We start from the raw sequence: 144179 nt of genomic DNA on the forward strand, positions 1-144179 counted from the left end.
GCAGTCTGCTTCTTATAACACACTTCAGCAGTGACTATAGCCCAGAGCAGATTAAAAAGAGATGAGCATAATTCAGATTGTCAACCATTATCACTTTGAAGATAAGAGTTTCCACAGTGGTAAGAGCACTAAGCAAAATGATTACCCAAAAAACAGTTGTAGATACTATCTGTGTTCATTGAAGCCAATAGTTCCCAAACAACCTTTTTTAAGCCAGGAAGAAACGTAGCCAAAATGCACGTAAACCCAAAGGCCTGACCTTTGTCCAGCACCTCCCATACCTTGGTGAGTGACTTTAGCCAAGAATGAAGCAGAGAAACATTGGCATTTCCTCTGTCAAAATATTATTCTACCCCCATGGATGTAGGCAGTCTTTTCAAAATATATTCGATTTTTATCTGCAAAACAACAGGAAAATTTCCTCACAAGAGGAAACTTTAAAATCAGCTACTCAGAAAAAACAGCTCATTTGAACCAGACTATTTACAAATCCAAACAAATCTGCTTGGCCAGAATACCAAGATGGAGGCAAATAAATATTTCTAGTGCAACTGAAATGTTATAGATTTATTATCCTTATGCCTCATTTGGTGAGTTTTGGAATTTCTTTTGCTGCTACTGTTGTCTTCCTTTCCAATGCATTTGCGTGCTAAGGGCTGACCAGAAAGCCGGATGATCTGTGTAATGAAAGGGCAGGAGGAAGATGCTAGATGTAACCATAGCTGTATCAGAAGGTTACAGATAATTAAAGCCTAGTACAGTATTTCCCTGAAGTACAAGCACAGCTTCTTGGGAAACTCAAGATGTAAGTCTGTTAGGATGGCAGGGAATCGACCACTGGTGCAAGGATGCCATCCGAAGTTGCCCGCAGCTGTCTTTTGTTAAAAGCATTTATCTTCCTTTCAGAGACAAAGGACAAGGTCTGATGCCACCTGACAATACAGACCAAGCAAAACTTCAAGCCATTGCAGCTGTACCAATTTTAACTGGGAAAGGAATTAGCCATGAATATTTGACGTGGCAGACCGAGACTGAGTGAAAGAGGCTATTTGCTGGAGAGCCAGTATCTTCCTCCTCCTACTCTCACTGAAATAATTTTACTTATTCCATTTTCAGCTGAAAATTTTGCTTTGGAGCAAAGTAATGCTGTGGTTACTTTCCCTACCAGCCCTCTTGCACCCACCCTAGAGGGGCCTATCTCCCTGGTATAAAGGCTTTTCCTAACATCTAATCTGTCTTCTCTCACACATGAAGCTGATTACTTCTTGCTATCCTTTGATGGAAACAGGATATGTGATGACTTTAAAATCTTTTAAGTCAACATTGGCTGATGTTTATCATTCTGTCTTCATTCTTCTGTTTTTTCCTGATAGGTCACATTTTATAAATTTTCCCTTGTTCTTTGTTCTCCTCAGGACTCTTTCCAGTTTACCACATCTTTCTTAAAATTGAGAGACAAAAATAGATGAAGTAGAGGCTTTACCAGTCATTAGTAGAGTGGATAATTTCCTTCAATGTTTTATGTAGAGCTTTCTTTTTAATAAACACAGAATTATATTATTCTGTTTTGAAACGTTCATCTGCAGTTGACTCATATGCAGTCTGTGATCCAACTTACCCAGTTCTTTCTTTTCCAGACTTCCCTTTTCGATACCCTATACTGGAGTTTTTCCTTTAATGCAGAACTTTGCACTTTATAAAATTTCATCTAAATGATTTCATTCCCCTCTCTCTACTAATTTATCACACTTAAATTGGATGTTTTCTTTCAAATTTCTTGCAGTCTCTTCCACTTCTGTTTTTGCCCAAGTTTTAGAATTATTTCGTGTTCCACCAAGTTGTTAATGACTTCAACTGTGCTGAGACCTTTTCAAGCATAGTATTCTAGTTTGAAAATGAGCCACTGGCAGTCACTTTTTTCCCACACAGTTGTACACTTATCCTACAGCAATAAAATCTAGATAACGTTCCATTAGTTTTCATAGTGAAGAAATTGTTTGGTAATTATAATATTTATTTACCTAAATGTATACTTTTTTTTTTTTCTTGAGTATATTTGCTCTAAAATATTTAAAACCTGTTCTTCTCATTTTACTAATTTAGTTTCTAAGCATCTTCAGCTTCCTGGATCAAATTTTTCGCTTGGTGGTTAATTGAGTTCAGCTATAACACAGCTCCTTATTCCTGGTGAATAAGACTCCTGGTTGGTGTTTGTTGTTTACACACTGGCAAGCCAAGGGAACACTTTGTACAAAATGAAGTGTGTTGCTCCTAATGGTACATGCCTGTCTGTCACAATATCTTTTCTGTGCTCCTTCAGGTAGGGCTATACAATTTTGTCCAGTTCCCAGTATTTTTTTTTAATTTTGTTTCTGACTGTCTTTTCCTTCAAGTCTAGCAATTTCAACTGCTTGTTTTTAAAATGGTCACTCTAATTTGAAATGTTTAGATTTTCATATTTATCAGAATAGCCTCAGGATTTTCCTTGAATATGAATGGGCTTGAAATATTTCAGCTTTTAAAAAAAAAATGTTTTATTTGGTTATCTACTTATTTATTTAGTTTAGTCACCTCTGATAAGATGGAGCTGATACTGTATTTCTCCTCTACCATCAACAAAATTTCAGATTTTATTAAAGTTCTCCAAGAAAATTGTGATATCAAAATGTGTTTAATACAGAGGAATATAGCTATTGTTAATTTTCATAAATATTACTTTCCCTTATTCCATTTAAGTTTCTGGATAAAAAACACATTGACTTCAATAGTGCTGGAGTATTTTCCAGTTTTGTAGACAGACATGTCTAGTAATTTTTGTGGTGATTTTGTAAAGTAAGACATTACTGTGTAAGGGTTTGAATAACAGGATATGACTTTTAATATAAATATAATGATGCAGAAATATGACAACATATTGTATAAAAAAAAATTGGTCAGATAGTTGAAAGTAACTTGTGTAATAGACATCAAAAATTATGAATGAGGTTAGTCTCAGTAGCAATATCTGGGTGTTTCTCCCAACAATATATTATTTTTTAATTTTAATTTCATTGTGGTTTCTAGTTCTTTAAAACATTCTCTTCATTTTGTGAAGCCTGTTTCTCACTTATGAAAACCAGAGATTTAGTTATGTCATTTTAAATGAAATTTTCTATTCTTTAGTAACTAAATGACTCTTAAAAGCTGGAGACTGTAGAAAAAAATGAAATCTTTGCAAAGCCTTTCATGGTCATAATAGTTTCTTCAATTATTGTCTTATTGTCAAGTTCCTGGTAGGAAAGACTTGTATTTTCTGAAATTAGTACCTGTTTGGTCTTTGTGTTTTGCTTTTGTGTCTGCAACTCCATTTTTATTTGATTTCAAACAGTCCTTATATCCCTTGAATATAAAAGAGTCTAAGCAAAATGAAACAAACCACATTTATGAGTTATAACATGCACAAATAATAAGGGCTCACTCCAGTTTAAAATATCATAAATCTTTAATACTGTCCCATAGTTTGAAAAATTAATCTTATTTATTGAATTGGTTGAAATTGATGTTTTTCCAGCCAAATAGTATTGTATAAGCTCGGTTGCAGGTCATCTGTACTGATAAACCTGATTCAACTAGATGTACTTGAATAGTATAAAAGAATTTAAAGAGTTAATATTAAAAGTTTTTTCATGTCATAGTTTCTAAAGTCAACGAGTCTCAGACTTCAACCCTAATTGGAGATTCCTACTCTCTTGCAACATTTCATATCATTTTTCAAAAATGTTGTGCCTACAATATTTGACTCTCTAATAACTATTTTCTTCAAAAATTTATAATACCCTTTTCTGTCCAGAACAGCCTACTACTTCAATGGTAGTTGAATCACTTATGTAATTTTTTAACCTAACTTATTTGTTTTTATTTTAAAATGTGTTGTTAGGTTAAGTGGTTTCTTCAGACTACAGTTATTTTCTTTGATATACGACATTATCCTTATGATAGCCTCCATGGTGAGGTCCCATGCTTGACTAAGTGATTTTGCTGAAACTGGAAGCTAAAATGAGCCAAGATTTCTTCTCAAACCATAATTCTAGCAAGTGAATCTGTTTGTGTGATATGTATTGGCAGAACAGAATGACTAATCTTGCAATGAATAATTTATTTGATAAATGTAGATTCTCACTTCACTACATTATAAGGGCAAGGCAGTTATTTTAAATTATTCATTATTCAGATTAAACCAATTTTTGTAATAAAAAAAATTTGATTGATAATGATAATTCCCCTGGGAATATTGACTCAGATAAATTTGAAACTGGAGTTTAACTCTAATTGGTTAATTTCTGGTACACAGTACAGACAGTTTCTGCTACAAAATTCGTTAAACTTTTGGGTGCCTGGCACCATTGTTCATCATGAAGTTTTAAAATATGGTTTCTATGAATACTTGGGCATCAATTCAGCAGCTCGCTTATATATAGTATTTGTACCATATGATAGCTTGAGAGCCTGTGGAAAGCACATACAAACAGCATTTGAGCATATTCAAGGTGAATTTGTTTATAAGTACATGCAAAGGAAAGAGACTATTAATTTTATATTATTTTGGTTGAGCTTATAAATTATGTAATCTATAGCTTCATCCTGTTCCAATTCAGATCTGCCCACTTCAGTGGAGGAAGGCTTTGTACCAAGTGCAGAACTGGGTGACAATGTGGAAAGGTCTGCTACAGCTTTCTGAAGCTTTCTACAGCTTTTCTACCGGCTGAACTTTTTGGCTCTGGTTCTTCTCCCCAGTCTCAGCATTTTGTGCTGCATCAGTTATTCTGTGTGAGGCACCCCTGTAACAGGTCTGTGCTTCTCCTTGCACAGTCTACAGCTTAAGGACATTGATCAAAAATCTCACTCTCCCTGAAATTGAGCATCAGTTTACTGGAACTGCTAGGTTTTGTCTCCCACGATGACAAATAAAAATTAGATCTGTTCTTCCACCTTTTGCCTCTAGTTTACCAGAAGAAGGTGTGAAGATTTCAGGAAGACAATGTGGTGTGAATTTCTGGCATGGGGATTTTGTTTGCAGTGATCAGATTGCTGAGAGGGATTTTTGCTCCTGTGGTGTTTGCTTTCTGAAGTGAATGCTGTATGTAGCAGATAAAATCAAATTAACAAATGTTCTTAAAATAGGAATTGCTATCTGGAAAAGTTAAAAATTCCAGTCTTCAGCTATTCAAACACAGGTCAAATGAGATGCTATTCAGAACTTTGTGGATAGAAGAGAGTAAGTGTAGAGTCTCTAAAATGTTATGTTAGAATAATATTCCTGAAGAAAAGAAGATTTCCATCTAAACACACAATAGATGGTGCACATTTTCTTAGTATTAATGGGAACATCAGGACTGCTTCCAACAAAAAAATAAGGTAATTTTGATGGTCATTTTAGGTATTTTTAGTTTGAGACAGACATGCTGATGCCCACTGAAAACTTCAATGTTAATAAGGATAAATACTTACACATATATCTTGATAACTATTTTAAGAATTTCACCTGAGTTCTTCAGACCTCACCACCCCTCTCAGTATTTTTAGTATCCTGATGAAAATGTGTTTTCAACCTCTGGAATTCCAAGATTGTAGGTAAATAATTGTGTCCTTGAACCAGAGTGTAAATTAATTACTAGCTGGACATTGTTCCTCTTGAACAGAAAATATGAAAGTTTTTAACAACAGATAATATTTATTAATCTTGTGAGAAATTTTTTTGGAAGAGAAATATGTATTTCTGAGGGGAAAAACATTAGCAAGCTTTAACAAAGGGCCAAATTTTCTGTACACTTGTATACCACATGTCCCAAACAAGATGTTATAATACCAGTGTGTCCTTGTAACGTGTCAAGTGCAGTGTCTGGTTACTATGAAGCAGAATATTTTTTCTGAGAACTTAAAGAACTAAATGTGTATTATCAGACCAACCTAGACAGTCCCATTTTAATAAGACACTTGAAAAAATTGTTAACAGTCCAAAGAAAATTATTGAAAGAAAGGCAGAAAATATGCAATAGAGCAGACAGACAGATCTCTTAATGGGCTGTGTAATTAAAATCAGAGGCTTCTTTACCAGGAAGTTTAATCAATATAAGAGGTGGACAGATGTCCATATTTTTATGGGTAGAACCAGACATATATATATGAGTACCTTTATTATAGTTCCCTTTTTTTGCTCGGGGTGCTTTAATCATGTTACTTCAACATTAGGTGGAACAATGTCATTACAGCTATGGCTTACTTGCAACATGAGGAACGTTGCTCCAGAATGTTGTTGACTCTGAAAGTATGCTCTGGGTCCTCTTTAGCTTGCTTTGGTTTTTGAATTCATGTAAGTTATTATGGCCTCTGTGCATTATATGGGTGTTCCTTTGATCCAAAGGCTGTAGGTGTTAAGTTTGGTTCATAAACTGTAATTTTAGAGCATTGTTTTGGTCACAAGAATCCTTGGAGCAGTTTCTCATATCAGCAAAAATTGTGATTGCTCCACAAATACTAAGGAACTTTGGAGATGTAGACTAAAGACCTGAATTTTTCCACTGTTTTTTCTGGGGGGGAGTAAACTTAAATAAATTTTCTGTGTAATGATGAAACCCACTTTTCACTTGAATTTAAAGGGCAGAAAATCATTCTGACACAGAATGTTTAGGAACTTGTAAAAAGTCTTTCTTGAACAACTCTAAAGTTAGTACTTTAGACGAGAAGAATTCTAGAACATCATAGGTTGCAGAAATCTAAAACCCCCCAAAACCAGAAACAAAACCACCACCAACACCAACAACAACAACAACAACAACAACAACAACAAAACCAAAAGCCAAAACCAAAATCAACAAAAGTATTTTTGGTACTACGAAAGGCTCTACATCCTGAAAGCTAAAACTATGAGAAAGAAACAAATATCACATTAGGAAAGAAAAGGAAGCAAGGGCTATATAATAAGGTAAGACTTATTGAATGAGCTTTCTACTGATTTATGTCCACTAGAAGGACTGTGCTTGACCACCTTTCACAACTGAGTTTGTGATAGAACTATTGTTGTGCATGGCTGTGTACCCAGTGTAATAAGTCCTTGGTCATTACGACTAGAGCTAACAGCAGAGTTCATGGTCATGGGTGATAGGAGAACAGTGTGAGCGTAGGAGTGTTTGTGGACACTACCATCAAATGCTAGCAATAACCAAACCCACAAGCCCATATACTTAACAGTTACTGTCAGGTAATGTTTAGTTACTGGGAGCAAATGCTTGAAATGAATTTCTTGCTGCCATCTTGTGTCTAAAGGCTAAATGGCAAGGAAATTTCTAGAGTTCCAAAACTGATTTTACATTCAACATCAGGTTATTCCTCTTACTCCTCTTAGTATAAAAGCGTAGAGAGAGACTAGTCCTAATACGAAAGTTTTAAAGGTTGGCCCTTGAGAAGAATGGGAAAGTGTAATTTAGCTTGTTCAAGAGATCCTGTGAATTTTTGATGAGAAACGCTCAGTGGAGTGGCAGCTCAGGTGTTTGTTAAAAGTTGCTTTCCCTAAGCGTATTCCCAGCAGAACAGTATTATGAGGTGCCAGAAGAAAAGTTTAGTAATATTACTTCCATAATAGACAGGGTGGAGCATATGTTTGCAATAGTGGTCTCCCTATTGATTATCTTCATGAATCAAGGCATAGTACACTTTCGAGCAGTGGTGTGTTGTGCTGCAGAAAGACCCCTTATATTAAAAATCTAATAGAACAACATCGTAGTCTACAATGGGATACTTTCCAAAAAATTCAGATGAAGATGACATTACCTTTTAAGTATTTTTTTTTTATTAATTCCCTTCATGATCCTTTCTTCATTCCAGCTTTTCTTGCTCATGAGCCTTTGCTTTCCTGTGCTCTCGTTCTTATATCCTGCAAGTCCCATACAGTCTTTAACTCTTTTCCTTCTTAGTTGAACTGGAGCTTTTGGCTGATGGGAAGGGTTGTTACTCTGTTCTTGAAGCAGTGCCATTTCCATTTGTTTGCTAGATAGCCAGCTACGTGAGACAAGCAGAAGTTGACTGCCTCTGTGGCAGTTCTTGTGGTAGGAGTAGCTTGCAGCAACTGCTGACTGTGTTGACCATGAGCCCACCCCTTACACTTGTTTACTGCAACAGCTTTATTGCAAGCATTCAAAGAGACTGTGACATCCATATTTACAATGTAATGAATGAAGGCAGCGGGAGTAAGAAATTATTGAAGACAATGAAAAATCAGTTCACCTAAGTAAGTGAGTTGGTGAAAAGAGATTTCCAAAGCAGAGGAAAAGGATGAGCTTGCACTGAGAACAACCACTCACTGTGTTCCTTGATCCATGCTAAACATTCAGTTCTTTAACAAATGGTTGGCTTTCTTTCCAAGCCATACCTGACCTATCATTAGTTTGTTTGCCAGTGGGGAATGGCCATGTCTTTTTGGGTAGATTTTTGAAGATCCACATTTACCATGCTGTCTGCCCACCCAAACATCCTCGGTCCTTATCTAATAGAATCAGTACAACATGAGAAACTGGTGCACATCTTACTATTCCCTGTCAAACAAGTAAACATTTTGGGGGTTCTTGGCTTGAAAAAAATGTTTGGTGATATTAATAGCAAAGACAGTCAATGGAACTTAAAGTTTTTGGCTTAAATCAGTGATGATCGAGGTCTGTTGACTTTAATGAATTTCTGTCTGCATAGATGAGAGTTGGAATTATATAAGCACAGAAAATATCCCTTCATTCTGTAGGCTCTGGAAATATTGTTGGCGTAAACCACTGGAACAAACTACCCAGTAAAGAAGAGAGTTCTCTCTTTCTCTTGACATTTCTAAATAAGTCTAAATGCCTTTATGGAAGATATACTTTGTTCAAACAGAAATTATATGGCTCAGTGCAAAAGTACCTGGATGAAACCCTGTGGCCTCTGTTATACAATCAGATGTCTTTTGGACCTCAGAATCTAGTGACATATAGTGATTTCTTTGTCTTTCCTTTTGCAGTCTCATGTCGTTGGTTATATTTGCTGCTTTTTAACCAAGTCCATAGACTTTTGGGGAGTCAAAACCCTTTCTGGAAAATTGCCTACAGAGGAACTGTAGAGAAGCTTGAGGACATGTAAGGGCTTGAGGGCTACACTGACAGTAATGCTGAATAGTTATTGGCATAATGAGATGCTGAAAAGACAAGTCATTCTCAAAAGAATGTGGAAATCACTGTAACACCCTTAAGACACACATGTGAAATACGTATATATGAAATATGTATATATGGAATAATGTGAAATGGCAGACAATGTTCACTAAACATGGACTATTATTAGGGTTCAGTACTAACATGTTTTGAGGTGATTTTCAAGTTCTACTTCTCAAAAGTTTTCTTTTTCTTTTTTTTTGCAGCTTCAGTCACACATGGCAGGATCAGGTAATATTTGATTCTGAATTTATAGTTTATCCTTACAACACCAAACTCAGGACATTCATGTATTTTTGGAAACGAAAACTTAACTGCTGGAAAAGAAGAAAAAAATTTTCCTGAAAGAAATGTCTGGACTTAACATCCATCCTCAAGCTGGATCAGTTTAGCATTGGCAAGTGTCCATTGGTAATCAATCTTTTGACAAAAACAGTGATAAAGTGGCTGCTTTCCTGGTATTAAATAACTCAAACTCAGACTTGGGGTCAGTCTTTGGTGCATATGTATCAATCTGTAAATCGAGTTGGCTACATTTCTACAAGGAGTTGTTTTGACAAATATACATTTGTCTGCAGATCTAAATAGAGCCTAAAGGGAAGGGAAGGGGCAACTTTACATTTCAGCTGAACTGAAGGAAAGAATTTATGTCACATAGGATATAGATAACTTAAATGCTCCAGAAATGCCCTCACTATGGATACTCTTTCTGATAAAAGATTGTAATTGAGTGCAAATAGAGGCAGCTAGATGCCCTAGAGCATCTATTCTTCACTGATACAATTCCAGGATAGTGAGGTAAACACTGTGGTAATGTAATGCTTAGATGTGTCCTCTTTCATAAGAGAGTGCAAAATCCTAAACTTCTGTGCTGAACTGCAGGGGCTGTTATTAGATTTTAATGTATCTCAGAAAAAAACCTCAGTGACCTAGGAGGAACTGTAATATGCTACAAAACAGTGTTTTAAAAGCAGTACTTAATATAAGAGATTTCCATACAAACTCAAATCCGTGAGAACTGACAAGATTTTTGGTAACATTAAAACTGGCATATAATAGCAATAATAATAAATAGTTTCTGTATCCTAATGTATGCTGTATATGTTTTGATTTCCTGATACTATTTTTCAGAACAAAATCTGCAATGTATGTCTTCATTACAAGTATACCTCTTTGAACCATCTTCTTAAATTTCTGCAAGTTCATTTTTATTATTTACAGAAAATTTACTTAGAAAGAAGTATGGACTGAAAAGTTTGGGATTTGCTTGTACTAGAAAGGAATCTTTTTGTTGCAGATTCCAGCTTGAATCCAGGCCAGGCCAGTAGCAGAAGTGTTTTAGAGCTGGTAAAAAAATGTCAGAAGTGCTGATAAGAAGTTGGATACATTGGATCATGGAACCATAATCACCCTCCAGTATATTTTCTAATCTCCTGTTGCTGATCTGAGCCAGGGCCACTTGACAACATCCCAGTATCTGGTTACTACCCATGATGGATTGCTTCTGATATCTAGGTTGTACTCAGTAAGCTGGCAATCACTGCTGGCATCTGCCTGATATCACAATTTACAGCCTTCTTAGTAGTCTCATTTCTAGTCCATGTATAAGCAGGATCTCAATAATTTGCTCCTGTATTTCCATTCATCTGGGCTCCTTTGATTTCTTTCATTATTCCTCTTTTCCTTCTTGGATAAGACATAGTATTCTCTAATTTATAAAGGTGCTGCTTTCTTTGACATGTCCAAGTCAGGCAGGAGTGAGAAATCCCTTTCAGGTGGTCCATCTTTATGACTGGGAGCTGTTCTGGAATTTGGCTTCTGAGATCTTCTGGCCCAGCTAAACCTCTGGCAAGGATAAGTGTCCCCATCTACCCTGTCTAAAATTTCTTCTCTGTCTTTCCTTAAATGGACAGGTGGCTCTGTCTGTGGTATGCATGTGCATTAGTGCCATAAAAGTTAATTAATATGTAGTGTGAAGTTACTCAGTGGTGTATTTAAATAATGCATAAGGATCACTTGTATGTCTGTCCTTCCACAGCAGTGCAGAAAGTCCCATATTATTATTCATATAATGGACCTTGTGCTTACACAACTTGCAAAACAGTTCTTTAACAGAAGTGATTCTCAAGTCCTTGAGAGGAAGATGTCCTTGTCTCCTAATGGGGTAGATTTCTTCTGAGACTTCCCCTTAAGGAGAAATCCTTTGCTTTGTCAAGGTGATAGACCCATTTAATAATATGTGTCACTGGTAATAAACATTGTGTATTGTATTTCTACACATAGAACTGCACAGAGGGGAAAGGTCAGATATTGAATATAAAAGGCAACAGTTGACAAAGTAACGTACAGCATTTCTTTGCTGTCGCCAAGGATTTGCAGTGCTTTTGAAATGGTAATGTACATAGCAAATATTTGATGCATTTGATGCACCAAACCACAGAAGATGGTTGATGATGGTTATGGAGTGGTTACTTGCTCTGTAAGTAGTCCCTGTAGTGTATTTACTACACTGTACATTTTGCACATGCTTTTTATGATATTGCTTGTAATATGTTTGTAGTCTTTTTTTTCCCATAGTATATTATCATGACCAGAGACCCAGTGGGACAGTTTTACTTATTGTGAAATAGGAGTTGAGCTTTTTGCTGTCTCCTTCATCCATAAAATCATTTTCAGGAACGGACAACGCAGAGGCATTTTATTACCTTATAGAAAATTGTTCTGGAAGCAAAATTAGATGTAACAACATTAAGAAAAACCAAAACAGTCCAAATAGAAAATCAACAGTAACACCCCAAACACAAAGAGAATTGTACTCAACAGGGAAAGCTGACATTTTAAACATTTCTTATTCTACATTAATTCGCTTCCTTATTTCTCTATTCATTTCTTGCCCCCCCCCAACCCATCCCATCCCTGCATTTCCTTTGTATTGACTTTTCTTATCCTGACATGCCTACAGTTCAGTCTTCTGCTGTGATGAAGACATGTGCTAGCTGCAAACTCGCCAACTCACTTGCCACGAGCAATGAAACTGCACCAAGCCAGAACTCAGCTTATGCTGAACACTCTGCAGATGGGAATACAACTTCTGTGCTCCTGCTAATGCCTAAACCGGATGCTACATCTCTCTATAGTGTGAAAACATCTGAAGGCTTTCAGGAGGGCTGCCAGTCTGCTTTGTTGTCCAACTCTGTCAGATCTTTGGGACAAGAGGTGAATTGGTATTTGTTTCACCTGTGGCCAGGCACCCCAGAGCAGAGCTAAGTGCTTGCCATATAAATCTAATCCTCAATCTAAAAGCTGTCTATGAGAAGTCTTTACATTTGCATATTTTTTTCCCTGTAACTTAGACTGGCTGATCCCTCATGTTCTGTTCTGGTTTCATATCCACTGATAGACCCAAGCAAATTAATTGAATTCCATTATAGGGGAGCTTAATATGTTTTTAATATTAGTCTCTAAATCAATTAAAACAAAAAAATAAGTCTGTCTGGTGATGCCCGATTTGAATTATTACTGAGATATCTAAGGTCCAAATGTGGATTAGGTTTCAGTACAAAAAGAGCCTACAGGACTGAGAATTCTTCAAGTTCTTGGACAGCTACTTACCTTTAAGCTTGTGAGTGTCCCGTTTGAAGGTGGGACCCTCACTTGCTTAATGTTAAACATGTGTGTCAGAGCTTGTCAGACTGAAGTCTGCAACTCTCTTCTCATCTATGATTTACTGTGTGTGTTTGCTAGGCAACTTTAGACAATGCACCTTTATTCTGTTTACATCAGCTATGGATCCATTTCCCTGTGTTTGTGGAAATCCACATTTGGCATTTTCGGGGATGTCTGAGCCAAGTTCAAACCTCAGTGTTTGGATATGGGCTGATGGTAGACAAATGTCTTGTCAGTTCCACAGTTTTGTTATTTTTAAAATGTATTTGATTATGCACTGGGCTTATATAATGAAAACAAAGCTTTCATTAGTCTGGTTTGGGAGGGACTGTGGTTGAAGACTGGGAAGAGAAAAGGATCACAGGGAGGGAGGGAGAGAAAGCTGAAGGAAGACAAACATCCAATGGTGCTTCAGCAAGTGAGGGTAAAAAGTCTGTAAGTGTCATTTTAGAGATGATGGTTAAGAGCTGGGTCCCTCCCAACTCCGTTGGAGAAGTGAAGACGTGGACTCGTGATGCAGTCATTTTCCTGAGTTTGGGCTGCAGATACCTTTCTGCCTGTGCATGAGACACCCTGAGCAAAAGGCTTTTGGAGCCTGACAGTCCTGGAGTTTAACCTTGTAAAGGTTCCTTCTCCCTCATGGTTGCAGCTTCACAGATGGTTGGAAGAGGATACCTGGTCCTTGCTGTAGCTGGGCTCCTCTGGATTTCAGGGAGAGGGAATAAAGGAGTCAGAAGGATCAAACTGAATGAAAAATGATAGTACTTTTAAGACTACATTTTAAATTAAATTGACATTATTTCATTTTGATATTAAGTTTTTATAGATTTTATAGCGTCATGGAACCTGATCAATGGACAAGCCTATGTGTATTTCTCTTTGCTAATGATGTATTTCACAAATCAGAACTGAAACACTGAGTAATTACGATGCCTGGGTCTGAGCCAGACAGTCTTGGACAGAGTGGCTGACCAGATACATCTGCTCTGTGCCTTCTCCATGGGACCTCTTCTCAGGTTAGGAGCAGTAATGAACTTCACAAAATGGAGATTATTTATTGTGATATGCAGAGCATGAAAAGAAAGTAGGTTGAAGTTTTTCTGACCCTGAAAAGACAGAGAAACTAAATTCTAGGTAAAATATCTCTCTCTGAAGATGAAGGGCAAGATTCTCAATTGATGTACATCTCTGCAACTTGGCCTCAATGAAGCTATGTTGATTTACACCAGCTGAAAAATCTGGAAGGGAACAATGCACTTTTTGTTTAATTTTTATGTGATCCTCAGACCATCCATCACATTCAGTTGGAGAGGAATAACATTTGGTAGATGTTTAGTTTTGATTTTTTTTTCTGAATTTGGAAGTGAATTGAATGAAGACAGAATAAGGCATTTTTATTATTAGAGTTATCTAAACTGTCTGAAAAAAAATTAAAAAAGAATCTATCAAATAATGTATTTGACATCATAGCAAAATACAGTCAAATGCATTATTTCTTATAAGAATTGCTAATAGAAATTTAGAGAAGTCGGTTGTACTGGACATGACTAGATTTACAAAGACTTGGCTGTATGAAACTGTCTGGCTAAACCATCTCTTTCATGGTATATCATACACAGCCTCTGCCGGTTGTACCTTTATAATCCACTAGCATCACTCAATGCTGAACGCCATCAGAAGGTCCATAGTCCAAGTTGAGCACAAAAGATAATAGTGAATGGAGTAACATCAGTCTGGCTATGTGTCACTAGTGAAGTTCCACAGGGCTTCATCTTGGGCCCTGTGCTCCTCAACATCATAAATTACTTGGATGAAGGACTGGAAGGGATACTAAGCAAGTTTGCAGATAGCACAGAGCTGTTGATTCCCTTCAAGGCAGGGAGACCCTGCAGAGAGACCTCAACAAATCAGAGGACAGGGCAGTCACCAACCATATAAAGTCCAAAACCAGAAAGTGCTGGATTCTTCACCTGGGAAAGGGCAACTCCAAATGTTCCTATAGACTGGGGAAAGGGATGCTGAAAAGCAGTACTGCAGAAAGGGGCCTGGGGGTCCTGGTCAGTGTCAGGTTGAACATGAGTGAGCAGTGCCCTGGCAGTCAGGAAGGCCAACTGTGTCCTGGGGGCCATCAGGCAAAGCATCTCCAGCCGGTCAAGGGAGGTGATTGTCCCTCTCTGCTCTGCACTGGTGTGGCCTCACCTTGAATATTGTGTGCAGTTTTGGTCACCTCAATGTAAGAAAGATATTCAGCTACGAGAGAGTGTCCAAAGGAGGGCAATGAAGGTGATGAAGGGCCTTGGGGGAAGCCGTATGAGGAGCTGCTGAGGTCACTTGGTCTGTTCAGCCTGGAGGAGACTGAGGGGAGGCCTCATTACAGCCTACAGCTTCTTTCGTAGGGGAAGAAGAGGGGCAGGCACTGATCTCTTCTACATGGTGATCAGTGACAGGATCCAAGGGAATGTCCTGAAGTTGTGCCAGGGGAGGTTTAGGTTGGATATTAGAAAGAGGTTCATCACCCAGAGGGTGGTTGGATGCTGGAAGAGGCTCCCCAGGGAAGTGGTCACAGCACTAAGCCTGGCAAAGTTCAAGAAGTGTTTGGATAATACTCTCAGGCACATGGTATGACTCTTGGAGATGGTCCTGTGCAGGGCCAGGAGTTGGACTTGATGATCCTTGTGATTCCTTTTAAACTTGACACATTCTGTGTTTCTGTGATTATCGGTTCTGTTTTAGGAACTGAAATGGAATTTGGACTGCTGTCTGCCTGTACCTGCCGAGCCCATTTTGCTGCAGTGAATGAAATCATGTGGCCATTCTGCTGTGTACCCTTTACAGATTGCTTGTCCTGAAGAGAGGGTGGTAGACTGGTGCGTTACTCAGAGACAGAGGCACTGTGCCAGAGCAACAGAAATTATTTATGGACTAAGGTCCCTGCTCACCCAAAGGAACAAGTGATTATAAGCAGTTCCTTTCTGTTTCTGCCTAAGCCTATTGTCAAAGGTGGAGGGGAAGAATAGGCAATGCTAAACTGCTGGCTGTCTCACGTGCAGGCAATGTTAGACTGCAAATAGGACTGAAGATATGGCAGATTTTGTCTATCACTGGTCATGCATCAGTTTTGGCACAGACCGGAAAATGACCGGAGACAGCAAAAGTTTTGGAGCAGGTTATTTCCCCTGTGGACCAAGGGATTGAATCTGAACTCTGGGACTTCCTATTTATTACTTGTTCTACTGCTGGGGAATACATATATTAATTACCATTATTCCTGACAGTAGGTTACAGTCCAACATGAATTGCCTTTAAAAAGCAGTGTTTTTGAAGGTGCTCCAGTTTAATGACTAGGACAAATAGCTGGAGAGTCCAGGGAGCTGACCACCTTGCTGCTCAGCCAGGAAGGTGGGGCAGGGCTATGGCGAACCAGTCACCAACCAGCCTCCACAGGGGATGCTCAGTTTCAAATAAGTTTACCCTGTGTGAACATCAAGTTAACCCTGTGTGAACTGCAGCGGGAGAGGAAATGCCACTGAGCACAAATTCAAATCCCTTTTCTTCCAGTACAGGGAACCGATTGTAAAAGAACAAGATTTTCTGGCAAATTACTTTGGGAAAAAAATGTAAGAGAAATGTTTGTCTCCAGCTTCCGATTATAGGTGAGCAATATTTGAGTGTGCATTTTATTTGACCTGCAAACTGCACATGGAATGTGCATTTTCTTGTGTGAGTGTGGAAGGCAATTCAGTATTATGCCCTTAACCAAGAATTCAGCTGAACTGAGAGTGGAGTTTCTTCACATAATGTAGGAGCCCAACTGAGTGAATATTATGTGGGTTGTTCTGGTACACAGTAGTACACCAAATGTTGCTCACATGCTTTAGAGGTGGTCAGTCTGATTCAGTGGCTGCTCAACAGTGTTAGTGCTAGAGACATATATAACAATATCCTGTTCTTGGACACATAGTTTCTGAAAACATAAATCTCTGTGTGTGGTTACTGCACAACCAGCATCTGACTCATTGCTTCACAAAGCACTTTTAGTTGCTTGGGAAACATGATGATATGCACTACACAAACCCAGTAACCATGCTGCTGCAGCAACGGTCTATGATCTCGGAGCTGTCAAGAAAACTTTGTTCCCTGTTATCCACACCATACCCATTAGGAACTTCATGTGACAACCCAAACAGTATCCTGTATCTCCAACCACTCTGAATCCATCCCCTTGGTGTTCCAGCTGATGGGGAGCTCTCAAGAGGTGTTAGCAGCACAGTCCACAGCTATTGCACAGTTTTCTTTCCATACAGCAGGGGGTAGTAAAATACTCAGAGACTACATATGCAAGCAAAGAGCAGCAAATAGTAGAGTAACTGAATGGAAAACAAACAAAATGTCTATTTTTAAACTAAGCTAAATCCATATAATTTTCAATAGGGAACCTTTTTAGTCCTTGTAAAACAAGTTCCTTAAGTGTTTGAATGATGTTATTTAAATGTGTAATGACTTGGCCTGTTAAAAACCCCAACATATTGATTGCTGCACTTTCAGGATGAAAGTATTAAACATTTTAATCATGCTGTGCATGTTTAGGATGCAAACAAAAGTGCTCATTGTGAACCTGCCAATTAAAGTAGCTGCCAATAGGGAAGGAGACGTGCCTGTGGCTTTCTTTGGGTTAGCTGAGGTCATGGCTACAACTAATGCAAAGGTTCTTAAAGAAGTTTGGCATCTGAATGCCTGAAAATCTCAAGCAATACTCCACTCTTTCTATTAAAAGTTTTGGAGCTGTTTAGGACTGACAACAATGCTTACAGAACAACATCAAGGCTTTATTTTTCCTTATTATTTAAAAAACACATAACACTTTAGGAATGCAAAGGGCAGTCTGAGGTGTTAATGCTAAGAACTCAATTACAGACTGCTTTTGAGCTTCAGAGCTCAAAAGAGTTCAGAGTACATGACCATGATCTAGTCCAACAGGCAGCTCATAAACCATTGAGGACACCCAGGGGAAGCTGATGGGAATGGTCATGTGCTTCTAGTCAAGGAGTGGTTTAGAACTTCACTGTTTCAGAACTTTGAGTTTTGAAGGAACAATTTAATTCATATTAAATCATTGCCTGCATATTTCTATAGTACCATTTAGCAGCACACAGAGTATTTCAGTAACATCATGTTTCTCTTCCAAACAGTGAAAACAGAAAAAAGACCAGACTTCTCATTTTCTTAAGGATTTCATAAAAATACATAACCTGTGAAATTGGTTCCTAGTCATAGTCTTCCTCCAAATCTAAATCCCAGCTCACTTATTCCAGCATATGAGCAATCTGAATGACTAACACACAAGGTACACTGGCGTAGAGAGCTGTGAAGAGCTGAGAGTCTGGCTCAGTGTTCCCTATTGCAGGAGGAAACCTGTATTTAAATCCATGTATGACATGGAAGATATTTATTTTAAATTTCTGAAAAGGTTTTAAAATTTACATCTAAATGGTGTATTTCTGTCTCAGCTGATGGTGCTTCGTAGGAAGATTCTGAAGAAGACATAGAAGTCCTTTGGTGAGTGTATACTCAATTTGTGTTATATAATGATTTGAATTTTATCTGTAACTATTACTAAAGATTCTGAAGTAAATTAAAAAACCATGTAAGCCAAATCTACTTTATTTTCAAGAATCTCCAGCTATCACTCACAAATCCCTGCCAAATGTGTCACTTCTCTTAGCAACAGTTTAGACGGCTTTAACAAGTATTTTTAACCTGTAAAAGAAAGCCATAGAGCCACTTCTGAAATCTGAAATTCTGTCCAGATACCTAAGGGCTGGATTCAGTGATAAATTGCTTCCCCTCCTGACAAGACCATGGAAGCTTTTCTTGCAGGGCATGCTTAATAATTCAGTAAAAGTGGTTTGGATGGATTTTTGTCTTTCCAGTTGAATCTGGCTTTACTTTTTTTTTTGGTATTATAAATTATTGTATGTGTAATAGAATACACATACATATTGGGAAAAATATTAATTCTACAGAGAAAGAAGCTGATTCAAAGGTAACATTATATATTATATTATATTGTATATGTATTTCTCTGTAATTTATCCACATTTTACAGTTAAATTGTCACCTGAATTACCTTGGAGCAATTGTTAGATGGCATGTTGGTAGCTATGGTTTTACCAAGAAATGTCCAAAATTTCACTTGCAGTTTTGCCTGCAGATAATGTGTAGTGCAGTCTATAGTGCTCTTTTAAATCCCTTTAAAAACAGATATTTCTGGAATGACAGATGCCAGCAGTGGAGATAGTTAGTTAGCATTAGCCATTCAAAGACTGACCAGTCCTTTGCAGCAAGCTTTTCAGTGGTTTCTGTCATCACTGTGGGTTACATAAGGCAGAACGATGTGGCAACATCTGAATCTGGTTGTATGTGTGCCAGAACCACAAATACGTTGCTGAATATAATGTACATTTTTCCCATCTAATGAGCAAAAGCACAGATGATACACAGAGGTTCTCACATCCCACTCTATCTCTCATTCCCACCTTCGCATTGCCTACCAAGTGCTCCAAGTGTAAACTAACCTCGGAATTTGATATACCAGATACTGCTATCTCATTCAAACCGTGTCTTTGTAAGGCATGTTATTACTTAACAATATCAGTCAAATAATCTCTCTGCTGTTGACATTTATTTAGTCAGGGGGGTCAGGCAGATCTGCAATGAAATCACTCTGCTAGTGTCCTCTTCTAAGCCTTCTACAGCATCCTGTCTTCTTCCAGGCTCTCTTTTAGGTGGTGAGTTTCATGGGACAAGCATTATCTTTATTTAATGCTTGTTCAGTGCTAAACACTGTTTCACTCTTTTAAGGCTGGTCTTGAAACCAGCCTTAAACTTCAGACAATGTACTTATAATAAGAGCTTTACCTGACCCAGTGCCTTAAGATAGTTCTTTAACATCTCTTTAATCTTTTGAAAGAGTTGTTTTAATAGCCACTGTGGTTAAGTTCACCAGTTCTTGAACTTTATTCTGGATTACTGATTTTCAAACAGTAGTTTTGGATTAAAATTTGAAAATAAGTTTTGAAGAGGTCATTTTATAATTAAATACTTACCTGGCTACCAAAAAAGAAAGAGGGAATGGATAATGTTCAATTTTTCTGGAGGGCTCTTTTGTATAGGTAACCTTTAGGTTAGATTTAAAATTTGAAAAAACAAAAAAGGCTCAAGAACCTCTTTTTATGTCAGATCCACATGACTGGCAGGAATAAGAATGTTGATATCACTGGGGATGAATATCTTTAATTTTTCATTAGGAACTGATGAAATATAGGGTTAGGGTTAGGATCAGGAAAAGGAAAGCTATAGCAAGTCTGATTTTTGCTGGATTTATAAGAGTTCATAAGGCAGTTAGTGTAGTCATAAGCAAATATTTTGTTTTCAGTATTCCTGGACACGTCTTCCATTTAAGGAAGGCTTGGGATAAGGCTAGGGAACTGGGAAAAAAACATGTCAGAGAGAGTACTATGGCGTAGGCAGGAGCATATGCTTCATATTAGGTATTCAAGTACAGATTCTTCCCTCTCTACAGTACATGTTAATTTTAGGGCTAGGGCTAGAATCGGGTTTTCAGAAAAAGAAGGTAAAAAGCCTTTTTATTCTTGCATTCTGCAATACTGGCAGAGATAGTTTGAAAGTTTGCATAATTGGGAACAAATGCCTTATATCCATATTTACTATACAAACTAACCATTTTGAATTAAAAGAAAATTAGGCTTAGGTTTAGGGTGGCATTATGACCTAAAAGAGGGAATCTTCATCAGCCAAGCTCACTGTTGGATTGTTTAGGGTCAATAAAGATTAGAACGAATTTTCTAGTGAAACTCAATCATTTTTTCTTAATGAAACGGTCACTTGGTTTGATTTCAGTTTTTTGGCTTAAAAGCAAGAGTTAAGAAAAAAGTGCTCATTGGGCCTTGCTTGTCACTAGATCTAGAACGGCTTCAGTAATAGGAAGCAGGTTAGTGTCATGAAGGGCAAATGGTGTTATTCCAACTCCTTATGAAGTTTGTCCACCTGAGTGGGAAGAGAATATTTAGAGACACTAGTGTATTGTGATGATACAGCTACTTTCTTTAATGCATTTTAGCTGCAAGAATTAGTTCACTGCCCATATATTAAGTAGGATTATGGTTGGGATTTGTCTCATATTTGGGAAAGAAAACGTTTGACCTGGAAGTTTAGGATGATGAATGATATCAGCAGCTGATGTTTCATGTTTACATATTCCTGTAGAGATTAATTCTACAGTTACATTTCAAGTTAGGTTAGAAATAATTTAAGTTTTGAGTGTTGGAAATCAATCTTGAAGGAGTCAGTTCTGTTGGATTCCTGATTTTCATCAGGTTTAAGAATACCTTTTTCACCAAATCCCAATAATTTGTGTTACGTTTCAGTCTAGCTATTGGTTATCTGGCTATAATCATAACCTTGAGATTGTGTAACGACTTGCGAACACATTGTTTCCAAGAAGTTATTAGACTCCATAGTGCTGGTTCTGATAGAAGCACTTAGGGAAGAAGTTGTTAATAATGAACAGCAATATATGATATTCACCCAAGGATTCTAGAGAAACTTGGAAGCTGGGTTACTGCATGAAATTCTTTTGGAGAATGAGTGTACTCAGGAATTGATATTGTGTGTTGGCATAGAATCAATATGGATTTTTTAAGGTGGATCATGCCTCACAAAACTAGTATCATTCTTTAGTGAAGCCAATATACTTGTGGATAAAGAAATTATGGTTGATATAACCTATTTGGTTATTTTTAATTAATCTAAGTCAGAGGATAAAAAAAGACAGAATTCAGCAGTAAATGGTTAGTTCTCTCAGAGGAAGGAGGTTACCAGTGAAGTATCCATGGGATTTGTCCTGAGGTCTGCAATGTTCCCAGTATTAATAAATGGTCTAGAAATGAGAGGGAGAAATTTTTGAGATATCTTAGTGTGCTGGCAATACTAAGTTGTTCTGAATAGAATGATAGAATCATAGAATAGATTTGGTTGAAAGGGACCATTAAAGATGCTCTAGTCCAACCTCTCTGCAATGAGCAGGTACATCAATTAGATCAAGCCTACTGGCCACACTGCTTTTGATGCAGCCCAGCATACAATTGGTTTTCTGGGCTGCAAGCACACATTGCCAACTCCTGTCCAGCCTCTCATCCAGCAGCACCAACAAATCCTTCCTGTCAGGGCTGCTCTTGGTCTGTTCATCCCCCAGCCTGTATTGATACTGTGGGTTGGCCTGACCCAGGTGCATCACCTTGCACTCGGCTTTGTTGAACTTTGTGAGCTTGGCATAGGCCCACTTCTTGAGTTTGTCCAGGTCCCTCTGAAAGACATCCCATCCCTCACATGTCAATCACACCACACAGCTTGGTGGTGTTTGCAGATTTTCTTAGAGTTCACTCAATCACACTGTCTCTGTCTTTGCTGGAGATATTAAACAATACTTTTAGTATGGACTAGATATAAACTCGTACAGACCATATTGCATTGTTAAGCTGTCAAGGTTCTTGCCACAAGACGCTGTGGACAGGAAAAACTCCCAGACATTTAAAGTCCTTGGATGAAAAGAGAAACCATTGAGAACTATTAGAGTTGCTGCATCTGATTCAGGAATTGCTCAGCCATAAATCCTTGGAGGTTGAAAAATATTCTGGGGAATTAATGCTGTATAATAAATCATTCTCACACTCTTCCCTGGGACCCATTTAGGACACCATCAGGACTGGTTGCTGGGTGAACTGGAAGCTTGATCTGATCAGATATAGTATGGGAGGGTCTCTATAAATTTATCTTTTAAAAAGAGAACGAAATATTTGGCATATCTGAATATGCATGTGTGTTATTTGAATTTTCCAAATACTACTGTCATCAGTGTAAAACACTTGTTATACTTGTCATATAGTTATATGATTAAAAAGAGAAGACAATTGCTCTACTAAGATTAATTTGGTTTTCTACACTCTGAGAACCTTTCCATATCACTTTATTTGGAGTCAAATAAGTTGTGGGGTTTTTTTCCTTTTGCATAACTGTCCTCTTTCCCAAAGTCAAAACTGACAGAAAATAAGTTAATTAAAATCATAATACATTTTATACATCATGTGCTATTTTGCAACATAAATTGTACAGTTGCCAGTCAAGCCAGCCCACATCTATTAAGCACAGACTACTCAGGTTTAAGGAACTGTCCTCAGCTATCCTTTATTCCTTTTACTGTGAATATAGTGAATTGGTCACAATTTCATCACTCACACTTTAAGACATGATCCTCACCGGCTGAAATCAGCAGCAGTTCTGTTTAGGTATTTAAATTAGTATCAGGGAGCCAGGAGAGAAGATCTGATCCTTTTGATTGCATGCTGAACCTAATAAAAATTCCATATTGCTCAGAAATAAATGCATAAATTTTTCAAAATGTCAGGTGCAGAGAAACTTGTAGATGCTCAGGACATGAGATTGCCTTTGAAGCACTATGCTGTATACTGCTGGTGATAGGCTTTCATTAGCTTCATTAGCTTCAGCTTCTTAATTTTACTCCCAGCATTGAATTCTGTGTCTCCATTCTCTCACAGACACTTTCTATAGTCTGGATGCATGAAGCTTTGTTGCAGTATTTTGCAAACACAGTAGAAAGTGGCAATATTGTTAGACATGTCCTTGGATGCCCTGTGATTTGCAGCAGCAGCAGGAGTGATGATCTTGTATTTAGTATCAAACAATAGCTCACTATAGAATTCTCTAAACTAGAGTTGGCTTTTTACCATGTCCCAGAACCAACCTGGCATTTCACAATAGAGGAATCAAATGTCTTTTGGCAGCATCTGATGTCATAGTTGCTTAGAGTCTGATCTCAGAATTTGGCTGTCATGAGTCACTCTATGTATTCAGCTGTGTAAAACAGGGAAAAATATGGGCATCAGCAGTGCTGTGACCTTTATACAGTTTTCAACAGATTGAGAGAAGGCAATAATTGTTATTACTAATCTTAAACCACTAATGTATGTTGGGCTTTTTCCATCCATGAAGTTAATGGAGGACTTTCACCAGACTTCCATTACTATCATATCACTTCAAAGGAAATCTTATTTGAACTCTGTCATGGTTCAGGTTTTAGCAAGGAATTTTTTCTTTCCCTTCCCCCTGCTGTGTGTGCCCTGTGTATATGCCATCAGGTGACTATCAGGTAAACAAAAGAATCGGCCCCTCCACTAATGGCCGAGAGATCAGTCTCCTAGGAAACAGGCAGATGAAGGAGCTAAAGTTTACTTTTTTCTCTTCTCCGGGGCAATGGGGGGAGGAGGAATTTTGGTGGGCTGTGGGGGGTGGCTGGGGCTGGTGGGTGTGCCGGTGGGCTGGGGCTGGGGACGGCAGGACACGTCGTTGTCGGAGAAGCTCGCTGCTGTCTCTTTTTACCCTGAGCCAGCTGCAGTTTTTGCCTGAGGTGGATTCTAACCAGCCGAAGATAGTGAGTTTTCTTCCATTGGGAGAACTTTGTGTTATATTGGTGTTTTTCTTTTTATTTTATTTTCTTTACCTTCCCCCCCCACTTCCTCTTTCCTTTCCCAGTGTGGGCAGGGAAGGGGAAATCAAGGGTTTTTTTGGATTTTTTCTCCAACATACCCTGGAGGGTGTTGCTTTTCCCCCTTCCCCCATCCCATGTGGCATCAACCAGGGATCTCACAGCACCGCCTGGTGATGGGCACCGGACATTACAAGTTCTGCACCTCCAGTGATCCAACAGCGCCACCTGGTGACTACTATAGGACACTACAAGTTTTGCATCTCCAGTGACCCTACGGCACCCCCTGCTGACTGTGATTGGAATTGCACCAAAGGGCGCAAAAATTTGAACTGTTTACTTTTCCTTTTGCTGGTTTATCAGTTTGTTCTTGAAGGGGATTATTGGTGGGTATAGGAGTATTGCTTGGTTGTTTTAGTTGGTTTTTTCGTGTTTCTGTTAATACACACATAGCTTTTAATAAAGGGCTGTTATTTTCCCTTTTCCATAATTTGTTTTCCTTCAGTCGGAGCCTCTTAATTTTGGATTTATAATTGCTTAGAAAGAGAAGTTTGGGTCTTTTCTCCTAACTCATCCTCAGCAAAAGACCCTTGTCTCATTTAAACTGGGACAAACTCACAGGCAAAATGACAGTGGAATGTGCTTGGACAGAAATGTTGCACCTCTCTTTGAGCTGTCCTGACATGAGTGATGTGTTTGGTGGTTTGATGGAAGGACAAGTCCTACCTTCCTTTTGGCATATTAGTTAGATTTGCATTGAGAGGCAAAAAAATGATCACTCTTGTGTGCAAACATCACATTTACTGTTCAGGGGTATAGTTTGTGCTTAGGACCTGCTGAAATTCTTTAGAAGAAAATAGTCTGCATAATATGCAAGTATTACTAATTTGCCAGACCTTTGAGGTTACGGGGGTAAAACTGGAGTTTCTTTAAGAGTTTGTGATCTGGCCAAGCTCATCTGTTTGTATTGTGCAACGTTTATCACTTTGAGGCTTGACCGGTATCATAAATTAATTGAGTACTACTTAAGTAATATTTGAACAGCAGTTAAACTGTAAATGAATTATAGGATGATTTTACATGGTGGGCATCAGGCAGAGATATAGCTATGTAAGGAAAACAAACCAGAGCTTCATATCCTGGTCCTTTCCTATATTCTTTTGCCTTTAGTAAAGGTGTGTTGCTTCTGCTTTCTCTCTTATATGGGTAGTGACTGAAGACATGAAGGTACCTTCAAGAACAAAGTGATTGTTTAAGAAAGAGAGGGTTTTTTTTAATAGAAATAATACATTAATAAATAGGAGGTGGTTGCAACTTAAACCAGAAACAAGGCAGAACAATAGGATTTTAGACCTATCTTTATTGTGAGTAGTGTGAACACATGTTGGTGTCTGAAAGTCCCTTATTTTGGGGACATGCACAACATAAAGGACTGCCTTTACTTTAATGTTATCTTTCTGACTATGATAGTTGCATAATAAGATTTTAAAATGAGAAGTTTAAGGACTATAGCACAAAAAGATTTGACATACTAGCAGTTCGAACTTAGTCTGCTATTTGTGCTGAGCTTTCAGTTTCCAAATCGAACTCTTTGTCTGTGTCCTTCAGATGGTCTTTCTCCCAGAAACTGGAGTGGTGTAGTTGGACCATAGAGGTACATCTGTAAAGCTGGAGAGGTCTGTTCTGATTTGTTCCCATCTGAAGCTGGGATTGAGCAAATCTGCAGTCTCCCTCAGCTACAAAGATCACAGTACTTTCTGCACACCTCATGCTGCATCATATACATTCAGAACTGGAATTTATCTCTGGCAAGAACTGTGCTTCCTGAATTATGCTTGGCATGCCTGTTCGCAGTTATGAAGTATTTATCCATTTCCTGGTGTCAGCTACTGAATCCAATGGGATTATGGTCTTTTTAAATAAAATCCAATTTTGTCATCTATTACTGAATCCAAGAGTTATTAACTTGTTTCATGCATTTCTTATCAACAACCTATTGGTCTTGAAATAGTTTCATTACACCTCATCAGCACCTGGTTTTGCTAATCCATGATGTGGCTGAAGTTGAAGTGCAGGTGATTCTGCCATCTAGTTTGATTTGGATCGATTGCTGACTTAATAACAAAAGAGCAAAAATGGCAGCTGAGCGTTTGTCTGCCTTTTTCTGTAATAAATGTACATAAAGAATCTCTGCATCTGCTATCTGACACTGCAGATTGCTTTCCCTTCAGTGGAGGTCTTTCCAAATTGTCTCAGAAACAGCAAGAATAGGTGCTTGTGGTTGTTTTTCCTGGCATATCAGTAGTACATGGAGACACATTGGTTCTGCTTCCTCTGTTTCTGTCACTGCAGTTTATAGGTTGCCCATTAATTTTTCTGTCAAATTGCAGTCTGTAGCATATGTGTTAGATGGCATCTATAATACATGGCACCTGCATGCTCCATACTGTTTGCTTAGTTTGGAATTTGAGTGCTTATTCTGTATCAATACATTATTTTTATATTCCTTTCACTGATCACTGTAGTTGCTTTTTCAATGAGTGACATGTTTCTAAAGCTAGGTCTATTGCTTTAAAAATATAAAACCGATTTGCTTCCATTCTTTCTCAAATTATTCATGGGTGCCAAGAAAGTGAAATCTGTAGTATTTTTTTTTTTCTTACTATTCAACACAAATATTTATTCAGGTAAAGTCAAAATAAAACATTTTTGTGTCTACTGTTCTTTCTGGACTCATTGAATATTTTGATGATCTGTTTCAGCATTTGGGAGCATTATTCCAACAGGAGCATCCAATTATCTTCCCCCTGCCCCCTGCCTCACAATGTTATACCAATAATTTTTCTCACCTTCCATTATAAATTCTATATGGAATCTTAGCTTGCTTTCACAGTTTTAATGCCTATACATGGATTTTGTCCAGAAATTCACCATACCCGGTAGCTGGCATCACTCCATGTTGATGATTTCCTTTGTTTCTCACCCATATTTTGTCTCCTTGTAAATTGTGTTTTCTATATTATTGTGGAACTCACAAGATTGACCTCTGCTGTCATCTTCCATATGCCACATGCTGAGTAGTAGCATAAGAAAACAACACATTTCTTAAGGCTTTAAATTGAAAGAACTGTAACAGAACTGAAGCCTTGTGGCAAGCCCGTGTTCCCAGAAGGCAAAGACTACATTTAAGGCCTTTGGTGCTATTAATTTTTAAAGGCTGCAAAGAGTGAATAAAGTGTGAGTGAGTCCTGATGGCGGACAGGGATGGAGAGCCTGAGCTAACCGTGCTTCACCAGTACCCCTCTCAGCACCAATGTCCCTGACTTCTCTCTGGCTTCATTTTGGAGCAGTCTCAACATGAGCTCAGGAAAACATTTCCAATGGGAATAGACTTGCCAAAATATGCCTTTTGACTCTGGTGCTGTGCTGGCAGTACTGTGGTGCTCAGCAGGTGAAGGGGAGGTGCTGTTACTAAGGTGTTTGCACCGGGAGAGGTGGAAATCAGGTGTAAAGCTGCAGAGCTATTTTGATGGTGTTTCATTCTTTATAATCCATGGTGATTAGCTGATATCTGGGGGCAATGTTTTTACAAATTGATGATGAAATGTAATCATTCTTTGTTGCAATTCTGTCTATATTTATGAACTCCCATTTCCCTGAATGCCATAAGAAGTAAACATGAGAGGCTCATTGCTTTAATAGTCTCCTCAGACAATGGTCTACCCTTAGCCCCTCTTTCTTGCTTAATTTCTTATCAAAATCATCCTACATGCTCTCTAGTTGTCTCTGGGGCTTTCTCGCTGTCTGCTCTATCTGTGCCTGTATTTTTACCCTTTCTCATCCTTTGTGCATAACTCGACTGAGCAACGTTCCTTGCCCTGAATTTGAACTTAGTCCCTAAGGAAAATTGCAGTGGTTGGTTCTTTTACTAGGCCTCTGTTTTGGGTGCTGACCTCCAGTGTTTCTTTTCTTCCATGGAAGTGTTGTAATTAGTTTTTTACATTTAGCCTATTATGTTATAATCAATAAAATGTGGCTCCTAAATTCAGCTATATTATCAGATAGCTTTGCTTTTCGTATTTATAAATGGGAGTGGGGTTTGTTGTATGCTATCAAGCTGCAGTTGTCCTTTTCCCCACATAATGTTTTTTTTTTTGTTTGTTTTGCATAGACTCCATGTTTCAGAATAGAAAATAATTGAGTTTTAGAGGTCACTCAGAGAAGATATTTAGTTTTCACAGGTTTCTGGGTGCGGCATGTTAGGCAATCACATTTATTACTTTTAAGAAGACCTCTCAGATATTTGAACTTAACCTTATTTTCTGCCAGTAACACCTGGCAAGAGAGCTAGATAAGTTACATTGCAGATATGTTCAAGATTTATTTTAGGTAAAGCCTGTTTGTAAGATGTTTGTGTGCCAAGTTATGTCTGGAGTAATTTTTACAGCAAACACTAAATCAGAGGCAAGCAGTACAGAAATAAGTGTAAAGGGGAGTAAAATAGAAAAGTTGACAGACCCATAACTGTAATAAAAATGGTTGTGGAGAACTCTACGGTATTAACTTAGATAATTGCCAGAGTCGTAAAATCCAGATTTTTCTGTCTTCAAGGCTCCTGGGAGCTGCTGGAGATGAAGAAAATTAAATGTAATGGTTCATATATAATTCAGAATTTTGTTGCTTTTTATCATTCTCAAAAGAGTAAAAGTGACCTACTTTCTATATGTTGTAGTTTAGTGGGAAATTCCCCTGACTCCCAGTGTTAGCATGCTTGTTCTCTTCTTAAGCAGGTGCTAACTCCCATCTCTGCTTTATTACTGCTGGCATAGTATGTGCTAAATGTGTTGTGACATTCTTTTCTCTCCGTGTACGGTAAAGATGGTTGTGCTCCTTCCCAAATTCTGGTTTTGTTAAGCTTCTGGGATTAATGTAGGATCTAAATTAATTTTCTGCATTTTAGTTGTCAACCACAGTAGAAGTAGTTAAATAACAAGTTCTCCTCTAAGATTTGTGTTTTTACAACTGATATTACATGTAATGACTTAAAAGAAAAAAAAGATAAAATCAAAGAAACGTATAAAAAACCAGCACTTCTTCTTGTTTAGTTTTTACAATGAATATTTGGAATAAAATGGGAAAGAATAATTAGAAATGTACTTGGAACTCAGAGGAGAGTCAGTATTAGCTCTGCTGTAAGGCTGGATTTGAACTGGAAATATTTCTATCCAGAAGACTTCTTCCAGTCCATCTTTACAAAATCCAAGAAGAGAAGTCTAAAAAATCAGAGGCGAAAAATAGGAAATTGGATTTAAGGTTACAAATCAAGGATTGTTTCCATTTACTGTTCAACGCTACAAAAGTATGCTAGAGAGAGTAGGAAGCAAATCTTAGTTTTGATCCTGCCCTCTGAGGAGAGCCAACGTTTAATTTGCTGGATCTAGTTCTATATGGAGGAAAAGAAAAAATAATAAGGAGTCTATATTTTCCTATCACACTGCTGAACTTATTAATGATTGAGGAAATTCTTCAAAATTTTCAGTTCTTTTCCTAGTATATTGTTTCTTTCATGGATGGAGACAGATAGGAACATGTTAATCCTCTTTTGCTCAGATAAAAATTTCATTGACTGATAAGGGATGTTGAGGTATATGATGGACAGTGCTCTACTTACTTTTCCTAGGAGAAGTAGCTACACAGTTTCAGATGTATATTCAGATGTATATACAAGAAGCAAAACAAAATCTTATTTTTCACTAAATGAAATGTATTCTTTACAACTGTTTATAGGGGAATATTTGAAAAATAAACATAGTTCTGTTTAGCCATGTTTTATTTAGTTATTTATGTGAAGTAAACTGTTTAGTCCAGCTATGGATATTAGACCAGTTAGCAAGAGGACTTGTTCATATATTTTTGTTTTACTTTTGTGATCCAAGTGTTAGGAGTTGGGAGTTTGGTTCCAAAGGGAATGAATTTACGTATGCAGGACATGTTGTTCAAGGAGCTAATACTTACAGTAAACAGAGGTTGCTTAACTGTTGAGTAATGCTACAATAGTTATTTCCAATATTTTGCAAGAAACAATGTTCATGCAATGTTTTACCACTAGCAATTTGTTAGTGGTTTTAATTTAATGCCAAAAAAATCTCTAAGGGCTGTAATTTCAAAAACATGGAGCATCACACATTGGGAATTATACCCTCTTTCTACTTTTGTAAGGTAAGATATATGAAAGAGACACAATTTATTTTCTCCCATTAATAGTACCTTAAAATCTAAATAGTGTAAGAACACTCTTGTGACATCACAAATAGTAAATTACATCCATAGAAAGGAGATGCATTTATGTGCAACTTATTACAGGTTAAAGAAAGAGACTTCGAACGATGCTTAAAGAAAGTCTTTCTGCAATTAATTTTTTCAGGAAGACAGATATAGTCTGAAGTGTCGTCACTCTCTAAAACTACCTGAAAGGAGATTGTAGCCTTTGGGGGTTGTTCTCTTCTCCCAGGCAGCTATCAATAAGACAAGAGGGCATGTTCTTAAGCTCTGCCAGGGGACCCTTAGGTTAGATATTAGGAAGAAATTCTTTACAGAGATGGTAATCAGGCATTGGAATGGGCTGCCCAGGAAAGTGATGGATTCTCCGTCCCTAGAGGTTTTTAAGATGAGACTGGATGTGACACTTAGTGCCATGGTCTGATAACCACGGCAGTGTTGCATCGAGGGTTGAAGTTGATGATCTCAGAGGTCTTTTCTAACACAGCTGATTCTATGATTTTATTTATCTTCTGATTTTAGAGCAGCGATATGTTTACATTACAGTCAGTTTAAACCTAGTGGTACTACAAATCTATACCTAAGTGTGAAGTACTTTTTATCTTAATTCTTTGTACAGTGTAATACATTTATGGTGATTAATATTTGAATGAAAATAGTTTTAAACTGACTGTAAATAAATTATTTGTAAAACATCCCTAGATCTCTCTCACCCCAGATCCTATAAACATTCGTAATATTCCTCTACTTAATGTATTTCATTGTAGCATAACATTATTTTTGAAGTTTTCCTTTACACTAGAAATAGGTAGAAATTTCCTAGTGGAGGTCAGCTTTAGTAAACTCTCCTATTAATGCAATGTTCATCAAGTTCTTCCATTTAAGATGCAATTTCTTATTTTCCAGATGGAGAACTAATGGATAAGGTGGATGGAATGCCTTTGAAACGTGTTACTCTTGTTAAGTGGCAGAGAGAAGCTAAAGGTTTTATCTCCTATGCTTTTGCTTTCTCTACTGCTGTGACATTTATGTGGGTATACATGACTACATATATAGGTATACACATAATTAGATATCTATATTGAATAGAGACATAGTCTTGAGCTAAATTAGATTTCTCTACTCACATGTTTGAGTCCAAAATACTGGAGACTAAGCTTGAATATTATAAAGGCAAACAAGGACTTTTCCAACTTTTTTGTCACCAGTTTAATAACAGTTTCTTTGCTGGTACAATCCTATCATTATCGCTTTCTCTAAAAAGAGCAACATGAAATCCTCTTGACCTGAAGTAGGTAAATTCATGTGTATTTATTTATATGGTTTAATCCTAAATACACAGGTAGTTATTTTCACAAACACATCTACATTAGCTGTTGTTGGTTTTCATACAGTTCCAAACGGATTGGTTGCTTCATTTTGTTAAGGCAGACCAAACTTTAGGTGACCCTTGAGAAGACTTGCTTCCAGTCTGGACTTACAATTTAAGATATGAGACATATCAGTCTGATTATTCTTTATGTGAAACTCACCCTCCAATTAACATCTTTGTGAAAATAACTGTAAAAGTAGTTCTCTTCATAATTTCCTTTCTCTGTTCTCTAGCCATTAAATTTATTGATAATTAGGAGTAGAACCTGTATCAGAGTCTGTGTAGCTATACCTGTACCTTTTCATGCAGAAAATCCAGGAAATATTTAAGTATTCATGCTAGTATCTCTCTCTAGAGCTTGCATTGCCGATAATATGTGCCTTTAAAAGATTCCATGTCTCATGTTCTTTGGTGAAGCATCCACAGGATAAGACTGGCTTTCCATTCAGATATTGAGATACATGTGGCCATACATGCAAAAATATCCATAGCGGTTTGCCAGATTCCTAATGAAACTTCTGACAGGATACTACCTTGTAAGCTTAAAGGCAAGTGCATGGTCATGTCTTGTCACATGGAGTAAGAGCATAGTACTAATACCTGAAGGAAAGAAGTCTGTGCTGGAAACCTGTGACTTTAGAAAAAGCATCAGGTAAATTGTGATGAAGTTGCTGGCAAAGGCTGTGCTTTGGAGTGGAAAACGGAGCTTAGAGTTATCTGGCAAATGACTGCGAGGAGGAGATGAAGACATGCTGAGCAGGACACGTTCTATCTACCCAAAAGAACATCATGGGTGTGAGAGCTTGGGAGGGCATCTGCAGCAATGCAAAACATGATGTAATTAAGTACATGCAGAATGGAATATCTGTTCTTTGTTGTGGAAAACAGTCCAACATCTTTTCTTTGGTTTTGTTAAGAAGCTTAAATAGAATGTGAAGGAAGATATAAAAGAAAAGAGCAGAAATAAGTGCAATAGGGAAAAGGGATGAAGCTAATGAGGTGGTTTGAGAGTTGTAAGTGGTGATAGAGAAATAAAAATAATACATCTGCAGAAATTATATATGAGGATGAAATGAGTGAAATGAGAAAGCTGAATTTATTTCCATTACTATGGAACTGAATAGCATGCAAGGTAAAATGAGGGAAATGCCAAGGAGGCAGCAGCTAAAAGAAAGGTTGAAGTAGGGTGGTATGCCACTGGGGAAATGATTTTCACACTGATTCATATATTTTCTCCGGTGCATTTCACTGCTCAGTGCCTTTCAGAACTGATAACTTTCTGATGAGTTGAATGTCAGAATATTTTGTTCCATGAAGGAAAAAATTGCTGATGGGATTTCATAGATTTGTTTTGTCTACCTTACTTGTCATTAACCATGTTTTCTTCCTACTGCCTTTTAGACCTGATGTATTGCTGGTTTATACAACTCCTCCTAAAGAAGCACTCACCATGAGCAAGTTATACAAGTATTCTACACAGTTTGCCAACACTTGAGGGTAGGAACACTCAGATATTTTTGAACACTGTGGTTCTAATTTAGGACTAACTGGAACATACCTCATCTCCACAGTGTCATTTTCTTTAGAAAAGAACATTGGTTTCATATATGAAACAAAAGGATGGTCATTAAAAGCCATCTGTGGGGCTCTTTAATAAACAGAAGCATGAGATAATCCATAGAGCTTTTGCACATGACATTGAAACTTCATGTCATGGAAGTTTGCAATCCTCAGAGACTGGAAGTAAGAAAATAGAAGCTGTTAGCTATCAGCCAACACTTATAAAGAACTTCTTCCTCTGGAGTAGAGGTACATTCAGCATAAATAGTGAAGTCTTTTCAATATCCGCTTGATATACCCATGTTTTTCCACCAGTGAACATTACTTGGACCAGAACAGTTGTGAAATATACAGAGAAAAGCTGGTCAAGAAATGGAAAAATTTACCAAGCAGAAAAATCGTGGGGCCTGAATTCTCAAAGATTTATATCTCCCATGTGAAGAGCTGCTAGAAAATGTTAATATTTTAGATTTAGCTACATAGGAGCTGGTTAAAATTCAGTTTGGTTATTGAGGATACACATAAATACTCCACCATATGATTAAAAAAATGTACCTGGCATATGGACCATTATTAGTAAAATCAGTTTAAAAAGAGATAGTATCCTAGTTTTTTCTGGGTTGTTTGTAAGGTTAAAAAAAAAGTCTAAAATTACATCATTTTGCTGTCGAAAATGGGTGACCTTCCCATTTATTTTTCTGAAGGTGAGTGTATACGAATTAGATAAGCTAGAATGTCAACGAGCAGTATGTCAGCTATGGCCTGGTGGTTGTCCATATGCAGGCTGTTGCCCAGCAGAAAATGCAAACTGAATGAAAAGTCACTTCTCCTTTATGAAAGCGGCCTTGCATTCACAGCAGGAATAGCTGATGTACCACAAAAGAATACTCTATTTTAACACCTTGCTCTCTGGAATATTGTAAGAGGGAAGAAAGTATGGAGAACCTTGAAATTCAGAGCCAATTATTCTTCCCAAGTTTTGCATGGTTCTCAGGATGGTGAGCAATGGGTTGCTATTCTGCACAGCAGCACAGCTGTACAGCTACTGGATTTGCTTCAACAAAACATCAACTTTTCAGAAAAAATTTGCTGCAAGAAGATAACAGATGTACAAAAGAAAATAGGGGAAGGATAACTCTTAACATCTTTTTATTTTGTTTACTAGAAAATTTTAAAGGGAGAAAAAACTTAACTGTTATGGCCAGTTGCTATTTCACCCTTATAAACTAATTTTATTGTACCCATTTTTTCGTGTTATTGCACCACAGATAAGAGTGCTGTTGTTGCTGCTTGGCAGGTTCATATTCAACCTTCCTCTTCTGAGTACTTGTGTCTTTGGTATTATTTAAATGGCAACAGAAGTTGGCAAGAATCTATGGCTACACTGCTTGTTCTTTAAAAGAATGAAAACCACTCTGGTTAACTCTTGTCTTTGTTTAGTCTATTGTTTCAGTTTCTTTGCAGTGGCAATGGCAGACTTTTTACAGGAGAGAATTATGGTTCAGTCTCTAAGAAGTTTATTCTGTTTGCTAACAAACTAGTCTTCTGGGGACTTGGTTATTTGTTGTATTATGGTAGCAGTCATGGACACTAATTCCCAAATATGGGCCTGTAACTCCAGTTTAGGGTTATAATCACAGAAATATAAAAGGCACAGGAACTTTCTATAACACAGAAGTGTTACAGAAAGAGAGGTCATGACGCCCTGTAAGTGAAGTTGTGACTGGAAATGTTCGGGACTTACTGTCCCAGTAAACCTATTGTCCTCATTATAAGACCTCTTTGTGGCCACCATACAAACACATAACAAAAAGCTGTCTCTTGTCCAGGAAAGCTTATTGTCTAATTTACAGCTTCTTTGGGCGGCTTCTGTCCACAATAAATCTCAAAAGGTTGCTTTCTGTCAACAATCCATTAGAGTTTTCACTGAAGCACATGTTGAACCCCAGCAGCACTGACCTACACACGCTCCTGAGTGTTTACAGTCGGAGCTTCTGTGTTAGTAGCGCTCTATCCTGTCACCGACAGTGTCAAAAAAGCCTGTGCCTACAGAGAGACATGTAAGGGCAGGGAAGCAGGCAGTTCTCCCAGTGCTTCACCAATTTGTAGGTCAGGGACCTCCTAAAATAGAAATAATGATGTGGGTTTGAGGTGTGGGTTTGCCTCAGTGGATTCCTCTTCCAAAAACTTGTCTAATTTTCTGTTGAATCTGTGTTAACCGCACCCGGGGCACAGTGTTCCACTCCATAATTGCATACTGAGAACAAGCCTTGTTTAGTTTGTTTAGAGGCTGGCACCTGCTAAGTTTCAAGTGTAACTCAATTTGTTAGGACAAGCAATACTGCTTGGAATGGCCCCAGATAAAAGATAAAACCAAACACACAACTGTGCTATGATAAAAAAGGGTTGAATGTTATGATAGTGTAGATACCAGTGCCTTTTTAAAATATGTATTTCAATAATTAAAAGCTTCATTCAGTGATAACTAACCGACATTATGATGTCAGGAAAAGCCACTTGTGATTGAAAAAAACCCCACAAAAAATCAGCAAGGAAACCCCCTCAAACTATTGTTCTGCCTAGAGGCTCCAGTGTACACAATAAGATAGTCTCCTTGCTCATGACATAAGGAGACAAGATCACATGGAAAATAGAAAAGCTTGTCTTTTTATCTATGCATTGTTGGATTTTTGACATATAGTGGTTCAGGAATTAGATCAGGTGAGGTTTTTAGTCTCCATCTTTTTTTTACAATTCATTTTTATATGTGGTATGTCTACATCATGATTACAAAAATTATTTACGTTAATCTACCAAGAACTCCATGCTGCTGCAGCAAACTGTGCAACTGAGCTCTTAGTTTATAGCCAGCAGCAGACTTTCCTCTCCATTGAGGTAAACTGCCAGGTAAACACATACCTTAACTTCTAAAAGTGACCACATTAGTCTTCATTTGCTATATCTTTTTCTAAATGTATTTTTGACTACCTGACAATTTGAATGAGCAGTTGATCAGAAACAGAACATATGTTTAGACATTCACTATCTTGCAAGTAAAGTTTTGCTTGTTGTACAAACAGAAATTCACTCAATAGTTTCACATGAATGCTTAAAATAATTATTAAATAAGTCTTTGTTTTCATGCTGGGCTGAGGTTTCCTTCTGCATCTGTAGTGAATTGTCCTAAGGAACATTGATTCAAATAACCAAGTTTTCTTTTAGGGACATTGTTAGGGTAGGCAGATGAGTCATGAAAAGATTACTGCTGTAGTTGATCCCAGGAAAAAGAAAAATGTCCTATGTTTATATTTCAGCAAATAAAATACAGAAAAATTAATTTCTTTAGCAAAATCATCTGGTTTCATTAAGTCTTCTACCACCCTTTTAGCAGGCTACCTTTTATGGCTGAGGGGATTCTATGAATGGATGAAATGCTAGGAAATGAAAAAAAAAAGGTAGAAATATATGTGCCAGTATAAACTGCCACTTGGACAATTTTCCAGCATGTGATTGATGGTTAAGGTTTCTATTTCATATATATTAACTCTAGGTGACTTTTCCAGTCTGGATTTAACTAGCATGTTATCTGACATAATTTAATGAGCAAATCACCCTTTATCTGAACAATAGCACCAGTTCTTGCAGGCATTCCTCTCCAAGCTGCATAAATAATTGTCCTTTCTGAGTTATTTCTTTACCTTTTTTTGAGAGAGTGTTACGAGCTTCATCTGTCTTCCTGGTAGTGTGAGGGAGACTTGTCTGACTTGACACTGTTAGAAATGAAGAAAATCTACTTTACAGAAAATGCTTGTTTTTCATGGCACTATCCTGCAAAGTATTTTTGTGTGACAGAAGAGTTACTTTTATTTCTATAACTCAAAGTAGAGAGTGTATAAAGTGAAAGTTTATAAAGTGGAGAAGCCCAATTTGAACAGCCAGATTATACACTAGGATATGAAGAAACTAGGGAACATTATCATTGAAGAGGAAAACTCGATATGAACCAGCCTTCTTGAAAAGGGATAAAAAAATATATTAATCTGTGATAATACTTATTTTAGGGAGAGGGAAATGAGCCAAAGTAGAAATTGTATTAGTCTTGTAGGTATTCCAAAGAAGAGTGATGGTTACAATAATACAGATGAATAATTGTGGGAGTTACATTCTGCTTTGGTTTTTGTGTTCCTCTCCATTAGTTCTGTACATGGCCACATGTAACTGTGGCAGATGAAGTCAACTCTTTGGAAATAACTCTAAAAGAAACTGTTCTGGTTCCGGCTGCATATGTCAAATCTCATACTAGTGCTGTTTCTGATTTCTGTCTTGCAGAGTAAATGGGCATTGGCCAAAAAACCAGAGAGGAATAGTATAAACTTGACTTTCAGTTTTGAGTTAGACACATAAGGAAGAAATTTCTGATCTATAATGTAATTTTGAAAACCCAAGCTATACTTATGCAAGAATTAAATATTCTATCTGTGTCTGATTTGCTTTATATTGACAACCTATAGCTGATGTGGCAACTATTTCTATAAAAAGTTGTTCACTTTTCTTCAAGCTTTTCTCCCTGTGCTCTTTTACCATCTGTTGATGAATGTAAGTAAATATTGTTATTGTAAAGATACTCTCTAGTCTGGCCTGTAATGTGTGATCCAAATTAAATCTTGGCTCTCTGGGGAGATGGTGATTTTTAGTGGTTCTGAGTATGTGTGACTGAGAGTGTGTATAAAAACCACAAACCACCAAGGTCATTTTTATTTATTTATTTGCTTTGGAGACCCTGCCCCTACATGGGGATGGGGTGCTAGAAATCTGGATGGATGAGGTAAATTCTGTTTACATATGGAGTGAATTAGGAAAGGCTGAGAGAGAAAAATACTGAATTTTCCAGTGTCCATCATTATGAAATTGGAATATGTGTTAAGCAGCTGCCAACTTCACATGCTGAGCAGAATACTGACAGTAAGCTTGTCATCCTTAAGTTGCTCATTTTACCAATATGTATCTCTTTGGTCTTGATGGGGGGAAAAACTTAGGTAATCTCAAATTGATTAAGTAGTGATGGACACCAAGTTAGAATTGTTTAAATGGAAAATTTAACCACATTTATAATGTATCATTTTTTTTTCTATTAAGGAAAAAAATAATGTCAAAGGTTTCAGGAAAAAATTTAAATATAACCAAGTTAAATAAAGACAGAATGGCTTCATGGTAGGCAAAGAATTAGCCCAAGACAGCTTGAGAGGAAACAAACATACGGCAGGTCTATTTTCTGTATCTGTACATAAATACAAAATGAGCCATTGAAAATTGATCTGAGACACTCTCCCTGATTTTGGAGGACATAATTCTTGGGCAGTGTCAGAATAACAACAGGGATATGCCAGGTGTAAGTGAAAAAAGAAATAAGTTCTGAAATAGTATTCAGAAAAATACTTAAAATAACACCAACAGTATGTGGAATGATGTTCTTTTGGGTTATAGTTGCCTACATGATATAATTCTCAGTAAGTAAAGGAAAGGGAAGATCTTATATTTCTGCTTTATTTTACAATGTGAAATTAGGCCATTTTTCCAGATGTCTTGGTTATGTATCCAGTTGGGTAAGCCAAAGGATATTCTGCTGTTTCATTGAATAAAGTTCTTTATAAATTAAGCACACTACATTTATAAAGCATTTGGCTAGGCAGCTACCTGAACTGATGCAGAGAAAGCAGATGAAATATACTCAAAATTAATATCATGTGTTTTCACTTGTGCTAAGAAATATTTTCCTTACTGATATGTGAAATGTTAGTGTCAACTGAAATAAAATCTTAAGAATAGGGCAACATCTAGGACTTAATTTCCTAAGATATAGAAAGCAAAATGATCAAAACCCATATAATTCCAATGTGAATAATGAAACAAATTTCAGTGATATCACTAGAGGCTGAATTAAGCAGTTCCCAAATGATTAAATGACATTGCACAATTTGAAGCAACACTGAATAAGTCATCAGATGGGAAACCTTGTGATCAGAGAAATATTCAGAAGTTCTGATCGAGTATATCATGAAGCAGTGTAGTTTGTACTCTTCTCTAAACTAATCCAGAATTCTGAGGTATGTACCATTCATGCTGTTAGTGTATCTTTTGGATAACTTTCATGATTCAAAGTTATGCATAATGAATACTCCTGGTTCCTATTAGGAACTCCATGACCCCTCTTCTGGACAGCAGAAACGATTTCAACTCTTATAGCGTGTATGCTGGCATAGAAGAAACACTTTCATTTACTCTCTCAGTTCCAAAGTTTAACTCAAAGTGTTAAAATAAGTGTTTCCACTAAATATAAACCAGGTTTTCCACCAGCTCTTTCATGTTTTTGATTTCTCAATATTTCTTAGTATTTCTCTTGATTTGGCAGGTCAGTCTGTTTATACAGGCACTGACCATGATTACCTTCCACTGGTTTTGCTTTTGTAGGAGGTAATCAGAACATTGTGGAAGCAGACACTTTTTTTTTTTTTTAATTCCCAGAGCTCTTTTAATTGAGAGATGAAGAGAGACTGAAGGAAAAAGAAAACTTGAAGTTTTCTGAACAAATAAATTATAAAAGTGTGTTTACATAATGGCAATATTCTTAATTGGGTTTGTTTTAAAAAACACCAAACTTGTCCTAATCTGCAAAAGCCCATCTGTAAAAAGCAACACTCTAAGAGTTAGTAGTCTAAACATTCTAATATAGAATAGTTCTATTTTAAAAATACAGAGATGATGAGGTTCAGCCTCAGGTTGCTTCCTGAGTCATTGCTGTGATCTACAAAAAAGCAAGCATTTGATGTTTCTGGTTTCAGCTTTATCTCAAGCATTTTGGCATAAAAATTATAGAGGAAATGTATAGTCTTCTGATAATACAAAACCAGACAGAACTGATTTTGCTCAAAAGTAAGCAAAATTTGCTGTGGATTGAAATTAAATTTGGAAAGTATTGGCATAAGCACAGCTTGTTTTAGTACTACAATTAGAACAAGTCTACAGCCTGCATATACTCAAACTGACATCAGTCTGGAATAACTTTTCCAGAAGGAGTAGTATGGTGAAGAACAGAGTAACGTGTAGGCATCCTCAGAAGTGGCATGCCAAACAATGAAACACGTGGTTTACTTGCTCAGTGTTTGAAAAACAAACTGCTACAACATGAGTGTACTTCCCTACATCCATCCAGAAGGCTGGACACTGCAAAATGCAAAAAAATGGATAATTTAAATATGTGACTGGGATTCATGTTTAAGAAAGCTCTGTCATACAGCATGATATGAAATGATCTCATGATTTGTAAATAGTTTACCAGATTAATTATAATCCTAAAATTTCAGGAATATTTTAAATCACTCTGATTATATAGATAGATTCTAGTCTTTGCATGTATACACACGATATACATAATTAGAGCAACGTGCTTCATTCAAACCAATGCAATCATGAAATTACTTTTGCCCATTAAACTGTACAGGAGGCTGTGATTACATCTTCTTTATTTTTAATATGAGTTCCCTCAAATTCCCAAGCTCTCAAATGTTTCAAACCAGCTGTAGTAATGAGACTTTTAATTATACTGGTGCTTAGTGAGTGACATATAGCTCCTTCTCAGTTTGAATTAGCTCTGGACAAACAGATAGGAGTAATGTGAACTAAAAAACTAAATGCAGAACAGCTGTGGACAGAAATGAATGCCTTGATTGAAAACACTCTCCTGGTAGTTTTCTTGCATGTTGCTATGGTACAAAAATGACGTCTTTATTACAGGTTTTTCTAAAGTGACAAGTGTCCTTTAGAGCAACTTTCCTGTGCTTTTACCTTTAATTTTTAAAATAAAGTTCTTAGTTTGCAATTTACTTCCATATAGTGAAAAAGGCTTCATATTATTTTTCCTGCAGTACTAGACCCCATTCCCAATAAAAATGAACACAGACAGAATCTTTCCTGGGGAAGGGTCTAACCTGCATTGGTTATAATTTGTGATGGTTTAGAGGTCATTAGGGAGCTTTCTGTTATTAAAAAAAAAAAAACCATAATATTATCGAACTAGCTGAGACATTAATGAGAAATGTATGTTTGATAAATTGTATTTATCTTCTATTTTTAATTTTAATTTGGAAAATACACGCATCTAGTTTTAAAAATAGTCTGTGCCATTAAAAATATACCAATTTCCTTAATATAATATTATTCCAATAAATACTTAATACATTTTTACTTAGGGTAGAGAATGTGTCATATAAATAGATGACCAGAGCCTTATTTACGTCACAGTATCAATTCTTCAGTGCTGTGGGAGTTTTTAGAAAATAAACAAGAAAAACATAAACAAACTGATGAAACAAGATTGTCTTAAACTTTGATCTGTACAAATGACACTCTTTACTGCACAGGTGCATTTGTCTCGTTAATTGCGTCATCAATAGCTCAGAATCCAACAGATCCTGGTTTTGATGCTTCTCAGCTCAATAGCACTTTGTGCAATCAAACACACAACTTTGAAAAAAACAAAACTTGGGGTAAGAACCCAGAACATTTGCAAAAGCATAATTTTTTTCTTTTTGTCTGGAAGTAGTTGTGTCACTGCTGAGCATGACTTTTCATAACTGGCTTTATTTCTAAATTCACTTTCTATCTCCTTTGTCTCTCTTTCATACTCAGGATTTAACTAAATGTTCAAATAGACATCATAAGTTTCTGTTGACTTCCAAAGCTAACCACTGAACATGAACCGAAATTCAAAGATTTATTTTTAATATCAGCATTACTCAAGAAATTATATATTTTAGTTCAAGCTACTATACAAGAAGAAGTTATATTTTCTAAACCAGTTACTCATAGACTGGGCCAAATAACTTAAATTCAATTAGATTTTGTATTTCAGAAAAGCATCTTGTTTTGATCTAAGAATGTGAAGAGGTGAAGAATCCATGACAGGATAGTTTGTTGTTGCAGTTAGTGTCCACTGCATCTCTACAGTCATTGCCTGAACAACCACCTTCTGCTTGAGCTAAGGGTTATAAACACTTGATGTAGAAAAGTGGTTTTGGTATGATTAGAGACATACCCCTTTAGGGACAGCAGACAGAAACTGTGGCAAGCATGAGATGAAAAATTTCAAGTTCTTTGGAATGGCAATATTTTGGATAAGTCACATCACTTACTTCAACTCAAAACTCTTTATTAACTTCATATGCTTCAAAGGAGGCTGAGAGTACGTACCAAACCCTCCCTGAAGAGTGGAGGGTGAGAAGCTTCTCCTGGAGGAATTCAGTCCAAAAATCCAACCCATATACACTGACTCTCTCTTTTCATGGAGTAACCTGTCTCTCTTTATCAGTTACAGAAGGTGTCATGAGTAACTAATTTAGGCACCTCACTCAGATATTTGGGTTGGGAATATGTGTAAAATACCTAGAGCAGGGTATCAAAGATATTTTCTTCAGTTCTTTGAAAGGATATTGTAGTTTTCTAGCTGGAATTAATTAGTAAATGTAATATTCCCCACTAAAAAAAAAAAAGGTAATGGTAGTTATCTGAAAATTACGGTCCACATAGCATGAATTGTTTATATGGCTGATATTTCTGTCACCTGTAGCTTCTTATAGATTGGTACATTTGTGATCTTTTACATTGCCAAGTAAGCTTCATGAGGCTGAACTAGGAAAAAGTGGAGAATGAAAGCAAATGTAGATTTTTCAATTACGTCTGAGCACAAATTGGTTTGCTTCAGATTTCTTTCAAGTTTTCTGTTGTTTTTAAGGATAAATTATTTTGGACTAAAACTAGTTAAAACACAAACTGGTGCAATTAAAAGGAAAATTTATTGTTCTTTAATTTTCATGCTGTGACAAAAGTGATGCAGTTTTCTTAATAATCAAATGGTCATTTTGAATACTTAGGACATTTCAAGGGAGTGTACAACAGCTAATCTCTCATCACCAAAATTCAAACTTTAGGTAATACCCATATCCAGGGATTCTGAGTTCAGCATCTTTTACAAGATACTAAAAGTAGGCTATATAAATGCTACTTTACTAGCTCCATCTGATAAAAATGGATTCCTGTGTAGTATTTTCAGAATCCCTCACCACAGTTAGCTTCATTTTGGAATCTGACAGCCATTTGTTTTTTCAGTTGAAGCAAAACAAAATAAACAATACAAAATTGTCCTGAAAATGAACACTGACAAAAAAGCTCAGATGCTGTAAGACGAAGATGTTAGTACTTAATGGTATAGGGGTAAATCATAAACTCTAAAGGGCTTTCTTAGGAGCCATTCAGAGAGGAGTGGGAGGACAGTTGCTGCCTTTCTGTACTTAGCCAGCAAGAGAAGGACAGCTCAGACAAATCTTGGACATGAATTTCTTCCCACTAATAAGAACTAGCCTATTTTTAAAGCACTTAGAATGTTTTGTTAGCTATAGCAATAATAATAATAATGAAGTTATTAATATAGCTTCGCTCTGTCTAGACAGATCTATATCTAGCTGAAAATGATGAGAACAAAAAGAAGAGAAACAGATTTATTTCTGAATTCAAACATCTCTAATTCCAAAAGTTTCACTGAGTTCCCACCACCCACCATGCTGCAATGACACCAGTGTACAAGAAGTTGGCAGAACATAAAGCTTATAGCAATCATGCACCATTATTTTTCGGATTACGCCAAGCACTCGTTGTCATGTTTAGCAGCCAGGGCTCAAAGGTTGCTGTGTTTGGCCAGAGCTGATATCGAAACTCAGGTTGTCCAATTACAGAAATAAAACTAAAATTCAGTGTGAACCAAACAGTCCCCAGACTCCTGCAGATCAGCACAACACACCTATCCTTTCCCACCAAGAAACCTACGGCCTTGTATCTTTGCACCACAGACTGAGCAGCTTCACACCCTTTCAACCTTCCACTGCAAACAACTCCTCAGGTCCTCCTGAAGCAGTCACATTCCCTCAAGCTGCAGGTAATCTTTCACAAACCTGTGCCATATATGGCTGCCTACCCACAGAGAACCTGTCCACTTCCTTCCTCTGCCTGAGAAGAAGCTCTTCCTTTTGGGAGCAGCTCCCTCAAGTCAAGCAGCTGCCTCAAGCTTTTCCAGAGAGCAAACTGTCCACTTTTTGCCTAAGGTACTACTATCCTCCTGCCACCTACTTACTCAAGTGGATAAATAGGCACCAGCTATTCAAGTGGGCATTCAAATGTTTAGGTGATCAAACAGTCCCTGCTGAATACTTCTGGGTGGTGCATGCTTGCTGTGTTGCAATTACAACCATTCCTGAAGTCACAGTTACTCAAAAACAAAACTAGACCTTGCTGTTGTGTGTTAGCTATAGTGGCTATGTGCAGTACCCACAATGTATATGTCCCTACATGTGAATGTGAACGGGATCCCAAAGCACTGACACTCAAAAAATGAGACAATGCTTTTACACAAGGCATACCTATGACATAAAACCATCAGTCTCCAGCTGGGATTGCAAGAGACCCCTGCAATGTACTATTAGCAAGTAACTGTTGATTTATGGCATACTGGTGCTTCGTGGTCCAACACTTATTCAGGATGAATTATTACTCTTCCAGTAATGTTATTCTGAATTTTTTATCCCAGGTCTTGCCTTGCACTGGGAATTTGGTTGGCTCCTGAATGATAAGTAAGATTCCTGAGACTTCCCCAATCCCTCATGCACTGGACTTTTCATCTTATTCCTACTGTTAAGGTATATTTCAACATTGTTTCATGATGTTGTCTTTCTTTTTTTCTGTTTGGTTGTGCTGTACTTAGTATGAGGAATATCAAATACTTCAGCTCCGCTGTGAGAGTAAAGAGCATGACTGCAATGCCAGCCATTTTTCTTTTAATGGTTCCTAACCCTCCTCAGGCACAATGCAGCTCTGTGGAAATATTCAGTGGTTTTCCATGTTTCTGGATGTTTCAAGCTCTGCTTAGTACTATGACTTAGAACTGATGTACTTCCATCAGTGAAAAAAGAGCCTCCAGAAAATGTGCTTGCAAACCTCCCCATTGTGATGGGGAAAAAAGAGGGAAATACTGAGTATCAGTGGGGATAGCTGTGTCTTACAGTGGTGAAAGCATCATGTTATTTGCAAAACCACAACAATCCTTAATGCCAAACTGGGATACTGCACAAGGATCCTCTGCTGCATCCACCCTAGTCCCCAAATCCTCAAATCTCCTCAAACCTGTATCCTACCAGATATTACACAGCCAGCAATCCCATCTCCCCTGATCTCATTATACCGAGGCCTTTCACCCCATGTCCAGTCTACTCTGGTACTATTAATGTTTTTTCCTCGCCAAGTCACCCTAGATTTCTCAGATTATGTCTTGAAGTTTCTTCTCCTCTACTGTGTCCTGGATACTCATCTGTGTACATTCCTCATTTCAGTCTACAGTCAAATCCTTTTCCACCTGTGCATTCACTCCATCAACCTCCCTCCCTACTCCCAGTCTGTACATCTGTAGGAACAATTACTGACAAGTCCATTAGTGTTTCTAAAGCGGTGGATTTATGAACCTTCCCCATGTCCTCTTTCACTCTCTTGGATGCTAGCGCCTGCTAGCTGGCTGAACTTATCCCCTTGGATCTGCCCTCAGAAATAAACATGCCCCAGCTCTTGTTTCTGGCAGAACTCTAAGAAAACCTGGACACAGGCTGCAGTAATCAAAAATCTGCTCAGATGGCAAAGAAAAACAGGAGAATTTTGGGATAAGGAGTCCATGTAGAGCCCTATTTGAACTGCTGTCCTTCAGTTCTTGATTTATGTTACTCCTGGTACACTTTGCTCTTGGTTCTGTAATCACTCAGGGGCAAGAAGGCCAGCTCCTGAAGGCCTACTTAATTCAGCATCTGTGGTCTAAGTGATCAGCATTACATAAGACGAACTTCAGCTTAACATAATCAGTCCCAACTGAAAGGTACATTGCTGCATAACATATGCAAAATACAGGATCATGTGAAAAATGAACAAATTGCTTGGCCTCGTTCTCCAATTCTATAATCTCTTCCATGTGGGAACATCTTTGCACCCAGTCAGAGCCCCCATGGGCTCCATGAGGTTCTGTGTTCTGCTGCTGTGGCTCTGACCATGAAGTGGCAGCATTAGACGTGATCCTTGAAAAGGCTTTATTTCTAAAGTACTTGTTTCCACAGGTAATTTTGCGGGGCTTTGATGAGATTGAGGGACAAGAAGAATGGAGAGGGAGAGAATGAACCTGGGATTGTGCCAGAACATGTGGTGGATAGTAGTAGTCTGATTTCTAAAATAGAGGTGTTGCAGCCAGTGAGCTCAATATTTCCCATATTAATGAATTTTAAGGTTGGCAAGAATCTGCTTAGACAAACATAAGAAGTGTAACTAGGAAGGATAAGAAATACTCTGTTAATATTATTCTCTCCCACCCCTATTTGTATGTATACAAAACACCCTCTGCTTCTTTTTAATTCTACTCAGATTAAACAGTGAGATGACTTCAAGTGACCAATTTAACAACAGTTTGGAAACATTATATCCGTTGATAATTTTATTCCCAAATGGAGTTATATGAGGCACACTGCAAGTTAATAACTTAGACCTTGAAATACGTGAGATAGAAAGGATTTCTTATTGTCAATCAGTCATACATGTTTCAGAACAATTAATGTGTTTGAGTAGTTGAATGTGGGTTTTGTATAGCCACCTGCTACGAAGGCAGCAAAGTGGCAGTGAAAAAGAGTAGTATAAAATTTTAATTCCCTTGATACTGTCTAGAGTGGCATTTTTTCTCCCCTGAGTTATGGACATAAATATCCATTTTGATTTTATTCAAGGAAAATCCTGAAAGGGGTGATGCTTTAAGGTTGAGTTTTCTTTAAACTAAAAATAAGTTGAAACTCACTTATTTTCCCAGTTTTCTTAGCTTTGAAAACCCTGCTGAAAGAAGACAGTATTATAATAGACTCTTTTGCAGATTTTTGAAGGTTTCCATTGGAATTACTGAAGAAAGAGAGCGTTTTGCACATTTACTATTGTGTGTTCTTGTTGTAGCTCTAACTTCAACCCCAATATATTTACTTTGCATTTGTGCTTTGAATCAGTTTCACAGATGAAGACATAATAAATTATACATAAAAGAAAGTGATCTAAGACGACATTCATTAGGCAGTTCTAACTCGTAATGCATCAGAAACCATATGCTTTGTGCATTGGCTTGCAGCTGTAAAACAGACTTGAAGTTACCAAATGAGGGCTTGGTGCCAGTTTCCAGTGAAAACCAATGACAGAACTTCATTTATTTCAATGTTTCAGAGTGAAGTGTGCAATATTCACAACTACAAATTAAGAGGTTTTGGTTTTGAGCCAAAATCTCGTTTTTCCTTCTGCAGGTTTGCAATGAGGAAAATGTAAGTGAACCTCTCCCTCTCTTTTTACTGTATGAAGATATTAAAAAATATACTCTGTTTTTCAGTCATTTTAGTCCCTTTTGTTCCTTCGCTGGAACTCAAAATTTATTAACCTGTGGCGGTCAGTTTATAAGGCAAAAAGGAGGCAGAGTGTTCAGTGTTTCTGGTCACAACTCAAGTGATACAGAGAGAAGCATAGCTGTGGAGGGCAGGTCCTGTCCACCAGTGTCCATGAAATTGCCAGAGATACCATCCTACTGCTGATTTCATTTATAGCCTGATGCTGAGTTCAGGTAGCAAGAGGAGAGACCATTTAGTTGGAAGAGTCCCGTTCAAGCAGCAAAGGAGGCATTTTGGGAAACTTGCTCACCCTTTGTTAAAAATCTAAGTAATTTGTTATTTTTGTGCAATGTTGTATGGAACTGTCTATTCTCTGCACAAGAGCAAAATTTCTAACATGCCTCCAAATTAATGTAGAAAACTTCCAAACTCTTGAAGGGATTTCAGAACATATATCCCCTTGAAAGAAAAGTGGATGAGTGGGGTCCCTCTCACTTCTCTTTTTACTTCCTGAAGTGTTTTTCCAACTTTTAAAAGATTTCTGTCCCTTTTATCTTGGCAAAAGAGGCCAGGTTTGCGGCTTGTAGACTGAAAGTGTTCACTGTCTAAGGAAGCTTGAGCCTCTTAGCAGGGAGCCCATACTGGACTAAGAGCAAAAACCTATCCCTAATCCTGGAATCATCATGAAACAGAATGTTAAAGTCATTTACAGCTGCCTGGTATTGTTGTTGAGGGACGAATTGAAAGGACTAGTCTGCCAGGCTTGTCAACACTTTTGAAATTTGCCACCTACCCTGGTCCCCAAAAAGACGCCTTGGAGAGAGTGAAGGAGCCAAACTGACAGCCAAAGGCTGAGTGCACCTACTTGTCCCTTTTTCTTCCTCCTTTGTTTCTTTTCCGCTTTTATAATTGCCTTTCTTTTTGCTTGTTCTTATCCCAACACTAATGTTGTAATATTGGTAAGTGGTTTAATTAGAAGATTTATTAACTTGTGTTTTTAATCCTTTTACAGAGAAAAAGTACCAAAAACTTAACATCAAAATAAAAGCTATTACACAATCCATTAGTTGGGTGCAGTCTGTCCCCTTTGAATTCCATGGCTAAATTCCCTTTGGCATCCATGGGAGCCTATTAAGAACAAGCTAATGTTATTTTGTAATATGTATGCCACATGGGATCTCAATTTAGTCACTTAACTAAAGGCACCTAAACAAGTGGCCTTCTTCGTACTGATGTGAGTAACTCAAGTGGCTAAATGGGAATACAAGTGCCTAATTTTAGTACATCCTCATTTGAGTACGGAAACCGCAGTCCAGTATCACAACTTCATCCATATTAGTTGGTATTTATCAGTATTACTGCGAACAGCTTGACAATGATTGCATCAAAACCACTTCTGCTAGGTATATCCCATGAATCTAAAATAAAAACAGATAATAAAGGAGAGAAGTAAATACAAAACACAAATCTGGGATTAGCTTGACAAGAATAAATTAATGTTTGTCTAGGGCTTTGCTTTATATTAGTAATTAATCACCTCTTTTCAGTGTATTTATAATATTGATAATTAATAATGCTTTAAAAATATAAAGCAATTTAAACTGTCATCAGAGCTGGGATAGAGTTTTCCTGGAGCAGCATGCTGCAGAGTTTGGTGATGATCCAAGAACTGGTTAATTTAGAGCAGAAAGTGTTTTATGCACTTCGTTATTAAACATCAAACTATAAACAAGTGCTTCAATATTTGGGAGATCATGACCTTCAAAATAATATAATTTAAGAAAATTAGGCTTCCAAGTCACAGTAATATAAACTAAGACTCTTAGAATTTACAAAACCATTGTTTGCTCTCTTCATAGGATGAATATTAAAATTTGTCTTTTCAGTTTAAGGATTGAGGCCAAATTTGATTTTTTTTTTTTTGTTACACCAGTATAAAGAAGAACTGTAAGTTCCAATAGTAAAGATTTTTTTAAAGAAAATACATTCAGAAGGTATGATCTATCTAAGAATAGATGGATAAGATTATCTGCTGGCTAAAAGTGTTAATCAACATATACATTCACACAGAGCATATGAATAAACCCTGTCACTTGAGACCACATATTTTATTCCTTCAGCACTTTAGTATGTGAGCTTTGTGATTTATGCACATATGTATAATGAGAAACGGCTCACAATGTTTCCCTTCTCAATGACACAATTGTGCTGGAGTTCTTTACTTTCTGACAGCACTCAACAGTGTGTGATTTTGGGTTAGACTTTCTTTGGTAAATTCTGAACAGTTCTTCCCTTCATTGCCTCTGGGGAGTTGTGTACAGCTTCTGCATGTTTATCTCAGTCCTTCATTTTTTATTTGAACCGTCTCAAGAAAGTGTCTGGATTCCTTCTGGCTTCTGCTTACTCGTGTGCAACATGCCTTTATTGTTTAGGAGAAAGGCATATTTCAGGCTTTTCTAAAGTGTCCTCTTTTCAAGCCTCAAGTTTACAGGAGGAGAGAGCCTAATCTTCAGAAATATCTCTGCCAGCAGTCTTACTTTGACCTTGTTTGGGTCTTAAAAAGCTCATATGCTAGGTCAGATTGTGTCATTCTACTCAACAATAATGAAAAACTCGTGCATCAAAATTTGCAAATGCTTGAGAGGATGTTCCTATGCCCTGAAAATTTTTTTTACAGTCTTTCCTGCTTTTTAGACTATTAACCCCAGACTCAAGGTGCCTGTTAAATTTGCCAGGAAAATAATTCCAAGAAAAAATGGTACTTACCGTTTTCTATGCCTTTATTCCTGCAGATCTCTGTGTCCTAACAGGTTGGCTGTGCCAGTCTTGTCATAGTAGCAAGTCCACTGTGAGTAACACAATCTTTATGGATAGTGCCAAGTGGTTGGAAGCAATCTCTCTACTGTCATGATAGCTGGGACATGACACAAATTCAGGCCCTTCGTCACTGCCACTGTGAGTGTCCTCAACCCGTCTGGCATCTATCCCTTGCACCAACTGTCTGAACTTGAGGTGCGAAGAGCATATGTCCCTCATTAGCCCTAAGATCCAAACCAAGATTTCAGTACCAGCAGAAGTTCCTTTGTTTCTCTTCTTTGAATAAAAAGGGTATTTTATGAGAGGCAATAAATGCAAACAACCATGGGTGGGCAGAATATCTGTTGGAAACTGGAGAGAGCTCATTCTTTAGCAGAGACAATACTTTCCTGCATTGCTACTGGGTCTTTTGATAGGCTTCAGAGAGAGCAGACAAAAAAAAGGAGTCCTTGACCTTTATTGATATCAGCCTACTATTCATTCCTAGAAATATGTGGAGAGTCTCAGGATGAATACATGTACTTTTTTCGGACATCAGTTTTTGTCATGTTCTGCTTCTGTGGCTGCTTTATTATTATTCTCCAGGAAAAAGTCAAATCCTGGATGTTTTTGAAAAGATTAGTGTGCCTTTTAAGATCTGATTAATTGAGTTACTATTTTTTTTTTTTTAGTTCTGTTAGCCCATGGTAAGGGGAAATATGATTACAAAATGAGAGGTATAGTCTGTGTCTTGCAGATGGACTTCTGGCTCCTGGTCCTCAAATTTCTGAAACAGTTAATCAAATTGATTCCATTTCTCAAGAACTTTTGTCCTACATAAGATTTGAAACTGGTGCTAATGACCTTCACATCCTTTCTGTGAACCTGCAGCAACTTCCTCACTGATGTATCTGTCAAAGAAGATGTTTATAATTGAATATTGGCTCCTCCTGCAGGGTAAGAAAGTCTTTTTTTCCCTATCATATCCATCCTTCATGGATTTTGTTTTCAAGAGCCATCTTATTTCTGGCTCAGAATTCCATCTCAGTCAGAAACTTAAATTTTATCAATTGTTCATGTCTTTCCTCCATATTTTGAATACCAGTAAATCTCTACGTTATTTCTTTTTTTTCTCTTTTTAATTCCGATTTCTGACAGGATCAGAAATTCCAGGTGTTTTCTCAGGCCCTTTCTGTCAACAGCTTAATGATCTGGGGATGTAATCTTTTCGTGCAGACTATTCATATAGATAAGAGGCTGTCATGGCCTGTTTTGAGACTGCAGACAAGACTGCATCCATGCTTGGAGTGAATGCCACTAGCTCTTCAGCTAAGTGGGTGGTAATGCTGAGAAATTTCACCTTTCCTGTCGTCTGCTGAGCATTCATGTGGAGCTCTTTTCAATTTCATGAGATCCTGGGCCATCCAGGAGCATCCGGGAATGGTGCTGCACTTGGCAATGTTCTTACAGTTTTTATTGCTATGAAGAACTTCCATTACTTCTCTGTGTTAAATATGCAGCCTTCCTCTGGGCTCACGTTGTGTCAATATGCATGTGTGCAATCAATATAAAACAGAAGAACAGCTTATTTTAAAGTAAGATAACTTCTTCAAGATATGCATATACATTTTCTTCTGGTAGTGGACATCAAGGAAGACAAAGAATAATAATCTTTTTCCTCTAGACAAAGGAGTGGAAGGGAAAATACTGCTGGGAAGTGGAAGGGAAAAATTACATGGTCAGAAGCAGATATTTTCCCTGTTTTCTACCTTGACATGAATGCATTTGTACACTACATATATTGTATGTTGTATCTCTTCCTTTCCAAAATCTGCACATGAAAAATGCTAATAGAACTATTAGTGCATTGAATGGGCCATCATATTACTTTTGGGAAAACATTAGCCAGGGATGCTAAACTCCACTTTGAAGTCTACCACAAGAATAAATATCACCAATCATCACTGTAAGTCATTAGCAAGTAACCAGTTGCAACTACTGGGATCTAGAGGCAATTTTTTTCCTGAACATGTCTTTCATGCTGACATTTGCTTAATTGGTGGCAATAAGGCAGCTATTCTTGCCACTGGGGTGAGAAAAATCTGACACCTGCTCCATCCTGGACATAAATATTTCATGAAGATCCTATCTATTCAACTGGTGCTCAGGAGTTTAGGATTTGACTCTTAGTGTGAGGGAACATTGTGACCTTCTCATCTTAATTGTCCCGTTGCTGCCTTCTCCCACTGCCCTTAGGAGACTTGCTTCACTTAACTCCAGTTTTATGGCTGGCCCCCTTTTTGCAGCATGGATAAGAAAGATTTTGTGATGCCTTTTCTGTGCTATGTTTAGAATCTTAAATTCAGAACTTGGAATTTCTCAGACAAATTCAAAGTTACTAAGGACCTCCCAGGATCTGTGCCCCAGTAAGATCACAAAAAGGAAGCCATTGCAATGGTTGGAGGGCAGAGTTATACAAAAGGTTACTAAACATTATTGCTTGTGCTTGATGACTTCCAACTGCCCTGCCACCCACCTTCTTGTTGAGCCAGAAGCAAATTTGAAGAAGAAACCGCTGTGCATCACTTCCCTAGCAGAACATGTTGCAGACAAAAGGAATCAAAACCACAACTAGAGAATTGGATTTCCCCTGCTTTCTCCAAAATAAATATTTGTTTGCGACAAAAGCAGCCGGAAGAATGAGACGTACCCCTGACACTGAGGGCCTGTGTGTTTGTGCCAGCTGAAGTAGAGATATGACACTCCACTGAGTGCTACCTAAGTTCAGGCTGAGCTCCATCATCCTGAATTTTGTAGAAACATCTTCAGCTACTTGCAAAAAGCAAAGAGGGAGGAAAGCCCGGGAAGTCTAGCAGGAATCCATTGCAAGCGAAAAGCAAACTGAGCAGTGGGACTGCCTCTTGGAGCTGCTCCCTGCACTACTCCTTCCAAACTTCTGTATCATTTCCTGTGAAGCCATAGCAGGGAAGAGTCGGATACACCACACACTTCCTTACAGCATCATGTGCTGGTTGTCTTTTGGAATGAACTCCAAAAAGGGTGACCTTGGTTGGTATAAAAATATCTGTACCTAAAACAGGTGCCCAAGCCCAGCAGGATCACAGCCATTATCTGAGAAGAAGATAAGCAGCTCCTAGACATGGTTAGTAAGGAGAGGAAATGAAGGGGAACTCCCGTTGCTCTCTGGAATACAGGCATTGTGTCCACTTCTGGATGCTGACCTTGGAAGGATCCATGTTTTTCTGAGTAGGGCTCATCCTTTAAAAATCCCAGTACTATAGATTGTACTACACTATTTGTGTAGTAGCTTAGCAGTCAGAAGCACTGCCTAGAAAGTAAACAATATTGGTCAAAACCCCCTCCCCTCACAGTTTAAGTGGGTTTACACTCCAGTTTTCCATTTTCTTGGGGGTGGCCCAAAAGAGTATGCTTCTGTGAATGGTTGAAAAGACAACAGATTAGTAGTGAAGGAGAGAGCAGAGCTTTGTTGTTAGCTTAGGGAGTCAGCTGGAAAAACCTTTTCTGGACTTCAGAGAGAGCACTGTTCATCAGGTAGGTAAGCATCCTCATGGTGAGGTTTTGGATTTGACAGATATTCATATTCTTTGAAAATCAAGTGCCCCATCACTTGATTTTTCTTTCTTATTTCCATCTTATGCTTCACTTTTCTTGCAGAGGGGCAATAAGAAAAATATATGGCACAGAGATTGCCATTAAAGAGTCAATTTTTATAAGCAGTTACCACATGAGATTATCTGGAGTACCACAATTATGGCCTTTCGCAAGCTTAGGGAAATGTTGTGGTGTCTCATATGGCACCATTTGCTAACACTTAGCCAGAAGAGATTTTTATGGTCAGCATGCACTCTAAATTCATAATGTTTAGCTTCACATTTTTTACTCTTGTCCACTTTTCCAGTTCTCATTTTCAACTGTTACGAGGCATGAATTTGCACAGAAGAACCTTCCCTGTCATCAGGCCAAAAAAATCCATTCAGATTAGGAGACGGAAGGAGACTTAGAAAGAAAATCTCTTTTGGATCATACTTGTACCTTCACAAAAGCCATATTTTTATTATGCCCTTACATAACCTGTCCCCTGTTTCAAATACAGTTTGAAAAAAACCTCCTTCATACAAGAACATGACCAGCTGAGTAAATAAAAAAAGCTGTTGAACTTGTGGATAGTACTTACTGCTACCCTAACTATTTTGATGCATGTGCATAGCAATACATTTTGGAGAGAAATAGTGATACTGAGACACATGAAAACAGTTGGTAAAGGCTACAAGTTAACCTGAAAACATATTCCTGGTAATACAGTTAAAGGAAAGGGAGAGGTGCTCAAAGGTAAATTCAGGTCAGTTGAAGTCTACAAAAACAAGACTTGGATGACTTATAAAACAAAGTCATACGCAAAGAGGGAACAAGTCACAGAAACACCAAATTTACCACAGTGTCATGAGAGGGGAAAGAAGGAAAAAAAATGACAAAAAGAACCCAGCAGTAAAATGAATATATTCATGCAGTGTCAGTCTCTCCAGACAAGAAATGGTGCCAAGCAGAACCGCATCAGCGTGTGGCCGCTTCTTGCACTGACACTAAAAACATCTGTTGAGGTACAGCGTTTATACTGTCTGCCAAATAAGAGTTTTTTAATCTTAAAACATATGCTGGAAATAGGAAAATTTGGACAAGAACAAAAAGAAAAAAGAGGGGTGGGTGGCCAATAAATTAAAAGTGAGAAGTGGGGAAGGACGGATTGGAGACACTGTTTTCCACATAGTGCATTGTAGTTAATTTAAGTCATCTCAGGTCACCAAGGAAAGGGAAACTCATGGAAGAATTCACAGATTGCTCAAAGAAGTTAAAAGAAATGAAGTAATTTTCTTCATGTCATAGACTCTATCATTCAAACACTGGGTTTTGAACAGTTAACCATAAAACTCAGATTTTAACAAGAGTTTGGGAATACATATGGTTTGAGACACAAGAACTGATGCTGACAGAAATCCTCCTATTTTTCAGGCAGGCATATCTCACATTTTTGCAAAAAACATGTATTTAAGTCCCCCAGCTGAGCCAGGGACTAATATTGGCTCAGCAGAAATTATACCTTCAGGCTACTTGGTTAAACACTTACGCAAACAAATTTTAGATACGTAAAATGAGTAAATTATTTAAAGATTCCCACCTTCACATTTAGTTCTCTGGCTAAAGTATCTGGAATAAAAAATTCAGAAATATTTCAGTAAGACTAATTGGCAGATGTGACAAAAAAGATATTCAACTATTTTTAGGATATTTTCCAAATGAAGTACCTAAGTGTTCCTTATGATAAAATACTGTCATAGAGTGCAGCTTATTTAAATTTCTGAAATAAAATATATCAGTACAAGGATATTATTTGGTGAAGTTAGTTTCCTGCATATCGTAAACATGTATGCATAGAAGATTTGATATTATATCACTGACCCTTTGAAGTCAAGAAATTCTTTCATGTAAATCAGTCCCTCTTTGGTACCATCTCAGGTCTACAGTATGCAATGCATGTCTAAAGACAGAAACAAGCAATGCATCAATTTAATATAATTTGTCCACTCAATTAATTCCATGTGAATTGTGCTTTTAGAAGAGAAAATGTGCCTACAATAAAACACAGGACCCTAGAAATCAAAGAGAAAACTCCCTCTCTCTTCAACAGATTTGAGATTTTATTTCTAGAATACTTGACTTTCAAGTACAAAAGATTTATGCTTAGTGAATCGCTGGATATGGTAAATTGCACATTAGCAAAATCTGCCTCAGATATTGTGCTGCATATCCTTCAGGATTTGCTTCAGTTTATTTCTGCTTCATTTATTAAATGTTATATTTTTGGAAACCACCATAGAAATGAACAGACGAATGGGTTGTACACACCATGGCTTACAGGAATTTTTGGTCCTTCTAATGTGCCTGATGGGAAAATTTTAAACTTTGGACTCTGGTACATTACACTCGCTATGGACAACTAATTTCTGGGATATAAAACACACACTAGGCAATATGAAAATCAAATTCTAGAATGAACTGATGGGACCCAATAGGAGACATTTCCCAAGGGCAGTACTCAGAGCTACATAATTTTCTGTCTTATCTGATTTTAATACTTTGATGGAGTTCTCTATATTAGGTGACTATGTAGCTGAGTTTTACTGGGCATTTATGTTCCTGTAAAAATACGGAGATCTTATGTGCTCACATAATAGTATATTCAAATGTTTGTTTCTTCCTGAATACTAAGAGAATGTTTTCTGTGATCATCAGAAGGCAAAAGACAGTTTAAGCCACTGGATATCTCTCAGTTCCTTCAATGTACCACAGTTGGAAAAGATGGAACTAGCACAGGCACTGGAGAAAAATCTTATTGGCTCTTCTGTTAAAATGCTGGTAACAAATTGCAGTTAATTCCTGATGATTGGAAGACTACAATGTTTTAAAAGACCATTAGTAATTAAAATATTTATGTCTGAATTTTCAAATCAGATAATTTCTGTTAAAGTTTGGTGATCATTCTGGGGTTTCATAGCTTTTTTTTTCACTACTACCCAGTAGGAGACTTTCCAGTGATCTGCAACAAGTGGCAAAGTAGATCACGTAGAAATGCATCTTGCAATATCCTTCTTCCAATGAATGTTAAGTTTCATGTGACAGCCAAGCTTTGGCTCAATCTTTGGTGTTTTTGAACATGTCCTCACTTTCAGGGCTATGAACTAAATTCACAAAGTATTTCCACTTTAATTTGCATTCTTATTTCTCAGAGAAAGCTGACTAATCCTTCCTTCCTTGCTCAACAGATGATTGTCTTCTTCAGTGAGAATCTACACACTGTTCATTGCAATATGGAAGCCTAAACTGTAAGTGAAATTTTGGTGACTAATAATTGTTAACCTCCATGTTCAGAACAATTTTGCACACAGCGGATGCAAAAAATACATATAGTAACATGATCGTTTGATTAGAAAATTCATCCACTGTTACTTGTCTGGGCTCAGTTGACCATAATCAATGACTGATTTGTGTCTCTGATCCTTTAAAAAGGCCTAAACCCAACCCAAACCAAACTAAAACAAAAAACCCTAACTGGTAGCATTTAGGGCTTTTTCAAAACTTTAGACAACATAAAGAAAAACAGTTTAAGGTTTCATAGAACTGTTGAGTTTTGAAAAACATTTTTCCCCTTAATTTGAACCATCATTTTCTCAAAGAAAATTAAATTAAAAAAACAACTAACATGTTTTTGTAATTAAACAGAGTACAGAGCTATGCAAACAATAAAGATCCTTGTTTGAAATTAATTCTTGTCCTGCTTCTGGGATTACCAGGGGAATAAAATTATAGCAAAACAAAACAGAAAAACCTGCTACAGCCTAGAACTTGCATTTTACCAGAAGCAAAAGGAAATTTAGACTCAATAGTTTAAAGTTCTGTTCTGTCTCCAAAAAGCATGATTTTAGAGTTTGTTATAAATTTGACAAAATGAAAAATCTCATCACTTCTGTCATCAGAAACCAAAGTTGTACCTCTAATTTTTTTTCTTTATGTCTCACTAGTTTACTTTTCCTCCTTTCTGCCTTAGGGGCATTTTGAGGTGATTCTCAGGTATGTGAAAACAACAATAGTGCATCAAGTCAAGAGGAATTAATTGTCTGAATGTTAGAGGAAAAGGTCCCCGCTAGGGTAGGAAGCTTGCCTGGAGGTGTGAAAGGTCTCACAGAAAAATCTGAAAGCTTTTAAGTTGACTGTATTCCTCTTGTATATTTACGCGAAAATTAAAAAAACCCCACACAAACACACAAACAGAACCACAAAAGGCAACATCTAACCTGTGGATCTGTTTTAAGAAACCCAGAAACTGTTTTTAGAAACAGGTCAGATTCCTGTGAGGAAACACTACTCGTCAATTTAAATACTGAAACACTCAAATCAGCTTCAGAAGTTTAAGTCTCATAGGATATCATAGTATTAAGCATATCAGTTTTGGGGTCTTAGTCTTCTCAGAGTGTCTGTCTGCTTTAACTGCCCATCAGTCCTTTGCTCTGTTGAAATCTCACCATCTGTTTTTTGTTGAGCCACTTGAATAAAGTATTGCTCCCCTTATTCTTTGTGTACAGAACTGCCTTTTGGAACACAATATTTGGTCAAGTTCCTTGGCCCACAAATTTCTTCTTCTTATCCAGTTGTCCTGCCCCAAGTGCCCCAGTTGTGCTTGGGTTCTCAAGAGTCCAAAGTCAACATTTGTAGAGGCACGGGCATGCTGAGTTTGTGGTTGAGGGCACATCCAAATATTGCTACATCCCAGATTTGGTTCAAATACTTAGCATAGCCCATTTATTCTAATTAAATAAATGACATTTCTGCAAAGGAAAGAAGAATGGGGAGAGAAAAGGAGCAGGGATCAACTGCTGAAGTGTTCCCTGTGTCAAAAAACATGAACATTCCTGCAACATTACACTGACTTTGTCACCAGGGACCCAGAGGCCCAGTTTCAAGTTTTTGCTCAGTGCTTCAAGAGTCCCAGGTCACAGAGCTATGCCCATGACTTAATATTGCCAGCATTAAGCAGATTTTCCGGGGAAATTTTTCAAGTACTTTTTTTTTTTTAAATCCTGTTTTCTTCAAGTTGAACAGTCATGTTGCCTCCCTGAGGGCCAGATGCTAACACGTGGAATAGATATCAATGAATTGTTTTCATCCTGCAAGCTAAGGACCATGCAAAAATTCCTCTACTCTTTTCCTTCTCCATGTGGATTTTTTAAAAATATAATTTTCTTTGCTATCCCACCTATCAGTTAAATGGTTTTTTGAGCGTTTTAGCATTGTTTATGTAAATATATTTTACACATTTGAAATGCTTAAAAATGTGACAAAATGTTAATTAATCTTGTTACTTTAATAATTTTTTTGTTCCAGCTTTCATTTCTTCAGGCTGGCATTCGATGATATAAATTTTCAGTGAACGTGTATGGCTATTCTATACCCTCTTAAGACAGGGGATTTTGATGTATCACTCACTACATAATAAAAGAAATGGAGGAAAACTTTGCGGAGCGCGTACTGCCAATTTATCCTAGAATGTCTCGGCTTGTACTGGCGCGTGGCCTGACCACTACAGCAACACGGTGTGCTCGTGGCCGCTCCCTGGCCAGCGGCTCCCCAGCTCCTGCACTGCTCTATCACCGACTTACTGTGTGGCCGTATGCAAATAAACCAACCTTCTCCCAGCTCGGTTTTCCTTGCCCGTAAGGATGGCAGCGCTCACCCCCAGTGCCAGAAGACCGAGTCTTGTGAAGGCTGAGTCCAACAGCAGTGGGCTTTGATCCTGCAGCTGGGTACAGGGCAGTGTGCTGGCAGCCCAGCCACGTTGTCGCTGCGAGCTGTGTTCAAGGCAGGATGGGTGTCGCAGGATTCACTGCGGGAAACCTTCTGCTGAAGACATGACTGGGTTCCCTGACTCCACTGAGCTCTTCCTTAGTGTGTTTCATAAGCTGAATGAGTCCCAGTAAAATAGCTTTTCGTAACACTGTGAATGTATAAAAAAGGTCTAAAACTGTACTAGAAGAGCACACTTTCTGAATTATTGGTAATAATGTAACTATAGTTAAGAGAGAGTTTCCACCTATTCTAGTATTTAATGCTACTTTCAAATACATAAATAGAATATTCAAATTGATCATATCTGTGTTACAATGTAAACAATATTAGGAACCAAAGCTTCATCCACCCCCTTTTATTACTTTTGCAAAATGCAAACATGCATTCGCACACTTTGTAGATGACTTGCATCTGCATTTAATATGAAATCAGTTTTCCTAGACCTCTGAGTGAAATCAAATGAAGAACAGAAATAACAGTAAATTTCAGCAAGAATATAATTTTTGAAGAGTGTTATGAGCCTGAGCAAATGTTTACCTTGATTTTCAATAATTCTTAATCTGAATTTTATCCACACATTTAAGCATTGGTCTAATTAATGCAGTAAAGTTGATTTCTCTTTAATGTAGGAAAGTCAGTTTCTCTTCCTTCTTTTCCTTTTTCTATTCCCCCCCCAACCCCTTCTTTCCTTTTTTCCTCCCACTTTTTCTTTTTCTTTTTTAAGGAATTATTGTTTTCTGGGCAGAAAGAAAAAAAACTTTACAATACATTCTTTACTTACTCATTAAAGAAGATAAACTAATTATACTTTTGCATTTTCCCCACCCTGAGAAAGAATAATGTTGCAGGTCAGGATCTACTACAATAGGCTTTATATTTTAGAAGATTTAATCTGCAGGGATGACTTAATGTTTCCAGGGAGCGGCATTGCAATACTAGTTCATATGTCTCTCTCCTATAAATATGAGCTCAGATTTTTAAAAACAAAGTTTGAATACTAAGGCAGTTAATTAGTCTGGCTCCAAAAGACACTAAATAATATCTCCTTCAAAACAATCTCTAAATTGATGAGATTCTTGGAAATACTGTGACATATACCATAATAATTCGTTGTAAACACAGATCTGGAGCTTTGCTCCTGACAATAATGGAAGATGTTAGAACACAGCAAATTGCTCCTGTACATCCCATTGTTGCTTCCTGGAAGGATCATTTCTTCTTGTTTTAATATGGATATTCACCATTTATAGCCATAGAAAATGGGTGTGGAAACACTGTTTCTGGAATACATTTAGATTGGTATGAAACCAGATCAGCACTAGAATTTGAATTTAAATTCAGCATTACAAAAATCTAGCATAATGTTATCATTTCAGAGTTTAAACAGCCAACTGGCAGAATACTTTCTCTATAACCAGATATAACATGCAATGTCTAAAATGCAATTGTCTTTTTTGTGTGTCTTGCTTTCATTTATTGAAGAAGGAACCAGAACTTCAAGAATATCTTCACTTCTAGAGTATCTGCTTAGAGGATCTTGCTTGATTAATAAAACTCATATCTGAACATGTTTGCAAAATTAACTCTTCACTGACACCTGACTTCAATGCCAGAGTAAAGGGATTTCAGTAGCATTAGTGGGTTAGGAAGCAGAGTAGAGAAGAAGCCATCAGAGAGACCTGAGGCACAGCCAAGTTCTAGAGAAAATATGCACTATTATGGTTCATTGTAATTTAAGTTAATGCAAGAGAAACCCAAGAGAGAGGTATATTTGGAATCACACCCAAGGCATTCGTTCTTTTTGGAGCAGGATGAGGACTTATGTACTAGTATCGTTCTGTTCTTCTTATTATTAACTCAAATAGCTGTAGCATAAATACTAAAATTTCTGAAAAAAAATAGCTACATCTATGTGTTCTATGGAAGACTGTCAAATAACGGTAATGTCTGTTAAAATTATTAAGTATCATCACAGATTATTCTACTTTTTAATGTGGGGCTTGGAAAAATTCAAAGGGAAATCCTACATTGCATGTGCAAAGGACACACACAAAGTCCAAGTCTCTTTTCTTTGGCACATCTGCAACTTTAATATGTCTCATGCTGTTTTCAAAATGTTTTTATGAAAAAATATAAAATGTGTGTTCTTTAATGTCAAGAAATGTACAAGTTAATTTCTAAAGTCACATGGGCTTCATTTTGCCCTGAGATACAGTCTTCAATTCCTCTGTGTTTAGGGGAAGATTTGAATGCATCTGTTTACCAATACAAAGAGAACAAATGGAGCATTGCTTCAACAACCGAAAACCATTACAAGATATACAGATCAACTTACACTAGAACTAAACCAAGAGCAGAAATATCACCACCACAATCCTCCAGTCCTTTTACTGGTACTTATCTGACCAATAATGGCTGAAAGCCATCTATCATTGCTTAAACTACATGATGATAAAACCAGAGTCTGGAAAATATCATTACTTGATCTATTTGGTAAACTTTCAAATATTTCTTTCAGAAGATTTGCCAGGCAAACAGCATAGTATAAAATTTAGTTTTATTTAATTTGCGTTTTATTGCTTTTAAATTTAACTTTTTAAAAAAAGACATGATTAAAGAGCTACAGCTGAATGAAGGTACAAAGCTTCTGTTGTAGAAATCTGAGTGAGTCTCAGTCTGTAGATCATTTATAGTTGCATTTTAGTCCAGAAAATTGTGCTGCAGGGGTATTTAGCGAGTTTAGACGTGTCTCTGAAATGAGCTGGATAGGTTGAATGCAATATCTTACTTGACCTTTCTCTTTGTTATGGCTACTGTTTGTTGTGTCAAGGCCAAAATTTTGGTGCATCCAGACAGGGAGACCATTCATTCCTTATTTCAAAGAAATATTACAAAATTCATCAGTTACTTGCCAGAATACAAGAAAGGCTCAGTCAACAAACCGGTGAAAGAGACACTAAATAATGAAACTTTTAATTGATCTGTGTTTTCACTGTAGAATTCAATCAAAACAAATCCAATCTTTGAGTAAGACCAATCCACAAAACTTCCTTCAAAAATAGTGTTGTCTTTTGGGTTATTTGAAGATCTCACTGTCTTGCAAACCTGAAATAAGAAATGGTCCATTTATCTTAATTTTAAAATTTTCCTGTTAAAAAAAAAAAAAAAAGGAATTTTATTAACACAGGCCTTTAATTTTCATGTATGACTCAGGTAAAGAGTTTTAAAGAATGTTTCTGGACACATTTCATTAACTGTTCTGTAAATATTTAGTACCTACGAATGCTGCTAAGTTTATCGCACTTTTGAGGGGTAGCATGCAGGATTGGGATGTGCAATATGCCAACACTTTCTGAGCTAGTGGTGGGGCTGCAGAAAAGAAAGCTTCCCAGTTAAGTGGGAGGTACTACAAAGAGGTTTTCTCTGGGTTTTAGGCAGGACAGGTTGAAGCCTTGAAGCCCTCTGAAGGAAATAAAAGATCTGTCTCAAAAAATTGAAGTGGTCACCCATCAGCTCCAACACTGAGATCACTGTTGGAGGACTTTTTCTTTTGTATTTGGTAAAAGAGAGAAAAAGAACCAAGTACTGATAGTGATTAATGCAAATATGACAGGATTTGATTCTCAAGGGGAGATTTGATGAGTGAATCTAAAACCTCTTTGCCAAGGGTGTCTTCATTTGCCTGAGTGCTGTCTGAAAAGAAAGGCATGTGTAATTGAGCTCAAGCAATACCAATTTGCATTTATATGGCATATTCAAAACCAAGGATTCCCCATACTTTTTAATAATTTGCATGGCAAAGATTTCAGATACTGTTAAAATGCAGAAGGTGGGAAACACACTTGCAAAATAGCTGCAGTCTTTCTGGAAGGAATTGCAGCTAGGATGCCCAGGCTTCAATTGCTCAAAGATTGTTTTATTTCATTTTATTTATTCTTTTAACTGCATAAACGACATGAGTGTATAGGCAAATATTTTGGATTCCAAACCCAACGCGCACGTAATATAGAGTAGAAAAATTATTTAAATAAGTAAAAGTTAACTAATTAATATGAATTTTGTATTTCATTTGCTCAAAAAATTATTTTTAAGTACCAAGAAAAAGCACAATAATTGTCCAAAATTTGCTATAGCTAAAGCAAAGAAGTATTTTAATCACTCATTACAAAATTATAATAGGAACTCCAGAATAGCTACTAAGAAATAAAGTCAGAAAATTTTTTTAAGAAATATAAAATTATAGAAAAATATATGATGACTGTTTTAAAAGTAAAAGTCCTCTCATGACAGTAATTTAAAACCATTTGGTTTTCTGAAGTTCTTTCACAGAAAAATAAGAAAAAATCTGTATATAGTCAACAATCTAATAACTTTTTTAAATGTAAAGGCAATGATTAATTGAAAAAGTTTTTCTCTATGCTCACTGATACCTCTACCTGTACAAATACACAAATATCCAGTGATTGTTGTTCCGCAGTTGAAAGAGGAAAAATCAGTTGTCTGGATAATATTTTTCCATAAGAGAAAGAAATTGCAACAGGAATATGATAATACAAAAAGTGCATTGCAGTCAGTGGTTAGAACTTTGAGGATGCACCAGCTTTTGCATAAATGCAGAAGAATATGCAGTCTTGACAAAGTGTAAGACAATGTAATAATTGTGGATTAAGTTAATGAAAAGTTGTTTGCTCATAAATATAAATCTCAAGTACAGCAGTATCATGTTAAACTAAAAAGGTTTCACTCAGTTGCATATTCAACTTCAGAAGTATCTGACCTCTTGTAGTGATTCTCATCACTGTCAGTGGGGAAAAAAAAAAAGTACCATTCTGGAAATCACAAGCATCAGTGAGACACTGAAACCTCCAAAGAGGTTGAATACCATTTATCTCTTCGAAGCACCGTGCACAGAAAGATTAGGTAACACATTTAGATGCCTCTAGAATATACCAGAAAATTTTTAATGCTCTACCTTCCAGTTTTGATGCTTTCAATTATTGAAATCATCTCTCTTCTTACTTCAATGCTGTAATCAAAAGAGTTTTTTCCTACTGTGGGTAGAGATGAAAGCAGAAGGTATTTCATATTGATTCTGATGTGGCTGAGCTACAGATTAGAAATAATTTAAGCCACGCACAATAAAGAGTTTAATGAACTGATTTAAAACAATTATGTATGGAAATTATGCAAACATAATTTTAAAAGTAAATATAAGTGTCAAATAATTTAATTGCATGCTTGAAGGTTTAATTGCATGCTTGAGGATGTTTTAAACAAATTATAGAAAAAAAAGGTTATGTGCTAACAAAAGGGATACATCCTCTAAAGCACTGCTTTCCATTTTTCATGTTTGTTCCATACTTCTATTCTAGGAAGACTGCCATGCTGTTTCACAGACACTTCAGGGTCAGAAGGGATTTGTACACATACAGGTCCTTTCCAAGATTTCCAATCCTTTATTTCATAGTTCTAATAAAAAAATAAAAAGTTGAAACAGGCACTGTTAGGGAATAAACAGCATTGAGAATACACAGGACACATCCCCAGATGCATTTGGAGATTGATAAATAGCTCAGAAAGCAAAGATATATGATGTAGATATATGGGTAACAGAACATTATGGGTGTTAGAAATATCATTTCAGCTCACAAGGCAGCCAGGCAGAGCATCATGAGTTTGTATAAATATTACCAATGTGTCTTCCAACAAGTTGATTCAGACTCAACTTCTGAACTCACTAGCAACATGAAAATGGACCAACAGGATTAGCAGAATGTAAAAGCAATAGAGGTAGTTCCAAAGTAGTAGTAGCTATGAATCACCTTTGATTGACATCATTGCCTCTAGTAAGGAATTTTAGATTCTGTTAATTTATTTTCATTAACTAAAGTATTTGAAAGTATGCTTTGGGAAACCTCAAGGATACAACAACTAGTTCTCAGGACTGACTCATCTCCTGCTACAGTCGATGGAAAAAAATCTGATTCACTTCAATAGTTTAGACCAACTTCATGTCTGAAGGAGACAAAATCTTTGAAAGGTTTACATGAATCATGAGATAAAAATATCCCAAATGTACTTGATTGGGTCACAGGACTTCTCTGTAAGTGACAATAATTTTTTTGACTTTAAAATAACAGGGATAGGCCCTCATATTTAACGTGGAACAAGTCACACTAGTGCTGTAAATGTCTCTCTTCCCTCACTGCATGTTGGCCAACACTTGGTGACACTGAAAATTATTTGTGAAGAGCACCATGACCCAACAGTCTCCCACGCTCACCAAGAACACAAAGCTCTACTGAAACCTCCTTTTGTGTTTGTCCTCAGAATTAAAAAAACATTAAGGAAAATTATCTCCTTTCATAATAAAAGGAGCCATCATCTAGCTAAAAATAAACACTGGAAACAAAACATAAAAACTGTAAACTTTAATTAGAAACACAAAACATTGAACATGTCTGATTCAAACCTTTGGTTTGGGTTTCTGCCTTGAAAATAGCATAGCAAATCTTGGCTGAATGCTGGATTTGTTCTGGCCAGGCACCAGGAGCACCCAGGATTCTCAGCACTGCTCAGACCCCTGCCCAGGGCAGCCCAGGGGAGCACTTTGCCCAGATTCCCCTTGTCCATGCACATGAGGGAAAAGATGCTTTGGTCAATTCACCCCAGACACCACACCAAGTTTCCTGTCTCCTCCATCATCTAAAAGGGTAGCCTAGAAGATTTGCCTAGTCTTGAGTTAGAGCTTTTAGATACTTTTGAAATTAGTAGAGTGGCTCTCTTCCTTTCTTCAGCCAGTTTTTCATGGGGCCAATAAGAGCAAGTAGGGTAAAAAGTGACTATAGTTAGTAGGAAGCTTCTCTGTTTGAGTAGTGTCAATCACAAGAAGACACTGATCACTGAACAGAGGGGTTACTTAAATGTTACCATAATACAAATAAATAATAATTGAAAAACTTTAATTAAGATTTTTTTTTATCATGGACATCTAGTTACGCTGCAATACAAAAAAGTATAGCAAGTAATATATGGTAATTTAAAATCATAAAATTCTGCATTCATCTTTTTCCCTAAGCTTTTTAAATGTCTCAGGATTTAATTTGACTTTTTTTCACTATGACCTTGATATGCCAAGCGTGTTAGAGACAGTACTCCCATGCTTAACTGTTCTTAGGATTGGAATCTAAATCACCTATTCTTTCAAGTATCTTGCATCACTTATAGATACATATGAGCATAGTACACAGAACCAATAAGAGTGCACCTTTTATCCAGGCTTTGCAAACACTAATCTTTTCATAGAATGCCATTGACCTGATAAAGAGGGACACACTTATTTTCCAATGTACTTATGAACAATTGTGTTATAAATTTTTATGCAGCCACATAATGGCTGACATCTGCTTACACTCAAACTATTATGCTTTGAATTTAAATTAATTTGTGACTTCTTCTCTATGAATAACTCTTGTGTCTGTCAGGTACATTTTGTACTGCAACAAGGGGGTATAGGGGGAAGTTTTAAAATAGGCATAGAACCCAACTATTTGCTGGTGACCTAGTATAGCATTGCTGAAACATAAGGTTGCTATAAGGCAGTTTGTGAATAAAAATCTTTTGAGATGTTGGCAGATAGATGGTTCTGTCAGTGACTGTGCTGGTTAGGGTGAGCTGAGGCTCTGTGCCAGCCATGATCCTGATCCCTAAAAACAAAGGTTCACTCTTGCTCCCCACAAGGTGAACTTAGGTTCTGTAGACAGGCACACAAGATACATGTGTAAGGACAAAGGAAAACTCTGTTCCTACTCCCAGGCAGATGGAGCTCGTTAGCCCTTAAAAGGCAACCCACCTACGTCCTAAGGACCTTGCTGCCACCATCCAAGCTCGCTTGGCCCCGGCAGATGAACCTTAGGATTAAAGGGTGGGCTCAGTTCTGCGCACACTGTGTCTCACCTAAAAAATCCAATGCGCAGGCTGGAAGGTGTAAAGACCTTCCCTGGATCTTTGCTCGCGAAGACTGGCCATTATTATTACTCCCTGAAATCAATTAGAAAAATTCTAATTAACCTAAAAGGTAGTAATGATTGTTCTGTGGTTTCAAAGACAAATAAAATAGGAAATAATTTCCAAAACTAAGCTAGGAAATACATAAAGATACAAAACTGAATGCATTAAGAGGACTTAAAAGACCAGAAGGTCAGAAAGGAGTATGAGATAGGACAAATGTAGAAAATGGTATAAATCTGTAGGAATCAAGGGAGAAATAACTAAAGTGGAATAAGAATTTTTAAAAGGAGAACCTGGGAAGTATCTATAAAAGCTAAATAAGAAAATTGAAAGACATTGATAAAGAACAGTTCGATGAAAGGATAAGAAAATAGACCAAATAAAGAACAGGCTAAGGAAGAAATGTGATATGTGGGTTCAAATCATCAAAGACCTGTAAATTTAATCTCAAATTTAACTATTCAAAGTTCTAGCTAACAATCAGGGATTGTTCTGAGAATTTATGGGGAATAGAATCTGGAAAAGGGAAAAGACATTGTCCGTCTTACTGGCTGTGTAGCTTAGATTTGGCTCCTAGGAATATCAGTATACGTTATTAAATACCCAGTGCATATGATAGGATTGATCTTTTCAGAGTCAGGCCAAAGCTCCATTGAGTTCTCTATCTTTCCCCCTGCAATGGTAAATAATAGGTACTCAGGAAGAGAATAAAACTAGACAATATTTAAAATAATCTTTTTCCAACACACTCTTCCAATCTTCAATGACCAGGTTGGCTCAAGTATTCCTTTGTGTTTAGCAGCCCACGGTGGATTTAAATCTCCTTATGGTGTCTGGTTTCCTCTTTGATACCTGTAGACTTTTATCATGCACACAGTCATGCAACAAGGAGTTCCACATCTGATGCACAGGTTCTGACAGGAACCACAAGGGGAAAAAACCAAACCAACATGCTTTGCATGGACTTATAGGAAAAGAATGTCAGAAAGCCAGTTCTGCTTCCTTTGCTTGACAGACCTATTCCAGTGATTAAAGAAAGAGTAGGTGAGATGATATACTGCAGTTTTAGGAAGTGGTGGATTTTGCCCATGTGAGTCTTCCATAAACAAAGTAAGAAAATAAGCTATATATACACAGAGTTGAAAAAAGTAACTGTATGCTGCTTGCTAACAAAATAGGGAAGCAGTTCTTATAGGAGCCTGTAAGGCTACTGGGTCTTTATGACATTTTTATGATGAAAAATACCACAGCTTTTGTAAGGTTGAATAGCACTCTCACAAAATATACTTGTGACACGAATGTGAAGGAATTGCAAGTGTCATGGATGTATTGATATGAGAAGGAAAAAAATATGAAAAATATTTTTATAAAGCTCCTATGGAAATGAAGTTCTGAGTAAGGACTTCGGGATAGAATTTCCAAGATATTGCAAATAGTCTTAATTCTCAGATCCGTTTCTGATTCAGCAAACTGCTTACCTCAGAAAAGTATGTGTAATTGTAGATTGAGTGGCTTCAAACCTGGTGTATAACAGTGTAACTACACTGCTTTCAGTGGAATAAGGACAAACTCTACCATCAGTTAAAGATCTAGTGCCTGTGTTTGTTTTGTTATGCAAAAGAAAAAATATAGAGTGTAAGAGAAAGTTTTTTAAAAGGCATTCTGTGATAATGCTGCTGTGTGAAATATTTTAAAGAGTGTCTTGGGATAGAAGAAGTTCTGAAACACAATGGATGCAAAACTAACAGCCAATTTTGTGAGTGTTAAAATGTTAATTATATATGAAACAAATGAATACATTAGTGTAATAAAAACACAGTTAGCTGAATGCCAAGTGATTCCAGAAACCATCTGGGTTGAAAGTGTAGGGTGCTTGTTGGCCAGTGAACAGCAATATGAAACCTCACTCCATTCCTCTCCCACTATTCAAACTGGACCCTGCAGGCCAGACCTACAAAGGTATTTAGGTTCCTTATTCTTTTTTAGAAACCCAAAGTAAGATGCTTAACTAGGGGTTGGGAGTCTCAAATCTTTGTATGTTTTGGCCTGTATATGCAGCGTTTTCTATAGGCTTGTGCACAAATCACAACCACAAAGGAACACCTGGGGAGGGAGAAAGGGGAACTGATCTCAGAGCTTCATATGTTTTTTATTACTGGGTAACTCTTTCCATGCAGTGTGTGTGTACAGAATGGTTGCCGCACTTGGAGTCTGGCTTCCAGGGAGGCCAGCTTACATCACAGGGCTGGGAATAAACAGCCAAAAGTTCAGCACTATTTAGTAAAAACCAGACCAAGCTACATGATCTTCAGGCATAGAAAATACATCTTTTGCAGTGCTGTGGAGTACTTTATTAGCTGTCAGTAGATATGGCATGACTTGTGTTCCAATTTCCCATGGCTGCAGTGTGTCGCCAGAAGTATCTTTGTTAATCTTGAATATGTTCTGTATTGGTGGATGGGGTGCAGTATAAGGTTGAAATGTCAAGAAATTAATCTGAAATATTCTGGATTTCTTCCACATTGTGGGATCCAGCCCATACTGCAGGTGGTGGTCCTATAAAACAGTTGTTTTTCACAAATCATTCTGCCTGTTCATTAATTTCATGAACCAGAGGGCCATTTCCCTGCAGTCTTTTTTAAGAAAAGGGCCATCCAGGCCCATATGTCTGCTCTCCACAGTCTGAAAATAGTTATTGTCAATGTGTATGTTGAGAATTCATTGAGAAAGAGAATTCATTGGGTGTTTTGGAGCAGCAAGCGGAAAAGGGAGACAAGATCTGTAAGAAGCATGAGGAGTCAAAGCCATTTCTCATGTGACAATTAAGACATTTCACATGAAATTTCTGAAATTGCAAGATTATCTCATTTTAAAAGCTTTATAAAACAGGTTAGAAAAAGTCCAGATCAGGAATAATTGAAGTCTACAATGCTCATCTGTTGGATAGACTTTGTGTCATTCATGAAGCAGACACAATTTACAGGCCAACATTTTCCAACCATGTTCCACACTGAAGGCTCCAGGCAGGACTTGCTAAAACACAATTAGTACCTTTTTTTTGTGTGTGTGTGTGTGTGTGTGTGTGTGTGTGTGTGTGTGTGTGTATGTGAAAGATTTAGAGATTCCAACACTTATTTTGTCAGAAATCAGAGCAAAAACTACATCATCCTATTTTTATTTTCTGAGGAAATGATTTAGAGAAAAGGTGCCATCCAAGAAGGCGCACCAGACAAATGGTTAGATCTTGAACCTAGAAGCTCTTGGTAAGCACCTTCCCTGTCCACTAAATTACCAAACAAGTCTTTCTCACAATCCTTACTCTGTAGGTATTATTGTTGATGTAAACAATTCAGTGTTGATTAGATTTAAAAAAAAAAAAAAAAAAAAAAAGGAGAGACATTTAATCTGGGTATGTTTAGGAAGCGGCAGAACTGGTTTTAGCCCTTGTTCAAACCATTCAGACCACTAGGTCCTGGAAACTACAGAGCACATGTTCTTTCTGCCTCTTCAATTGCACCCTGGCTCTGAGATGGTTTCAAATTCAAAGCAGTGTGTTTCTGTGGGCCATGCAGAATTTGCTGAATTAGCAGATTCAGTGCTTCTCCAAAGGACTCTCTAAGGAAGGACATTTCAGACAACGTTCTCCAGTGGTGCCGACTGTGTGCGTGCTAACAGTCCCCACTGTCTGTTCTCACTGGCAAGGAGTTAGAACAACTTTTGACCCCAAACATGCTGGAAAGCATGAGTTAAATGATCATTTTTGATTCCTACTTTCCCTACAAACAAGGGCTAACCAATAGCTTATAAATTCAGATAATTCAGTAGGGAGCAGATACTTGGAAAGAAGAAATGATAGATGAGATGGGATACAGGAGAGCTTTTGTACAGCAGACCAGATGAAATTGTGTTTGTTCCTGAGTGCCTTTGTGTTTGTTGTAAGGTCACCTCTCCAATGGAGAGAAACAATATTGCCACTTAGGCAAGAGGGCATGGTTGCAATCTAAGTTTGGGAAGGGTGGACAGCATTTTGAGTAAGGAGAGGAATTATTTGAGGACTTACAAGAAAGAGCACTGTAAGCAAACTAAGGAAATGAAGGGCAATTTTTAAAAAATAATTGGCTGACTGTAAGCATAAGCTATTTAAGAAACTTGGGTTCACTTTCACTTGTGCCAGGTACAAACTGTCTCATCTGGTGCAGGGAATAAGTCTAAGATGTCACACGATGAGAGTCTAGTGTAGTTTGCAGAAGTTGGAAAACTTATGTACAACATAATTTTATTCATTTAGGACTGGACTAAAATCAGGTAGTTATTCATTCCCTGTCTGCAAGGTAGTTTAGTCCTTGAAGAGAGACAAAAAATGCCAAGACTACCCTAAAGGAAGACTACCCTCTCTTCCCTTCTGCAACTACTCATCCATCTGCTCTCCTCTACAAGCACAAGCCTTTGTGCACCTAGTCAATGAAGATGATGGGGAAATGAATCAGTTTAAAAATAAACCTTCTGCTGAGTTAGTTTTAACCTGGATTGGTTTCCTGATCTGGTTCATAATGAAGCCAACATGGCTAATGGTGTCTGTATCTTGCTCTACAGTCCTGGTCTCTGCCTGCTGTGATTTGCATTAGCCTTGCAGCTGCTGCACGTGTGCTCTGTAGGACTCTCAGACCGCACTAAGGAACACTGTGCTATGGAAAGAGAGGGCTGTATCTTCCATGTGGGGAAATAACACCGTATTCAACTGGAAATATTTTACTGGAAATGTGTCTATTGCCATCGTTCAGGCTAAGCTTACACAAAATAACTCAGAGACTGAAGTATGCATGTCATAAAACTACCTGTGCTAATTTCAGACTTTTCTGTGATTTTGTGACTGCTTATCCTCATATAGCAATGCAAATTAACAAGTTTTTTAATTCTGTTTGGAAACTATTATGAAGAATCCATCCTGTCCTGAAGGATGGCCCTTCTGATATGGGCCTTTCTAAATCTGAAAAGAGAGGTTTGAAACTAGTGAATATGAAAAGCATAATTTTTACTGCATTTAAAAAAGCATTTTATACTCACCTCATTACCACTCAACTCTAATTTTTCAGCTCTGCTCAGTCTAGTTGCCTTAAATCCTTCAGTTTTGTCCATCTCCTCACCACCTCTAAGTCTTTGCTTAACCTCTCCTTTTTTTCTCTTGGCATTAGGTCTTAGCAAGTTCAACCTTCTCCCTCTTTCCCTCCCTCCCTTCTTCCATGAAAATTTTTCCTTCTTCATGGTCAAAGACACGGACATGCTTCCTGTGTTCTTTTCTGTTTGCATCCTGTTACCCTTTCTCTTTCTAATTCTTCATCTACCATGTGCCCATTCTCTTCCCCTACCTTATTTCTGTTCTTAACCTCTTGGTCTCCTCTTTGTTGTTTTCACTGTTTCTAGTCTATTCTACTTGCTATACCATATGTTAAGTCTCTCACATCATAAATAAAACACTTTTGACTCCTTCCATCTCTAGCTACTGGCCCATCTGCAGTCTCTCTTTCATCTCTAAACTTTCTGAATGTGCTGTTTACACTTTTTCTTCCTAGAGCTTTTCCAATCTGGCTTTCCTCCTCTGCCCTTAAATGAAACCATTCTTTCCACAACATCTAATGGTATCTGTGTTGCCAGATCTCAGACTCACTGCTATAACCGTAACTTCTCTTGGCCTCTCTGCTTCTGCTGTCCTTGAAATATCTCTGGGATTTGTCAGGTCTGGCTTTCCTTGGCTGCTTCTCTAATCATTTCTTTAACACATCCTCTGGAGGATCCTCCAGTTCTTGGTAAAGACATTGTGGGCTTTTAGCTCTGTGTAATTTTACCCACAACCAAAAACTCCCTTGTCATCTCTTTGTTGAAGATTCATAGATCTACCAATATATTTCTCCCCTGGCTCCTTTTGCCCTAAATAAGCTTTTAATCTGACACCTTTGTGAATGACCTACCAATTAAATTTAGTTTGACTGAATGACAGATTTTTCCACCACATACCTTTTCACTGTGTTCTTCTTCACTAACTGTGAACCTTAGCATGGTTGATGTCCCTAATTTAATTATCATTTAGATCCTCACAGCCAAACAATATCTAAATTTAACAAATATATCATCTTCAGGACATAGTGCTTCCTAGACACACAAGTTCCTGAAACTCTTATTATATAATCAGAGAATCACAGAATAGTTTGGGTTGGAAGGCACCTTTAAAGATTATTTAGTTCCAGCCCCTCTGCAATGAGCAGCGACACCTTCACCTTGCTCAGAGCCCCATCCAAAATGGTTTAGAACGTTTTTAGGGATGGGACATCCACCACCTCTCTGGGAAACCTGTTTCAGTTCCTCACCATCCTCACAGTTAAGTTCCTAATATACAATCTAAATCTTCTCTCTTTCAGTTGGAAGCCATTGCCCTTTACCCTACCATTATAACCCCTATTAAATAGTTTGTCTTTTCATCCTATTCTTCTTTTTTCCTGATAAAGTATACAGTATAATTTTCTCAGTCCCTATTGCTCCCCTAATGTTCATTCAGAAAACAGGAGAAAAACAATATCCCTTCTCCAAAGATTAGGGATATTTCATGTATTTGTCATGTATCTCTGCCATGGTACCCTTCTGTGATATTCTTCCTTATTCCATCAATAAGATCAATGCCTACTTTCAGAGTCTATTTATAAGTAGAGTCTCTTTATGCCTACCTCCATTTTCCATATAGTATAAGCTCTCACTACACCTGGTTAACTTCCCAGGCAAGAATCCTTGTGGTTTTGATGGCCAAATTTCCTGTGAAATATCTGTAAAACTGTCTCTTTGCTTTGCCTCAAATCCCTCTCTAAATCCCTTTACTTTGGGAAGGACAGTTAGGCAGCTTAAAGTGATGATACTAAAGTCTCAGGTTTCTTCCTTTTCCTTTCTTTTATTCCATTGCTTACTCTAGAAAAGGAGTGGAAACTTTTTTCAGATCCTTTCATCTTTTTTTTTATTCCATCTATATTCACTACATTCTGATTATAGCTATAGCATCTATGAGAAACAGAAACAATAACAAAGCATTCACCATTGCACAATAGTTAATTTTGAAGATTCTATGACTGTCTGAAACTTTTTGTGTATGTGTATGTATATGTGTATGAGGTTGTCAACATGAGATGGGAAAAACAAATATTTTGTATCTTTTTACCTAAAACTTTTAAAAGTGAGAAATTTAAATGAATGATAGATAGACATTGTCATACAGCTGCTGTCAGCCTCTGCATTTTATTTTTCTCAAAATGGAATACCTGATGCTATATGCATTTGTGTTTGTATGTGTGTATATATCTGTCTGTCTGTCTGTCTATCTATCTATCTATCTATCTATCTATCTGTCTATCTATCCATCTCCATATATATATGTGGAAGATATATATAGCTTACTGAATATTGTAGTCAGCTGGTAGTTTGTGTTGAACTTTTGATGTGCTTTGTGAGAGGTGGAAAAATACGTAAAGTAGTTAAAGTGGTGTTGACTGATGGGTGAGTAGTTCTTAGTAAAAAGAGATAGACTTATTCTGCCAAGTGAAGTTATCCTTTGTGTGGGGCAGGAATTTTGAACCTTTTTTTTTTTTGCACTTGGTGTGTGGTCATCCTGAAATGCTTTAGAAACGTCTCATTTTCTTCTTGTGAAGCAGATTTGTTTTTCTTTCCTTCTTTCTTTCTTATTTTCCGTTTTGGTGGATAGTTAATTTTCCTGGTAGGGAACTGTTGTCTTGTGGATTTTAACTTTCTAGGAGTAATATGTGTTTGAGCAGGAAAGAGACAGATCCTCAGATGTTAGAAATTGGCAAGGCTTTTTTGAATATGAGGCTTATTTGAAGCTGTTTGCCATGCTACATATGTATTTCATATAAATTAAAAACCAAGAGTAATTTATTATTTAAATTCTTCAATAATATTTGAATAATAATAATTTTTTAAAAATTGCATTATTTAAAAATAATTTTCAAAAATGTCCACCAGAAATTAACATAGTCCTCATTCCACTTACAATCAAAGTACACTTTAAAGGAAGCTTTTCAGAATGCAGCATATGTTGGACTGCACACACAAAAAATGCACACAAATGCATTTGTACCTTCCTTTGCAGGTGAAAATCCCATTTAAAAGTATAGGGGTCTCGTCTGAAGGTGCATCTGGATGAGGGTGGAACCTTAGCTACAGTATGGTCATTCCAGATTGCCAAATTTTAATGACACTTCTTGTTTCTGTTATGATTCTTTTGCCTTGCCTGATACAACCAAGAGCACAGAAGGACAAATTGGAAGGTTCTTTCCTCACATCCTAAAGGAATAACTACGGGATTCATTGTTGCAAGATAAAATTCACCAATGGTTTGCATTTCAAGAACAGAAACGAAAACTATCACTACTGGAAAATTCCACTGTTCTGAAAGTCCCAATAAAAGTGGAAGAAACACAGAAAATGGCTATTATGTTGCTCAGAGTACTCTATGGGAAGAATGAGATTGGTATGTTTATCTTAGTAATAGGGAAGCTGAGGGAGAGATCTAATACCTCTCCCTCAGTGCTCATGGGAAGAAGGCATTTTAGGTTATTTCAACACAAGGAGAGATGAGCATATGCCAGCTGTGACAATATTTCAGCTGGGATCTACAAGAAAGTGATAGTGGTCAGAGCTTTCAGGTGTCAGTGGTAGGAACCTAAAGATCACAACCCATGTATACAAGCTCTATTTAGTTTCATTTGGGAACCTGTTACAGTCCTGGAAAAGATGGTATGTCCAACTTGCTTCTGTAAGAGTCACGGCAATTTGCTGTTCCAGAATACCTCTTCCCCTCCTCCATCCTTATAATAACTTAAGGCATATGCAGCTGTATATTATTGATCTATATATTTAAATAAAGATTTCACGGTATTCATGTCCTCTTTACTTTGTGAGCATAAGGCAGTTTTACATGGAAGTTTAGTAAACCTAATGTTGGAGGCTGATGGCCAGCTCAATGACCATGCAGAACAATGGTGGAAACCTCAGATAAGGTTAGGGGAATTATTACTAAAAATTGAATCTCTACATGAGTCTAAGAAATAAGTGCAAACTGACTCTAAAAATTAGAAGACAACTCTGTGAATACCACTGCAAATACCACTGGCAAGAGACATGTCTCTAAGCTGTCTTCAGACTCCAGAGTAAATAAATAAAATATTTCAGAGAGAAGAGGGCTGTATATGTTGGCAACATTTCTTGACTTTGTGTGTAAAACCGAGCACGATTCGAACTTCCACTAGGTAAAGACACCAACACAAGAAACTCATTTAAACTGGTCAAATTCTAACAAACATTTTCTGTGAAATTTTGGTGAGGTGGAGTTTGCCAGAAGTTTTTCCAGGAATTAAGAACCTCCAAAGACTGCAAACACTTTTTCTTCTGAACGTCTCTGGCCAGAATCTTTCTCCAAAACTCATAAAGCAAGAACTTGAGAAAACCTGCCTGAAAAGCAGTCTGCTTTGTAGAAATATAGTTAGAACTTGCCAATCTTTGAAGCCAGAGAGAACCTAAATAGAGGCAGTGAAGACTTCACACTCACTCTGCTTCCCAAGCACTATGGGAGAAAATGAACAAGTTTTAAACAACCCACTGGGGGACTTGACCTTTTTCTATCCTCCCTCTTCTACTTCTAACCTCCTGATTTCTCTACATAAAAGTAATATAAAATGGCTGATCTCGGCTCATCTCTATTTAAACTTACTGCTTTGGGCCTCTCTCCTACTCTCTCTCCCCACTCTTAGCCCTTGGTTATCAAAACTTGGCTTATACGCTTTCCAACTCAACCCCCAAAATAAAACAAATAAAACAGCCACATTCAGTATGAGATCACATTACTTGGTGATCTCAATTCTAGTGTTACCATACACTTTCAGTTGGTCAATTATCTCTTTGGAGCAGTTTGAAATACTCTATTGGCCCGTTGAGTCAGAGGTACGATATTTACTCACTTCTAGCAAGCCTAATGGACAAATGGCACTGAGAATGTATTCTTGGAAGAGAGGCACTTGCCAAGATCTCTGGCGAGAACGAGCTCTGTACAAAACGTAGAGTCAAAAGTTGGTTTGTTTTTTTGTTTTGTTTTGGTTTTTCTTTTTGCTTTTGTGGGTTTTTTGTTTGTTTGTTTGTTTAATTTTTAACATGAGAAGAAATAAACATTATTTTTAACTCTAAAGAGGTTTTAGCTTTAGACACTGCCTATGTGCAGTCTCAATGAGGGCAAGAGCTGTGAGAAATGCGATGACATTTTTTACATAATTTTAAATTGAATGAGATTTATATATATTTTTATTAAAAACAAAGCAAGAAGGGTGCATTCTTGGAGGAGATTAATTGTCAAAAGTTCAAAACTTTGGTGAGTACAACTACATTAAATTTGCAGTGAAAATTTTTAAGAGGCAATTATGCAAGATAAGATGGTCATTTGTGCCTATGTAGTCATTCATGTCCTCTCAACTTTGTAGACCTTAAAGCTTTACCACCATCCCACAACATTTGACCTTTGGGATGCTTTGATCATACTTTCAGAAGGCTTACCAAAGAATGGTTAATTCTGTGGTGTGTGAAATTTGCGCAATACTAACATCTTTTTTTTCTCAATGGAACACATTTTTACTATTTTACAAGCCATCCATAAGTTATTGCTTCACCTTTTGATTTTAAAATACAGCTTGAAAAAATCAAAACAAGTCTTGATTACAAATTAATTATGCAGTGAAATAAATTAAAATACAAAATAAAATAGCTTCTTAAGTGAAATGTTTAATCAGTTTCAAGTGTTCTTAAGAGAAATGATAAATGATATAGCACCTTTTACAGAAAGTGTTAAATATGTTGACAATTTTAGACTGTAGCTGCATAAATGGTTACAGTTAATTTAAAACAGCTTTCAAAGTACTACAGCAAGATACTGTTTGGCATAGCACAGTTGAATAGAAAAAAGGTTCTGTTTTTTTTCTTCCTTTATTTCCTTCTTTGCCTACCATACTTATAGCTTCTATCTTACTCTGATTTATCCTCAAGTCCTGTACAACAGAAGTGTTGACCTGTTGGGATGAAGTTCATGAGCTGGAGTTCTGTACAAAGACATCTTCATATCATCTGGACTCTTGGTCATCCACTTATGCACTCAGGCATAACCTTGCCCTCAGCTAGAACCGTGACTCCACTGCACCCAACAGGCACCTTAGTCTATTTGTCCCATCTGTTACTGAATTCTGTATCCCAGTTTATAGATTCTCTTGGACAAGTATGGCCTTCTTAGTTACTCATTTGTACTATATCAAGCATAATGCGATTTTGATCCCTTTGAACCATAGTTATAAAATTAATAAGAGTAATGACAGTAGAAACAAAATAGAGATATACCTGATAACTATTCATTGCAGTAGGCAGACATGGGAACCTTCATCATTTTCTGCTGAAGTTAAGCTTCATGTATTTCAGTCCTTTTCATCCTTTAGTATTTCATCCATCATTATTCTAAGAACTGTGTACTTTATCTCCACAGGCATGTAGCAATGGTTCCAGGCTGCTGCCATGGAACAGACAACCTACAGTCCAAGCAGTAGGAGGTACAACACTCAAGGACAATTCCGAAGCACAAAGTTGTAAGGTCGCTGCACGTCAGTTACATCCCTGATGGTCTGAATTTTGTGCCAAAACTCACTTCAAGACTAAGAAACAAATAAGACTTCCAAAAGAAATCTGTTCTTATTCTCAGGAAGCCTGGAATCCCTTTGGCCTACTGTCAATATTTTTATTCTATAGCAGATGAAAAATCAAAGTTTTTTCTTGTCTTGTCTTTATAATGAATATAAATGAAGATCAATATAAACTCTAGTCATATTCCTTCATTTCCATGACCAATTTCTGAAAACTATTCCAAAAAGTTTTGCTAATTTTCAGTTAATTGAAGACTACAGGATGCCAGCTACTGAAATGTAGATTATGTTCATGTGTATACTAAACTTGAAAGCATTCTATGTGTTTTAACACTATCTTGCCTATATCAGATCAATGATGAATACCTGAATAGTAAATAACTGCAGTAAAAATATCTCTCACTTCCCTTTCTTCAGTGCATATTGCTTAATTATATCATTTTTGTAATTTAGTCTTGATAATAAGTTTATTTAACTTAAATCCCTGTGTGGTAAATATTTAAAAAACCTCCCAAGGTGAGTCAAAACCAGGACCTTGAAACTGCAGTTTAAGGTTGTTGCAGGTGCCAGAAAATATGTTCTAATTGAAATAAAGGATATGGCATGCCCTCAGAAGAAATTAATTCTAAGACCAATTCAATCAATCAATTTTCCTTAAAACAACCTTGTACCAGGGATCTGAATTATCTGCGGGTGTCATGAGAGTTTGATCAGCAGCTGTGCTGGGGAGCTTAGCCCCAGAACACATCAGAATGACCACACATTTCCTCGCCTTTTTGATCAAAGGAAAACACTCACTTACTTGACGTAGCTTTCCCACAATAATTTCATGCTACAGAAAAGCAAACCAAAGCATCTGATGCCCTAACTAAATAGGCACAGTCAAAGGACAGAACAAACAATGCAACATGCCATTCTACCTCAATTGCTTTTGCTTTCCTCCTTTGCTCTTTTACTCCTCCAAAGGGCCTTGGAACATAACTGTCATTACATACTAAAATGGGAAATTTTCACCAAACAAGGAATAAATTATGAAGACCCACAGTGAGAGTGCCTATGTTATTCCATTCTGTGTGGTGACATGCATTATGTCCAAACATGTTAAACAGTCACCTTTCAGAGTTGTAAAATCAAACAAAATTGGCATCTACATCTCTCTTTGACTACCTCCCTTCTCTTTGACTGTCTCCCTTATCTTTTAATTTTATTTGAGTTATTTCAGCTTTTTCAGCTATAGTTCTCATCTGGATTTCTTGTACAGCTGGTTTACATAGAATTTACATAGCCATGTACATAATATGCTAGGATTTAATGGCCAGTTGACCATTGTGTTACATCTCCCAAGGAGTCTCTGAAGAGTTAAGAGCTCTGGCATTGTCTGTAGCACAGAGGAAAGGCTAGCCATGGATTCCAGCATTGCTTTTTATGATGTTGCAGCTGTACTGCACTCAATTCTACTTGGACAAATTCCTGAACAAGAATCTATTTCCCTCACTTCACTTTTGGAATAAGTACTGTTTTGGTTTTTGGCTCTGCTTTGAAGCAATGTTCTTTTTGTCAGTATTGAAGGAATGAAGGGTATATTTAAAGAATAAACTTGGGATGTGTTTGGTGATTTTGATTTAGGATGTAGGAATAAGGTTCTCAAGGGATGGAAAACTTGAATTCTAAAAATAATGAGCATCTACAGTTTAGTGGAGGTATTATTATTGCATTGACTCATATGGACCTTGCTTGATTTACATGTCTGTTTAGGAACAGGGAATTTATTTACAATGCAACAATATTTATAACAGTTACAATTTATAAGTGCTTTATTCCAGTAGTTATTTAAACAACATTAATAAAACTCAAATATAATACGATATGTCAGCTGTCATACCTAGAAAATCCATTAGCCAGAGTTTAGCTTAGCACAGTTCTTTCATACTGCTGCAAAACCACTCATTCATTTCCGTGATTTTTAGCTGGGTGTAAAGTTTTGTGAATGTGTTGGTCACCTTAGACTATTTCAAAGAGACAGTTCTTGACTGCCATTTCCTCTTTGAGACCTTAAGAGAGCTAAGCCTTGAGATACACCAGATATGACATTACTCCATAGGACGTCCATAGATTTCTTATCACATCCCATCCTTGCACCATACTTAGAACTGTGTTTGCTCCATGGTCCCAGGGGTCACTCAACAACAGAGTCAGGTTTTGGATCTAAACATTTTCTTTGTAAAAACAGCAATGTGGAGAGAAAACAGCAGTCCAACACAATTATAGGCTAAGGTTACCACTTTGTTCATTGCCTACAGGCACTTACACATACTTAATGGTATGCTTCAATTTCGTGTAAAGGTAATCCATACAGCAGAACAAAATCTTTCACAGAGGTTGGCTCTTTATTTGCACTGTGGCTTGCAATTATGGAGTTGGAAGGTAGAAATTTTTACAAAATAGCAAAAGAAGAGTAGACCCTAAAACAGAAAAATCAAAGCAAACAAAGCTCATTTTCCCACTACATGAATTACGAACCAAACTTGCTTGTAATGGATAAAGAAGTTATTTCAGATTTCCATTAGAATGCTTAGCTTTTAGAATTAAATCATCTTTTGGTTGATGCCATAACTAAGCAGACAAAGCCCTTAGCAGAAGCTGAGAATCTTTAATAGGAGAAGAGAAATCAGGTTTTTCAGGAGGGGCTCTACACACATCTGTAGACATTGACCGATGACTTTCACTGGTGTGTTCAAAGACTCAGTTTTGGGCAGTCACCTAATGGTAGGTCAAGCATCAGCTCACTTCACACAGCCTGGCCCTTTGCATTGTAACGCCTGCACAAATTATGATGTGCTCCCTCCTGTGAGCCATACAATGTCAATCCCTTACCTACATTTGTTTAAAGAGAAGTATTTTGTTCTGCAAGCATGGTTGCAGGTTCAGAAATCTGTTTTCTTCCTCTTCTCTTATGAAACTGTTAATTTGTATTCTATTCACTTAAATTACATTGTTTTCTGGGAAAACAGAACATTTTATCTCTTACTAAATCAGGAGAACAAGATTTTGTTACTGTATCCCTAATCTGACCAGTGCTGCTAAATTAGTCAATTTATGTACCTTTTTGCTCCCTTAAGCACAGTTTCTTCCCAGAAATAAGACTTTTTATAGAAAAAGAGCATGAAGCAAATGGTTCATTCCACTTTACTGCCTGATAAGATTTTGCATTGAGTACATTTAAAATACTCTTTTATTGCCCTGTGATAGATTTTAGACAAACACATTTATTTTTGTAGTGATCAAAGAGATATGGATACATTTGTCATCTGTTACAGATCTAGAGGCAATAGAAGGAAGACTCCCCAAAGCATTTCACATGAAGGCGTTTCTGCCCAGTTATGTATTCTCGGCTACGTTACAGCTAAGGGGCCCTGCTCTGGCAAAAGTGACATTTTCATATACTCAACTTCATGACCACAGATAATAAGATGAAATTATAAGGTCTGCTTTTGAGGTGCCAAGCTAAGCATACATTTTGAATTTTAAAGTCCTGAAAACTTCACTGAAGCTTTTCTAAGTGTTCTGACTCTTGCATCAAATGTAAAGTTCAGCAAAGGTTGTGGTCACCTGTGACAGACCTGTGGATGACACAGTCAGCAAATGCTGGAGTATGTGCACTGGGAGTATGGCATGAGAAAACCTGAGAGAATCTGTACCACCTCCTAAAAATACAGACTTGAAGAGTAAGGACACTCTGGATCACCGCTAGGTAGCCCTGAAGATGATGTGATCTATGGCACTTCTAAACATTCTTTTCCCTTCCTGTATGAGGATACGAACTAAGGACTCTGTCAAGACTTCAAATAATGTCTGTTCTGCTTTTGGGTAACCCTTCTGCTTTCTTGTCTTTATTCTGATAGCTCTGTAGCTGTAATACAAACAAAGATATGATGTTGAAGAAGAGCACCCATTTGATTCACTGTTTATGTCATGATGTTGGCACAGGAGCATTTTAGAAATCACAGCATACACACTGGGTCACAGAACTTTGAACATGTTTTTTAATATCTCTTTAAATAAATAGATATTCATTGCATAAGATATCATACATGCCCCAATTGCTTAAGAGTCGGAAAAGTAGAATATTTTTCATCAGGATAAGAAGCTGAATTCACAGTATGAGATAGTTATCATATATAAATTTTCAGAGAGATCAAAATATCACCCACATGCTTATTTTCAGAGCATGGTTATGAAATATAAGCTGTCTTCAATACCTTTTTTGTGTTGCGCTGTGTGCATGTCTTTTATGAATTTCTAACCTATTTTTTTTTCATACAGAAAAGATGAATTTTAAAAAGGACAGAGAAGTTTCCCTTTTTGTTTATTTCAGGAAATATATGTCTTTAAAAGTAGATTTATATTCATCCCATTACTCAAAACAAAAAAAAACCCTTAAAGGCTTTGAGAAATTCTTTTTAGAAGCTGCCAATAAAATGAGTTTCATAACTAATATCAGTTTTGATACCAATAAAGCTGTTAAAGATACTGTCCATCATTCCCCTCCAGTTCAAATGCAGATTCTTACAGGGATGACATCTCACTACACTGACATCTGGAACATAGCAACAAAATGCTGCTGGCTTGGAGAAACAGGAGCAACATGCAATATTCATTGCTGAATGTCACCTAGCAACATAACATGTACAGTGGAGGAAACTCACATCAGCCATACCCTACCTCTCCAAACAAACAAAGCTCCTTGTAAGACATATTTTAAAAAGGCAAATGATGCAATTATGCTACCTAGGAAAATTTTCTGTTAAAAAGACAAGGAAGAGAAAGTGAACAGAATAGAAGTTCTGGTTCATTCCATCAAAGAATAGATACACAACACTGTTAGCCTTCGCATTGCAGTGCCAGCCCCCCATCCCCTTTGGATCAGGGTGTTCTGAGTCAGAGGTGCAGCTGCAAAAACTCTCCTGGCATGTTATCAAACTGTTGTTTAACTTATGTTACTTACATAATTCCAGGGTTATACATAAGCCAAGTGAAGCTTTTTGGCTCTCAGTTTTTTACTTAGGTGCCTAACTGCCACCCTTTTCTCTTGTGACTGTCTAAATATTTGTGTACTATCTACATGTGTAAAGAGTCTAAGTTCTGAATGGGCCACTGCATCCATGTGCCAAAGTACAGTACAGCACTGTTTGGATGAATTTCTTTAGTTTCTGAAGGCAGCATAGTTGCATCAATGCTCTTCCCAGCCTAAGTAGATTCATTATTTTTGTTTGGCTTTGCATCTGAAAGAACAGAAACAAAGAGAAAAAGGTATAAAGCACAACTTAAGTTAACCCAAGTGAGATACAGTAAACCAACCTTTGATACATTGTCTCCCAGATTTTTTTATCTGTATCTCTTCTATCTCACCTGGGGTTTAAGCATCTTTGCAGGAACTGTAAAGAAGATGAGAAGTTGGTTTGCAGAGGGTCAACAGTAATACATGTGAAAGGTTAACCATTAAACTGTCAAGAGTTACAAATGGACTTCTACTGACAACAATATGAGGTTTTATTTTGTTTGTTTAGGGATTTATCTTTTTTAAAGGTGTCGGTCTAATTTTCATATTTGGACAAATATTAGGTTTATGCTAAACTAGAAGTACCAATTACCCAAAGTTGAGGCATCATTAATACAGCATGATATCCCGTTAAAGTGTAAGAGGACCTTGAGGTCCTGCATTGATTGGATGCAACTGAATAACCTAAAGAAGTAGTCAAAACATCTGGTAGCAACTAGGAGCTTAGCAGTTAATTGTTGCTGAGAAAGACTTAGCAATATTTGTCCAGTACGGGAGGACTGATGTGCTGACAATGCAAAACAGTTACTAAAGCAAAGACACACAGTGGTGCATTGGGAATTTGCAAAATGTTATAGAAGTATCAAAATTATCGACAAAACATCTGTGGAAACCTTAGTCTGAGTGCTGTATTCAAATCTGGAGAACTTCATTGAAGAATGATGAAGAGGAACAACGAAGGAAAGAACTATTAGTGGTAACTGAAGGAATAGAAACTGTTTTATAGGAGAGATTGCTTGCTTGTGAACACAGTGAAGTGGGTAAACACAAGAGAGGGGAAAGAAACAATTTTAAAAGTGTCTTAGAATACCAAGAAAATAAAAAGTTCAAAAATTGTTGATTATAAACTTTGATTTGAAGTTATAAGGGAAGTGTTTTAGCACCAGAAGAAAGAAGTTCTGCAGCAGCATTAATTGTGACAAAAACCTTAACTTTTTGATAAGATGAAGGTCTATCTCTTTCTGAAATGTGAGCTTTGATAACAGCACACGACTTTTGTATATAACTTTTGGTATAGTAGCCATGCCTGAAACTCTTGCAGTCATCTCACTAACACCACTAACCCTGCTGGAGAGGGACATTATGTTTCCCTCTGTTTTGGTAAAAGATACCAAATACTACTCCCAACAGCAAATTATGCAATAGCTTTTCTAATTAAGAAAGTTGTTAATTTGGTAATGACAATAGAGAAATTTATTCATTTAAGTTTGGCAAGCATCCACATTACCCCTTTTATGATAATTCTCAAATTATACTTTTGTTATTGTCAGCAGGAACCAGGTCAAAAAATAGAAGGAAAATCTGGATGCCATTATGACCTTGAAATTTTAATTCCTGAAAACAAGACACTCCTACTTAAGGACTTTTTTTATATTAATTGGGCATTTCCTGACAAACTGAATTTCAGCAGAAGTGTCTGTCAGAAATGTCTTCGCTTGCATGAAAAGGGGATTTGGTTCCATACAAACTGTTTGTGTTGAAGGTACATAGTTTTAGTCCTATTTTAAACCCTGAAGGAAACATCTATATAGGAAGCTTGCATGTAATTTCTTCAAACAGAGGAATTGTTTAAATACTAGTCTTTCCTAATTTTTTCAGGGACTGAAAATGGGGTTTCCCAAAGTACAGTTAGTGTGCATGGTCTTTAAAATCTTTGGGATATTCACATTGTCTTACCTGAGTATCATTTAGTTCTGTTCTTTAGTAATATCCTTTGACATGTATCAAACATTAAACTGCTATATCTTCTCTCCCTTACTGGTTCAAACACTTAGTGATAGGCAAAAAAATTCCCAAGGATAAATTCTTCAGGGAACCTCTGCAAACTTATAAGAACATAGGTCTGACTTTGCACCACTAACAAATACATTAGCAGAGTGATCAAACTTCCTGGTGGGAAAAATATCCAGTTAAAATAAAATATTTTTCAGAACTTTTTTTTTAGCCTTTGTATCAATATTACTTTTGAACTTCATCACATAGCAACTTAAACATCTGCCTCTGAAGTCTATGACTTCCTAAGACTCTTTCAACCAATTCTGATGAGAACAGACTATTAGAATAATGAAAAAAATACCAAATTTGAGATAAAGAATTGCAGAGTTATTTAGAGGCTCTACAATGAATCATCACAGTCTGAGTTTACATATACTTATTTTTCAGCTTAAGAACTTGTAGAATGTGGGGAGCAACACAAAAGACAACATAAGATATTTTCTTTGGGTACATATTTGTCATGTGACAAGGATCAAGAAATATTTCAACAAATAGTATGGGAAGGTCCACTATAGATGCAATTTGATACTCACCTGAAAATGATTTGTGGATGACCAAATACTGTAGATGAGACCCATGAATTTGAGCCTCTTGGTTGTACAGTAGGCATTATTTCTAAGACCAGTCACAGTCATAAACTAAAGAATTTATTAAGAAATATTGGTCTCCAGAAGTGATTTATGTTTAATTCTTGTTCTTCCAATTTCTTTTTTTAAATCATCTTTTGATCACTTTACCCCATCTTTTCCCAGGCAAGTGTTTGAAGTCTTTCCCAATGATAAGTTAATAATTTAATTTTAAAATGTAACAGGGTACCTCCCTCTCTCCAGGTAATAACAGTGTACTGTAAGTAACTGTGTATGCCACTGAGCACAGCAGTTTATATTTTGAAGGTTTTTGTTATGTTGGAGTATTTCGAGAGAAACGTAAGAATTAGATATAATCTTAGCCAAGGACAGGATGCCTGAAAAGTCTATATAATCTTTAAGGAGAGGCCATAGTTTCTGTGTTGTAGCAACACAGTGTCCTGCAGTTGTTGTTGCAGACCCATCAAAACACTGAGTGATCATACAAAGAACAGTGGCAAACCTGAAGGGCCTGGCACTGTAATAAAGGAAAAAGATACTGTGGAAAGCTTCTGCTAACTTCCATGGACTAAGATTTCTTCCAATCTTTTTTACTTTGATAAATTTAGATGTTACATCAGCTGGTTTCCCTGACATTGTGGTGGTAATTGGCAGAGAGCATCACAACCAGTCCCTGATATCACTGACCAACCATCTTAAACTGGAAATGAGTCAGCTCCAAACAGCTCCCATGTTCTTTTCAGATATGCCTCCAAAAAGTCAGGAAGGGACAGAATATGACTTGTGGGTAAATATTTTGGTCTCTATATTTTTCATTTTCCCACTCAAACCTTTTTCAATCCACATTCCAGTTAATTTTTACTTTGAAAAGGCAGGAAGAAGAAAAAGGAACTTTAGAGTTTTCAGTTTGTTCCCCTCCCCTGCTCTCCTCTCCCCTCTCCTCTTTTTGTTCTTCTCCCTCTCCTCTCCTCTTCTCTTCTCTTCTTGTTCTTCTCCACTTTGCTTCCTAACTTTCTTGTTCTGTCACTTTCTTTCTCTTTTTCCTGAGCAAAGAACAACATGCTTGACATATGTTTATAATTACTACAGTGTTCTCAGTCTATATAAATGAATCCCCAGCTTTTAAGTTTATCATTGCATCATATTTCACTTAATATACTATAATCAGGAAATTTAAAATTCCTACAAAAATTTATGATTCAGTGCTAAACGTGAGGTAAGATTATAACAAGTCATTGTCACAGAGATGATGTACTACAAATTACATACCCGTCTTACCTTTCAGAATGTCTGTGTTTAGGAAATTTTAGTTGATTGCTGCTAATTTGAATGCTTTTGTATTCAGAATGGATCATAAAATCATGCTTCTGCATGCGAGCTGGGTATGTGTGTTAGCCAGTCAAACCAGTAGTGGAAGCCACAAAACAGGGCCACTACTATGTTTGGTCCAGCTTATTTATGTGCTTTCTCAAGATGTGGCTTCAGCGTCACTGAATCTGTGATGCAGCACCTGTGATGCAGCTTCACAATTTTTCTTACAGTCCCTACTAAAGAGCTTCTCTCAAAGAATTTACCTGAATAAAAAAAGGGGAAAAAATTGAAGAATAACAGTTATAACAAGTTTTAAGGTAGCCATGCATAAAAGGCACTATTTTCCTTTCATTTGCATTTGTCCACATTTAGGGCAATAAGAGAAGAGAGCTGGATTCACTTCTGATTTATCTGCAGTGTGATGTTATAAATCATTGGAGGTCCCTGGTATGGTTATTTTTTGTTACTGTAAACCTTAAAAAAAAAGCCTTAAAAATGCCTTTTTAATTTAAGGTTTTAAAACCTCTCTTGTTGAAATGTTTACTGAGTTCTTGTCTCTCCCTCCTTTTCAGTGTTTCAGGCTTTATATTGTGTTACATGAATGATGAACAATATACAAAGTCCAAAACCGTAGCACATACACATTGCTGTCAGTCTTGATCATTAATATAAAACAGTTTTGAAAAAACACAGGTGATCTGCTATCAGTGGTTCAATTGGCTTCTTGGTAGGATAATTTAAACTCAAAGAGACCTCAGGATCAGATCCAGCCTCTGTTTACAGAAGTGTCATGCTGATTTCAGACCAGGTTGCCCAGGGCTTTATCTGGTCTTGAAAATCATCAAGAATGGATATATCCCTTTCAGGGACAGAACTGTCTACACACACAACCTTGTCTTTTGTCTTACTGAATGCCATTCTACTCCTAAAAATGCTTAGTTGTTCTGTCTGAATGCTTTATCAGTTGCCAAATAGATCTGCCATATTGCACGATGGATGTTTACTTACACACTTGACTGATTTGGATTTGTGGATCCTTCTTCTGCAATGGATGTGCAACACCCCTTAAAAAATTTACATGCATGGGTACAGATGTCTCCCATGGGAATATCAGAGGTAGGTTTGCACTTTCTGGAACACAAAGTATGTCTTTAAATATCAAACAAAGGGCTGGGATAGGTTGGCATTATTCTTCTTTGGAAAACCTATGTACTTTTTATACTGAGTTTAAAAGGAGATGTTCTGCTCACAAAATGCAACTTCTGTATAATAATCTATTACCCAAATGTTTAATGAATCTGTTTCTGATATGTGATACTGTATCTGGGCAATTTAAACTCTGAATTTTGCTTTCACTTCCATTCCCACACACCCCAGTTTCACCCTGGTGGTCAACATTGCTGTTCTTGCCGAAACCTGAGCCAAATTATTCACTTAATATATCTGTTTCTTTAATTATTTTTTTTCTGAAAAGTCAGAGCTTGTGAGTGAAGAAATCTTGCTCATTCTTGAGTGCCCAAGTGGCTAGTTTAGTTTCACAAATTTCTAAAAGGGAGCTCAGCTGGGGTCATTTAAAGCTTGGGTTGTGCTTGCTTTTGTTAAATTTCTTTAGAGCCTCTTAAAATTGACTCCAGACCTTTTTACTGCACCTGGCAGAAAGTTGCGTTTACTTTCCAACCTCTATCTGGAAATTAAGGTCTTCCCAAATGAGAATGTCAGATTTCTGCCTTAATAATGTTAACAAGAGCTCTATTCCCCACTCTCACTCTTTTGGTCCATGGCTGATTCCCAGGACTGCATCAGTAGAATTTTGTTCACTCTTCATTCCTGGGACAATTTAGACCCAAAAGGATTCTGTTTCACCATTCATTCTGCGGAATACCACATCATTAACTTAAAATGCTCCAATTTGATCATATGGTCACTGAACAATGTATGTTCTCCAGCATCTGCATTCTAGTCATGATTGTTAGCCCACTGTTTTTTGTCATACTATCAAGTTTCTCACCCCATGCTACTATTAAAGCTCTTCTATTTTGTTGTTCAAGTTGATTGCACTTATTATGTGAATGTTTCGGGTTTTGGTTTTTTTTTTTTTTAGTTAGTTCTTATACATACCTCCTGAGGCAGACTACATACTTGCATAGTAATTCTCATCAGTATTAATGATTTCTTTCTGCTGGAAATCTCTCGTTGTCTCATAGTTTCTTATCAGTTGCCACTGCATTCTTTATGTGATTGCCCAGTGCACTGAAATCAAATAAAGAATTACATGAGCTTGTACTATATATCTCCATTCACATTTTTGTTACAAGTTCCTCTAAACAACCATGCTGTACTTCAGAAAACTATGTGCCTTGCTGTACATGAGTTACCCTACAAGATACTGTTTCTCTCTGAGAATGTATCCTGCAGTTTATCGCTGACACCTTTTTTGGCCACTTCTCAAACTATCTGAAGTTCCAAGCTAAGATCTACCATCTTGCTCTGCCAAGAAATGAAATTCCACTACAGATGACCTGAGCTTCATTTCTTTCCCTACCTTACTTGGTTTCACAGGATTGTCCCTTTTGATGGTGAACTTCATAATCCCATCTCGCACCTCGTTCCTGCAGTTCCTCCCCCCTGCCCTCTGAAATTTCGTCCAGTTTGTCTTCAAGCAAGACTGCCCTGGTGCAGGCTGGTCCTTTGCTTCTGCTCCTCTCTGCCTCTGTCTCTGCCATCTCATCTTCTCTTGTAAATTGTCTGTGTTCACTGTTAACTCCAGGCCCTATCTCTTCACAATTTCTTCCTTTCTTTTTTTGCAGGGCTACTGCTCTATTCTTTCTCTTTTCTCCTGATTCACAAAGAGGCCTTGAGCAGCCAGTGGGTAACAGATGTGAAGAACACTCATGGGTGCCATGTACTCACTGGTGGCCCTGACATCCTCAGCACAAGACACCCACATTGCTAATGTCTATACTGGCCTTTACAGCACAGCCAGAGGCACGCTCTTGTTCTCTTAACATGCTGGACCTATTCCAGGACATTGCAGGAGTGAGAGCGGCACAGTTTGATATTAAAGACTGCCTCACCCATGTCTGTCATATGACGCAAAGCTGGTTTCATGTTAGACAGAATTTAAATACATTTACTTGAAAAATGAAAATGTGGAATTTGCAACAAAGTTATGAAACAAAGTTATGAAAAAAAAAAAGAAAGCAATAAGATCATACTCCAGATGCTCTTTAGTTGTTCCAATTTGCAAGCTAGCTTGTGAGGTTAAATGAATAGCCTCTGCAGCTTACCCAAGGCGGAGACCAAGGGAACATCTTCTGGTGCAGGTGGCTGACAAAGCTGTACAGAATGCCTGCTCTGGGAGACCTGTTCTTTTCCACTCCAGCAAAACAAACTGACTTTTTACCTCTTTCTTATTTACCCAAATCACATTTTATTTATCAGAGTGTTGGGAAATCACAGTGGGGTTTTTTTCCAGATTAAACTATTTTTTTTTTTACCTCCCCCATTATGTTCTTTTTGCTTACATTTCTACTTATACCACAGTTATCACATTCTGATTTTGGACTGATTTTTACTGCTATATTTTTCTCAATATACAATAGTAAATACTAAAATTCAAATATCTAAAGCACAGACTTTTGACCAACTTCAGATCTACTTATTGCCTCCAAATGTTTTGAAGTAAAACATAATGTGACATATATTGAAAGCTATTGGGACTAGGAAACTATTGGAAATTGGGACTCAAAGAAAGACACATACATACATGAAAACTTACTTCTGAAAAAAATTTACTTCCTCCAAGTTGTCAGGTATTCAGATAAAGATCCAGGCTCCAAAATAATTCATCTATCATAAATATTTTTTTTTCTTTTTAAAAAGAAAAAATGTTTCCTATTTGATTTTTAACCTAATTTTATTCATATTTCAAAGCTTGCATCTCTTCAAAGGTGAGGCCTTTTAAATTACTTTAATTTTTAAATTATTTTTTCAAATGTCAGGATTACGGTTTTAGACCATCATCTTTCAAAAGAATTCTGGGATAAGCAGATTTATTATCTTATTGAAGGACTAAAATGAAAATCCCTGTTTTTCCATATTATCAAAGTGTGTGTTTTGACAATATAATGTGTGTTGCTCTGTGAAAAAAATCCAATTATATTATGAAATGTAGGGAGTTGTTCAGTATTTTAATAATTTATATATATATAAATATTACTTATGTGAATGGAGAGATCTTAAAAATGTTAGTTGAGTGAGATGGATACTGGCCACTGAATGGGGATCTCTTGAATCATGTTGCACATAAATTTTTGTCAGTAACCTTTTTAGAATAATCTGTTGACTAAAGTTACTGATTTGCTTCAATCAGTATATAAATATTGTACTAACACTCTTTGGAATATGAATACTCTCTTCTGGACCAGCACACCAAACTTGTTGATGGGATGAATGTATTCTCACTGCTCTGGGTTCTCCTAGGAACTACTGAAATTGTGTGATTTGACAGCATTGTCTTTTGAAATTTCCACATTTCTCTTTGTGATGGTTCTGTGATTAGTCTGGGTTTACACTCAGAGAGGCTTTGCACAGCACTGTCGAGTCACTATCGGTTGCTACTAAGGGAACCCTGCATTACAGAAAAGCTGCTGACATTTGTGAATACACAGAGACCATAGCATGCCTCTGTAAGATCTTACAGAGTTATCTTGGAAGCCAGCTCCTGTAGTGCCAAGCAGACTTGGCTTCAGACAGAGGAGAATAAAGGAAATGAAAAAGAGTAGCTACTTGTAGATTAACTTTTCCTGGAACAGCCTTATTAAGAACAGAGCCATTTCTGATCTCAACAAACTAGCGCTGTTCAGTAGAATTGCTTTTGTAACAATTAGCACTATAGAAGCTTATATGCAATTTTTTTTTTTTTTTTTTTTTTTGGTGAATTAGATCTTTGGACATAGCTGACATGTGCAGTAACCTATCCAGAGGGATATTTATTTAGAATGTACAAATAGACTCTAACTGCTGAGTGTGCTCTAAGTGCATTTCTGTCACAGATGGAGTGTTCCACTTCACTCATAAGAGAGAAGTAGCAATGTTTATTAATATAAACCAATGTGATTTTAAAAAAATTGATTGTAAATGTGAGAGTAGTTTAACAAGCTTTGATGGTAAGGTACAATTGGTAGGGTCAGACAAAACTATCAGACAGACCCTCCTGTTGAGTCTTGAGGTTCAGAGAGGAACCCCTTTTTTTTTCTAAGCTCCTTCTCAGAATGGAGTTTATGTGCAGCTGAATCCAACTTAGTCCCAGGCTTGGTCAACAGTTTCTGTCTAAAGGATTATATGTGCACATTCAAACCTTTATATAACCTGCATAAGATTTCAAAGTTTCAGCATTCTTCTAGTCAAGTCACTTAACAAGTATCTGATGCAGTAAGGATTCTCTCAACTCTGAGAAGCAACCTTGAGAGGTGTTTCTACTCAAGGCGAGATCCTGGCCTGCAACCTGTTGCTGTGCAGGACAGCTCAGGAGGTTCTGGGCTATCCAAAATTTGTGGAGTAAGATAATGAACTCATAGTCATACCTGCATATCGACTACAAAGGTTTATTCCAAAGCTGGCTCGAGTCAGACCTTGACCAGCACTGCGGTTAGGAGGATGCATTGCTCAAATTAGCCTTTGGCTATTGAATTCTCATCTGTCTCCCCAAACCCAACTGGAGCTGGATAGAGCCATCATGACCAGATACACCATTATGACTGACACTGATGGTTATCACCTGAGCAGATTATGGGAAATACAGGTCAAGTGGGAATGGGGAGGAGGAGCACACCATTACAACTTCCTTTGCAAATCTCAAAGACTATGTCTCAGTGCTTAATTATTGTCCCAGCTAAGTGAGAAACTTGACTACCCTGTGGATGCAATGTCTTCCCAGCCTGCACAGTGTGAGTGTCACCTTGTCCCATCCTGAAGGAATCCCAGTGTGTCAAAGAGTGGGATGGGAGACTTGGATGTGTAAAGAATAAAGGCGTCGGCTCTAGTTGTCAGACCTTCTTTATTTGAATCATAAAGGGACTCTCTGAAGGGGGACAGCAACCGTTAGTCATAATACGTAATTTTATGAAAAACACTCAAAGGGTATCGGACAAATGAAATAAAAAAGCAAATACAACAATTAGCAACAGATTTACAGAAGTTACATAAATGGACATAAATGCCACAAAAAACAAAATCTCCAATAAGCGCAGGAAATTTTAAAGTGTTGGAAACATTTTCCTGGAAAGATGACAAATGGATGTTGCAGGCCTGAGTGCTGGTGGGCATACCACACTTGTGTAGATCATGCAATTCAGCAGTGATTTTCTCATGGCCCTGTGTTTGTGTTACTTGGTGGCACAGTGCTACCTCTCCACTGTACCCTGTATCACACCTGTCAGGGCATCTTGGAGGTAGGTCTTTGTGGAATCTGTAATATTGATGGGAACTGAATTTGGAGAAGACAGACATTCCATACTGGTAGTTGGTCACTATGTCCCACAACATTCCCTTGACACATGGCCCAGTCCTGCTGTACCTTGCTGTCTGATTTCCCCCAGGAGCAGGAAAGTGGGTTTGGATTCCAATACTATTTTACTTCTCCATTTTTACCTGAACTTCAGAAATAATCCTACTTTCCTGAGGTTTACATGCTAGTCTATCAAAATTTTATTTCATTTTTTGTTTTCTTCTGTCAACAACCCCTCAAACAAAGAAAGTAAAATAGTGCCGATGCCATTAAAGGAGTAATAATAGTTATCATTGGTCCTTTTTTAACTTTATCTTACCCCAAAGACAACAGGAAGATCACCTTCAGACAGAAAGGGTGATTGTAGAGATCCACAAAGTTGGAAAATGAGACATAAGGAAATCATGAAATTCTAGTCCAACAGCTTTTCATCTAAGAGCAATGTATAGCTCGTTAACAGAATCCCTCCATTTTGTCAGTGATCCATATCAGAGCACATAATAAGGTAGAAGAGCAGACTAGAGTTAGTATTATATTTCCTTCATTGCAAATTTTTAAGAACAAGTTGGAGAAATATCTCTGAGAAACCAATCAGTGGTGTTGGGACAGTGTCCACCTCTGATGTTAATTTGAAATGCAACATCTGACAGTACAATGCTACAAGATTCAGAACATTTGGAATAATCACCTACATTTGAAATTCCAAACTTTTGGTGTTTTCCATCACTAGTTCTTGGTTTTCTTTTGTTCCAGAGCCTCCCAGTTTCTTGCCATGAATCAAAGGAATGCCTCTAAGGCAAAAATTACTCAACTGCAACTCATTCTAATGATATTGTACGCTAATAAAATCTCCACGCATTTTTTGTCTTTTATCTTTAACTAATATTTCTTCTTTCATGCACTCATCTTATCTACAAATTTGATACTGTTACTCTTCATTTTTTACCTTTCTCCACTTTCTCTAGCTTTTCTTATAAAGAAGTCTTCCTTTTTAACTACCTTTTAGAGCTATATCCTGTTTCAGTTTTGTTTACCCAAGATAAAAGAAAATCTAATGGATTTGACACATAAGTTTACTTTTTAATTAAAAAAAGCTTTCATGTTTGAAAACAATGTCAAAGATGGGAAGTTGAGTAACGATTTCAAATGACGCAGTATGGACAAGGGCTGTTAGCCAATCCCACTTCTCCCCATGGACCTTAATGGGAGGTAGATTACATGCTACCCTATTATATCAAATGAAATAAAATTGCACATGTCAGAGACAAACAGAAAAAGCTTCAGGAAGAACATGCAGAAGTCTGAAAATGAGATGGTATTATTATATTTTCCCTAGCAGGTCTACCTCAGTACAGGACAAGGAAACTTTTCGATACCTTATTATCATCCCTGCTGAAGTTGGTGCTTTAAAATTAAATCTACTCATGCTCTATTAAACACATTTTTCCAAACCTATCTGAATTCCCAGAGTCCATATTACTGTCAGGCAGTAAGGAAACATCGTTGCAAGAGCCAGCTTTTCCCTTTTCTACCAGCAGTGCCAAGCAAAAAGCTCCATCCTTTTTTTGGGTCACGATCTTTTGCAGCTTACTCTGTCTGTGGTTTGAGTCACAACCAGTGCTGATCCATATGCCATAACTCTGGTCCAAAAGCCATAAATTTGTGCTGCTGGGATGCTGTTGCTCTGTGGAAAGTTCTGTAACTATTATCTTCCAGAGTTGTACCTATAAATAAAGCCAATATTTACTGAGAACCTTTCACAGACGCCGTAGCCAGTCTGAGGAATCCCAACATAATACAAAGTTATCACCTTTTCAGTATTTTTGATGAAATGTAGTGGAACAAGGTGAAAATTCATGACAATGTTGCATCACCATTACCAGTAGCTATCAGCAAATAGGTCTCTGAGTTGATCAAACCTAAAGTTAACTTGAGAGTAAGGAAAAGGAGAAAAAAACCTGAATTGTTTTTACAATGATTTTAAATTTAAATTGTGTCAATTTAGTTTTGCAACACAATCATGGCCTAGCAAATTACAGTTTTACAAAAGGATCAAGTTGCCCATTGCCCTTTGGTATGGTTTTGGGGGTTTTCATAGTGTGAAACCTAAGCATTTTGTTTACATGCATTAATAGAATTTCTCAGAATTTACAGTGTGCAGCAAGGCCATTTCTTCCATGACAATGGGATATTTAATTTGACTTCTAGGTCACTCTTAGTTTGCTGAAATTTAGGCATTTAGTAGGGCACAATGTCTTGACAGACTGATGAAGAAGCAGTGTTAGGTTAAGGCTTCAAACTGAGTGCGCTGGGGGTCATAATTATATCTGAATTGTTTCATTACTCATTGTTAACATTATTGGTTCTTTGCTGTATTATCCATTTAGCGTGTGTCAGTAATGACTGTTTGGTCTGATAGATGCCATTTCTTACTAATGTTTTAATAACAGCAAATATAAAACCTGCCAGTGGAAGTCAGGTTACCTGTGTATGGCCAGGTGACCTGCTGTATTTGGAGATCTACAAATGAAACTACTCTCAGTTCATGCCTCTGCTACCACATACATCAGTGGATGTAGAAACAGCAAGATAAATACAATAAAAAGTAAACCTAAAATATAAGCAAGGGTGTAAGCCTTGACCCTTCACAATATTGAAGCTTTGTTAAGCTGATAGCAGAAGACATAAAATGGTGTCTTCTACACCCTGTTCCTCATTGGTCATTACACAGTTTGCAGTAGACAGTTCTTTACTGTCAGTCTTGTCTGCATACGAGAGTGAGACTGGAAGGAGTGTTCAGTGAGAAAACCCTTGTTTACACTGAGCCTTACAGAAAAATAAGTAATTCAACCAGCAGCAGGTTTTAAAGGGTTTTAGTTTCTTATGCATTTGTCTCATCTCTCATGGATGCAGGGGAGAGAGAACAGAAACCCTGCAAATTTTTGGAGGTCTAGTATTTGGTGTGCTGCTATCCTTTTCATGGTACCTCTTTCTCAGGAGATACACCAGCCATTTGACTTTGCAAACCTCTTCAACCTTCTGACATATTTGCTTGAGACCGATAAAACTGGAAAAAGTTACTGGGAAGGGTGAGGACTGTAGGATACTTATACAATGGCCCTCCTTTCGGCAAACACTTCTGGTTGCATGAAGGATATGATCCCACAGTTCTCATGCTATTAGGAAATCAGGCTAAAAATACCACGCTTTTCCAGAGAAATGGCAAGCTTTGCCCAGGACACAGCTGTCACTGCCCTGAAAAGGGAGAAGAACAAAGAGGACATGGTGGGAAGACAGCATGAAACTTCCCCTGGGCTTGTTTACATCAGCACAATGTGCCCTCCATTTGGACTGGTACAACAGATGTTCCCTAAAAGAAACGAGCTTCAAGAAAGGGATGGAGATTTGTAATGGGATCAATGCATTCGGGGACTAAGCATGAATCATAGACCTCTGAGATCATCAAGTCTAACCCTTGATCCAACCTCACTGTGATTACTGGATCATGGCACTCAGTGCCACATCCAGCCTCAGCTTAAAAACCTCCAGGGACAGTGAATCCACCACCTCCCTGGGCAGGCCATTCCAATGCCTGATCACTCTCTCTGTAAAGAACTTCTTTCTAATATCCAACCTAAACCTCCCCTGGCAGAGCTTGAAACCATGCCCTCTTGTCCTGTTGCTGATTGCCTGGGAGAAGAGACCGACCCCCACCTGGCTACAACCTGCTTTCAGGTAGTTGTAGAGAGTGATGAGGTCACTCCTGAGCCTCCTCTTCTCCAGGCTAAACAACCCCAGCTCCCTTGGCCTTTCCTCATAGGACTTGTGCTCAAGTCCCTTCACCAGCCTCGTTGCTCTTCTCTGGACCTGCTCCAGCACCTCAACGTCTTTTCTGAACTGAGGGGCCCAGAGCTGAACACAATACTCAAGGTGCGGCCTCACTAGCGCTGAGTACAGGGGAAGGATCACTTGCCTGCTCCTGCTGGCCACACTGTTCTTGATGCAGGCCAGGATGCCATTGGCCTTCTTGGCCACCTGTGCACACTGCTGGCTCATGTTCAGCTTCCTGTCAATCCAAACTCCCAGGTTCCTTTCCACCTGGCTGCTCTCCAGCCACTCTGTGCCCAGCCTGTAGCGCTGCAGGGGTTGTTGTGGCCAAAGTGCAGGACCCGGCACTTGGCCTTGTTGAACTTCATCCCATTGGAATTGGCCCAACTCTCCAGCCTATCCAGATCCCTCTGCAGAGCCCTCCTGCCTTCCAGCAGGTCAACACTCCCTCCCAACTTGGTATTGTCTGCAAATTTGCTGATGATGGACTCAATCCCCTCATCTAAATCATCGATAAAGATGTTAAACAGGACTGGGCCCAGCACTGATCCCTGGGGGACACCACTGGTGACCGGCTGCCAGCTGGATCAGCCCCGTTCACCAGCACTCTTTGGGCCCGGCCCTCCAGCCAGTTCTTAATCCAGCACAGAGTATCCCTGTCCATGCCGTGGGCTGCCATCTTTTCCAGGAGTATTTTATGGGAGACAGTGTCAAAGGCTTTGCTGAAGTCCAGATAGACACATCCACAGCCTTTCCCTCATCTACCAGGCGGGTCACCTGATCATAAAAGGAGATCAGGTTGGTCAAACAGGACCTGTCCCTCCTAAACCCATGCCGGCTGGCTCTGATCCCTTGTCCATCCTGTAGGTGCTGTGTTATTGCACACAGGATGATCTGCTCCATAACCTTGCCAGGCACTGAGGTCAGGTTGACAGGCCTGTAGTTTCCCGGGTCCTCCTTGCAGCCCTTTTTGTGGATAGGTGTGACATTGGCCAACTTCCAGTCATCTGGGACCTCCCCAGAGAGCCAGGACTGTTGGTAAATGATGGAGAGCGGCTTGGCAAGCTCTTCTGTCAGTTCCCTCATCACCCTAGGATGGATCCCATCTGGTCCCATGGACTTGTGTGGATCCAGGTGGCTCAGTAAGTCACTGACTATTTCCTCCTGGAATACAGGGAGGGTTGTTTGGGCCATCTGTTCTACTGGTGAATACTGAGGCAAAGTAGGTGTTAAGTACCTCAGCCTTCTCCTCATCCCTGTTAACTATGTTCCCCCCCAAGTCCAACAAGGAATGGAGGTTTTCCTTGCCCCTCCTTTTGTTATTAATGTATTTATAGAAGTGTTTTTTGTTATCCTTAACAGAAGTAGCCAAATTGACTTCAAATTGCACTTCTGTCTCTCTAATTTTCTTTCTGCATGACCTAGTTATACTCCTAAACTCATCCTGAGTAGCCAGCCCTATTTTCCATAGTCTGTAAGCTCTCTTTTTATCCCTGATTTCCTTCAGAATCTCCCTGTTCAACCAAGCTGGTTGTCTACCCTGCTGGCTTGCCTTTTGGCACACTGGTACGGCCTGTTCCTGTGCACTCAAGACTTCCTTCTTGAAGCACGTCCATCCCTCCTGCACCCCCTTGTTTTCAAGGGTTTTTTCCCAGGGTATGCTCTGGACCAGTCTTCTGAACAGGCCAAAATCTGCCCTCCAGAAGTCCAGTGTAGAGGTTTTATTGGTGACCTTCCTTGTATCCCTGAGTATTGCAAACTCTATTATTTCATGGTCACTGTGGCCCAGACGGCCTCTGACCACTACATCTCCCACCAGCCCCTCTCTGTTTGTAAACAACAGGTCTAGTGGAGCCCCACCCCTGGTAGGTTCATTTACCAGCTGGAGCAGGAAATTGTCCTCTATACACTCCAGGAATCTCTTGGACTGCTTCTTCTCTACCGTGTTGAGTTCCCAGCGGATATCTGGCAGGTTAAAGTCGCCCACAAGAACAAGGGCTGGCGATTTTGAGACATCTGCCACCTGTTGTAGAATAATTCATCCCTTTCATCATCCTGGTTGGGTGGTCTATAACAGACTCCCATTAGGATGTCAGCCTTGTTGGCCTTCCCCCTGACTCTGATCCACAGGCACTCGACCTTACCATTGGTGACTTCAAGTTATACAGAGTCAAGGGACTCTCCAACATATAGAGCCATGCCTCCACCTCTCCTACCCTACCTGTCCTTTCTGAAGAGCTTGTAACCATCCATGGCAGCACCCCAGTCATGCGAGTCATCCCACCACGTTTCTGTGATGGCAACTACGTCATAGCTTTCCTGCTGCACGATGGCTTCCAGCTCCTCCTGTTTGTTGCCCATGCTGCGTGCATTGGTGTACATGCACTTCAACTGGGCTGCTGATTTTACTCTTAACTCAGGCTTTTCATCCCTGGGCATTCTCTTTGGAGAGCCTGGATTCAATCCCTTCCCCCTTCAAACCTAGTTGAAAGCCCTCCTGATGAGCCCCGCTAACTTATGGGCTACGGTCCTTTTGCCCCTTCTAGATACATAAAGCCCATCTGATTTAAGAAGACTGGGTACATGGAGTTTTCTCCATGGTCAAAAACCCCAACATTTTGATAGTGGCACCAATCCTTTAGCCACCCATTGATAAGGTAGGCTTTCCTACACTTCTCCTCGTTCATTCCAGCAAGTAAAGGAACTGAGGCAAATACTACCTGTGTGCCTGTCCATAAACTGATCTACCCAGTGCCTTGAAATCCTTTTTGATTGCCCTAGTACTTCTTCTATTAATATCATCACTGCCAGCCTGGATTACCAACAGTGGATAGTAATCTGAGGTTCGAATTAGCTCAGGAAGTCTCTTACCAATGTCCCTCACCCTGGCTCTGGGAAGGCAGCAAACCTCCCTGTGGGATGGGTCTGGTTGACAAATAGGGCCCTCAGTTCCCCTATAAAAGGGAGTCAGCTACTACAACAACCCTTCTTTTTTTTCTTATAGCTGTAGTTTTAACCCATCTGGTAGACAGGGTGCAACCTGCAGGCAGATCTTCCTCTTGCCTGACCTCTACTTGACTTTCTGAGTCTAGGGCCTCATATCTGTTGTTCAAGGGCACCCGGGGAGGTGATGGGGGTCTAGAGGATGTTCTTTTACCTCTCCGAACAGGGACCTGTTTCCATTCCCCCCCGTCCACTTGGTTTGCCTCCTGATGGCAGGAAGGGCAGGACATCACTGTCTCCTGTGTCATGCTCTGTATCTGACTCATGTCTGAGATAAACCCAGGTGTTTTTCACTCAGCTTGGAGCTGTACCACCCATCCAGCTGGTGTGAGAGATCTTTTGGCGTTCAACAGAGCAAAAAGCCTGATGTGGTTGTGTGCCATACAGATTTTTGTCTCTGGCTTACTGGAGTAAGGACATCACACTCCTACCGTACACCTGAGGGTGAACTGGTGCTACTCTTCTGTGAGACAGTGGAAACAAGCCACCATCACTACTCTACTCAGCATACTGCTAACACTGTGTGGCAGCAAGGCAAGAAAGGAGAAACTACAAACAACAGTAGACTCTACCTTGCCTTTCTTTGATAGTGAGAAGAAAATGAGCAGGTAGGGATTGCACATCTTTCACAGGACACAGATGAGCTTCCCAGAAAGTGCCTGTGTTTGGTACAGTGCAGATTACAAAAAAATCTTGGAGAGCACCCTCTCTGAGTGATGGCAGTTTGCACAAAGCTGAATAATATCTCAGAGCAGCAAAATTTATTCACAGAGAAAATACCTGCTTTTGTGGGTGAGTCACAGGCAACTAAACTCAAGAGACAGGATTAATCTGCTGTAAGGTAAACCAAAGCCTAGAGCCACATGAATTATGAAAGGGTTGAATTGTCATGAGGGTCTTATCAAGCAATGAATAATTGCTTAATAAAGAAGGCAAGAAATATAAGCACCAGAAAGTTACCCAGGAAATCTTTCTAGGAAAGTGTCTGTTGTGTTTCTTCCCCATCAGAGGTAGCAAATACCTATTTGTAAATATTTGTGCAAAGTGTGACACCTAATTAATTTGATTAAATCCATCCCTAGTGCACATATGAATGGAAACTCAGCTAAAATTATGGTTACAGTTCTTGTAAAAGTTGAAAAATCGGATATCATGACTATCCTTCCAGCCACAAAGGTATTGTTCCTCTACTTGGGGGGAACTATGAACATTGAATGACATTTTGCTCAGAGTACAAAGCTTTCCATGACGAAAAGGCAGCCTGTGGTGATAATGAGTTAATAGCACTTGATGAAGACAGAAATAATGCAACCAACATGTAATAGTGACCCAAAGCTGCGTAGCAAGTCCCACTGTGTCTGCCTTTTGTCTTGAAGAAAGCATATGCTTGGGCTCCTGATGTACTTTTTATGAAGTTAAATTCTTGGCTTCAGCTTCTAAGACCATACATTAGCCATTATGTTTCCATGCCTCTGATTTCCTTCCCCTTTCCACTGTGTTGTATCAGCACCCAGCCTCACAACCCTTTAATTACATCCTCTCACAATCACCTTATGCTGTTATACTTTTTCAAAATTATTTTGTCCTGTCCTTCCTACAGCTATATCAACAACCAAAACACATTTAAACCACCAGGGCAGATGCACATAGACACTAAGGTCACAACTTGTCTCTTCATGCTCCTTGTTTTTTTCTTTTTTTTTTCTTTCTTCTTTTTCTTTATTCTCTTGGTGTCTGATCTCTCTACTACTCTGCAGATGGCTTTCTGGGTTTGGGGAAATTTAAAGGGTGCAGAGAACCACAGCTCTTGCTATAAATGTTTTGGAATTTTAATGGAAAAAAATGGGCTGAACCCACAAAGGTGTAATGGAGCTGCCCTGTCCCTCTACCACTGCGGTACTCACATCACCTAATATCTAACTTTTAAGTGTCCAAGCTTCTTTCACTCCTCCTGAAATCACCAGAGAGACATAAATGTCTTTGCCAACAGTGATTCAGGACACATCCTGTTTTGAATTCCTCTTAAGGAATCCTTTTTTTCCCATTTGATCTGTATGTGGAGGGCAGGTTGGGGGGTTCAGCCTCCTAGTGCAGAGCTGTACAATATACACTTCAGATCAGCTGATACCAACCATCTTAATAATTTTGAGAGCTTATGGAGCCAGTTTGCTTTGTAGCAGCAGATTTGGCTGCTCACACAGAGGAAGGTATATTCATCCCACCAACCACTAAGCTCTTAAGACCACTCTTCTGTTATTCAGTGTTGCAGTTCCTCCAGGTGCGCCTGGCTCTACATGTCCCTCTAAATCATAAATACTCTAAGCACAGGAATACTCTGATTTTGAATGCTGTGTAAGGTACAAATTACACAATAAAAAAACTATCACTAATAATAATAGCAGCAGTAGCATACTGCTCACACTATATCCTAGGATAGTAGATGGTGTGGTTATAAAAAAAGTGGGAGATCCATTTTCCTCTTGATAAGAACACTTAATTGAAAATTAAGAAAATATTTCACAGAGTATGAAAAATCAAAGTACAATAGTAATTCTTTGCGATGTGTTGGATGTCTTTGTGGATATAAAAAGTGTTGTGTAAACTGAGAATTTACTCTACTATAAAACAATGGGTCAGAAACAAAAATGGAACAAAAATGCTGAAATTCAGAGAAAGTAGTAAAATTTTGAATTCCTTGATGCTTTGATCTAACTTTAACCTGCTGTAATAATTGTGCATCCGCATCACCTGAGCCATATGGCAGGATTTGAAAAGGGGGAGGTAATAAAATAATAATAATGCTTTCATCATGCTTGACTGAAAGCTAGAAGTAGACTGAAATCTTTTTATTTTTAATTGCCTTTTGATATTTAATTTTGATTATTTGATCAAAAGACTCTGGGTTGACTCTAATAGTGCCATAACTTGGCTTTAAAAATTCTTTGTAGTGATGAGAGTACTAAAGGAAAATATCATAGATAAGAGTGAATACAATATAAGAAGCTAGCTTTAGTACAGAAGTAGGGATAATTATTACAGAACAAATTTATAGATGAATTTACAGTGCTTGAGCTTGATTGCTTTGCTGATGGTCACTTGGTCATTGCAAAAGTTAGGTTGGACAACTGTTTCTGGTTGGGCTTTTGTTCATTGTCATCACACCTCTCGGTCTCAGGGAAAGAATTATTTTTTTTTACTGAACTGAATGCAGCAGACTGCATGTAAATGTAAAATTGATGTGTCTGGAAAAGCACATTTTTTTTAGTGAGTTGAATTCACCTACAGAAGCAATGGAATTAAAACATATATTTAGTGTTAAGAAATAAATAAAAGGAGATAAAAACCCAGAAGTATTTCTGTGAAGCACATCCACCTTCAGCTGGTCAGTGTTTTGTGATGGCTGCTTCCTCTTCGGAAAGTTCTACTTTCAGTTTGGTTTCCCTGGGAACAATATGTAAGAAATAGTCTCTGTTGTGCTGTCTAGAGGCTTGACTTATTCATCAAAATACCCATAATATTCCCTTGAGACACAAATACATTCATGTCCAGAGATAGCTGATATCCATTGGTCTAGCTCATAGAAAGGCTTATTTTAGCAAAAAACCAACTGATCATGTTGCTCCACCACTCAGTTTTGTTTTTCTACTTGGTTTGTAATACCAAGTTGTAACAGAGGGGTCCCAACATTCTGTTTTCAAGATTAACCACTTCAGGAAGTGGGTGTTTTCCTCCCCAAACCAGAAGACATTAAAAAACAAAACAAAACAAAGCACTGTTTATTTTAGCTTCTCTTGCCAAATGAAAAAAATCAACAACCCCAGAAAATCATTGCCGATAGACTAAACTTTTCTGTTCTAGCTTGAGTAAATATTTTTGATATAAAAATAAACAGAGAATTAATTGCCTGACATTGAAACCTTGTTAAAGTACCTACAGAGAGTGTCACTTCTAAGGAACTAGAGAAAACTATTCAACTAAAAACCACAATAATTTCTGGTACCATTTCTCTTTTGAGCAACCTAATAGTCTTATGTCCTTATATGTATCATTATATCCTTATATATATATCCTATATAATCTTTATATCATTATAAAGCCTGACTATTCAAGTTCACCAGGTTGATGTAACACCACTGATTCCCAGCACTCATTTGCCCTGGTGCACAATCAGGCAAGCAAAGTGAGCTTCAACTGTGTCCATGAACTTGCCAGAATTCAAAGTTCTCCAAGCAGATGTACCAACAGAATCACTGACATGATGCACGGTGCTCATGCTCACTAAATCTGTCACCAAAATGGAAACTCATTTGGAACAAGAGTGTTAACTTTTGTGTGAAAGAGATGTCTGAACTGAAACGGCAAAAGCTAACACTTCTACCTATTGAGCATCCTGAGGTCTACTGAAGTCCCTAGAAGTTCTGAGTGATAAATACTTCTTGCAAGGCATTAAAGGAAGATTCTTGCAAAACCTATTGAAGTATAAAGACTATCACTGATTCCAGGAGGCATTAGATCAAGCCCAGTGTGAATGAGTATAGGAGTATGTCTACATAGTCTTTTGCAGGCAGAATACAAGTTTCTCTGTCCAAGACTTGAGCCAGCTGGATGTATGACAACCTTGAACTGGAAGCCATGTTACTGCATTTACAGTGTTGAGCCCAAGCTAAAGCCCCTGCTGAAAGACAGAAAATATCAATTTATGCTCAGTAGCGTGCTCTGTCCAAGGATGCGTAGAGTGAATGCACATATGCTCAGAGCTCAAACAGAATGATTTCATGCTTGCCTGCAAAAGACCACGTAGAAAAATGTCCTGAAAGGGGAAGAGCATCTAAACTCTGATGTGAACACTAAAATATTCACTCCCTTGCACTCAGGGAAACTGAGGAAAACAGACAGGAGGGCACTTTTCTAACAGCATTCTTCCTAGCTTGTTTCTTAGATGGAAAGAAAAGAGATAGCCAGAGAGGTCTGCAGATGAAAAAAAAAAAAAAAAAAGAAAAAGAAATTAATTGAAATAAATTCCAAAGCCACAAAATGATCAACTTTCACTGCCATGAGCTCTGCAAGCCCCCAAACAATACTTAAAAGTGTTTAATTTTTTTCACATCAATTTTAATTAAGCTCTCATTAGGCTCTTGTGCCCCTAGAATTTGGCGGACAAAAGAAGCTGGCTTGCCCAGCGAGTTTCCCAAGCTTGCACAGCTCTACTCCTTAGGAGATTTATCGCATTTTTTTCCTCCTCTTGAAAGAACCTTACATGAACCAATTCAAATGAAAACCACATGGACTAAAAAAGACTTCATCATGCCAGATACCTTTTTATATCCAAAGCAGTGAACTTGTAGTCAGTTTGTCCTTTCATGTGTTGTTTTTTCTGGCTTTGCGACCTAAGAATGATTTTTTACTACGTGCAGTAGTAAAACAACATATTATGCAATTCTATTTTTCAGGGAGAACACTATGTAATTCATAGCCTTTGCAATGCCACATTTTCTGTTCAACAAATACAAAAAGTGACTTCTCTTTCTCTTGTGGGCAGACATCTAGAAATTTGTGTTCAACAAATGGTATTCCAACCTACCATTTTTGGAGTTTTGGAGTTTTAACTGTTTCAAAAGTGACTGCATAATGTAGCTCTAACCAGCCTCCAAACTGTATTTTTATCCCTGTCATTCAAGAACCTGGCACGTAAGAGGATTAATATTTTTTATCCTGAGGTTTCCAGTAAAAGAATACAGGTGAAGACACAGCATACCATAACTAGCTTGCAACCCAACAGATCTGATAAAATAGGAAGATCTTGCCATAAAATCACATGATGGATTAGTACCTGTGTTAAAATAACTTATTGGAAATGTACTCACTGGGATGATTTTGAAGATTATGCCATCTTCGAAAGAAAGTTTTCAGAACTCTTTCCTGTTTCTTAAAGCCAATCTACAAAGGAGTTAGTCCAATTATTAAGTACACTTTTTAAATGGATGCTTTTGTTTTTTAGCTTGGAACAGAAGACCATCCCTCTAACCCTTCTATGGATTTATGTGGTGCCTCACACCTCTTCCGCATGCAAGGATCATTCACTTGCTAGATGTGTGTTCACATGATGGATAGTTAGTTATTGATTTTTCCAAATCAAGGTTCACAGCTCAGGAATTATCTCTAATGTGTAACTGGGAAAAATTTCCCAAAGAATTCACTCACCTAGTACTTAGAAATATGTTAGAACTTTGAAAAGTGCTGACAAGGAAAACATGATTACACTTAAGTGTGTCTTCTTCCCATGCTCTGTAGTGCTGCTAAGAAAAGACAAAATACAGGTGAGACTCATTCAAGTCAAGAAAATGCATTTGCAAGCCTTCTAGACAAGTTCATGGGAGAATAATGCATTTATTGCTATACAACAATGCTACATCAGGATCAGGATAGTTCTGAGTTGCAGCTTGCTGGAGGCTGGGCTAGTGTTCTCAATAGTATTGCTGTGTGTTTGTCTTCCTAATATAATCTGCTTTACATGTCTAATTTTAAGTGTTATGACTCTTTTATTTAAGGAGTGGGTGACTTTCAAAGGGAGGATCAAGACCCTAGAGATAGCTGGTGTAGCCCTCATCAGAAAAAGTCCAGAACTTCTGCAGCCTGGTCAGGACTGAGAGGTAATGAACAGCGGTATTTGAGCTGTTCACAGAAGATATGCCCATGCCTTGCCCTGGAAATCAAAATACTACAGCAGTCCTTCCCTCCAGCTCTGCATCTGAATACCCCTATTATCACAGTTGACCTCCAGTTCATCCCAGCTAGCAGCTAGAAGAGGCATCAGTGGCAAAAAAGATGGTTTATAAGGCATTCAAAGAAGAGGCCACCCATGAGGCACTGTCACCCTCAGACACCCGGACAGCACTCCAGACACAGCTGACCTAGGCTGTGAGAAGGCCACGACTGTCAGAGTTGAGGTTTTTCCAGATCCTCTAGGGAGGGATGATCTATGATCTCCTTATATGTGTCTGCTGGAACCAGAATATCTTCCTCAAATGTGGTTGTGGATATCCTGATGGTGTTAAAACCATGAAAAGGACCAGTAAGTAACAGGATATTTTGTGAGAAACAGAAGCATCACAATTCTTGTAACTTATTGGCCATTTATGGACAGCAGGAAGGCTGCTGGGCAGACAATGCCTTTGTCTTTAAGTGGTCATGCAAGCTTAATATTTCTTCAGCCCCAGAGGTGTTGTTGTAATAAACATACTCTATACTGAATCTATGGATCTTGCAGCAATTTGTATCTAAAAATCAGAAACATAAGGAAGCTAACAAGTAAGTGGGATAGGGATGTGCACAGGCACAAGTAGGAGGGAGTACTAAGCACACTACCCCTTGTGGTACAAAATAAATCCTTGATCTGTCTTGTCTCTGCTCCTTTACTTTAATAATGCTCTTGTGAAAATTAAGATGATAAAGCATAAGAGGAGATACTACTAGAGATGGAAAAGGTGCACTTCACTTTGTGTTTTCCCTAGTTCTTCTTGTAACGGGGAAGGACAAATCTGGCTGGCCAGAGTGTCAGAAAGTTTATGATGGGATTGAGCAATCTTCACAGAAGACTAAGGGGTCTTTTGCCTCCTATGTAGTCCCTCTATTCATGAAGTCATATTCTTTTAGCTCTTTTCCCCAGTTCTTCCAATTCAGATGGGATTCATAACTTCTCTTGAAAGAAGACCTTTCTTTCAGTGGGTTCTCTCACATTTGTTCTCCTTGAGGAGTATTACTTTTGGCTTGAGTTTTCAGTTGGAGCTTTGTCATCTCCCCCATGAGTATCCAGCCCCATTAGACACCAGTGACATAAATTCCAGCGGCACTTAGTAATGAAGGAAGTGAAGTGACTATGTAGTCCAAGTGAAGTGAATGACTTAACATATATCACATCAAATGCTATAAGAGAAAGCTGGTGTAATAGTATTCTATACCACGTTTACACAAGATAGGATGGCTCCTGGCATTATATGAGATTCCAGTTAGTTGCTGCATTTGAAACAATTTATTAAGTTATAATGTTCAAGACCTTTTCACTCACCCTTTGTATTGCAGGTATCATCTACTAAACTAGAACAGAGTGAAAATCAGCTGAGTTGGGTTGGCTTTTTGGTGTTAAACCATGCCAGGACAAGCAGACTAGGAAACGACCAGAAAGTAACAGAGAGATTAGTACCTCTTTACCTCCTTTCAGTGCTGTTACACTTCTTGATACTGAAAGTCACACATTCTTGCTTTAAATATGTATATTACATCTTCTCTGTTGTAATGCATGCATGCTGGTGATTTTGGAAGCATACGCAAGCTCGGAGGATCTTTTGAAGCAGGTTATTTACTCAGTGATACTTCCATGTTTTTGTGTTGCAAAGATCTCCATCCTGTTTCGGATGCTTTGGGAAATTAATCTGGCTAAAAAAACCAAAATGATTTCTGATTGGCCTCTATATCTTCTGTCCACTGTTTGTAACTGGTCCAGTATTTTGCCCAAATGCATAGTACTGTTCCTTTTCCCTGACTAGCTGAGCACAATTTCTTGGATCAGTCTGATGCTCTGAAGTCTCTGTGTTAATTTCAAATTATCCTTCTGGAAATATTTAACAATATTTAATTAAAATTTAGTCTGAATATCCCTTTTCTCAAGACAGACTACAAGAATACTTTATGAGTGAACCTGCGTGAAAACAGACTGAATAATTTAATTTGGCAAAACAAAGATTTTTGTGGAAAGTTTGTTGCCTAGCTCTACTTCAATATAATGTATGTACTACGTTGCTGAAAGGTGCTCAGTAAGTCTTAACTTTACAAGTTTAACAGTATATTGTTGATTAAACACATTTTTTTCTAATTTTGGGGGGTTTTTTGGACTAAGCACAAAATTTTTAATTTCATCCATCACTTGAAAGGAATAGTCTGTCTCTTTTTGTAATCCTTTGTTAGAGGATAAGTGGAAAAATAATGTAGATGGGAAAAGTACATTAGAGATACTATGTGACTCAGACAGTTCAGGATTTCTCCCTTCAGAACCTATTTCATATTTGCCAAGGAATTCACTACCATCTTACAGTATCTCTTACTATCAGTTTGAAACTGTTCCAAGACATCTCCTAGGCAGCATTAGACAGAGATGGTAGAGATGCTCTGCTCACTGGCAGCATTAGGAAACAATGTTCTTTGGCAGACATCATCTTCCAGTATAAACCTGTGGACTAGGATAGACATGGTGCCAGAGTAATGAGGCTTTCCCACCATCTGGGAAAGCTTGTTACTCTGACATTCTTGGTACAGCTGGATTTTAAGCTGGTCCCAGCTTCACTGAAGGTTTGTCTGCGGGTGACTGGGCTCAGCAGATCACCTCACCAGTGCCGCCCCAACCTAAAATATGTAGACAGTTTTTATAGCTGTTGTCCAGTGGCCACACCAAGACAGTGACTAGAGTAATTCCAGACTGGGAAATTTCAGGAGCTGCCATGTAAAAGAGATCGTAATTCTTTTCCACCAACAGATAAAGAAAACCTTGCAGATAAAACAGATGTTTTTTGTTTGCCCAATATACCCTGCACAAACTAAGTTAATTCTGAACTGTCTGACCCCTTAAGGTGGCTAGAGGGAATAATCTCATTGTGCAAATTCCTTGTTCAAGCTTTGCAGTTGAAATTCGTGTGTGAAATAAGAGTACATCTGTGTTTAATTTTACAAGTTTGCCATACACCATAACCTCAGAAGAACCCCTCAAGATCATGCAAATTAAAAGCAAGTATTCAGATGATTTGCATACATGTTTTTCTGGGTTAGACATTACATCGGAATGCATTGACGGTGAATGGCTGTGACTAATGTAACAGAGCCTTACATTTAATGTACTGCATTATACAGTTTTATGCACAGTAATGTAATAATTAGTTTGTCAAGATATCACGCTCAGTTCAAATTTAAATAGTGTTGCTCTCTGCTGGTTAGTCTTGTGAACTACATATTTGTTAATATGAAAGCTTCCCATTAAATTGTTTTCAGAGACAGGATTTCAGGTCCCATTCCACAAGCAGAGTGATTTTGTGAGAATCAAGGAAGAACATACAACAACAAATCACTTTGATCACATTTGCTCTTTTCTCTGGCAGATATTATTAAAAAACAGTCTTAACTCTTATTCTACAGAATTGCTGTGTGGTTTCTCATTAACCCATCCTGTATTTTCAGATTTGATCATTCCTGATTATCTTTTCTATTCTCTTTTCCTCCTAGATTTCCCACTTCCTGAATAAATATTCTGAAGAGCAATATTGAAGGATGCTTCTGTTATTCTTACAAGGAAGTAGCAGACAAAACTGCATTTTTTGAAGAAAAGGAACTACTCATCACATTAGGCATGTTCTAATTTTGCTATTTGGGCTGAACTTTTAGAATTACTTTTTCTCTTGTTTCTCTACCAAAACCTGACGAGATCTCGAATATTCAAGTACAGAGCCTAAGTATTCAACATATTTGCAGGTACAATCCTATATGCTGGGTGAGCTGCAAAGTTTAGGCAAACATCACATCTTTTAGTGGCAAAGAGGGATTTTGGTTTGCACATGGGCATCTAAGTTAACTTTAATCACTGCTGATCAAATTCTTGACATCTTACTTTTCCTATGCGCAGGTGAGAAGGAGCCTGGAGAGAAGACAATGTAATGAGACCATGATAAGCATTCTGTAGGACAATACAAAGAGTGATTACTTTTCCTCTGACCCTCTACAAAACCACTGCACAAGAAAACAAGTAATAAAAATTGAATTTTGTCAAGAATTACTTATATTATTCAAATGGATCATAATGTTTAATTTGGCAATCTTTTAAGTTTGGCTGATTCCGCTCTTTGCTTAGGAAAACAAGCTCTGAGAGGTATCAGCTTTAAGTTATTTACATCCTACTTAGCTAGGATATATATCATAGCTCAGTTTATGTATCATTCCTTGACTGTATGAAATGAATACCTGACAGTTATCATAGAAGTTGTTAAGTGATCATAGATAAAGAAAAGTTTTCAGTGTAATTATTGAATAATGTGTATAAGTGAAATTTCTTTTAATTGTGAATTTCATAATCTACTTCAATTCTATATTTTAAATTCAAATTTTGTGAGCTAAAGACTAAGTTTTTCCCTTCCTTATGTTTTCAAGAACATTAAAATCCAGATCTTTCATATCTGTTCCTATTTATGTCACTAGAAAAAGCTCCTTGCTGCGTTTACTTCATCACAGATGTGCGTTGTATGAATTTGAAGACATCTTCAAATACCTCTTGGTCTATTTCTCCTTCCAACAGACAATCCCTTTAAGTCTTCTGAATTTAATTTTAATTATATGCTTCAGTTGCTGCCATAAAACAAGTTAGTCTTGGCCCTGATGTTATAGGTTGTCAGGAAATATTTTATATGGAGAAACAATGAACAATGAGTATATGATATAACTTGTGGAAAAGTTGTGCTCCTGCAGTTTTCACTCAGACATTATTTCCACTTATTATGGTCTTTGCTGCCAGTGTTTTCCAAAATAATAAAATCAGGACTCAAGAAGAAAATATGAGTGAGGATCAATATGTACTCATAGCAGACTGAGAGTTTATGTTTGGCTGTAAAATAGGGAGACTTTGGCAAAATTTCAGTACATAATATTATGTGACAAATCTCAAATCAGGACAGGGAGTATGCCATAATTTTTCTTTAGTACCAATGAAATGTAATTTAAAGGGAATGTAGGAAGACAAAGATTGTCCAGAAAGGATTGCTGGGATATGAGATGTCCAGTGTTTTCCCTTTACAGCCATCAAATAGTAAGTAATTGTGATTTGGTTTAGGTAACCATAGGTAAATCCCATACTCCAAATCAAGTGTTACATTTGACTATTTTGATAATTTTGACTAAGGTAACTTACATCAGTCATTTCACCTGGGTGCCTGACTAACTTCTGTCAAAGCCACTCGGGTACCATGGTTTTTCCTGCTGACTAGCTACTGCCTGGGGATAGCAGTGATTCTCTGCAGTCATCATCTGCCTTTCAATCTTTTATACATATTTATATTTTTTTGAGGCATCTGGAAATTTTTTTTTCTCAAGGTCAACTCAATGTAAAAAAATTAGAGCACAGAGCAGTAACTGTGTCTTTATGTCCCATGCAGAAAAATCTACATCTTTACCATACAGGGGTAGGTTTTGTTTTTACCTAGATAGAACTTTTTCTCAAAAGAAGTGCTCTTGAAATCCTTTTTTATCTGCATTTAAAAAAACAAAACCAAACCCAAACCAAACCAAACCCCAACAAATACCCAGACAAAAGACAAACATATTCTATGGAAGAAACAGTGCAATATGACTGTGATATAGTTTTGTACAAGTATGTTGGACTGAATTGAAGGAAAGGGAAATGAAGCACAATAGCATTTTATTTTTTAAATAGAGCTACATTACCATGAGAAAACTAGTTAATAGGAAGCTAAAAAGGAGCAGCTAGAAGGATAAATTTTTTATAGCTCGCGTGGAGAATGTTTAAAACCACCACATCAGAGGATTGCAGTTAATGAATAGTGCTAATTAAACAGAACCATTCAATGAAAACAGAACCATTCAATGAAAAACCAACCACAAAAAGAAAAGGATTCAGCTCCATGAAACAGCCAAATTAAAGAGGAAAGTAGCTCTTAAAAATACATCCACCCAAATAGATGGAAGTCATATATAATTGGGGGAAATAGAAAAGGGCATAAACTCTACCATAGAAAGAGCAAAGAACACTAGAAGCGGTAAAAAAAGAATAGTAATTTTAGAATTTTGGGAGGTTGTGAAGAGGGAATCTGCCAGAGCATTTGTCTTGTTTATGAATGATCAAGATGCCACAGGAACTCTTAAGCAGGATGAAAGCATAGGAGAAAAGTAATCTGAAATCTTGGCATTGGCTTCCATGATAGAGGAACTGGTTTGTGGAACTGCTGAGAGCAGAGAAGATACCAATATGCTGCTTTGAATGCTGCATATTTTGAATACAGTGTGTGGATCTGGTCATTCCATACAGAAGAACTAGAACTAAGATAGATAAAGTATACCTAGGAAAGATATAGAGAAGAACAAGAATAACCTAAAGTTTGGAACAACTTTCACATAAAGAAATGACAAAGGAAGGACTTGTCCACTTGGAAAGAAGAACTCTATAAGAACATGAACAGTGAAGTAATAAAATAAGAAAACTGTTGAGCTTTTCCCTCTATATAATAGCGGAGACATGGAAGTTTCAAAGCAATGAAAATAAATAGTTTTTAAAATATCTTTCACATAATTTAAATATTTAAATTTGACAACTCATTGGTAGAAAATGTTGTAGAGGCAACAATGCCATGTGAGTTCAAAAACAAACAAACAAATTTAACAAAGAAATAAACAGACTCACAGGGCATACACTAATTAAACATGTCAATCTGGGTCAAAACATCATTTCAGGAGGTCCATGAACTTAAAGAAGTAGGATAAGTATAACAGGGGAAATACAATAACTGTTCACAGAATGTTAATAACTGAAAGAGTCTATAAAAAGACTTTTAATGTTCCTTTATCAAATTGTCCTGTTCTTTATCATTAACAGCAGAAGTCTCAGTGATCAACACTACTGTTCTCCTGTACACTGGTTGTTCAAAACACACACCAGTAAGAACTTGGTGGCTATACAGAATTTTTTTAGATGTTGCCAAGCTTGGAGTGTTTGCTAGTGGGTTGGATATTGATGGCTTTCCTGCACTTCAAACCCTCCTCCTTGTCCATGTTTTGCAAAAAGACAGAGTTTGCATTTATTAAATGCTAATGATGATTCGTTTAACTCCCAGATTTTTTGTTCTTTCCTTTCTTCTGTTCTTTTTGATTTAAATGTGTGTTTTACCTTAAATTTTGTTTTCTGCCTCAGTCAATTTGTTTCCTTGTATAGAAAGCTTGCTCTGGAATATAGTTGAGGTAGCTTGTAAAAGTGACTTCCAGTGGGAACATAAAGCCATCCCCTATATATTATGGTCAATACTCCTATATTTACTACTGCCTCAGCTCAGACCTTGCACAGTGACCTGTTTTCCACTGTTAATCTAGGAGTAGTTGGACCAATTCTACATCTGAAGAAACATGCCCTTGTGCTCATAAAATAAGAGCGATTATCTTTTACCTCTTTGAAGTACTCACTGCATAACAAACTTTGCCTTGGACTTCAGAAGAACAAAACTTAAGTATTCCAGGGAAAAGCAGAGAGCCATCCACCCATCCATAGGTCGTAGATATGAACTCATTGCTGCAGTTGACATCTCTAGACCTACTTTAAAGAGTTCCCACTCTTGTGTGGCACAGTGTCTGAACATGGCTTTTATATTTTCATGTGTTAGAATGTGTACCTTCCCCCCAGAACTAAACCTTTTTCTCCTCCTCCACTTGCTTCCTTATCCTCTGCTTTGGCAGGGCTTGTACCCTGAGTTTGATACGCTGCTCGGCAGTCACCATTACGTTTCCTGGCCTAGCCTTGTGTCTTCAGGCACTTATGACATTGGGCCATTTTATGCTGACAACCTGATGTAAAATGAGCTCCTTCACATGGAAACAACCCTCGGGAGAGCAAGTTCCTTCCAACTGGCTTCATATTTTGTTTACTGAAGCAGTTTGATTGTCTCTGTGTTATACTCACATATCTTGTAATTTTTCAGTACTGCTTCTATTACTTTTGGTAATTTCAAAGTTTTGGGCCAGGTTAAGTTCTCCAACTTATTCTGCCAACAATCATCCTTTGAATTCTCTCCTTATTAATGCCATAAACCAATTTATATTATAACATTCCCTCTAGGACTTTTCCAAATGAACAACATTCAGTGAGCTTTTATTCTACCACACAGAGTTGCAGTTTCTTCTTGTGTCTCAAATTATTATGAAATTTAACACATTCTACAGAAACTCTTAACTTTCCTGAGTGAGCTTTTAAGATCTTTCGTAACTCCTCTAAATTATTACCACAGAAAACAGGACTGGAATAAATCTTGTCCTGGAGCATCCTTCTGCCCCAAGACAAGAGGAGTTCTACCTGAATGAGCTGTTGTTTTTCCGAGACTGTAACAGAGTAGGAGGAAGATTTATACAGCCATTGATTAAAAGCTTTTCTTTATCTGCAGATCTTGTCTGCAAGAATAGGGAGATCACAGCTTTCATAAATTGCTGCCAGCCCTTATTTACTTTATTGCCTGTGTTCAGTCTTCCTAAAAAAATATTGCTGTTATGATTATTACTTCCTCCACCTAGACTGGTTTTGAAATGGGATCAATCAGCTACAGTCCACAACCCAGTTCCTCCTGCAACTGAGCTGGTGTGCAACAGCTGGGTGCCCCTTTCACTTACCTGTAGAAACAAATTTGCTGCTCTGAATCCTGACTGATTAATGCCGTTTATTGCAGAATCCCAACTCTGGTCCCTTTCAGACACAACTCTGAACTCTGAACTCTCTCAGCAACTCCTCTCTCTTGTTTCAGGAAGGTAAAGTTCAGTTTAGTCATAAAGCAGACGGACAGAGCTGGGATGGAAGCTCTGGAGCCCGAATGGGTCAAGCACCTAACTTTTTAAAGTCATTGCCCAAGCCGGGTGCCTAAAACAGTTGCAAAAAACAGTCGCAAAAAACAGTCTTAAGGCTTTTAGTACTTCTAGTCTCTGTGCTATTGCAAACAGACTGTGTATTTGGCTGGATAATTTTTGTATCTTCTTTGGCCTTGGCTTTTTCAGCTTGCCTCTTAGTTACTCGGAGAGGTTTTACCAAGGGTTTTGTATCTGGTATCACAGATGTAACACAGAGCTCAAGGGAGATGACATATTTTGGATCCGGTTTAGACTTGGCTTCTCAGGGAAATGTTTGCTCTTATGATTTTACTTTGTAACTTAATACCATTTTTATATTCAGCTCTGAACTCTGCAAATGTTAAGGAGCAAAGCTCTCTGACTTCCCCGAGAGGTTCAGCATTAGAATAATTTTATGAACACTGGAGCTAAAGAGTAAAGTAGTGAAAAGGTTCTAGTGACAAAGTCCATCCTAGGTTCTCTGCTGATTTAATCACTAGAAAAAAACACATCTTTTTTGCTCTGTTAGTACCTTCCAGTCATCTGAAAAAAACTTCTAACGTGTTATTCAGACTGCAGAAGGAAGGAAGGCAGATGTACTGCAAAGTCTCTGTGGTCTGAATTGATAAGCCTCTGTCTTCTTAACAGTGTTCACAAAGATTTTTTTTTCTGTATTGTACTACTTCTCATTGCTGCATGTGGAGTGTTCATGCTGGATTAAAATTAAAAATTTAATTTTTTTTAAAAATAAATAAAAAAATTTAAAAAATTAAACAAAATGCCCAGATTATGATCTAACTGCATTAGAATTGTCCACTTTATATGCCACGCAATAGGTATCTTTTTTAATGTGTATTATTATTGAGAAACATAATCCGTAAAAGAATGGTATTGGTTTTACACAACATCTTCATCAATGACCTGGGGAGGGACATGGCAAGGGAAACTGCCATGTTTGTAGATGACACTGAACTTTTATTCAAATAATCAGTACCCCACTGGTAATGAAGAAGCCCAGAAAGACCTCACCAAACTGAGTGAATGGGCAGGTAGGAGGAGGTGGTTTTCAACTCAGCAGTGTTGAAAACATCAGATTAGGCATCAAAGGAACAGCAGTCTAGCCCACTGAGCTTTGAACAGGCAGCAACAACTCTGGAAGGAGTTTTTGGAACCATAACTGAAAATCCTCCTCAACTACAAGCTCAGTGGGTATCAGAAGGAACAACCCAACACAATATGAGACATCACAAGGTGAACTGAGAACAATACAGAGCATCATTTTGCATGCCTTGTTGAGTACTGCACACAGTTTGGGATGCTGTATTCATGAAAGACTTAATGGAGTTAGACAAGGTACAGGTAGGAGCAAATAAAGTGACTAGAAGGATACCAAATATGCCATGTCGAGGAACACTCTGCAATGGAGAGAACAAAAAGTTGAGGAGGGAAATATAATATAGATGAAACTTTAAAAGGCTCGCTGTCCAGGGACCCTGAGAGCTTGCCTGTTGTTCCTGCTGCATGCTGGATTTTTAATGCATTCAGTGTGTCCTGAAGCTCATTCCTTACTTCAAGGGTTATTCTTGCTCCATCCCAGTGCTATGTCAACCTTACTGACCTGAGTGATAGAAGGAGAAATTATCCAGGCTCTATATCAGCTACTGAGCAGATGTCAGGGCTACCCTGACAGTCAATCACCTCCTAGTGTGCCCCTGCCTAGTCTTTCTTCCTGGGATGCTGTAGCACAAGAGATTGAAGTACAGTCCACACAAAGACTTGATATATCTTCTCCTCACATATCCTGCCCTCTCTACACTGGGCAGTTTTACCATTATCAGTTATGGCTGTAGGGGAATGGACCGGTGTTGCACATACTAGGTTGATTAGTCTTCTCTTATAAATATTATTATAGAGCCCCAAATTCAGTCATGTGTCTATGCGGTGTACAACATAGCATAAAAATACACCAAAGAAGACAGAATTTTAGAATACTTACAAAGTGCATGGAGAATAGAAAACAAAAGGAAAAAACAAAAAAGAAGAGTTTCTGCATGACCAGCAAGAGACGTATTGAATTGACATTCATCTTTTTTGACAGACAGGCAGACAACACTAAAATCATCAGACTCTCAACAGTTACTGTTGTTCATAATAATGATAGTGATCTTATTTTATTGTATCATCTTGTCCCTCTTTCTTTGAATGTAAATTCAAATGAATTGTCAGATGATGTTAGTAGATTGTTTGATGTCGCTAGCATGTTATTTTTTTACCTTGTAAATATTGTACTCTCTTTTTCCATGCTCTCTGTATGAGATCAACTAAGTGCAATTTGCTTAGCTTTTTCCTTGGATGGCTGATAGCAATCAGGCACTTTGAACAATCTATGTAGGTCATTGCAAAGCTAATTAATCCTGCTTTCCAGGCTGAAAATTATTTTCAAGGAAATACGTTCTAAAACAGCTCTCCCAATGATTTTAAATAGGTTCTTATAGTATGCATGTTTAGTGTCTTACCAGTATTTCTAGAAAATAAAATTGGCTGAGATTTGTTGACAAGTATGAAACAGAAAGCTGAGGATTACAATACTAGATATCTATTTTCTAAGCAGGGGAAGGAAAATTGCAAAGCTAATCAGTTTCTGAATGAGCAGTGTAAAAGAAAATCAGTAATACAAGAAAGCCATAGAAGATATCCAGGTTGGTATTTTCTTCCAAGAGGGAAGCATTTGAACCTTAGAACCTTAAGGAAAATTATTATGCCAATGCAATACCTTTGCCAAGCTTCACATAGGAGTTTCTTCATCTGTCAAATGCTTTTCTTGGTGTATCTGACTTTAAATTTTAAAGGCACAGAGCTTGTGTCAGGATTTTGGTTTTATGCGTGTACAGGATCACCACTTCCTAACTTCACTTTTCAGTGAAGAGCCTTTTTTTCCTCAGAATACTAGGCAGGCTGGCAAGAGATAAATAAATCTGTACACTCTCTTACATGGCTTCTATAAAACTCTCTCCCTCTGTCCGCCAAACTGGCAGTGGCAGCCTTGCCAACCTTCAGATTTTACCCAGTGTTGATTGCAGTTTCCCGTTGATACAAGAGAGTTAATAACCGAATTTCATGTATGCAACAGCAACAAGCTGCTTGTCTGATACAACTCACTCTGCTTACTTTTCAGCTGATGCATTAGGGAGATCAGTCAAATGATTAAGCATGGACATCAACACATTAATACATTACACAGCCATCCTAGGAACCAAGATACCATGCAGTCTGCATCCAATACAGTATCTCCAACAGCTCTTTGGGTTTGTGTTTCTCAAAAAGTACTTTGTGCATAACTGGAAGATTTTAATACATTGGTCTGTGAAATTTGAAAGAAACCACACATACTCCCCATACTTCCAAGAAACCAGACTTTCATTTTGTAATAAAGGAACATTCAAACTTTACCCTAATTTTAAGTTGCTTGTAAATGAAGACAATTGTGGGAACACTGTAGAGATGGTCTGTGTGGTTTTTTTCCTAAAAACATCCTTGCAATCATTCAATTAAATGAAATTAAGAAACACTGGCTTACCACTGGATCTTTAGAATCAAACTGTCAGCAGAAATTACAACACCTGAAACTAAAAGATGTATGTTTCTAGGTCAGACCGTCTGCAGTGTTAGACTCACAGATGAAAAATGAGTATAAAGAGATTTTTATATAAAGAATGAAACAGATCTTTCTTGTCTTCTGACAGTGGTTCTCCCCAGGAAGTTTCTTGGGGTTATATTCCAAGCTCATAGGTAAATATAAAGTCAGTTCTGAATACAGTCTTTGTGTTTTGCCTGTACTGTCTCTCCCACAGTATTACTCTGAACCCATCCATTCCTTTCTTCTTTCTCCACAATATTACTAGAGGGAGAGGAAGGGAAGAGAGATTCAGGTTATTTCAAGCATCTGGAATCACAAAGCAGCTTGAAATTTGGTCACATTTTCCTTGAACTTTAATTTTCACAGTCTGAACTGCTAAAAGTATGCTTTGACTAGATAGTTTTAGGAGTTAAAAGAATCTAACGTTCAAAGTATGTCATGTCTGAACAGATGTCCCAGCCTTGACTGAAGAAACATCATTGGGGGCTGCTCTGTAAGAGGGTAATGGACCCTGGCCCTTGCTCCCCCATCTCTGATTCTGAGCCCTCAGTCCTCCTCCAGAGCACATTCTTGATGGACATGTTCACATTGTATAGTTCCCTTTCAGGAGCTGTGACTGGGGTCCACCTCCACACTCAGCCCTGATGTTCGGTCTCCCAATGAAGATGAAGCCACATAAAATGGTTCCTTTATGCTCACAGCTCTTCTCAGGCTAAATCTCCACATGCCTACCTTCGTTTCTAAAAAAACTCAGATTCATAAATTCAGATTTCATGGTGTCATCTGACCTGTGTTTACAACTAAGGGTCTGAGTCCATGAGGTAGGCAGAATTTGAGACACAACAACAGATGCTTCACCTTTTCCAGACACGCTGGTTTATCCTGCCTGCCAGGTCACACACTGGCATTGCACCTCTCCTGTTCTCTCACTGTTTTGGGTGCTTCAGAGACCCATATTTGAAGGCACTCAAATCACAGCATCATGATGTTTTTTCTTGGACCCGGGTTAGGTGACATAAGTGGTCTGAAAATTTGATGCACAATTTATAAGAGACTTCATTAAATGCAAGAAGTGTTAATCAAGGGGGGGAGGGGGAAGCTCTAATAAGCATTTAAGGATTGCTAATTTGCACAGATGGTTGAATTGGAGGGAATATGCAGAAAGAAAAGATAGATCCTGAACATACTTTGAAACCAATTTTTCACCCAAATAGAAATAACTTTGTGAAGCAGCCAAATACAAAAGATTGCTGAGGCAGCAGCATAGATGCCATGTTCAGGCAGTAAACACTTGGGTGCCATCACGATGGTAACACACTATTAAGAAAGATGATGAAAGAGTTTTAAAGAAACAAACATAAAAAGCAGGTTTGTAACTCACATCTCTACCTTCTTCACTCAGTATAACCTTGATCCAATTTTTAGAGCACTACTTTTCAAACAGATGCTAGTGGTGAGCACACCATACTCTTATAAGCAGGAGGGAGAGAACATAAATCATTTACCCTGAAATAAGTATGGTCCCTGGAAAACTACAGGTTGTTTGAAGGGTTATGGATAAGTCTGTTGAAATAAATGACATCAGACGTTGCAAGGGTCCTAACTCTTTAAATTATATTATAAATAGATCAATCTTGCTTTTTGCTTCTATCATAAGACTGGTGAAAGGAATTTGATGAGGTGCATATATATAAAACCATTGCAAAACCAATTTTTTGTCAACTGTAAACACATGTTCACTAATTGTAATTAGAAATGTAAGACTGAAAAGGTCTTCCTAGTCTTGGATGTCATGCCTATGCTAGCCCAAATGGTCATGTCTTGAGACTTGACAAAAGCTGGTCTATATACATCTAAAAAATAGTTTCTGACTTTTTCTCTTTGTGCCTCCTTGACAGAATTAGAACATACATATGAATTGTACAAAATAATATTCCCTTCTAATTAAAAATCACTTTAGGTTGCCTCAGGTGATTATTGATTTAGGAGTTTTTCATCTCTGTTGAGGACAGCATGGACTGATTTCTGCAATGGCCTAACATGCAGGATAAGTGGACCCTAGTAAGGATACAGAATTCTCAAACTGCAATCACAAAGTAACTGCAGTTTGAGGTTGTTGCATTCATATAAGTTTACAACCAGTTCTTATAGCTTTAAGTTTAATATATATATTTAGTATTCCAATGTCAGTGCACTTGGTTTTATGGATTTATGGGTAAATACACAAACTCTTCTAACTGAACTATAAATAACAGATTCAAACATTGAGCTTTTTAATGGTAGGAACTACTGATAATTACAAGCATTCTAAAGCATTTGCCAGCATAATTCCATTGTAATTGTAGAGAGGAAAGTCTTGGCTTTTGCAAAGGTAGTAGCAAAACTCCCAATGCCTTTCCTAAGTCAGGGTTTCCCTTACTATGAAACGTTATTAGCAACAATCTATCAGTTGTTTACTATCCATTAAGTGGGACTGGTTTGTTTAGTAGGACACACAAAAAGGTGCTTAAGTCAGACTCCTTCAGTGTTTTTGGTGAATTCCTGGACCACAGACCTGGAAAGTGCAGTTCTGATACCAGATTGCATGAATGAGCTCGTGATCTGAGAACAGGACAGACATTTTCTGCTTCTTTAATCTGACCCTTGGAACATTACTCAAAGGAATACTGAAATAGAAAATGGGATTTTATTGCAGGTGAGAAAAAAGAAGAGAATTATAAATGTGCTGAATGAAAAAGGAGATTGTGGTGTAGGTAGAAGCCAGGCAATATCTGTGACTGGCTACTTCTGTTTTTCTCTTTTGTCCCTACCTACTGAGAAGCTGGACCATATCTCAGTATAGACCATCTCTTCTCTCCTTCAAAGCTATGTAAAAAGTTTGTATGTCATGGAAATAATTGTAGCTACACATTTGATGCACTTTTAACACCAGGTGATATTATTAGCAGATAGAAGAAGGAATAAAAACCACAAATCATGACCAGGCATCCCATGAGCAATTCTAGAATGCCTGTTGCAATGAATAATTTCAGCAATTGGACTGTTTGCAGAAACATTACTTTTTAAGTAGGTATTAAAAAATGTCCATGGAAAATGAGTCAGAAGAGTCATTATCTTCACCACAGACCCCCCTGACAGAATTAGTTTCAGCTTTCTGAGAGCAAAAAAAGGCGATGTGACTTAGTCATCCTACAAACATTACCCTAGAAACTGGATTTTAAATACTGATATCACGCACTGAACTGTTAGTGAGCAATCTATAAAACAAAATAGGTCTGGGAATACTTGCAAGCACTGTAATTCAACCACACTCTTCATTCTCTCCATCTCTTTTATTCTTTTATTGCATTATATTAAACTGAATGGATAATTTAAGCAATTAAAAGGCAAAATAAATTTTCTGGCCTAAGAAATTACATTGGTTTCATTAGGCTTGTTATGGTTTATATTAAAATTCAGTTTTTTAGTGTCAGTGTAATATAGAAAGGGTTACATGGATTAGAAAGGCTAACATAAAATCTCCAAAAGATTAAAATATTTACTACCTGACAAAGGCACACATAATGAAGCTGGCACCTCCTTACTATAAATGCATGTCTGAAAATTTAGATTTGGAAAGGTTTTAAAGGATTACTTTTATTAAAATGTCTTAGGTTGCCAGAAATAGACCTCATGGTAGACAAAGAGTAAACAAGGTCACATACTTCCTACCTGTTGAATAAGCAAAAGCATGCCAGATTTCTTTGCCAAAACCCTCCTTTTGTGCCTTTGTTCTAAATAAACCCAAGGCAACTCATTGCCAGAGCCTCTGTGTTTCCTTTCTTCCCCCCACCCCCACAGCTTAAGATTCCATTTCTAGAAGAAACAGATAATTGGGAATCTTTTGAAATCAGGTATTGAGTTTTCTATTTTTAGCCACGTTAATAAGGGTGAACTGAAATTCTTTCCAGAATTTCACCTCTTCAGCTTAGGAACAAGTAATCAAAATTTGTAATAACGCCTTGGTTTGTGTTTTATGTTAATGGCTGAAGTGCCTCAACAGCCTTGGGAAAGGAACAGCTTGCTAGTCTAATTGAAGCTGGCAATATTTCCACGTCTTATTTCAGCTGGTAGGTACTGTAGCAACCAAGGTCATGTAAGAAAATTTCAGCATATGGTAACAGCTGTGCCTGTGATTGCAATATTTTCTGCAGATGGTTTATTCATCATTAGATAACAGTCATGATTATTGAGGGACTAATTGGATTTTCAAACAGTTAATCTTAGAGGATGGAAGAATTATAATAGAAAAGTTTAGTGTAGCTTAGGGAGTCTCTATATTCAGCTCCTTGCCAACTCTCAAGTTTTTCTTTAATGTAAGAAAATATTTCCTTTCTTTATTTGCTTTCTGCCAAACAATTTCATCACCTGCTGGAGATACAGTCTCCTTCAGATCTTCTAAATACTAATGCCATCTTTCTGTCATGTATAGTAACACCAAAAAAAAAAAAATCTGAATTTTGTTTCTACCATTTAAGTGCCTGGTATGCTGTAGTTTAGCACAGCAGAGTCCCTACTTAGGGGTGTGCATGTTTGTACAAGGTCAAGGAGATCCAATACAGCATGTTAATCAAGATACATAGAGAAACAAGTATTGTTCTTTATTTTTAATCATCAACAAGACACTTTCTCCAAATCACAACACTAAACATGTTTCTGCCCAAAGAAACTAGAAAAATAATCCAAAACATTATGAGACCCATACAGATACTGAGCATCCCAGAGTTGTTGCCACTGTAAAGTGAGTAACAACTGTACAGTGAGTTGTTACTCACTGTAAAATGCCATACTCAGGAACAGGGGGTTATGATGGTATGAGAGGTCAGGCACAGAGGTAATAGAACTGTTCTTCTGATCATGTGACCACAAGTCTTTTCTGGAAGATGGCAAACCAAAATAGATATCTTGAACTGCTTTTCTGTTTTGTCAGCTCAGGGCCTTATGACTCTTCCATTGGTTCTAGAAGAAACATTTGAAGACCAAAGTACTACTACACCAGAGCATAGGTAACAGAATCCATTTCTTAGGAAATATGTTCTGGACTCTACTACTAGCACTTTGTCTAATAACAGTAATGATAGTGGGATCAGACTGTTAAGGGTTTTTGTGAAAATTTAGACTATTCAGAACATCTTATGTCTAACAATCCATCAGTATTTAAATATACAGTCTTGAAGTCTTTCAGCCCATGATAGTTCCTGGATGTGGAGTGTTGGCTACAAAAGCTTGTGTACAACTCTTCAGTGATTTAGAAAAAAAAAAGAAAAAAAAAAAACCCACACCATTTAGTCTTGGATTTCTACATTAAAATCTGCTCTCTCTAATTCCTTTCTCTGGAAATATGTATTCTTTTGTTTCAGCTCAACCACAAAAAAGGCTAGTCTAAAAGAATACTCATGTCTTACATAATAGAAATTTTTTCTCTATCTGATCTTTATTCTTTCTAGGCTGATTTTGCAAGTTATTTAAGGACACCTTAAAGTTACAGTACTCTAGGGCATTGATATGTGGCCAATGTTATGCTTGGGATCTGTGTAATCTTAGCAAACACAAGGCATGGCTACTGCACTTCTTTTGAATATGTTATGATCAGCATATTATGTCTCATTCAATCATATACAGAGTTTTACTCTGGTAATATGATGATTGTGCTCTGGTGAGTTTAAAGACCTGCTAGGCTGAGATCCACTGTGGGAAGAAAAGGTGATATTCCATCCTTCACTCCCCTTTTAATAACAGTAACACATTGCTGGGCTTTAATCTTATTGAATCTGTCTCCTCAGATATGGAGAAGAGTGGTAGACATGCCAGTGGTTGAAATAAATTTGTGTTCTGAACAACAGCCTGAGAGAAGAGACGGAAGAAATTAACAGTAGCTGGAAGGTGAAAAGTTTGAGATCTGTACCTGAGAGAGCAATTAAAGAATCAAAAGGAACAGGGACTTACATATAACCAAACAATATATTTAGCCTGGATTATAACACTTATTCCCTCATTGAAGTCCATAAGCACAGACTGAATAATGTGGACTCTCATCACAGACAAGCAGAGGGGTTACCCTAGGGATGAATTGTGAAAGTATAGTGGTTTGTAGCCTAAACTACGGTTGCAAGAAACCAGGTCTACAACAGAACAGCTCTGAACACAAAGATATCACTACATAAGGTTCTTCTTTCAAGCCTACTTCTATAGATTTTATGAATTAACTTCACTTGCCATTTGAAACACATTTTTAGGAATAATAAATGAGGATATAAAAGGAAATTATTAGAACCAGGGATAAAATTAAGAACTGAGAGTTGTACTCACAGTTACCTTAAGCAGATTATTGAAACTCTGTTTCTTAACTTACTGATCTTCTACAATGAGGATAATCTTTATCCACAGGGTTTTATGAATGGAATTTGTGAAGTGCCTTCAGGGCTTCTCTTTGAAAGTCCTATAATCTGGAATTGCAAAGTTTTATTAAATGGTTTTAGTGTGTCTAAGAAGCAGGTAAAACAAACATAAACATAAAAACATAAAAGCTGCTAAGTTATCATTTAAAATATTTATGTTCACTCATTAATATTCTGAAGCAGTAATTATGATGTGCTGGTGTACATGGGTGTCTACAAGACTTTCATAGAGTCATAACCAGTCCTAGCGCTCAACCACACAGGAATTTCTGACTTTTTAATATGTACATTCGAAAATACACTAAAGTACAATGCACTCTATGGTGTGCACTGAATATCTTTGCTGTTTAATATCTCATTACCATTATTCTTCTACTATGGTATCATCATACTTAGCACTGTCAAACTTTGAATTATCTTGAAAGACACAAAAACCTAAGATTTTTAAGGAATTGAGGTTATTTACTTTGTAACAAATTACAACTTAGAACATAAGGTACTAGCAGTGTAACAGCTTTTTATTTTGTATTCCTATTTTACAATAAAGGTAATTGTCACTGAGAATTCTTTGTATACTGTGCATATCAGTTGTGTGTTATCCAGGTTGCTGGAAAGCCAAACTGATCCATGCTTTGCAAAATCCCCTTATTTGAATCTTAATATAAACATATATCGTCATAAGTAAACAAGCTGTAATGTCCCTTTAACTCAATATTCAAATTTTGTGCCAAGAATTACAGGGATGTGAAATCCATTGCAACACTAGGAACTTTGTTTCAGAGATTACTTGCTTCATTTCCAAAACAGAAAATAGATTCCTGTGTGTTCAGCTGACTTCCTCTTCCAGCTTCTGAAGTTACGACTTTTTCTGCCCACCACCTCATGCAAGTACCAAGCATGACTGTGCCACTAAATCTTCTGAGATACCTTTGTCTTCCCAGAAGCTCAAATCACTGTGTGCCTACCCTGCCATGTGCATGTAAGTCGGTTTCTGAAGCTTTGTAACCATAGCACTTGCTGGCAAGCCTGAGAAAGTAAGTCCTTTCAGAGGACAGGATATAGTCACGTGGATTCAACGTCTTACTAACTCAGAAGCAAGCATGAACCAACATCTACCTCTCTGGTTGTGAAACAGTATGAAAGGCTTCCCTGTTCTGGGTATACATGCTCTACTTCCACAGGTCTCATCTATGGATAAACAAGGAAATTTTGTTGAATTTTAGGAGGGAATAGAATTGATGTAGAAAAATGTTTGAGCTTGTCTTCAAGAAGGAGGTCCCAGGAAACTACAGGCAGATCAGCCTCACCTCAGTCCCTGGGGGAGCAGATAATGCCTCTTTGATTCTTAATATAAAAACATATTATGATAAGTAAACAAGTTAAAATGTCCTTACATTTCCCCTGGAAACCATTTTCAGATGTGTGAATGACAAGAAAAATATCAGGAGTAGTCAACATGGATTCACCAAGGTAAATTCATGCTTGGTCAACTTGATAAACTTCTATAGTGAGTTGACAGGCCTGGTAGGCAGTGGAAAAGCAGTAGATATTGTCTGTCTGGATTTCAGAAAGGCCTTTGACACTGTCTTCCATAAGATTCTTGCAGAGAAGCTGATGATATATGGGCTGGATGAGCAGACGATGAGAAGGATTGAAAACTGGCTGAACAGTTGGGCCCAGCAGGTGGTGATCTATGGTACAAAGTCTAGTTGGAGGTCAGTAACTAGCAGTGTACCCCAGGGGTCAATACTGGTTCTGATCCTGTTTTACATATTTGTTAATGATTTAGATAATGGGCAGAGCACACTGTCGACAAATTGTTAGATGGCATAAACCTGTGAGGAGTGGTTGGTACAGCAAAGGGTTGTCCTACACTCCACAGGGACCTCAACAGGCTGGAGAAATGGACTGACAGGAACTTCATGAAATTCAGCAAAGGGAAATGCAAAGCCCTGCACCATGGGAGGAACAACTCCATACACCCATGTATGCTGGGGCCACTCAGCTGAAAAGACCCAGGTTCTTGCTGGATACCAAACTGAATGTGAGTGAACAATGTGCCCTTGCCACAGAGAAGGGTAACAATATCCTGGGCAGCATTGCCAGTAGGCTGAGGGGGGTGACCCTTCTCCTCTACTCATCACTGGTGAGGCCACACCCAGAGTAGTGTGTCCAGTTCTGGGCTTCTCAATACAAGAGAGATATGCACATACTGGAGAGACTTCAAGAAAGATGATTAAATAAAGGTTCAGAGCTTCTCTGTTATGAGGAAAGGTTGAGAGAAATGGGAGGGACTGATCAGCCTGGGAAGAGGGCAGCTGAGGGGGATCTTATCAATTTATATTAATGCCTGAAGGGATGGTGCAAAGAAGACAGTGCCAGGCTCTCTTTAGTGGTACCCAGTGACAGGATAAGAAGCTATGGGCATGAGTTGAAGCAATGGAGTTACTCCTGAACATGAGGAAACACTTTATTACTATGAGGATGACTGAGCACTAGTAGAGGTTGTTCAAGGAAGTTACGGATTCTCTCATCTTGGAGGTATTAAAAATGCACCTGGACACGGTTTTAGGGGGGGCTTGAGCAGAGGGCTTGGACCAGATGAGCTCCAGAGGGTCTTTCTAACCTCAGCCATTCTATGATCCATGATCTGTGATTTTTAACACAGATTTTCTGGCACAGACAAGAATTTGTCTTCAAGTTTTTGAAGAGCTCTAGAGGTGGCGTGTGATGTTCTAAATGTTTGTTGTTGTTGGATATACTCAATAGTGTAGCTAAACACTCCTCCAGATCAATAAAAACTCAAGCTAATAAATTGCCTAGATTGCAGATGGGAGAAGGAAGGAAAGAAACTTCACAAACAATTAATTCCCCTCATTTTAATGAGAAACACAGGTTTGTCAAAGCTGCTTGAGTATTTTGGTGATCTCCTTCAATCTAGCCTCTTCTGCTGCTATTAAATCAGATTTTAAATGAACAAGGAAGAGAAATACCTCATAATACTCATTCTAAAATTAGAAGCAAGGCTTAAGAACATGTTTCTACATCTAATACACAGCCAGAGTATTTCATTATAGCAATCACAAAGCATTTGAAGAGAGATTGATTTAGGCCAGTGTTGAAGGGGGAGTGCAGAATTTAGGAAATACTTATTCCTTATTCTTGCAGTTAAAATTAGAAAAGACTGGGATATTTTCAGGCCATAGACAAATTTGTGTCTTTATTAGGTGTCCAAATGCCTGAAGTTGTACTAATATAAAAGCGATAAGAGCAAGAGAAGAATCCAGCCTTAAAAGAAGAGATGAACCAAAGATACACCATTGAAATCATTACCAAAACTTCTCAGAGCAATTTGAAGAAAAAAAAAGAAACAGGTAAAATAATTTTCTGTCAAAGTGAGCTGAAATGTCATCTTTCTTTGTATTTCTGGTGCCACATGTGTCTCAGTATGCAGCCCCAGACTGGGCTACTTAGTAGAAAGTCTCTTTTACAGAGTAGGAGCTGTGGGCCCATCCACCTACCTTTGCTGCAGCTATTCCCTTTGAATGAAAAGTTTTTTGAGGTTATGAGTAGTAGCGCAAGGGAAAGCAGCAGCTACACCCAAGACAAAAAGGAAGAGTCTGTGCATCAGTCCTGTGTTTCCTGTGGGATCTCAACAGGAGGGGAGAATAATCTGCTACAGACCACCCCAAATCATCAAACCACTATGAACTATACTTGCCATTCCAAGAACCAGACATCAAAGCTGAAGTGCTTACATATTCTATTAAGTGTTTTAATATTAGAGCAAGGAGACTAGAAAAAGTGCAACCTTTTGGCTCCCTGATGTCTTCTAAAGGAGGCCATGAGGGACAAAACACTGTATTTTTTTTCTGTTCTTCTCTACAATATTAAACCACTTAATAGAATATGTAAGCTCTTGAGCTTTGATGCTTGGTTCTTGGCATGCCAGAGGCTTTGTTACATGTTTTTACAGTAATTGAAAGAAATATCCATCTGTAGCAATTTCATTTTTTAGCAAGCTGAACAGATTCTTGGGAGGTAGGAGCTGCAAACATATGAAACGGAATAAAATAGTTTCTATCAAACTCAATTCTTTTAGTTCTGCTTTTGAGGAAACAATCACAGAGAAGTGTTATAGAGGAGTCCTGGAATCAGAACTGACATATTTGCAGTCTTGGTTCAAATGCTGCTGCGTGCAGCCAACCCTTGGGATGCTAACAAACCTACCACACCATTTTATCAGATAAGGCTGGGGTTATACCACCAGGCTCTGGGTGTAAGGCAGCACCTCTGATTATCTGGCTCAGGCTTATTTCCTGAGTCACAACCAACTGTTAACCAAACCTCACCCATCTTGTGGTTCATCTTTCCACTTTCTTATCCTTCGCTCTACTATGGTTTGTTTATTTGCTTTTGGGACGGTGATTTGTCTCCTGCCCTGTTTGCATACAGTGTGTCACAATGGGACCCTGATATTAGTTCAGAAATACAGATGATACTATATTACAGTTAAAAAGCAATATTCAGAGAACGGCAATTCAAAAACAGTTAAAAATGGAAAAATGGGATATGCTACAAGCAGAGGTGACCTGGTGTCTTGGAGGAGCAGGATAAAAGTAAAATGGAACCAAGAAAGAACTTAAAGAAATTTGTAAAGCCAGAACCTTGTAGACATTTGGCAAGGTGCTGAACAGGGAAAATTTCTTTGAATAGTGGAGAATCAAGTTTCCACAGTGAGGTTTGTTATGGACTTTGAGAGCTCAGAATTTTTACAGCTTCAGCAGATGGACTTCACCCAGGTAATATGTTATTTTTTTGGAACTTAAGATGTGTGGTTAGCAGCACCCCCACCAACATCTTTCATTTCTGAAACTGGCACTGTTCTGGGGATTGGCAACCAATTGCCTACGAGGCATACTTACAGCACTGTGACATCCTGACACAGAAAATCACACTACTCTGGAGTGCTCCGTGAATACTACTTCCAATCTAAAGGCACAAAACTCCCCAAAAAAGTAAGATTCCTGTGCCATCCTAACTTTCTACTGAAAACCAGCAGGGATTTGTTTGTTACTGTTTGCCCTATAGTATTCTCATCTGAAATGGGTAGCTGCAGAGAAGAATTACAGAGAGATTTCTCTTATTCTGCTGGGTATTAGATTGAGCTCAGCTGTGCATTGAACTGGGCTTTCCAGGTAGCTGAGCACCTCAGGGCAAAGAGAGGTGCTCTAAGGCCAGTTTGTGAAATACATGAGATTTTAATTTACATTATGAACATCAAAAACCTTTGACTTTAGAGCAGCTCCCAGAGAACAGAAACAGAGCATCTTTACTAGTCAGGGATGATCCCAGCAACGAAATGTCAATTCAGAGCATGTTGTTCTGCACAGCTCCTCATACTTTATTATCTATTGCTATATTGAAATAACAGAATCATGGAATGGTCCCTTCCAATGAAGAGACCATAAAGATCATCTAGTTTCAACCCCCCTGCCATGGGTAAGGACACCTTCCACTAGACCAGGTTGCTCCAAGTCCCGTCCGTCCTGGCCTTCAATGCTTCCAGGGATCAGAAATCCACAACTTCTCTGGGTAACCTGTTCCAGTGCCTCACCACTGTCACAGTGAAGCAGATATTGGCACATTCCATGGAACTGACATCCAGCCTGCAATAGTCAATGTCACAGAGAAATCACGTCTCTGCTTGTTCTTGCACTGCAAACAACCAGAGCTTTAAGACAAGGGTGTCTAGACTTTTTTTCCCTATAGTCTGTACCCCCACAATGACAAAACAAACAAATAACAACAAAAAAAATATATAACTTTTGATCTGTAAAAGCTAGGTTTATAATGTCCCCTTTTTAGAAATACAGAAATCGATTTGCTCCAGAACAGGCTTTTCTCACTCTCTCTTTTGGGGAACAACTTTTTTTCCAGTTTTAAGTTTCCATCCACTCCAAATCTAGAGCATCCACTCCAGTGACTGTGTCTTTCCCTCCCCATGAAGGTCTGGCCACTGTCTCTCACTGCATTCTCAGCAGCCTGTTTTTAGGGCAAATTTATGGATACTTGCTGCTACTATTCCTGCCTGTAGCCTTACCTTGCCTACTTGTCCCCTCCAGAGAAGGCACAACCTTTCCACTTTCAGCTGAAGGTCCTGCCTGATCCAGTGCTTCTCCTTACAGCACACAACACAAATGGAAAACAAGCAAAATAATCACTTCATGTCACAGGTGGCTTATAACAAAGTGTCAGCACCGATTAAAAAAAAGATTGGAGAATAGCTGTAAGTGTTCTGGCAAAAAGCAAAAAAAAAGTAATCTTTGATAAAATGGTGGAGGTCAGCAAACTGCAGCTAAAAATGGAGATAGCAATGAGATAAACACCAGCTGTTTTTTAAATACTTCTGAAGCAGTGTACGAGGTGAATTTCAGGTATTTAAGAGGACATGTGCAATGTTCTTGGCAAACACACTGCCATAAAGGAATATTAGAGGAAGGAGGAATATATGGTTGTTGCCGACCAAGAAAAATCCTTATTAACATTTGCAATGGATGTCCAGATAGCAGGCAACAGAACAGCACAATGGTTTGGCCTTAAAAAGCCTCTGGACACCAAACTTTTTCACATAGCAAGATGTAAAAGGTCCAGTTTCTGTGTTTTGCATTAGTAGGGGGGAATTGAACACAGAAGGCTGACAGCTGCCAGATGGCACAAATAGCTCCACATTCCCAAGTACATTTCTTGTTTAAGTTTATGACAGAAGATTTGCAGATTTGCAAGAGCTCAGCCTTCAGAAATTACACCTAGAATTTGTTATTGTATGAATTGGGGTAACTGAACAAGGTTTCCAGTTTCCTCTGGAATACTCTTGTATCTTTGGAGTTTCTGGTCATCAGCTTCAGTCCCTTGCTTCAGTGAATTCTGAATGTCACATTATTACCCTTCAGTCCCGTCTCACAGCTCCTGCAATCCTTCTCACAGCATCTCTTCAGAAAGTGTTGGAACTGCTTCAGGTTTAGCTTGGTGGCTGTTTCTCCACCTATTCTTTAGTGGCTAGTGTAAATTCCTGAAATCATCTAGGGCAGCCCAGGCAAGAAAGATGCTGAACTACAGATTCTGTGGAATAGTCACAGAAAAGGATGCAGGTTGTTTTTTATTCTTGCTATGGGTTCATGATACTTCTACCCTCAGACAGATTCCAGAGAGAAATAGGAATATTTAAACTGGGACCTTGACCAAGTTACACTGAGCTAGTCTTAAAGAAAAAAAGAACAAGGGAGTCAAGGCTGAAGACTTCTGTGACCAGCTATGAGCGAAGATCACAAATGTAAAGGGGGAAGGTAGCTTATCTGCATGCACCCTCCTTCCTGGGGGTTTCAGCGTATAATTCTGTTTATCTGACCAGCTAGAGGACAAAATTGTATTGCTGTAAGTCAGATTTTTTTCCTGTGGAACAGGACAGAAGCAAATAGACCCTACATACTGGTTAGTAGCAAGATGGAACCATAAAACTTCTCTTCATATACAAAATCAGTATGTGTACTCTTCCATTAAGTCTGTAGTCTGGACACTTGTACAAGACCCCCTTTTTGCTCTGGCTAAATTTGTTCCCCTTGTTTACCTTGTAGGTACAGATGGGAAAAGAGGCTAAGCTCTGAGTTGGTTTTGAAGTTTCAACAACACAAACAGGAAAGTCTGTTCTGTGTCATCAGTATTAGGCACTGAATTTATATGTCTGCAGTAATTGCCAAAAGAGTTCTCACCCCAGCTTTGTTGTGATTCTGATGTTCTCTAAATGTCAGTGAAATCAGATAACCGCCCCTTCGCTAAATAATGTCTGTCCTCTCCCTCTGTCCAGGGGATGAACATATTGCCAGGGACTTTTAAATAGAATGAGAGATGGGGAGTGCTGAAACAACCACATGTACTTCAAATTCTTCTTATAAGAGTGGTTGTCATTAGCACAGATTATTTTTGTTCATTGCATATGCACATTTTCTAAATAAAATTCCCCATACTATTGCCCCTTTCTCAAAAGCCATTGGCACTTAAGCCCAAAGTTATAGCAAAAGAAAGTTTTCAGCTCTTTAGAAGGCAAAATAAATCATTCTGTGGGAACACAGCCAATCAGAGACTTATTGCAAATGAAAAAAGTGACACAACTATCACTTTATTTGGATCAGTGACACCTGTTTGCAGGTAGACTCAGTGCAACTGTTATGTGTGCAGATGTACACACAGATGATGCTGTTATTTATAGAAGGGTGCACAGAGCATTGGAAAACATCTTGTAAAAAAGCTGACTTTAAAACCTCTGAAGATGCATTTTGGGAGCTTCCAGATGCTTGGATAGTCAGCCAAATCTCTGGTCCACAAGAACAGGATGGAGATCTAAAAAAATCAGGTTGTGTTTTTAATTTTCTTCTGCAATATCTCTTGCACTTGGCACCAAGAGAAAACATAATAATTCAACAGAACCAAAATCTGTCTGAGTTCAAAGGAAAGTTTCAATTCAGTTTGTGGATGTCCAAACTGGCATCCTCTCCATCCAGGTGGTAAATGCAAATGGTGTCTCTCATGATCTTTTCTATAAATAACACCAGCACAAATGTTTGCAAGAATGAAGGTAGTTGATATTCTATTCTCATCTGAATGAATACAATATCATTACTGACCATTCTTTGTTGTTAGCATTGTTAAAAATTTTACCTATTAGTAAAACAATTTGTATGTGTGTGTGTGTATAATTTTATAGATTTGTTCTAGAAGAGAGAAAACAATATCGGGGCTTGATCCTATATAAGAAACTAAAATGAATGAGTGGACTAAAGAAGGGTGCAGAACTGAGTTCTGACTGTGCACTGCTCGTGTGAACATCCAGACATGCAGAAGTGTTTCTACTGTATTTTCTTCCATTTACTATTCAGTAACATGACATGTTTTAATACAGGTGTTGTACCTGAGTTCACCCCGTTTTGTTCCCTCAAAGACCTTCTGTAAAGTTGTTAAGCAATGGATAGTCCTTTTTCTTCAGGAGTGCTCTGTTCCATCAACATTTGCTGCTTCCACACAGTGAAAAATACACTTGCCTCCCAGCTTGCACAATTTAAGTCTTATCACGTAGGTAAAGGCAGCCTACTGGCAGTCAAAACAGACATGACTTACTTTGCATTTTTCATGATACCAGTACCTGTGAACAGAAACTTCACAGATTTTCAGATTTAACTACTACTGGCTTAGTTTACTTTAAATGATAAAGTTGTGGAAAAAGAGAGTAACTGAATATGAACATGAGAAAGAACTGATTTTTTTCACTGCCTTTGCCCTGGTTCTCCCTGAGGTTCAGTAGGGCAATTTTAAGGATGGGGTTTTCAAGGAAGCCAAATGACTCAGGAGCTCTAGGTCAGCTGGTCTGGGTAATCTACAGTACCTGGAGGAGTGGAGGAGCACACTCTGACTGCACAGGCTGTGGAAGCAGAAATAGCACAGCTCCATCAAAGCATCACTGTCCTGACCTAAAAACCCAGCTAGGGAATGAGTTCACAGCCGCAGGGGTAGCACTGAGCTGACACAGCTACCCTGCTCTCCCCCTCCATGCTCTCCTGAGCATGCCGCTTAACACTCAGCCTACACTCATAGTGGATTTTATTTTATTTTTATTTTATTTTATTTTATTTTATTTTAATACTGCACTCTGAGTCTCTGGGGCTTCAGTGCCACGTAGGATTTAGCACATCCATCAAGGCACTAGAACAAAGGGCCATGCCCAGAAAAGTAATGAACACATGCTGTCATAACATGACAGTTAAAGTAACCTCCCTGCCCCTGTGAAACCTTCTGTTTCTTCAGCCTCCTCAGCACATATGCTTTACCAGCTCAAACTCGCTCTTGCACTGGTAAATATGTATCATCAACTACCCTTTGACTATTTTATGCTAACACAGTCTATATCCCTGCTGGAAAACATAATGCCATTTCATTTGGTTTAGTAAGCTTAAAGAGGGTTTACTCAGTTGCAACCAATACCACTGGTTGTTGGGCAGTGTGTTTTACCATCAGACCACAGACACAAAAACTGGTACACAAAGGAGAAAAAACAGGAATCAAACTTCTGATATTTCTTTTAAAATCTTCATTATGGAATAAAAGCCTTTCAATAGTTCAAGAAGCACTGAGTAGGGGAGCAGCTCTAAGATAGACAGAGTGTGACGGAGGCATAATTTCTTTAATTTTGAGGAAAATAAAAACAATTACCTCTCACAGGACTTCCAAAAGAATGAGGTGATGTTTGTTAATTGAAGCTTTTATTCTAAAAGTATTTTGGTGCTATTGATTAGAGAAGGAATGCAGACCAGAATTCAGAATGAGAGTCAAAACCAGTGCATGCTAAAGTGTTGTCTATCTATCTTATGCTTCAACTGAATGTGTCTCTGGTACAAATAAAAACAATATTATATCACTGTTTTTCATAGGAAGAAAGAGTTCAAAACCCAAACATATGCTACCATCCAGCCTTTGTGGTGACAAATCTTTCTAAAATACTTGCACCCGAGAAAATCCTTCAGCCCTCTTCCACCATGGTCCAGTCTCAGCAACTCAGTTGTTCTGGAAAGAATCACAGAATGGTTTGCCATGGGCAGGGACACCTCCCACTAGACTACATTGCTTCAAGTCCCACCCAACCTGGCCAACAGTTCCTGGGACAGGTAATTTACAGTTTCTCTGGGCAACTTGTTCCAGTGGCTCACCACCCTCATGGTAAAGAATTTCTTCCTTATATTTAATCTAAATTTCCCCTCTTTCAGTTTGAACCCATTACTCCTAGTCCTATCACTACAGTTCCTGATGAAGTGTTCCTCTCCAGTTTCCCTGTAGGCCCAAAAAGGATCTAAAAGGCAAACACAGCAAGACTAACCGTTCAGTAATGCTGCTTCAAAGAAAAGTTGGTACTTATTTCTCTTATTTTCTTCTTTTTAATAATCAGTTCAGTTACACTTTTTAGCACCTATAGAAGAGTGTCATTCACAGCACTGTTTTTGTTCCCTCATGTCAAAATGATATCTCACAAGTAGAAATTGACTCTGCAGAGTGTACTTTTTAAAAAAAAACCTGACCATTTGGATAGAATGAAAGAACTACTGGAGCCTTGCTCCAGCCAAAATTTTTGAGCCGAACCAGCAGTGGTGTGCCAAGACAAAACAAGTTTGCCATATGGGTGATGCACAGTGCCTTGTGAAGGACTAAACCTATATATCCCAGCAACCATATGATATTCTCAATGAACTTGAAAAGAATGCATTCAGTCAAATGAGAATGCAACTCTAGGGCCCTCTGTGGCTCCAGTTTCTAATTTCAGAATAGGAGCTTTATCCTGAAATCTTTATTCAGAGACATACACACACACGCAAAAATTGAATCAAACTGCAAATGTATTTTCTTCCCACTTGCCCTTTTCAAGAGCAAGGATCTCAGGCAGGCTTTGAATAAACATTATGAAGCTTTTCAGTCTAACAGTCTTAAAATACCCATTTCTGCCACTGGAAGGAATTCAGAGGAAGGATCTGAGGTCCCTCACACTTCAGGCTCAGAGAACCACATGCTTCTGCAGGATAAGAGGTCACCACAGCCAGCTGCATCCTGTAATCATGTGCAACTAGCAGCTCACAACAAACATAAGGCATCCTGAGTTCACTGAAACAGAAAGACAAAACAACTCAAATTTTTTTTTTTTTTTCTCCAGGATGGGCAGCTTCATGCAGCCTGTAACCAGGGCAGTTAAGGCACAAGAACTTGCTATCTGTGAGAGAATGTATTTCAACCAGAAGCTCTATGATGTTGTGAGGGTTGATCTCCTACGTGCAGGAGGTGTACTTCTACTTTTAAGAGGCTTGACATTTACATGGAATGCTTGTTTCTGATAAACCTGGCATTGGCTGCCCTCACACTTGTTTTACCTATTGCATTAATAACTAGAAATTCATGACAGCCCAGTAAAACTCATGTCAAAAGGACAGCAAGTCTGTATGAGCAGCCCTCAGAATTGTGCTGTTATGCTTCAACACGACTGTCAGATTATTATTTTTAAATAACAAATAGAAAAGACAATGTCTTCTCACTCTTGGAAACCAAGCTGGTTTTTTGCTGAGACTTAAAACAACATTAGTCTGAGAGCCAGATACTAAGCATGGGAAACATGAATGTCGATGATTTGCTTCAAGCATTGCTATTGCAGCTCCAGCACAGGCTCATAGAAAGAGAATTGTCAGACAACTTTCAGTATATGCATGGTTTATAATATAAGTGCCACCAAGACAATACAAATAGTAGCAAATAAGGCTTGCTGAACGATTGGACAGAAATACTACAGTGCATTTAGAGTGCATTGTTAGTTGTGTTGTTTCTTTGGGGGTTTTTTTTTGGGGGGGGGGAGGAGAGTGCACTTATTATACTGAATATATGTTCCCAATATATGTTCTCAAAACCCAGAGTTCCCACTTCTCCCATAGCTGTAATTATCCTTCCCCAAACACGAAGACAGATATACACACAGTAATCGCTGCCAGAGCTTTCACAAATACCTGTGTAAGGAGCAGCTATCACCACTCTATTTGCAGTTTCTATGTATGATATGGCAAGTGCACCATCTAGTCACAGCATTGCTCACTACCACAGCCATGGCCTGCTAAAGCACCTTGCAAACATTCAAGCACACACTGTCCATGTTCAGACTGTTCCTTTTTTCATTATTAGTTTTTATTTTTTTTAATACACAACCATTTGCATCACTTTAACTTCAGGGAAAATGTATTTCTTTAGGAAAAACATGAATACTGATTGGGCAGAGGCTTGTGGGCAGCCTTAGCTGGAACTTTTTCAGTGGAAACTCGCTCATTTGCAAACTCAGCACTGCCCACAAGAGACAGAACATATGTAAGTGTTTATTATGAGAATACATCTGAAGACCTATTTAGGCTGATAGTTTAATGCTCCAATATTTGTACCACAGCCTTTAATAACATTTTGTCTCCTCTACATCAAGTTCTTCCAAAGACTGGTGAGAAGAAAGAACAGCAAGGAACCCTTTTAAGCTACAATTGATTTTTGAAAGACATCACAGTCCTATCCAATAGAACAACACTATTTTTGCCGAGCTGTAGGCATCATCAGGATACAGACGGCCCTTCAGCACCTCAGGCATTTAGGATAGTCTTTGCTGAATATCATCAATCCCATTTCAACCTCCTCAATTCCTCCTCAGCCTTCTCTTTAAACTGTGAGATGGATGCTAGACACTCACCCATAACAGGATGGCCAGTTCCTCATCATCTTGTAGTGGTCACACATACCCTGCCGCCTGTAAGCAATTGGGTAGAGTATCGCAAATCTAACCACCACATCTCAGGGGGAACAGAAGGAAAGAAAAAAGCCTGAATTCCCTGCTTCTCCTAGCTATGCCACCTACTTAGATTTCCTCCCCTGCCTCAAGCTAGTCACGCCTGCTAGAACGACAAGGACTTTGAGGTTCATTGTTTCCAGGTTAACTGGGTGGCCTTCATTCCTCTTCTGCCTTGGGACTCTGTGGAGACCATCCCACTGTTTTACTTCACATCCTCAAAGCAAATGCTTGGACTCACCATTCCATTGTCTCTTTAAACTAGGCTATTTCTCCATTTTCTTCTTTTTTGTGTGCCACTGTTAAGTAGAACATGAAGCCTTTTGCTAAAGCTGTTAGTGGATTAAGTCTGCATTGATTTGGGCATGATCTTCCACTGCTAAATGCTCTACCACCACTCTGTTTGCTTTTATTCATGCTAATGTAGTTAGCATGAATAGTTTCAAAGACAGATGTATTGGAGACACTAATATGCATAGTGTTAAACAAGCTCCTTTACCCCCAAACTCATACTTCTGAAAATGGTATCAGTGGACATGATGACCCTGGATCTACCTACTTATGAACTGGAGAAAGCTACTGGAAAGAGGTCGCAATTTTGTTACTTGGCCGACAGAGTTAACAATCTCCAATCCTTCCTACTGGATTCTCTAGAGAGTAAAGTCTTGAGGCTGGGGGGACAGCCTGAATTTTTTGCACCCTTTTTCACCAGTCAGTTTTGGGTTTTTTCTTTTTTTTTTCTGAAGATCATGACCGTAGGATAGAAAAATGAAAGTCTCCAGCCAAGATCAATGCGGAATCCGTGCAGTAATGAGCAAGATATCAAAAGGACTGATATTCAAAAGGAAGACGACACCCCAAGGTAACAGCAGCAGTTCCATTGAAACTATTGGACAATTCCAGCTCTCTGAAGGGGAAAACAGGACTGAGCCTGCAGGCAGCTGTGCAGAGTAAACCTGATAAAGCTGCAGCTTCTCCCTCTTAGCTCCCACAACCTTGCACGTGCTCTATAAATCGCAAAACTAAGATCTCCCCTGCTGAGTTAATCTCTTAGAGTATAACAGCCCTGCAGTTGTCTAAAGAAAAACTCCCTCAGACAGAGCTCCACATCAGACTTCGTTCCTTTATGGCTCTTTCCCAACAGTAAGCCCACACGTGATTCCTTATGCTTTCATCTCTGGCTTCCAGGCAATCTTTGTTCTCTCTCAGCAAGGAGGCATCACTAACTCTTTCTTGGGCTCAAAACTACAGAGACTGCTCCAACACTCCCTGAAAACAGCCTGCCTCTCATATCTCTCAGCAATCCAGGCTCCCAGCCACCAGATCAGTCAGATCTCCTTAGTCCTCCAAGTCCCATTATTTAGGAAGAAAACCAGGCACAGGTGAGAGCAGAGGCTTGAATCCCTTCAAAGCTTACACTTGCCCATGATAAGATGCAGGACTCCTGAAATACTTCCAGTAATTTAAACACTGGAAGGTAGAATGGAATAACTCCAATCAACTCCATGTTTATTTAGCCTCTTGAAATATTAACTATTTCTTTTTGGAAATGTTGTATATGCACAACTCACAGCAAGCTGGGAGATGCCTGCATCTGCTCTGGAAATCTGAGTGAAGTTCTGTCCTTGAATTTGGCACAAAAAAAGTTTTAAAAAATTAAAACATGTATTTTCCTTTTTATAATTTAAACACCTTTGAAAGTCAGTAAGACAGAGACAGGTAAAGAAAAATTTCACCACACGGTGTGAGGAGCATGAGAATGAATATGAGATCATTGATAAAGTTGCTGTGCATGCCCTTTGGGGTTTAAAAATAGACAAGTAAAATGGGAGAGGCTAGGAGTATACTAGTGTACCAAAATCTTTCAATTTACCTGAATTTATGTAAAATACTCATTGGTTTTCCTTTCCTTATTCTTAATTTCATCTCAGCGACTCTTCATTTAAGCTATCTTCATTCAGGTAGTTTTGTTTATAAATCATAGAATGCTAGAATGTTTTGGGTTGGGAGGGACCTTAATGATCATATAATTCTACCTCCCCTACAGGGGGCAACTAGACCCAGTTGCTTTAAGACCCATCCAATATGGCCTTGAACACTTTATACTGTCTGCATTTGATCTATCAAAAGCCATGTACAAGTTAGATGAATGGCTAAATTCTACTCTCAGTTTAATTTCAAGTGAGAACAGCAATTCTGTTAGAGAAACGTTGTCTTTCTCTATGCTGCAGCTCACCATGGCACGGGCAGTGGTTACCTACAGACAAAGAACTACTGGCATGTTCTCGTTCTCTCCTTTTGCCATTTTCCTGTAACCAATCACTGGGAATAGATTATAAACTTCCCGATGTTAAATGCGAAGGTAACAGTTTGAAGAGATTCAAACGGTTCTGTGTTCAAATGCTGCCATCAAGCGGATATACACAGTATAAGGCTGCAATAAATATCAAGCATGTAATTCTGAAAGAGGAAAGCTGATGGAGAGAGGAAGAATAAAACAGTATTTTTGCTCCAACCTTCAAGGGGAAAAACATTATAAAAACATATTTGGTCCAATAAAATCTCCTCTTTAAGCCTGGCTTAGTCCCTCTTCTTTATATTATATCACAGTCAT

At 37.9% G+C, this 144179-nt stretch overlaps 1 long non-coding RNA gene across 1 annotated transcript; it reads left to right on the plus strand.

The window, feature by feature from the left end:
* Positions 1–18230: 18230 nt before the first annotated feature.
* LOC126651369 (uncharacterized) lies at positions 18231–118798 on the plus strand. The gene is made up of 3 exons (XR_007631659.1): positions 18231–18431; positions 57810–57869; positions 112738–118798. It is a non-coding gene; the product is annotated as an uncharacterized LOC126651369 (long non-coding RNA).
* The last annotated feature ends 25381 nt before the right edge of the window (positions 118799–144179 follow it).

Source organism: Myiozetetes cayanensis, unplaced genomic scaffold, assembly GCF_022539395.1.
Source record: "Myiozetetes cayanensis isolate MyiCay16 unplaced genomic scaffold, myiCay2020 scf6-25, whole genome shotgun sequence".
In the NCBI taxonomy this organism is placed as follows: domain Eukaryota; kingdom Metazoa; phylum Chordata; class Aves; order Passeriformes; family Tyrannidae; genus Myiozetetes; species Myiozetetes cayanensis.